This window comes from Macaca mulatta, chromosome 1 (genome assembly GCF_049350105.2).
Source record: "Macaca mulatta isolate MMU2019108-1 chromosome 1, T2T-MMU8v2.0, whole genome shotgun sequence".
Taxonomy (NCBI): Eukaryota; Metazoa; Chordata; class Mammalia; order Primates; family Cercopithecidae; genus Macaca; species Macaca mulatta.
In genome coordinates this window covers 225,083,080-225,226,950 of record NC_133406.1, presented here as the reverse complement: position 1 = coordinate 225,226,950, position 143,871 = coordinate 225,083,080, and the positions used below count along the sequence as shown (strand labels likewise).

Genomic DNA, 143,871 nt, shown 5'->3' with positions numbered 1-143,871 from the left:
ATACATTTTATTTTTCCGTGGAAAACACACACACGCACGCACACTACTCTCAAGAAAAACTCTGAGGCTCATTCACCCAGATTTGTGATTGTTACTGGTGTTAAAATGATGTCACCTGGAGGCTTTTTAAAAAAAATTTACCAGGGCTCACACTTAATGCAAAAGGAAGAAAGTCATCTCAGGTGAGACAGCCACAGAGTGGGAGGGTGCGGAAGGAGGCCAACGTCATCATCAAGAGCCCCTGCAAACATGCCGCCCAGGAGGTAAGACCTGTTTGGCACGTAGGCCAGTCCTAGTCCACAGGTAAACATTCCATGCACTGGGGCAGAGGGGACTTGATGAATTTATTTACTTCTTTATTGGATGGAGGAGGGTGGTGAGGGAAGAATGGGAAGTATTTGGTTTGCCCCTGCCATTTATCCTAGGATTCCTGGCATCTGAGGAATCTGCATCCGTACTGATTTGTTGACCCTGATTCTTTCTTTCTGTTTTTGTTTTGTTTTGTTTTGTTTCAGACAGATTCTCACTCTGTTGCCCAGACTGGAGTGCAGTGGCATGATCTCAGCTCACTGCAACCTCCGCCTCCTGGATTCAAGCGATTCTCCTACCTTAGCCTCCCGAGTAGCTAGAATTACAGGCATGCACCCCCATGCCTGGCTAATTTTTGTAATTTTAGTAAAGACAGGGTTTTGCCATGTTGTCCAGGCTGGTCTGGAATTCCTGACTTCAAGTGATCCGCCTGCCTCGGCCTCCCAAAGTGCTGGGATTATAGGCGTGAGCCACTGCACCCGCTGACCCTGATTCTTTCTCCAGGGCCAAATTCGGCCTTTGTACAACAGAGGGAACTGTTTGCAAAACAGAGGGGTTGGCCGGGCGCGGTGGCTCACGCCTGTAATCCCAGCACTTTGGAAGGCCGAGGCGGGGCGGATCACAAGGTCAGGAGATCGAGACCATGGTGAAACCCCGTCTCTACTAAAAATAGAAAAAAATTAGCCGGGCGCAGTGGCGGGCGCCTGTAGTCCCAGCTACTCGGGAGGCTGAGGCCGGAGAATGGCGTGAACCCAGGAGGCGGAGCTTGCAGTGAGCCGAGATTGCGCCACTGCACTCCAGCCTGGGCGACAGAGCGAGACTCCGTCTCAAAAAAAAAAAAAAAAAAAAGAGGGTTTTTTTTTTTTTTTTTTTTTTGAGACGGAGTCTCGCTCTGTCACCCAGGCTGGAGTGCAGTGGCCGGATCTCAGCTCACTGCAAGCTCCTCCTCTCGGATTCACGCCATTCTCCTGCCTCAGCCTCCCGAGTAGCTGGGACTACAGGCACCCGCCACTTCGCCCGGCTAGTTTTTTGTATTTTTTAGTAGAGACGGGGTTTCACCGTATTAGCCAGGATGGTCTCGATCTCCTGACCTCATGATCCGCCCATCTCGGCCTCCCAAAGTGCTGGGATTACAGGCTTGAGCCACCGCACCCGGCCAAAAGAGGGGTTTTTAAATTTTATTTATTTATTTTTGAGACAAGGTCTTGCTGTGTCACACAGGCTGGAGTGCAATGGCACAATCATGGCTCAGGTGATCCTACCACCTCGGCCTCCCGAGTAGCTGGGACTACGGGCATATATCACCATACCTGGCTAATTTAAACACTATTATTATTATTTTTTTTAGCAATGGGGATCTCACTATGTTGTCCAGGCTGGTCTCAAACTCCTGGAATCAAGTGAACCTCCTATTTCAGCCTCTCAAAGTGCTGGGATTACAGTCATGAGCCACCGCACCCGGCTTGGTTTACAGACACGTGACTGTTTAGTGAAAACAGAGCACTAGGCTTTTTGAAGCTAAATGTCCTGGGTTTGAGTGCTAGCTCTGCCAACCTTAACGACTTAGTTTAAATCTCAGTTTCCTCCCTAATGTGAGGATAATACTGCCTACATCAAAGAGTTCTAACAAGTTGAAGTATTTTTTTTTTTTTTTTTTTTTTGAGACGGAGTCTCACGCTGTTGCCCAGGCTGGAGTGCAGTGGCGCGATCTCGGCTCACTGCAAGCTCCGCCTCCCGGGTTCCCGCCATTCTCCTGCCTCAGCCTCCTGAGTAGCTGGGACTACAGGCGCCCGCCACCGCGCCCGGCTAATTTTTTGTATTTTTAGTAGAGACGGGGTTTCACTGTGGTCTCGATCTCCTGACCTTGTGATCCGCCCGCCTCGGCCTCCCAAAGTGCTGGGATTACAGGCTTGAGCCACCGCGCCCGGCCACAAGTTGAAGTATTGGAAAGGGCTTTGTTAGCTGCAAAGCTCCTGCCAAATGTTCTTCATAGCCTTTACTAAGAGGAGGAAAAAAGAGAGATTTAAGTTTTGTAATTTGCTTGCCCTAAATAACAATGGGCAAGAGCTAAATCACAAGGCATAAGTGGCAGGCTGGACACAAGTTTGCTGGAAACATTTCCCAACATTTTTAGCCAAAAAGTTGTTCAGTTCTCTGTGTTCTCCCTCTTCTGCAACCTACACCCAGCCAAGGGCTGACTCAGTCTTAAGGGAGAAGTAGCATGAATTCAACAACATTGCGTTCAGCATCCTCTATCCCTGCACTGAGCCTCTATTCTGTAGGTAAGGAGAACCCCAGAATGATAGGTCTTCAAGAGATGAAATCAGAAGTTGTCAGAGGCTGGGTGTGGTGGCTAACGCCTGTAATCCCATACTCTGGGAGGCCGAGGCAGGTGGGTCACTTGAGCTCAGGAGTTCAAGACCAGCCTGGGCAACATGGTGAAACCCTGTCTCTATGAAAAATACAAAAATTAGCTAGGTGTGGTGGTGTGCACCTGTAGTCTCAGCTACTCAGGAGGCTGAGGAGGTGAAGAAGATCACTTGAATAAGGGAGGCGGAGTTTGCAGTGAGCCACGAATGCGTCACTGCACTCCAGCCTGGGTGACATAACAAGACCCTGTTTCAAAAGAAAAAAAAAGTTGTCAGAGATTCATAAAGGGGATTCAGACATTAGGTGAGAAGTTTGAATGAGATAAACACTAAAATCTCTTTGAACTCCAAAGTTCTATACAAAAGAGTTCCTCTCAAAGTGTATCATCTAGTTGGGGAGATAAAACCTGAATAGGAGGCCGGGCAGGGTGGCTCACGCCTGTAATCCTAGCACTTTGGGAGGCCGAGGCGGGCGGATCACTTGAGGTCAGGAGTTCAAAGCCAGCTTGGCTGTCATGGTGAAACCCCATCTCTACTAAAAATACAAAAAAGGCTGGGCGCGCAGTGGCTCACACCTGTAATCCCAGCACTTTGGGAGGCCGAGGCAGGTGGATCACGAGGTCAGGAGATCGAGACCATCCTGGCTAACACGGTGAAACCCCGTCTCGACTAAAAAATAGAAAAAATTAGGCGTGATGGCAGACACCTGTAGTCCCAGCTACTGGGGAGGCTGAGGCAGGAGAATGGCGTGAACCCGGGAGGCAGAGCTTGCAGTGAGCCGAGATCGCGCCACCGCACTCCAGCATGGGCGACAGAGAGAGACTCCGTCTCAAAAAAAAAAGATAGCTGGGCATGGTGGTACATGCCTGTAATCCCTGCTACTCAGGAGGCTGAGGCAGGAGAATCGCTTGAACCCGGGAGGCAGAGGTTGCAGTGAGCCGAGATCGTGCCACTGCACTCCAGCCTGGGTGACAGAGTGAGACTCTATCTCAGAAAAAAAAAAAAAAAAACAAAAAAAAAAACCTGAACAGGCCGGGTGCGGTGGCTCATGCCTGTAATCCCAGCACTTTGGGAGGCCGAGGCGGGCGGATCACGAGGTCAGAAGATCAAGACCATCCTGGCTAACACAGTGAAACCCCGTCTCCACTAAAAATACAAAAAATTAGCCAGGCGTGGTGGCAGGTGCCTATAGTGCCAGTTACTTGGGAGGCTGAGGCAGGAGAATGGCGTAAACCCGGGAGGTGAAGCTTGCAGTGAGCCGAGATCATGCCACTGCACTCCAGCCTGGGAGACAGAACCAGATTCCGTCTGGAAAAAAAAAAAAAAACAAAAACCTGAATAACATGAACATATGTAGAAAAAAGGCCAACATGAGTGCCAGTGAAGAAAGTGCTCCTTCATATAGGACCTTGGACACCAGTGGGGGCTAGAGGGGCACACATTCTGCAAGGTGAATCTGGAGGTAGAGCTGGAATTCCAGGGGTATAGAATTGGGAAGAGGAAAGGGAAGAGAAAGTACGTTCGTGGGAAGTGCCAATGGACAATGTTAGCCAGGGCTAGAAGTTCAACCCAACAATTCACTGTGTGTCTCTGAGGTAGATGCAAAGCTAAGTCAGGACTTCAGTCCTCGGGAAGTTCTGACATGTATCTTGGACATGTCAGTCAAGTGACTTCCTCTCGAAGCTGAAACTGGCCACAGGGCTGGGGTGACCTTTGTTCCAGCACAGCTCCCCACTGGAGTAAGGTGGTCTGTGACCCAAGGACAGTCCCTCAGCACCCTGACTAGGGTGGGCTTCATGACTCCTTCCTCCTATGCTCCTCCAGCTCTACACAAACTCCGCTTTTATCTGAACCACTTAGACTACTTTCTGTTTTCCTAACTGTTCTAATTGAGCAGCCAACAAATTGATAATTTTATTATTTATTTTTTTCAGACAGGGTCTTGCTCTACCACCCAGGTTGGAGTACACAGGTGCAATCACAGCTTACTGCAGCTTTGACGTCCTAAACTCAGGTGATCCTCCTCCCTCAGTCTCCTCAGTAGCTGGGACCACAGGTGCACACCACAATGCCCAGTTAATTTTATTATCTGTAGAGACAGGGGTTCCCTACGTTGCCCATGCTGGTCTTGAACTCCTGGGCTCAAGCGATCCTCCTGCCTTGGCCTCTCAAAGTGCTAGAATTACAGGCATAAGCCACTGCACCTGGGTCATAATTGTAAAAATGTTGTATAGTGATAGAAGTAGTCATAGGGTATCCAGAAGAAGCTCTGGCCGTACCTAAGGCATGAACACTCATTGGGGCAAGCCAGTGTGGTCTGGCTGGAGGAGGGATGCTCTTGGGAGGTGACTAAGCTGAGAGTGGAGAAGCTGGGGAGATTAATTGTACTGAGTGTCTACTGCCAGATATTCTGGAGCTTTTATCCCAGTGGGAGATGCAGACAAAAACAGGTAAACAAGAGAATGCAGATAGAAATAAGAAAAATAAGGCAAGGGAAAGAATGGAGGGGAGGGACACGTGAAATGAGATGTAAGTGATATCAAGGAGTCTTCCGTGTGCAGACCTTGAGCATGGACCTTACAGGCAGAGGAAACAGCATAGATAAAGTCCTGAGGTGAGCGTAAGCATTGTATATTTGAATAACCATTGCAAGGAACAATGACTATTTTTCCACTAGATGAGATGTGTGGGTTTCTCCCACCTAGGCACTTCCTTGGAGCTGACTAGAGAACAGATATGGCTTTTTTTTTTTTTTTTTTTTTTGAGACAGAATCTCGCTCTGTTGCCTAGGCTGGAGTGCAGTGGTGCAATCTCGGCTCACTGCAACCTCCACTTCCCAGGTTCAAGTGATTCTCCTGTCTCAGCCTCCTGAGTAGCTGGGATTATAGGCGTGCACCACCAACCCGGCTAATTTTTGTATTTTTTCAGTAGAGATGGGGTTTCACCATGCTGATCAGGCTGGTCTCGAACTCCTGACCTCAGGTGATCTCCCCAGCTCAGCCTCCCAAAGTGCTGGGATTACAGACATGAGCCACCGCACCTGGCCACAGATATGGCTTTTATAAGTCAGCCTATGTGACTTCGGACAACTGAAGTTGGAAGGCTTCAGTCAGCTGTCACTAAAGGAAGGGTGGGTCCTTGGTCTGCAACTGCCAATTAAAGACATTATAGGGTAACAGTGACAGCAACATTGCAACTGAAAGGGACAAGCAAAGCTTGCTAGTCAGTGTGAGCCTAGAGGTGGCTTAGAAGACAAAGGCGCCTCACATTATCCTCCCACTCACAGACACGCACCTTCGTTTTGTAAGGTGTGCAGGATGGTTTTCATCTTCATATTGCACCTGTGGAAACTGAAGTGAAGTGACTTATTCAAGCCATACAGTAGGCAACCAGCTAGGCTAAGACCCAGTTTCCTCATCCCCAATCAACTGCTCTTCCCTTTATTTATTTATTTATTTATTTATTTTTGAGACGAAGTCTCGCTCTGTCACCCAGGCTGGAGTGCAGTGGCACGATCTCGGCTCACTGCAAGTACCGCCTCCTGGGTCGACGCCATTTTCCTGCCTCAGCCTCCTGGGTAGCTGGGACTACAGGCGCCCGCCACCACGCCCGGCTAATTTTTTTTGTATTTTTAGTAGAGACGGGGTTTCACCATGTTAGCCAGGATGGTCTCGATCTCCTGACCTCGTGATCCACCCGCCTCGGCCTCCCAAAGTGCTGGGATTACAGGCGTGAGCCACTGTGCCCGGACTATTTATTTATTTATTTAGAGACAGAGTCTCACTCTGTTGCCCAAGCTGGAGTACAATTCGAGGCTGCAATGAGCTATGATGGTGCCACTGCTCTCCAGCCTAGGTGACACTCTACCCTGGGCAACAGATGGAGAACTCATCTCTTACTAAAACAAAAAATAAAAAATAGTAGAAAAAAAGTATGTTTCTGCTTTAACTCCATTCCACTCAAAATCTATGCCCAACTGGTCCTATTTTCTTTCTTTCTTTTGTTTTTTTTTTTTTTTTTTTTTTTGAGACAGCGTCTTCTCTGTCACCCAGGCTGGAGTACAGTGGCACAATCTCGGCTCACTGCAAACTGCCTCCTGGGCTCAAGTGATGCTCCCAACTCAGCCATCCAAGTAGCGGGGACTACACCACCACAACCAGTGGGCGCATTCTTGGCTCACTGCAACCTCTTGCTTTTGGGTTCAAGCGATACTCCTGCCAGCTAATTTTTGTATTTTTTATAGGCATGATCCACCGCACCTGGCCTGAGACTCCATCTCTACAAAAAAAAAAAAAAAAAAATTAGCCAGGCATGGAGTGGCGCACCTTCTTAGGAGGATGAGGTAGGAGGATAGCTTGAGACCAGGAGTTCAAGGCTGCGATGAACTATGGTGGTGTCACTGCACTCCAGCCTGGGTGACAGAGTAAAATCTTGTCTCCAGAAATAAATAAATAAAAATAAAATCGCATAAGATTATATTCGAGCCGGGTGCAGTGGCTCACGCCTGTAATCCCAGCACTTTGGGAGGCCGAGGCGGGTGGAACACCTAAGGTCGGGAGTTCGAGACCAGCGTGACCAACATGGAGAAACCCCGTCTCTACTAGAAATACAAAATTAGCTGGGCCTGGTGCCTATAATCCCAGCTACTAGGGAGGCTGAGGCAAGAGAATTGCTTGAACCTAGGAGGCGGAGGTTGCGGTGAGCCGAGATCGTGCCATTGCACTCCAGCCTGGGCAACAAGAATGAAACTCTACCTCAAAAAAAAAAAAAAAAAAGATTATATTCGAAGTAGGCCGGGCCCGGTGGCTCACACCAGTAATCCCAGCACTTTGGGAGGTTGAGGCGGGCGGATCACGAAGTCAGGAGATCAAGACCATCCTGGTTAACACAGTGAAATCCTGTCCCTACTAAAAACACAAAAAATTAGGTGGGCGTGGTGACTGCACCTGTAGTCCCAGCTACTCAGGAGGCTGAAGCAGGAGAATTGCTTGAATCCGGGAGGAAGAGGTTGCAGTGAGCTGAGATTGCGCCACTGCACTTCAGCCTGGGCAACAGAGCGAGACACCATCTCAAAAAAAAAAAAAAGAAAAGGAGAAAGAAATTATATTGGAAGTACTGCCTGAAACTATTCAGTCCAGAAGTCAGAAACTTTGGGCCTGGGCCAAATCTAGCATACTGCCTGTTTTCCTGATGTCCTGGGAACTAAGAATGGCTTTTATATCTTTTAAAAGGCCAAAAAAAAAAAAAAGATCGGCACAGTGGCTCACACCTGTAATCCCAACACTTTGGGAGTTCTAAGTGGGCGGATCACCTGAGGTCAGGAGTTCAAGACCAGCCTGATCTACATGATGAAACCCCATCTCTACCAAAAATACAAAAATTACCCAGGTATAGTGGCATGCGCCTGTAATCCTGACTACTCGGGAGGCTGAGGCAGGAGAATCGCCTGAACCCGGGAGGCAGAGGTTGCAGTGAGCCGAGATCATGCCACTGTACTCTAGCCTGGGCAACAGAGTGACTTGGTCTCAAAAAAAATAATAAATAAAAATAAAAATAATGTCGTGATTATTGTGAATAATTTGATTATGAGGTGAAATTGTATGAAATTCAAAAATCAGTGTCCACAAAAAAGTTTTATTGGAATAATTTTTTTATTTTTTGGAGACAGAGTCTTGTTCTGTTTCCCAGGCTGGAGTGCAGTGGCGCAATCTTGGCTCACTGCTACCTCCGCCTCCCAGGTCAAGTGATTCTCCTGCCTCAGCCTCCTGAGTAGCTGGGATTACAGGTTCCTGCTGCCATGCCCAGCTAATTTTTTTATTTTTAGTAGAGATGGGGTTTCACCATCTTGGCCAGGCTGGTCTTGAACTCCTGACCTCGTGATCCACCCACCTCAGCCTCCCAAAGTGCTGGGATTACAGGTGTGAGCCACCATGCTCGGCATTTTTTTTTTTTTTTTTTTAGACAAGAGTCTCACATTGTCACCCAGGCTGGAGTGCAATGGTGCGATCTTGGCTCACTGCAACCTCCACCTCCGAGGTTCATGTGATTCTCCTGCCTCAGCCTCCTGAGTAGCTGTGATTACAGATGCACATCACCATATCCAGCTATTTTTTTTTTTTTTTTTTTTTTAGTAGAGATGGGGTTTCACTATGTTGGCCAGACTGGTCTCGAACACCTGACTTCGTGATCTGCCCACCTCGGCCTCCCAAAGTGCTGAGATTACAGGGGTAAGCCACCGTGCTTGGCCTTTTTTTATTTTTATTTTTTAAGACAGAGTCTCACTCTGTTTCCTAGGCTGGAGTGCAGTGGTGCGATCTCGGCTCACCGCAACCTCCGCCTCCCAGGTTCAAGCAATTCTCCTGCTTCAGCCTCCCAAGTAGCTGGGATTACAGACGTGTGCCCCCACGCCTGGCTAATTTTTGTATTTTTAGTAGAGATAGGGTTTCACCATGTTGGTCAGGCTGGTCTTGAACTCCTGACCTCAGATGAGCCACTGGCCTCAGCCTCTCAAAATGGGAATAAAACATTTTCTCATTTGTTTATATATATATATATATATTTTTTATGTCTGCACTGCACTGCAGCCTGGGCAACACAGCGAGGCTCCATCTCAAAATAAATAAAAAATAAAAAATAAAATAAAATAAAATAATAAAATAAAATAAAATAAAATAAAATAAAATAGCTTGCTGGCCCCTGGGCTGGACCAGTAGCTCCCCTTCCATTGATGGGAAATTTGAGGCACAGAGAAAATGACTGGCCTAAGATCACACAGAGAGTCAATGGCAGAAATAATCCTGGCTCTCTGTTAGTGCTCTTTTCACTTTGTTACCATATAAAAGCGAATAAACAAAGGTTTCTCAGCTTCTCATGACAATGACTACTTGGTCCTTTTATATGCCTCATCTCTGCTCATTCTCACCCTTGTCTAACCTAGGTTCTAGCATGGGCAGCTGCATCTGTAACCTCGAGAGGGCAGCACTCATTAAGATGACTCCAAAATACAATCTCTTATCTGAGAACCAAAAATAGAGTGAATATATCATCCTGTCCTAACGGAAAAAAAAAAAATGCATTAGAAAGTGTCTCAACTGCTTCTGATGATGATATATATGCATTCATACCAGTGTAAATGTAAGAGGTTTTCCTTTTTTTTTTTTTGACAAATTGTCAATAAAGGTGAATTCAAGCACAAACAATCCCCACATTTAGCTAGACTGGAAAGCACTGACGCCACATCAGTGGCAAAAGCAAGACAGGCATTTGAGAGAACCACCCAGAGAAACTTTTTTTTTTTTTTTTTTGAGACAGAGTCTCGCTCTGTCGCCAAGTTGGAGTGCAGTGGCTCAATCTCTGCACACTGCAACAAACCTCTGCCTCCCAGGTTCAAGCGATTCCCCTGCCTCAGCCTCCCAAGTGCTGGGACTACAGATGCACGCCACCACGCCTGGCTAATTTTTTGTATTTTAGTAGAGACGAGTTTCACCATGTTGGCCAGGATGATCTCAATCTCCTGACCTCGTGATCTGCCTGCCTTGGCCTCCCAAAAGTGCTGGGATTACAGCCATTAAGCCACCGTGCCCGGCCCCCAGAGACACTTTTAAGTGTTTTCTGAGCACTGGGGGAACATGAAGAGGGAGAACATTAGATCTCAGAGAGCCCAAGGGACAGTTGTAAGTAGACTCGTGACCCAGGATTGTCTTTTTCTGAGTAGACTAAAGAAGAGGTTCCATCTCTTTATTCTGGGATGTCCAATCATAAAATGGGGCTAGTAGGGCTTGTAGGCAACGAGGTACTTATGAAGTACAATTAATGTATGCAAAGGGCTTTCAGATCCTTCAGATTAAAAAGTGTCCTGTACAGGTGCAAGATGGACTGGTGTTGCTGTGAGGGCAGATATATTTTGTGGGTGTCACCACTGTTGTTGAACGAGGCAGTAGGGGAAAAAGTAGGTTAAGATTATGTGGCACAATTGGCTGGGCGCGGTGGCTCACGCCTGTAACGCCAGCACTTTGGGAGGCCGAGGTGGGTGGATCATGAGGTCAGGAGATCAAGACCATCCTGGCTAACATGGTGAAACCCCGTCTCCACTAAAAAGACAAAAAAAACCCCAAAAAACAAAATTAGCCGGGCGTGGTGGCTGGCGGGCGCCTGTAGTCACAGCTACTTGGGAGGCCGAGGCAGGAGAATGGCATGATCCCAGGGGGCGGAGCTTGCAGTGAGCCAAGATCTCGCCACTGCACTGCAGCCTGGGAGAGAGAGTGAGACTCCGCCTCCAAAAAAAAAGATTATGTGGCACAATCCTTCAACGTGACCCAGAACTGGGCGATAGGAAACTTGTACAGACTATCACATCAGATGGAGAGAAACATCACTGAGAATGCATAGATCCCTGGAGGCAGAATGGTTAGCTTCATGATGCACAGTTATGCCTAGAAAAATCTGGTGGGGCTATTTAGGAAAACAGATATGGTACTTCTGGCTTTACAAGGAAGGGGACCAAGTCACATTACTCAGCAAATATCTTTCCTTAGTCTGAGCTTGGCTTCTAAGATTTTCTGAGAACTGAGCATTTGTTTTCTTTCTTTCTTTTTATTTTTTTTGAGATGAAGTTTCGCGCTTTTTGTCCAGGCTAGAGTGCAATGTCATGATCTCGACTCACTGCAACCTCTGGCTCCTGCCTCAGGCACCTGAGTAGCTGGGATTACAGGCGCCCGCCACCACACCCAGCTAATCTTTTTAAAAATATATTTAGTAGAGATAGCGTTTCACCATGTTGGCCAGGCTGGTCTTGAACTTATGACTCAGGTGATCCACCTGCCTTGGTCTCCCAAAGTGCTGGGATTACAAGTGTGAGCCACCACGCCTGGCCTGAGCATTTTTTTCTAAATAATCTTGAAAGGCCTGGTGCTGCGTTAATAGCAGGTACTAGGCTAATAGCGTAATTAAACATCCCCATATTGCAACACTTACACATATGGGAATCCCAATGAGTTCCTAATGTATAATTCCTAAATTTAATCCTAAATTGTTCCACTGAATCCTCTGATATGACCTTGGCTAATTATGTAATATCCTAATCTCCAGTGGTAATGAAAAATGTGAAAATGATGGCATGAGTTGATTCATTTCTCCTTGCAGATATTCTATCAGGACCAATGATAAGGGCTTCTATAAATAAAACCTCAGCAGACAGGAAACTGCCTTCAAACTTCAGCAATCAAGAATATTACTTACTTTAGCCCCTGGAACGCATGAGAAAATGGAAATGCACTGAATTAGATTTTTACAAAATTTTTATCAGCTAGAACTTTGGTCCAGATCACTCCTGTAATATTCAGGAAGACGCAGATTTATCATGAAAATGAATAGTGCAGTTTACTTGGGGTATGATTAGTTAGGAAGGAATTAAGAAATCCTTAGCAGAAATATCCATACATTTAAAACTTAATTCTGGCCAGGCGCAGTGGCTCATGCCTGTAACCCCAGGACTTTGGCAGGCTGAGGTGAGTAGATCACCAGAGGTCAGGAGTTCAAGACCAGCCTGGCCAACATAGTGAAACCCGACTCTACCAAAAATACAAAAAAATTAGCCAGGCGTGGTGGCATGTGCCTGCAGTTCCAGCTACTCAAGGGGCTGAAGTGGGAGAATAGCTTGAACCTGGGAGGCGGAGGTTGTAATGAGCTGAGATCATGCCACTGTATTCCAGCCTGGGCAACAGAGCAAGACTCTGTCTCAAAAAAAACAACTTAATTCTGTTACACAGAAAGTTACAACTCTAATGCTGCATTTGCTTTGGAAATTATAATCTACCAAGAAGAAAAAAAGAAAAGAAAAAAAAGAGGGCTGGGTGAATGCAGTGGCTCTGACCTCAGCACTTTGGGAGGCCAAGGTGGGTGGATCGCTTGAGCCCAGTAGTTTAAGACCAGTGTGGGCAACAGGGCAAAACCCCATCTCTACAAAAAGTACAAAAATTAGCAGGGCAGGGTGGTGTGTGCCTCTAGTCCCAGCTGCTTGGGAGGCTGAGTGGGGAAGATGGCTTGAGCTCAGGAGGTGGAGAGGTTGCAGTGAGCTATGATCACACCACTGCACTCCAGCCTGGGTGAGAGAGTGAGATCCTGTCTTAAAAGAAAGGATAAAAGCAAAAAGAGATAATATAACACTCACATGTCCAGCATTACAAATGTAATTTGAGATTTAATTTACAACATAAAGCTAATCGACTTCACAGCTTGGTACGCTGTCTTTTTTGAATTCCTGGCCTCAAGCGATTCTCCCATTTTGGTCTCCTAAAGTGCTGGTGTGACAGGCATGAGCCACTGATCCTGGCCTTTTTAGTATGCTTTTGACAGTTCTATAGGGCCAGGTGCAGTGGCTCACGCCTGTAATCCCAGCACTTTGGGAGGCCGAGAGGGGAGGATCATTTGAGGTCAGGAGTTTAAGACCAGCCTGACCGAAATGGTGAAACCCTGTCTCTACTAAAAATACAAAAAAAAAAAAAAAAAAAAAAAAAAAAAATGAGCTGGGCGTGGTGGCACATGCCTGTAATCCCAACTACTCAGGAGGGCGAAGCACGAGAATCACTTGAATCCAGGAGGTGGAGGTTGCAGTGAGCCGAGATCGCGTCACTGTGCTCCAGCCTGGGTGACGGAGTGAGATCCTGTCTCAAAAAACAAACAAAAAAACAAAACAGACAGTTCTGTAATACTATATGGTTTTATAGGGCAAAACTATTTTGTAAAATGTTATACTCCATCCATGAATTTCAAAGCAGTTGACAGCATCATTAGAGTCTTGGTGTATCCCTCTATGCTTTAAAAAAAATCCATGTAAGAAGTAAAAAAGGCCGGGCGCGGTGGCTCAAGCCTGTAATCCCAGCACTTTGGGAGGCTGAGACGGGTGGATCACGAGGTCAGGAGTTCGAGACCATCCTGGCTAACACGGTGAAACCCCGTCTCTACTAAAAAATACAAGAAAAAACTAGCCGGGCGATGTGGTGGATGCCTGTAGTCCCAGCTACTCGGGAGGCTGAGGCAGGAGAATGGCGTGAACCCAGGAGGCGGAGCTTGCAGTGAGCTGAGATCGTGCCACTGTACTCCAGCCTGGGCAACAGAGCGAGACTCTGTCTCAAAAAAAAAAAAAAAAAAAAAAAAGAAGTAAAAAAAAGCCGGGCATGGAGGCTCATGCTTGTAATCCCAGCACTTTGGGAGGCCAAGGTGGGTGGATCATGAGGTCAGGAGTTTGAGACCAGCCTGGCCAAGAGAGTGAAACCCTGTCTCTACTAAAAATACAAAACATTAGCTGGGTGTGGTGGGGGGGCACCTGTAATCCCAGCTACTTGGGAGGCTGAGGCAGGAGAATCGCTTGAATCCGGGAGGTGGAGGTTGCAGTGAGCCGAGATCACGCCACTGCACTCTAGCCCAGGCGACAGTGTGAGATTCCGTCTCAAAAAAAAAAAAGAAGTAAAAAAACTCAGTAGACTTTATTCTCATACTAACACAAACAGTTTAAATAGTATTTCTCAGATTATAAAGCACTTTTACATCTATTATCTGATTTGAGTGAATCTTCAAAACAACCCTGTGGGGTAGATGTGTTGTATATACTTAATAGATTTAATAAACTTCTGAAATTAACCCAATGAATATTTATCAAGCAACTACTGTTTGCCAGGCACTAGTCTAGAAGATGACCACTCAGTCAAAAAGAAAACACACCAAGACCCTGCCAAAAATGTTTATGTAACTTGCCCAAGAACACAGAAAGTGAATCCAATCATTTTGACTGGTGTACTCTATCATTTTTCCTATCTTAATATGGAAAAGTGAAGCATCATTTTTGGTTTTTTTGAGATGCAGTCTCGCTCTGTCGCTCAGGCTGGATTGCAAAGGTGTGATCTCGGTTCACTGCAACCTCCAACTCCAAGGTTCAAGCGATTCTCCTTCCTCAGCCTCCTGAGTAGCTGAGACTACAGGCATGCGCCACCACGCCCTGCTAATTTTTGTATTTTTGTATTTTTAGTAGAGATAGGTTTTCACCATGTTGGTCAGGCTGGTCTTGAACTCCTGACCTCAGGTGATCCACCTGCCTTGGCCTCCCAAAGTGCTGGGATTACAGGCATGAACCACAGTGCCCAGCCAGCATAGATAATTATCTTGACTCTTGTCTCTCGGTAAATTAGTGGCATTTCTTGCATGGACTTGCTCAACCACATTTGCTTGCCAGCATCTGCCCCCATACATTCCATCTTCCAGTCCTCTACTAGCTGAACTATCAAAAGCCAGTTCCTTTGCTTATGCAGCCCTTCCCTCCTATTTCAGGGCTCAGGTCATGCTGTCAATTCTTTCCACTCTCCAACCCACATCAATTCCCTACTCCCCGACTGGGTAACACAGTGAGACCCTGTCTCTACAAACAATTTAAAAATTAGCCAGGGGTGGCCAGGCGCAGTGGCTCACGTCTATAATTCCAGCACTTTGGGAGGCCGAGGCAGGTGGATCACCTGAGATCAGGAGTTTGAGACCAGCCTGATCAACATGGAGAAACTCCGTCTCTACTAAAAATACAAAATTAGCTGGGCGTGGTGGTGCATGCCTGTAATCCCAGCTACTTGGGAGGCTGAGACAGGAGAATCACTTGAACCCAGGAGGCAGAGGTTGCTGTGAGCCAAGATCGCGTCATTGCACTCCAGCGTGGGCAACAGTGCAAGACTCCATCTCAAAAAAAAAAGAAAAAAATAGCTGGGGGTGGTGGCATGCTCTTGTATTCCCAGATACCTGGGAGGCTGAGGCAGAGAGAGGAGGATCTCTTGTGCCCAAGAGTTAAAAGCTGCAGTGAGCCATGATCACATCACTGCTGGGTGACAGAGCAAGACCCTGTCTCAAAAAATAAAAAAAAACCCTGAAAACATCCAGCATATTTGTATAAGGGTTTCAAAATCCCCAATATAACGGATACTGTACTTACTTTTTTTTATCTTCTTTTGAAAGGAGAGAGAAATCTTTCTTTTTTTTTTTTTTTTTTTTTTTTTTTGAGACGGAGTCTCACCCTGTCACCCAGGCTGGAGTGCAGTGGCCAGATCTCAGCTCACTGCAAGCTCCGCCTCCCGGGTTTAGCCATTCTCCTGGCTCAGCCTCCCGAGTAGCTGGGACTACAGGCGCCCGCCACTTCGCCCAGCTAGTTTTTTGTATTTTTTAGTAGAGACGGGGTTTCACCGTGTTAGCCAGGATGGTTTCGATCTCCTGACCTCGTGATCCGCCCGTCTCGGCCTCCCAAAGTGCTGGGATTACAGGCTTGAGCCACCGCGCCCGGCGAGAAATCTTTCTTAAGGCCAGACACAGTGACTTATGTCTGTAATCCCAGCACTTTGGGAGGATGAGGTGGGTGGATCACTTGAGGCCAGGAATTCGAGACCAGTCTGGCCAACATGGCGAAACCATGTCTCTACTAACAATACAAAAATTAGCCAGGCATCCTGGCATGTGCCTGTAGTCCCAGCTACTCAGGAGACTGAGGCAGGAGAATCACTTGAAACCAGGAGGCACCAGGCATGGTGGCTCATGCCTGTAATTCCAGCATTTTGGAAGGCGGAGGCAGGCAGATCAGGAGGTCAAGAGATTGAGACCATCCTGGACAACATGCTGAAACTCCTGTCTCTACTGAAATACAAAAATTAGCTGGGCATAGTGGTGCGTGCCTGTAGCCCTAGCTACTGGGGAGGCTGAGGCAGGAGAGTCACTTGAACCCAGGAGGCGGAGGTTGCAGTGAGCCGAGATCGCGCCACTGCACTCCAACCTGGTGACAGAGGGAGACTCCATCTCAACAACAACAACAATAACAAAAAGAAACCAGGAGGCAGAGGTTGAAGTGAGCTGAGATTGTGTCACTGCACTCCAGACTGAGCAACAGAGCGAGAGTCCATTTCAAAAAAAACCCCAAACCTTTCTTAAAATTTAACACTCTCAGCCGGGCGCGGTGGCTCACGCCTGTAATCCCAGCACTTTGGGAGGCTGAGGCACGCGGATCACGAGGTCAGGAGATCAAGACCATCCTGGCTAACACGATGAAACCCTATCTCTACTAAAAATACAAAAAAATTAGCTGGGCGTGGTGGTGGACGCCTGTAGTCCCAGCTACTCAGGAGGCTGAGGCAGGAGAATGGTGTGAACCCGGGAGGTGGCGGTTGCGGCAAGCTGAGATTGTGCCACTGCACTCCAGCCTGGGCGACAGAGCAAGACTCCGTCTCAAAAAAAAAAAAATTAACACTCTCCAGGAAGTAGAATTTTCATGACATATACTCTACACGTAACTAATGCACTAATACCATCAGAAATACATCTCAACTGCTTTCTTAAAGAAATGATCTTTTCCTCAGCTATATTTTAAGTTCCACATCAGTGATTCTTAGGAGAAGTGAGAAAAGTCCCACGAAGTAGATAATTCAAAGGATGTATCAGAATCCCTCGAAATCCTGATATTCCATTTTAGAAGACAACTTTCCTCAATGTCCCCGAGTTTTTTTTTTTTTTGAGATGGAGTCTCACTCTGTCCCCCAGGCTGGAGTGCAGTGGTATGATCTTAGCTCACTGCAACATCTGCCTCCCAATGCTTCCAAATTGAATCCAATCCCTAAATCTCTACCAGTATAAATCAGTGTAAATGACAGAAGTATAGTGTGTGCTAGGACAAAGGAAAAACAGGTGAAGACCTTATTCTACTTAAGCTGGAGAGCAACATTTCATAAATAATTAGAAAATGTACACTTAACCATATACTACATCTAGGCTTCATCCAAACTGACAAACTGACAAATAAAAAAAAAAAATTGTGGGCTGGGCGTGGTGGCTCACGCCAGTAATTCCAGCACTTTAGGAGGCCAAGGCGGGCAGATCACCTGAGGTCAGGAGTTCCAGACCAGCCTGGCCCACATGGTGAAACCCCACCTCTACCAAAAATACAAAAATTAGCTGGGTGTGGTGGCACATGCTTGTAGTCCAAGCTACTTGGGAGGCTGAGGCAGGAGAATGGCTTGAACCCTACAGGTGGAGGCTGCAGTGAGCCAAGATCATACCATCACCCTCTGGCCTGTGCCACAGAATGACAAGACTCCATCTCAAAAAAAAAAAAAAACCCAAAATTGTTGGCTCGATGCAGTGGCTCATGTCTGTAATCCCAGCACTTTGGGAGGCTGAGCCGGGGGGGATCACATGAGGTCAGGAGTTTGAGACCAGCCTGACCAACATGGAGAAACCCTATCTCTACTAAAAATATAAAATTAGCCTGGCGTGGTGGCACATGCCTGTAATCCCAGCTACTCAGGAAGCTGAGGCAGGAGAATTGCTTGAATGCTGGAGGTGGAGGTTTCGGTGAGCTGAGATCACGCCATTGCACTCCTGCCTGGTCAACAAGAGCGAAACTCCATCTCAAAAAAAAAAAAAAAGTTTCAATAGTTACTAGGCATAAATGTTTCAGAATAAAATATACATGATACTTTATATCTGTATTTAATCACATGCTCCAATAAAGAACGATAAAGTAATAAATACATTGAAAATACAAATTGGGCTGGGCGCGGTGGCTCAAGCCTGTAATCCCAGCACTTTGGGAGGCCGAGATGGGCGGATCACGAGGTCAGGAGATCGAGACCATCCTGGCTAACACGGTGAAACCCCGTCTCTACTAAAAAATACAAAAAACTAGCCGGGCGCGGTGGCGGGCGCCTGTAGTCCCAACTACTCGGGAGGCTGAGGCAGGAGAATGGCGTGAACCCGGGAGGCGGAGCTTGCAGTGAGCTGAGATCCGGCCACTGCACTCCAGCCTGGGCGGCAGAGCGAGACTCCATCTCAAAAAAAAAAAAAAAAAAAAAAGAAAATACAAATTGGCCAAGCACAGTGGCTCACGCCTGTAATCGTAGCACTCTGGGAGGCCCAGGTGAGTGGATCATCTGATCTCAGAAGTTGGAGACCAGCCTGGGCAACATGGCGAAGCCCCATCTCTATCAAAAATACGAAATATTAGCTGGGTGTAGTGGCATCCACCTGTAGTCCCAGCTACTCAGCAGGCTGAGATGGATAATTTAAAAAAGGAAATACAAATTTTGACTTTTTTTTTTTTTTTTTTGAGTGGCAGTTTCGCTCTTGTCACCCAAGCTGGCGTGCAACGGTGCGGTCTCTGCTTATTGCAACCCCCGCCTCCTGGGCTCAAGCAATTCTCTGGCCTCAGCCTCCAGAGCAGCTGGGATTACAGGTATGTGCCACCAAGCCCAGCAAATTTTTGGGATTTTAGTAGAGACGGGGTTTCACGATGTTGGCCAGGCTGGTCTCGAACTCCTGACCTCAGATGATCCACCCGCCTTGGCCTCCCAAAGTGCTGGGATCAAGACTCCATCTCAAAAAAAAAAAAAAATTCTGAAATTCTGAAGGTGGAGCTTGATCTCAGAGTGATATATCTGTTTTCCTTTCTTTTTGTTTTTTTCTTTTTTTGGAGACACAGTCTCGCTCTATCACTCACGCTCTGTCACCCAGGCTGGAGTGCAGTGGCACGATCTCAGCTCACTGCAACCTCTACCTCCTGGGTTCAATCGATTATCCTGTCTTAGCCCTCTGAGTAGCTGGGATTACAGGCATGAGCCACCACCCCCAACTAATTTTGTATTTTTAGTAGAGATGGGGTTTCTCCATGTTGGTCAGGCTGGTTTTGAACTCCAGACCTCAGGTGATCTGCCCACCTCAGTCTCCCAAAGTGCTAGGATTACAGGCGTGAGCCACTGCGCCCAACCTTAATATTTGTATTTTTATTAGAGATGGGGTTTCACCGGGTTGGCCAAGCTAGTCTTGAACTCCTGACCTCAGGCAATCCACCCATCTCGGCCTCCCAAAGTGCTGGGATTACAGGTGTGAGCCACCATGCCCAGCCCATGTTTTCAAATTAAGCACATAGACTATTTATTTATTTCACTGTTGTTCACTGGGATGTGGTGGAACTAGAGCAGGGTCCAATATAGGGGAAGAAGGTCTTTTAAAAAGAAAATACGGCTGGGCAAGGTGGCTCACGCCTGTAATCCCAGCACTTTGGGAGGCCAAGGCAGGCGAGTCATGAGGTCAGGAGTTCGAGACCAGCCTGGACAACATGGTGAAACCCTGTCTCTACTAAAAATATAACAATTAGGGAGGTGTGGTGGTGCATGCCTGTAATCCCAGCTGCTCAGGAGGCTGAGGCAGGGGAATCACTTGAACCCGGGAGGCAGAGGTTGCAGTGAGCAGAGATCAGGCCATTGCACTCCACCCTGGGTGACAGAGTGTGTGACTCTGTCTCAAAAAAAAAAAAAAAAAAAAGTAAAGAAAAATATAGCTGGGCACAGTGGCTCACGCCTGTAATCCCAGTACTTTGGGAGATGGAGGCGGGAAGATCATCTGAGCTGGAGTTCTCCCAGCCAAGAAATAATTTATTATTCATGTCATCATGGAGCAGATATGAGGGTTGAAGGAGACCATATCCTGGGAGCGTAACAATTCCTCCAGAAGCCCTAAGGTTTTGAGTTCCCACTTGCTGCACTGACCCAGGAACTTCCTGAGACAGAAGGTACTTTCCAACATCACAGTTTCTGGCATCTTCCCCTCTAAGCCTCACTGTCAGACTTTTCCAAAGGTCATACTTTTTTTCTTTTTTCTTCAATTCATTCCAATCAAACTTTTGCCTCCTACTCCACCCAGACAGATCCTGTCAAGGTCACCAATGACTTACACTTGCTCATACAATACTCCATTTTCATGCCTCAACTTAATCTCTCAGCAGCATTTCAGGGTTGACCATTCCCTCCACTTTTTTTTTTTTTTTTTTTTTTGAGACCGTGGCTCACTCTGTCATCCAGGCTGGAGTGAAGTGGCGCGATCTCGGCTCACTGCAACCTCCGTCTCCCGGGTTCAAGCAATTCTCCTGCCTCAGCCTCTCGAGTAGAGCCACTATTCCTGTGCGCCACCATTCCCGGCTAATTTTTGTGTTTTTACTGGAAACGGGGTTTCACTATGTTAGCCAGGCTGGTCTCGAACTCCTGACTTTGTGATCCACCCGCCTCGGCCTCCCAAAGTGCTGGGATTACAGGCATTAACCACCGAGCCCCGCCCAAGCCCAGCTAATTTTTTTTTTTTTTTTTTTTGAAACAGAATTTTGCTCTTGTTGCACAACCTGGAATGCAATGGCGCAATCTCAGCTCACTGCAACCTCCGCCTCCCGGGTTCAAGTGATTCTCCTGCCTCAGCCTCTCAAGTAGCTGGGATTACAAGTATGTGCCACCACACCCAGCTAATTTTTCTTTTCTTTTTTTTTTTTTTTTGAGACGGAGTCTCCCTCTGTCGCTCAGGCTGGAGTGCAGTGGCCAGATCTCAGCTCACTGCAAGCTCCACCTCCCGGGTTTACGCCATTCTCCTGCCTCAGCCTCCCGAGTAGCTGGGACTACAGGCGCCCGCCACCTCGCCCGGCTAGTTTTTTGTGTTTTTTTAGTAGAGACGGGGTTTCACCGGGTTAGCCAGGATGGTCTCAATCTCCTGACCTCGTGATCCGCCCGTCTCGGCCTCCCTAAGTGCTGGGATTACAGGCGTGAGCCACCGCGCCCGGCCTCACACCCAGCTAATTTTGTATTTCCAGTAGAGAGGGGTTTCTCCATGTTGTTCAGGCTGTTCTCAAATTCCCAACCTCAGGCGATCCGCCCGCCTCGGCCTCCAAAAATGCTGGGATTACAGGCATGAGCCATCACGCCCGGCCAATTTTTGTATTTTTTTAGTAGAGTTAGGGTTTCACCATGTTGGCCAGCTGGTCTTGAACTCCTGACCTCAAGTGATCTGCCTGCCTCGGCCTCCCACAGTGCTGGGACTACAGGTGTGAGCCACCCTGCTAGGCCACCTACTCCATTTTCTTGACTTCCTGGACACCACCCTTTCCTGGTTATCCTCCAACCTAACTGGTTGTTCCTTCTCATCCTGCTTTGCAAACCTTATTCTCAGACCTTTTAACAGTGGAGTGCCGCAGGACTTCCTTGATCCTATTTCCTTCTATATTTACATTGGTGATCTCATCCAGTTTGAGGCTTGTAAATGCTACCTATAGGATAACTCTCTCACATACAAATATACATAATATACAAAAAGGGCATATATAAAAATATACATCTCCAGAGCTTCCTCCTAAATCAAGACCCACATATCCAATAGCCCACCAGCATCTCCATTTGATATCTAATAAACACCTCAAATTGATCAGGCCCAAACTGAACTTCTTTTTTTTTTTTTTTTTTTTTGAGACGGAGTCTCGCTCTGTCGCCCGGGCTGGAGTGCAGTGGCGCGATCTCGGCTCACTGCAAGCTCCGCCTCCTGGGTTTTACACCATTCTCCTGCCTCAGCCTCCTGAGTAGCTGGGACTACAGGCGCCCGCCACCGCGCCCGGCTAATTTTTTGTATTTTTAGTAGAGACGGGGTTTCACCGTGGTCTCGATCTCCTGACCTTGTGATCCGCCCGCCTCGGCCTCCCAAAGTGCTGGGATTACAGGCGTGAGCCACCGCGCCTGGCCCAAACTGAACTTCTGATCTTCTCCTGCAGAACTGTTCTATCCAGTCCTCCTTCATTACAAACTCTTTTAGTTGCCCAGGTCAAAAAATGTTTTGGCTCATCCTTGACTCTTCTTTTTTTTTTTTTTTTTTTTTTTTTTTTTTTTTTTTTTTTTTGAGACGGAGTCTTGCTTTGTCACCCAGGCTAGAGTGCAGTGGCCAGATCTCAGCTCACTGCAAGCTCCGCCTCCCAGGTTCACGCCATTCTCCTGGCTCAGCCTCCCGCGTAGCTGGGACTACAGGCGCCCGCCACCTCGCCCGGCTAGTTTTTTGTATGTTTTAGTAGAGACGGCGTTTCACCATGTTAGCCAGGATGGTCTCGATCTCCTGACCTCGTGATCCGCCCGTCTCGGCCTCCCAAAGTGCTGGGATTACAGGCTTGAGCCACCGCGCCCGGCCTGACTCTTCTTTTTATCAATCCCAGGTTCAATCTACCAGAAAGTCTGCTTGGATTTACTGTTAAAATATATCCAGGGCCTTGTGGCTCACACCTGTAATCCCAGCACTTTGGGAGGTCAGGAATTCAAGACCTGCTTGACCAACATGGTGAAACCCCGTCTCTACTAAAAAATACAAAAATTAGCTGGGTGTGGTGGCGCAGCTGTGTAATCACAGCTACTCCGGAGGCTGAGATAGGAGAATCGCTTGAACCTGGGAGGCGGAGGTTGCAGTGAGCCAAGATCGCACCACTGCACTCCAGGCTCAGTGACAGAGGGAGACTCCATCTCAAAAACAATTAGCCAGGCAGTAGTAGCGCATGCCTGCTGTCCCAGCTACTCAGGAGGCTGAAGCAGGAGAATCGCTTGAGCCTGGGAGGCGGAGGTTGCAGTGAGCCGAGATTGCACTACTGCACTCCAGTCTCACAGTCTCAGTGACACAGACCCTGTTTCAAAAAAAAAAAAAAAAAAAAAAAAAAGGCCAGGCGCAGTGGCTCTCGCCTGTAATCCCTGCACTTTGGGAGGCTGAGGTGGGCAGATCACCTGAGGTCAGGAGTTCGAGACCAGCCTGGCTAATATGGTGAAACCCCATCTCTACTAAAAATACAAAAAGTAGCTGGGCGTGGTGGCGGGTACCTGTAGTCCCAGCTACTCGGGAGTCTGGGGCAGAATAGCTTGAACCTGGGAGGCAGAGGTTGCAGTGAGCGGAGATCATGACACTGCACTCCAGCCTGGGCAACAGAGTGAGACTCTGTCTCAAACAAAACAAAACAAAACAAAACACAAAAATTAACCCAGTGTGGTGGCATGTGCCTGTAATCCCAGTTCCCCAGGAGGCTGAGGCAGGAGAATTGCTGGAACCCGGGAGGCAGAGGCTGCAGTGAGCTGAGATCACACCACTGCATTCCACCTTGGGTGACAGAGCAAGACTCCATTTGAAGAAAACAAACAATCTCTCTCTCTCTCTCCAGGATACATTTTGGTCATTAAAGCCACCTTCACTTGGATTATTGATATGGCCAATTCATTCGGCTCCTGCTTCTACCCTGGGCCTCTCTTTTCTTTTTTTTTTTTTTTTTTTTGAGACAGAGTCTCACTCTGTCACCCAGGCTGGAGTGCAGTGGTCGGATCTCAGCTCACTGCAAGCTCTGCCTCCCGGGTTTATGCCATTCTCCTGCCTCAGCCTTCCGAGTAGCCAGGACCACAAGTGCCCGCCACCTCGCCCGGCTAGGTTTTTTTTTTGTATTTTTTAGTAGAGACGGGGTTTCACCGTGTTAGCCAGGATGGTCTTGATCTCCTGACCTTGTGATCCACCCGTCTCGGCCTCCCAAAGTGCTGGGATTACAGGCTTGAGCCACTGCGCCCAGCCTTTCCTTTTTTTTTTTTTGAGACGGACTCTTGCTCTGTTGCCCGGGCTGGAGTGCAGTGGCGCAATCTCAGCTCACTGCAAGCTCCGCCTCCAGGGTTCACCCATTCTCCCCACTCAGCCTCCGGAGTAGCTGGGACTACAGGCCCCCTCCACCACGCCCGGGTAATTTTATTTTTGTACTTTTAGTAGAGATGGGGCTTCACCGTGTTAGCCAGGATGGTCTTGATCTCCTGACCTCGTGATCTGCCTGCCTTGGCCTCCCAAAGTGTTGGGATTACAGGCGTGAGCCACTGCGCCCAGCCCAGGGCCTCTTATTTTCAATATTTTGGGTAATCCTTCTAAAACCTGTCATATCATTAAAAACCATAAAAACCTATTACAGTTTACCAGGTTCTATAGATCTGCCCCACACACTCCTCTGACTCTTTGACATTCATCCTATAGCCCCGTCTTGACCATTCTATTTTTTTTGAGACAGGGTCTTACTGTCACCCAGGCTGGAGTGCAGTGGCTCAATCAAGGCTCACTGCAGCCTCGAATCACTTTCCAGGCTCAAGCAATTCTCCCACCCAAGTAGCTGGGACCACAGGTACATGCCACCACACCTGGGTAACTTTTATAAATTTTTTGTAGAGACAGGGTTTCACCATGCTGCTCAGGTTGGAGTGCACTGATGCAATCATAGCTCACTGTAACCTCAAACTCCCAGGCACAAGCAATCCTCCTGCCTCAGCATCCCAAGTAGCTGGGACTAAAGGCCCACAACACCACACCCAGGTAATTGTAACATTTTGAAGAGACTAGTCTCCCTATGTTGCACAGGTTGACCTGGAACTCTTGGCCTCAAGCAGTCTTCTCACCTCTGCCTCCCAAAGTGCTGGGATCACAGGCATGAGCCATGAGCCACCACGCCCAGCTATGACCATTCTATTTCAACCTTACTGATTTCCTTCCTCTATTTCATATGTGCCAGTCATGCTTGCTCCTCCCTGAAGGTCTTTTCATTTACAATTCCCTCTGCAGTCTCTTCTCTAGATATCCACAATTTGCTCCCTTAGCTCCTGCAAATCTTCATTCATAAATTACCTCTTTGTTGGGGCACCATGTCACACCCCTGTAATACTAGCACTCTGGGGAGCTGAAGCGGGAAGATCACTTGAGCCAAAGAGTTAGAGGCTGCAGTGAACTAGGATTACACCACTGCATTTCAGTTGGGGTGACAGCGAGACCCCCTTCTCTACAAAAGTACAAATAAAAGTAAAACCATCTCCTTCTTGAGGCCCATCCTAACCACCTCATTTAAAATTGCAAGACTTGCTTCATCTCTATTATTCTTCACTGTTATTTTCACTGTAACACTTGCCACTTCTATTATTTAATTTCCTTATTGTCTGTCTCCCTTCTCCTCCACCAGGGTAAGCTCCATGAGAACAGGGATCTTGGCTTTGTTTTTATTCAGTGATGTACCTAAACACCTGGGATAGGCTCTGGCACATTGATGCTCAAAAATTGTTAAACAAGTAAATTAAAATCCTGACTTTTCAGAGTCTTTTTGATATATTGTCTAACTAGGCCACTTATACCATGATGCCAACATGATAAATCTACAGGTTCGTATAATCTGCACACTTGTCAGGACAGAATTTTGCTTTGGGGATGACCATTTTGTACTCTGGCAGGACAAACAAACGTTAGGTGTCCCCGGAGCATCGTTTACTTTTATAGATGTGTTTCTATTTTTCTTCTTTTTTTTTGAGATGGAGTCTCACTTTGTCGCCCAGGCTGGAGTGCAGTGGCATGATCTTGGTTCATTGCAACCTCTGTCCTCCCCGGTTCAAGCGATTCTCCTGCCTCAGCCTCCTGAGTAGCTGGGACTATAGGCGCGTGCCAGCACACCTGACTAATTTTTATGTTTTTTAGTAGAGACAGGGTTTCACCATGTTGGTCACATGGGTCTGGATCTCCTGACTTCGTGATCCGCCTGTCTCGGCCTCCCAAAGCGCTGGGATTACAGTTGTGAGCCACCGTGCCTGGCCATGTTTCTCTTTTTCTAAGAAACATACTGTTGCTGCAAGGATTTGTTCTTTGAACTCCAATACTTCTGAAGTACAGGGAAGCATTTTATAACCAACTTTCTGAATGTTTTGCCTCAAAGGAGAAAAAATTATTACACTATGTGGGAGTGCTAACTGCTGCCAAAAATATTTTGAAGGACTTCCCGTATTACTAAAGTCTCTAAAGAGCTTAATTTATCTTTACCAGGAACAAGTTATTGCTGTTTTAAATTCTCTCCTATTCCAGATTTTGTCATAAGAAGCTGTTCTTTCCTTGAACAATGGATTAAAAAAAAAGAAGAAGAAGAAAAGAACAAATCCAAAGGTATGGGCAAAACGGGCCTAGCCCACACCATTTACCTTTTTTTTTTTTTTTGAGACAGAGTCTTGCTGTGTCACCCAGGCTGGAGTGCAGTGGCGTGATCTTGGCTCACTGCAAGCTCCGGCTCCCAGGTTCACGCCATTCTCCTGACTCAGCCTCCCAAGTAGCTAGGACTACAGGTGCCCGCCACCACACCCGGCTAATCTTTTTTTGTATTTTTAGTAGAGATGGGGTTTCACCGTGTTAGCCAGAATGGTCTCTATCTCCTGACCTTGTGATCCGCCTGCCTTGGCCTCCCAAAGTGCTGGAATTACAGGCGTTCAGCCACCATGCCCGGCCCAGCCCACACCATTTCTATTCTGCATTGACTGTCTTAAGAATCTGGGTGTAATCAAAGTTTTGGTTAACATCTACCATCTTTTAGGGAACACAAATGTGGTACAAATTAATTCAGACACCTCAGTTTTAGAGTAAGAAAGAAAGGCCGGGCGCGGTGGCTCAAGCCTGTAATCCCAGCACTTTGGGAGGCCGAGACGGGCGGATCACGAGGTCAGGAGATCGAGACCATCCTGGGTAACACAGTGAAACCCCGTCTCTACTAAAAATACAAAAACTTAGCCGGGCGAGGTGGCAGGCGCCTGTAGTCCCAGCTACTTGGGAGGCTGAGGCAGGAGAATGGCGTGAACCCGGGAGGCGGAGCTTGCAGTGAGCTGAGATCCGGCCACTGCACTCCAGCCTGGGTGACAGAGCGAGACTCCGTCTCAAAAAAAAAAAAAAAAAAAAATAGAGTAAGAAAGAAAAACTACACGAACAATGAACTGGCAATTCTGGAATTCACTAGTCCGGATCTAGCTTGACAAACACAAATGAGATCCAGGACTACATAAACAAAGGCCTTTTCACCTCTGGGGCAGATCATGAGATTGCCGTGACTGAAAATCTGTTTATTTGAACATGGTTCTCTGTATACTTAAAGTTCACTAGTTCCAACAGTGTTTGGGGTTTTTCGGTTTAGGAAGCTAGTCTTGAGGTCGATATGAGAATGGGGGAGGAGGTTAGCCCTGGATTTCTGTTCAACTGTTTTGCAAATGTACACCATTGGTCATAAGGGAGATGTCAACATTGCAAACACCACTCATTGTTTAAGAAAATACAAATCAACACCATTTTTTTGTACAACAAAAGGTTGTGTTTTCTGTGTTAAATGTAATGGTTAAAGGTATAAAGTATGTGTTTTGTTTGTTTGTTTGTTTTTTGAGAGAGTCCCGCTCTGTAGCCCAGGCTGGAGAGCAGTGGCACGATCTCGGCTCACTGCAAGCTCCGCCTCCCGGGTTCACGCCATTCTCCTGCCTCAGCCTGAGTAGCTGGTACCACAGGCGCCCGCCACCATGCCGAGCCACTGTGCCCGGCCTAAAGTATGTGTTTTATAAAAAAAAAAAAAAAAAAAAAAAAAATGAACCCCAGGAATTAGGACTGCTTAAACAGATCCTTCTAGTCTGTTCAAGTGCTGGGCAATCATTCTTCGATTCTAAACTGCCCAGCTAATTAGAGCTATAATAATTTGCTTATCAGGCTACTGTAACAGATTCCAAATTTCCAATAAAACTAATAGCTTTATACTATTTCATTTTCGTTGTGCAGACAAAAAAGAAAAAAAATGACTATAGCATTAACAACAACAAAAAATTCTGTAAGCTCTCACCGCCAAAAGGAAGGACAGGCCAGGCGCGGTGCCTCACGCCTGTAATCTCAACACTTTGAGAGGATCTCTTGAGGATCTCTTGAGCCTAGACGCTCAAGACCAGCCGGGGCAACATGGTGACACCCCGTCTCTACAAAAAGTTAAAAAATTAGCCGGGCGCGGTGGCTTATGTCTGTAATCCCAGCACTTTGGGAGGTCAAGGCGGACGGATCACTAGGTCAGGAGACCGAGACCATCCTGGCCAACATGGTGAAACCCCCTCTCTACTGAAAATACAAAAATTCGCCTGGCGTGGTGAGGCGTGCCTGTAATCCCAGGTACTCCGGAGGCTGAGGCAGGAGAATTGCTTGAAACGGGGAGGCGGAAGTTACAGTGAGCCTAGATCGTGCCACTGCACTCCAGCCTAGGGGCAGAGACTCCTTCTCAAAAAAACAAAAAACAAAAAAACCCAGCATGGTGGTTCGCACCTATTGTCTCAGCTATTCAGGAGGCTGAGGTAGGAGGATAACCTGAGCCCAGGGAGGTCGAGGCTGCAGTGAGCTGTGATTTCGCCATTCCACAAAACAGAGTGAGACCTTGTCTCAAAAAAAGAAAAGAAAAGAAAAAGACAGTTGATGTCAACAGACATAGTATAAAAATTTAAAGCTCTATGCAGTGCTTTTGGTCATCATGAAACTAAATTATTTGGAATCCAAAAGCCTCTTCTCAGATACTTATTTCATCTGGAAGCCACCAAATCCTGATCGATTCCGTCAACAACAGATGTTTTTTACATTTTCATGCCATCATTATAAGCTTTACCTCCTACTGCTGAAACAAATAACTTCCTATAATTACACATAGTAATAAAATAAAAAAACTATGGCAGCTGAGATGCCAATAGATTTCAGCCAAAAAGGGCTGGCTCTTTTATGAACTCACGCTGTGGTGAAGAAAAACAAACTTAAAACACACACACACACACACACACACACACACACACACACACACACACACACACCCCTTGCAAGAAAGCAAACGGGGAAGACAAATTTAGCAGCAGTTCTCTTGAATTTCCTGGCTTTGTTGATTTCGAACCACAACGTTAGCAATAAAACACCAAGACTCACATTTAAATATTTATTTTGAAATCAGAAAAACAATAGCTCTTTCAGGATTTGAAATGGCGCTTGAAAGCACACAATAGATTCTATTGGGTCAATGTATTATTTACATACGCATCTGAGACTTCAAAAAGAAGTTAAATGGGAGATGTTCTCAACAGGCAGAAATAAGATATTCCAATCTATTGTTCAAGTTTATGGCTCAGATATAAATAATGGGCTATAAACCCGTATCTGGAAAACAGTTGCGCAGTGCGTGCTTCATGGCCAGCCAATGAAAAGCAACGTCTCATTCTACTCGGTCTTCCAGCACGTCAAAAGACATCCCACCCTTTTTTTTTTTTTTTTTTTTTTTTCCCAAAGAAGCCAACCTCTGGGGACACCGGGTTTTAGCACCTTTGTGAGGCCTCCGGGCAGCACAGGAAGCTCTAAGGGGCACGCTCTGCAGTTGAGCTATTTGCAGAACGCCATGATCGCTCAAAGCCCAGCACGCGCACGGGTGTGCTACTGGCACCAGCACAAGGCTTTAGACAGCCACTTCCCACGGCTGAGTTCTAGCCATCCCCTCTTTAAAACGTGTTCCCTCCACCCTGCAAGGGTGGGGTGAGAAATTCACTTTGGAAGGGCTTGCAGGGCGGAAGAGTCCGCCTTGCGGACGCCCCGGCCGCGCTTCAAGGTTCACACGCCGCATGGCCACTCGAACGCAGCCCGGTTTCGAGGCAGTCAGCAGTCGAGACTGGGGCCTCAAGCCAAGAAGGAAAGAACAAAGGGGCCGCGTTCGCCCGCCGCCCCGGGGGAAGGCCCGGGCGCGCCCGCCGTTCCGCCCATACCCCGCCCCTCGGCCGCGCGAAATGGCGGCGACGGCACCACAAAATGGCAGTCGCTCGGCCGCGGAGAGGCACCTGCTAGATGCCGTGGCTTCCTCCCCCGGCCTGGCCCCGTGAGCGCCAACGTCGTTCTACCCGCCCAGGCGCCCCAGTCTTCCCACGCCGCCCCGCCCAGGGCGCCCGGCGTCCCCTGCGACCGCGTCCGGGGCCGCCAACAACGCGGCGCCTTTGTGCGGGCGCACGCTACCTTTACTCGGCCACACGGGCCCTTCTCGGGGGCTTTCCTTAAAGGGGAAACGGCTGGAAGCGACGGAACACCGCCGCCCAGGGCGCCCCTCAGACTCGGGGTTACTACGGTTTCCCCACACTCGCAGCGTTAGCGTCAGGCCACCAAAGTGAAGAAGGGCGGGGAAGAGACCACAGAGCCCGAGAGGAGGGAAAACCTAGAAAAAATTAGTGAAAGACGCCCCCAACCCAATGCTTCGGCTGCCACGCTGAGTCCTAACGTACTGAGCCCACTCCAGGGGGCCCGTGCGCGGAGGCGGCTCCAAAGGGTGGGTTTCGGCTTTCTTTCCACCTCGCAAACGTCCAGTGGGCGCTCTACGCTTCTCATGGCTACCCCCTGCCCTCTCCCCATGCTGAGGAATCTCGGGGACTAAGCAGTGGCAGAGGGAGGAGCGGCTGCCACGGTCCCTATGCTTTTTCCCAGGCATGAGGGTCTCAGTGGACTTGGGCTCTGTTTGGGCCGTGGCTCGAAGGTTGGAGGTGTGGCGGTGTGCTTGGGGTTTTTCGCTTTTTTTCAAACGCTTGCTTCCTTGCGCTCCCCACACCCCAGCGTCCCTTTGGCTCCGTCTTTCCAGAAACTTCTCACAGAAACTCGGCAAAAAGCCTCCGACTTCGCTACCGCTTTCCTCTTCGCGCATGCGCGAGACGCCGGGCGGAAAGCCCGGGGCGCGCCGGAGTGTGAGAGTGGTGCGTGAGCGCGCGCGCGCTCGCCGTGCGGGGGCGGTTCTCTCTCACAAAGAAGGGAAAGGGTTCCCCCTCCCTCCAACATTCCGTCCCCGCGCAAGCGCGTCGGAGCCACTTCCTTGGCCTTTGAGGGAAGCGGGAGGGGTCGTCCCAAAGCGCGCTAGTCGTGGTTCAGCGCGCCTGCGCCCGTGGTCGTTTTCATCTCCCTGTGTTGTCACCGAGTCTTTGATGTGAAGTGCGTCTGAACAGCTCGCTTGTGCCCTACCCACTTTTTCCTCAAGGCCCATTCGCGGCAACTAGCTTCTTGTGGGGTTATCGATTCTGTACTCTGAGTTTCCGGGAGATTAGTCTCCCCTTTGCGCCCCGAGAATGAGGCTGCCTTCCACCCCTGCCTGCGCCATGTTTGGAACGGCTCTTGAGCGGAGCCGTGTGGAGTGTGGTGGAGTCTTCTCGAAACGGGAAAACAGTCCTGACCCAAGGCCTGGGTGGTGCCCCGACCGGCTTACGTTAGGCACTGCGTGGAATGTTTGCCCACTAAACCCAAAGAAAGGTGTCTTTTTTTATTTTCTTTTTTTGACACGGAGTCTCACTCTTGTTACCCAGGCTGGAGTGCAGTGGTGCAGTCTCCGCTCGCTGCAACCTCCGCCTCTCGGGTTCAAGCCATTCTCTTGCCTCAGCCTCCCATGTTGCTGGGCGGCGGCCAATACGCTCGGGTAATTTTTGTATGTTTAGTAGAGACGGGGTTTCACCATGTTGGTCAGGCTTGTCTCGACCTCCTGACCTCAGTTGATCTGCCCACCTTGGCCTCCCAAAGTGCTGGGATTACAGGCTTGAGCCACCCCGCCCGGCTTTGCCCCCAGCTGGGAGTTGGGTTCTGGCTGTGTTCCCCACGCTGCTTTGGAACTCCTGACGTCAAGAGATCCTTCCGCCTGGGCTTCCAAAGTGCTGAGATTACAGGTGTGAGCCGCCATGCCCGGCCTTTTTTTAAAAAAATAATTAAAATGGTCTTAAAAGGTGTCATTTTCATTGGAACGGGGTGGGGCTCCTAGTGCCCGCCACAGTCCTCCGCTCAGGCCGGCGGGGCGGGCCCTGGGCTCAGGCTAGGTGCGTGGGTGCAGAGGGCCTAAGCCGCAGCTGCTTCTCCCTCTGCCGAATTGAGCTGGGCGGTGGTAACCATAGTGACCGCACTTGCTCTTCGTTCAGTGCCTCCCCTCCCTCTTGTCCTTTAGGAGTGTGGTGGAAATTATTGCTGGGGTTTTGGGTTCTTCAAAATACAAAAAGCCAAACCAAAACGAAAAAAACCCTCTTGTGTAATCAACTTCCCCTGTGTGCAAAGTTCGGGGAACCCGGGCGGCTTGCCTCTGCCTCGCGCCTGCGCGCTCTCCTTGCCAGGCTGCCCGGTCAAGGACCCTCGCGTCCCTGCTGGCATAGCCACTTCCCTAGATGTATTGTCTTGTGACGCACCCCCAAGTCCCTGTAGGTGCAAGGCTTTAAAAAAGAGAGCTTGTTCGAGAAGAAAGCACATCGGGGGCTCTTAGAGGCCAGCGTGGACGCCACAATCGGGGGGCGAGCCGCGTGGCGACCCTACGGCTCTCGTGAGGTGCTGACTCGGGGCGGGTGCGCGTGCACCACTGACTGCGCCAGCCCGGGGTCGGGCCGAGGCAGTGCGGTGGGCGGAGCCGCCCCGTAGCCCCTAACAAAGGGCGAGCTCATTGCCCGGTGGGAACTGTGAGTTGGTGCCAGAGTCCTATGAACTCAGTATATGAAACGTGTCTAGAGAGTGTTGAAGTACCAGCAAGCAATAGAATTCTGACAAGGCTGTAATTTGAGGCTTGGAAATGACCAGCTTAAGTGTCTCTTGAATTCGTAGAATTTCTGTTATAGATTCTATCTTAACATAATTTATGCTTAATAAAGTCTTTAAAATCGGCATTCCTACGGTAATTATACTACTGACTACTAAATAAGAGGAAGAAAATTTGTGGTGTGTATGTTTTATAATTTGAAATAGGCATCATATCAAAGTTCTTTTGTGCTGTCTAATAGGATCCTGGAGATGGATTTATTTTATTTATTTATTTAGAGACAGAGTCTCTGTGTCGCCTCGGCTGGAGTACAGTGGCACGAACAGAACTCACTGCAGCCTTGACCTCCTGGGCTCAAGGGATTCACCCACCTGCAGGCGCACCACTACACCTGGCTAATTTTTAAATTTTTTGTAGAGACAGGGGTCTTGCCTTGTTGTCCAAGTTGGTCTGGAACTCCTGGGCTCAAGTGATCCTCCCACATCAGCCTCCCAAAATGTTGGGGTTACAGGCGTGACCCACCGGTTCGGGCCTGTTTGAATTATTTACTTCAAACTACAGCCAGGTGTCTGAGAGGAGCAGCAGGGGAGCCTCAAACAAATCTGCTGAAAATTTCCATCCATATGTAATAAGCTACTAAACACGATTTATTTGGTATTGTTTTTGAGATTTCATCAAATGCAGTTTGATAGCCTTCTCTGAATTAATCAGAAATTTTGGCCGGTTGTGGTGGTTCACGCCTGTAATCCCAGCACTTTGGGAGGCTGAGGCAGGGGATCACTTGAGGTCAGGAGTTTGAGACCAGCCTGGCCAACAAGGTGAAATCCCGTCTCTGCTAAAAATACAAAAATTAGCCGGGCATGGTGGCCGGTGCCTGTAATCCCAGCTACTGGGGAGGCTGAGGCACGAGAATGGGTTGAACCCAGGACGGGGAGGTTGCGGGGAGGTTGCAGGGAGCCGAGATTGTGAAGCTACACTCCAGACAGGGCGACGGGGAGACTCCGTCAAAAAAAGAAAACAGAAGTCTTGATTTGCGTTATTTACATTCTGCTTGTGTCTTGATGTTGTAGAAGTTACAATCTCCTAGACCTGGGTGTTTTGGCTAATGTGATGATCACTTATGGTGAAACAGTTAAGCTTTTTGATAATGATTACCAGTAGGGTCTTAAAAGGTTGAATGAGGGCCTGACACCATGGCATTTGCCTGTAGTCCGGTGGTTGGAGCGGGAGGATCCCTTGAGCCCAGGAGTTTGACGTTGCAGTGAGCAATGATCCTACCCCTGCACTCTAGCGGGAGTGACAGAACGACAACCTCTAAAAAAAAGTTAAATAAAATCTCTGAATTAACATAGAGAGTAATAACATTTTGTTCATGTGGGATTTGTTAATATAATAAATATGTTAATTTAATGCAGTCAACTATCAACCTTTCAGGGGAACCCTCAACTAAAGTGACCCAGATGCTAACTTCCAAAAGTCATTTATTTTATTTTTTATTTTTTTGAGATGCAGTTTTGCTTTTCTTGCGTAGGCTAGAGTACAACGGGGTGATTTCGGCTCACTGCAACCTCCGCCTCTGAGGTTCAAGCGATTCTTCTGCCTCAGCCTACTAAGTAGCTGGGATTATAAGCATGCACCACTGGGCCTGGCTAATTTTATAGTTTTAGTAGAGACGGAGTTTCTCCATATTGGTCAGGTGGGTCTCAAACTCCCTACCTCAGGTGATCCACCTGCCTCGGCCTCCCAAAGTGATGGGATTACAGGCGTGGGCCACGAGGGTGGCCCAAGTCATTTTATTATAACGTTTTTGTTTCAGATTATAAAAGCAATACCTGACAGGGCTTGGTGGCTCACTTCTATAATCCCAGCACTTTGGGAGGCTGAGGCTGGAGGATCACTTCAGACCAGGAGTTTCAGACCACCCTGGGCAATATGGTCAGACACTATCTCTTTTAAAAAGGATAAAAACTTAGGGTGCCGTGCCCACTGGCTCACGCCTGTAATCCTGGCACTTTGGGAGGCTGAGACAGGTGGATCACGAGGTCAGGAAATCAAGACCATCCTGGCCAACATGACGAAACCCCATCTCTACTAAAAATACAAAAATTAGCCGGGTGTGGTGGCGTGCCCCTGTAGTCCCAGCTACTCAGGAGGCTGAGGCAGGAGAATCCCTTGACCCCAGGAGGCGGAGATTGCAGTGAGCCAAGATTGCGCCACTGCACTCCAGTCTGGGTGACAGAGTGAGACATGGTCTCAAAAAAAAAAAAAAACAAAAAAAAGCCAGGTGTGGTGGCATGGGCCTGTGGTCCCAGCTACTCAGGAGGCTAAGGCTGGAGGATTGTTTAAGCCCAGGAGGTTGAGGCTGCAGTAAGAGGTGATCACACCACTGCACTCCAGCCTGGGAAATAGAGCAACCCTATGTCAAAGAATAATAAAATACGGTAAAAGTAATACCAGTTAACCAAAGAAAAATTTAGAAAATATAGAGGAGGCCGGACGCGGTGGCTCACGCCTGTAATCCCAGCACTTTGGGAGGCCAAGGCGGGCAGATCACGAGGTTAGGAGATAGAGACTATCCTGGCTAACACGGTGAAACCCCGTCTCTACTAAAAATATAAAAAATCAGCTGGGCGTGGTGGTGGGCGCCTGTAGTCCCAGCTACTGGGGAGGCTGAGGCAGGAGAATGGTGTGAACCTGGGAGGCGGAGCTTGCAGTGAGCCGAGATCACGCCACTGTACTCCAGCCTGGGTCACAGAGCAAGACTCTGTCTCAAAAAAAAAAAAAAAAAGAAAATATAGAGGAATACATTTTTTTTTTTGACAGAGTCTTGCTCTTTTGCCCAGGCTGGAGTGCAGTAGTTCGAGCTCGTCTCACTGGAGCCATTGCCTCCCTGGTTCAAGTGATTATCCTGCCTCAGCCTCCCGAGTAGCTGGGACTACAGGCATTTGCCACCAAGCCCGGCTAATATTTTGTATTTTAAGTAGAGATGGGGTTTCACCGTTAGCCAGGATGGTCTCGATCTCCTGACCTCGTGATCCGCTGGTCTCGGCCTCCCAAAGTGCTGGGATTACAGATGTGAGCCACCGCGCCAGGCACTTTTTTTTTTTTTCCGAGATGGAGTCTTGCTCTGTCGCCCAGGCTGGAGTGCATTGGCATGATCTCGGCTCACTGCAACCTCCGCCTCCCAGGTTCAAGTGATTCTCCTGCCTAAGCCTCCCAAGTATCTGGGATTAGAGGAATACGCCACCATGCCTGGCTATTTTTTTTTTTTTTTTCTGAGACAGAGTCTTGTTCTGTTGCCCAGGCTGGAGTCCAGTGGTGCAGTCTTGGCTCACTGCCACCTCTGCCTCCTGGGTTCAATCAATTCTCCTGCCTCAGCAGCCCCCCCAAGTAGCTGGGATTACAGGCATGAGCCACCGCACCTGGCCTTAATTTTTATATTCTTATTAGAGACGGGGTTTCCCCATGTTGGCCAGGCTGGTTCAAACTCTTGACCTCGTGTTCCATCCACTTCGACTTCCCAAAGTGTTGGGATTACAGGTGTGAGCCACCGCGCCCGGCCCTAATTTTTGTATTTTTAGTAGAGACGGGGTTTCACCATGTTGGCCAGGTTGGTCTCAAACTCCTGACCTCAGGTGATCCACTGGCCTCAGCCTCCCAAAGTACTGTGATTACAGGCATGAGCCACTGCTCCCAGCCAGGAATAAAATTTTTTTAAAAAATTCAAATTCTACCACATAGGCATTAACCATGATTAACATTTGCAAATACCCAAATACCTTTCCAGTCTGTTTTCCACTCAATTACACAAATATTGGTAAATTGCATTAATAATTCTTGGTATTAAGTATATTACCAGTATTTCCTTATAGAGGGAAAAATGTTACTTTTATCAACTTTCCAGGAATAAACAATTGTAGAAACTTAGGAACTGAGTTAAAAATATATCAGCCAGTATATTCATTTCTGAAAAACTAAAAATAACATGGAATACATTATTTAGCTTTATTTAACATGGAATAAATTTTTTATTTAGAGGGTTGAACAGTAAAGTACCTCATTAAGTTTTTTTTTTTTTTTTTTTTGAGACGGAGTCTCGCTCTGTCGCCCAGGCTGGAGTGCAGTGGTGCGATCTCGGCTCACTGCAAGCTCCGCCTCCCAGGTTCACGCCATTCTCCCACCTCAGCCTCTCGAGCAGCTGGGACTACAGGCGCCCACCACATGCCCGGCTAGTTTTTTGTATTTTTAGTAGAGACGGGGTTTCACCGTGTTGGCCAGGATGGTCTTGATCTCCTGACCTCGTGATCCGCCTGCCTCGGCCTCCCAAAGTGCTGGGATTACAGGCGTGAGCCACCGCACCCGGCCTAAGTATTTTTTTTTAGGCGGAGTCAGCTCTGTTGCCCAGGCTGAAGTACAGTGGTGCAATCTTGGCTCACTGCAATCTCTTCCTCCCAGGTTCAAGTGATTCTCCTGCCTCAGCCTCCTGAGTAGCTGGGATTACAGGCGCGTGCCATGATGCCCAGCTAATTTTTGTATTTTCAGTAGAGACGGGATTTCACTATGTTGGCCAGGCTAGTCTCGAACTCTTGACCTCAGGTGATCCACCTGTCTCAGCCTCCCAAAGTGCTGGGGTTACAGGCGTGAGCCACCGTGCCTGGCTCTGTTATGAAGTATTAGCTTGCTTAAAGAATGGATCTAGGCTGGGTGCAGTGGCTCACACCTATAATCCCAGTACTTTGGGAGGCCAAGGTGGGCAGATCCCTTGAGTTTGGGAGTTCGAGAGCAACCTGGGCAATATGGAGAAGCCACTACAAAAAAATACCAACAACAATTAACTGGGCCTGGTGGTGTGTGCCTGTAGACTCTGCTACTAAGTGGGAGGATGGCCTGATCCTGGGAGGTGGAGGTTGCCGTGAGCTAAGATTGCACCACTGTACTCCACCTGGGCAGTAGAGGGAGACCCTGTCTCAAAAACAACAACAAAAAAGAACTAGAGGACTAGCTAGCTAATACTGTTCACTTTTTTGGAGTTCTGATAATTTATTTACGTATTTATTTAGAGATGGAGTTTTGCTCTTGTTGCCCAGGCTGGAGTGCAATGGCACGATCTCGGCTCACTGCAACCTCCTCCTCCCCTGCCTCCTGGGTTCAGGCAATTCTCCTGCCTCAACCTTCCAAGTAGCTGGGATTACAGGCATGCGCCACCACGCCCAGCTAATTTTGCATTTTAAGTAGAGACGAGGTTTCTCCGTGTTGGTCAGGCTCGTCTCAAACTCCTGACCTCAGGTGATCCGCCCACCATGGCCTCCCAAAGTGCTGGGATTCCAGGCATGAGCCACTGCGTCTGGCGGAGTTCTGATAATTTATTGACAGTTTCACCAGAGTGACCTTACTGTATCAACATAAGTCTGTTAATAAACTGGTCTATCTCCATTTGAGCCTCAGAAATAGCAAGATGTTAGGCTGGGCGCTGTGGCTCACACCTGTAATCCCAGCACTTTGGGAGGCCAAGGCGGGTGGATCACCAGAGGTCAGGAGTTCGAGACCATCCTGACCAATATGCTGAAACCCCATCTCTACTAAAAATACAAAAAAATTAGCTGGGCATGGTGGCATGCCCCGGTAGTCCCAGCTACTTTGGAGGCTGAGATCGGAGAATTGCTAGAATCCAGGAGGCGGAGGTTGCAATGAGCCGAGATTGCACCACTGTACTCCAACCTAGGGGACACAGCGAGAGTCCATCTCAAAAAAAAAAAAAAAAAAAAAAGCAAGATGTCAAACACCCTTGGATAATATTACAGTGGTGGTGTTGTGTTTTATTTTCTGTTATTTTGGGGAAAAAAACTTGGCTCTAATAGTAAGGGTTTGTTGGTATTGTCAAATTCTCATGTGGTTGGGGCTTTGTTCATTTTATAGCTAGCTAATATAATTTTATTTTATTGTATTTACTTATTTTTTGAGACGCAGTCTCACTCTGTCACCCAGACTAGAATGCAGTGGCATGATCTTGGCTCATTGCAACCTCCCCCTCCTGGCTTCAAGCAATTGTCTGTCTCAGCCTCCCGAGTAGCTGGGATTACAAGTGCCTGCTACCACACCTGGCTAATTTTTTTTGTATGTTTAGTAGAGAGCAGGTTTCACCATCTTGGACAAGCTGGTCTTGAACTCCTGACCTCGTGATCCACCCGCCTGGACCTCCCAAAGTGCTGGGATTACAGACAAGAGTCATCGCGCCTGGCCAGTTAATATAATTTTATATGATGCCTTTAAGAAGAAATGTGCAGGTGGATCTCCTGAGGTCAGGAGTTCCACACCAGCCTAGCCAACATGGTGAAATCCTGTCTCTACTAAAACTACAAAAATTAGCTGGGCATGGTGGTGTGCACCTTAGTCCCACCTACTAGGGAGTCGGAGGTTGGAGCATCAGGTGAACCTGGGAGGCGAAGGTTGCAGTGAGCTGAGATGGCACCATTGTACTCCAGCCTGGGCGACAGAGCAAGACTCCGTCTCAAAAGAAACAAAGAAGAAATACTTTATATATATATATATATATATATATTTTTTTTTTTTTTTTTTTTTTTTTTTTTTTTTTTGAGACGGAGTCTCGCCGTGTCTCCCAGGCTGGAGTGCAGTGGCGTGATCTCGGCTCACTGCAAGCTCCGCCTCCCGGGTTCACGCCATTCTCCTGCCTCAGCCTCCCGAGTAGCTGGGACTACAGGCGCCCACAACCGCGCCCGGCTAATTTTTTGTATTTTTAGTAGAGACGGGGTTTCACCGTGGTCTCGATCTCCTGACCTTGTGATCCGCCCGCCTCGGCCTCCCAAAGTGCTGGGATTACAGGCGTGAGCCACCGCGCCCGGCCTATTTTTTTGTATTTTTAGTAGAGATGGGTTTTCACAGTGTTAGCCAGGATGGTCTGGATTTCTTGACCTTGTGATCGGCCTCCCAAAGTGCTGGGATTACAGGCGTGAGCCACTGGGCCTGGCCAAAATGCTTATATTTTAAGTGCATGTTTTCTCCTGAAACAGCTGAATTTTTTTTCTTTTTCTTTTTTTGGAGACAGAGTTTTGCTCTTGTTGCCTAGCCTGGAGTGCAATGGCGTCATCTCGGCTTACCGCAACCTCCGCCTCCCAGGTTCAAGCTATTCTCCTTCCTGCCTCAGCCTCCTGAGTAGCTGGGGTTACAGGCCTGCACCACCACCCCTGGCTAATTTTTGTATTTTTAGGAGAGACAGGGTTTCTCCATGTTGGTCAGGCTGGTCTTGAACTCCTGACCTCACCTCGGCCTCCCAAAGTGCTGGGATTACAGGTGTGAACCACTGTGCCTGGCCGAAACAGGTTAATTTTAATAGCTTGGGACCTGATTTGTAACCAAATTCTTGTTAAAATCTGATAACTATCGTGTCCTCCTGTTTAAATGGAGATATTATTTTACTACTCTACTGGCTGGGTTAGCATTCAAAGCCTGAGTTTGAGGCTCAGACGCTTTTTCCATCTGAGCTTTCATTACGCATGACTGAACTCTTTGAGCATGTCTAGCATGCTAAATACAGCAGCTCCTCACAGTGTGAAAAATAAAACCTGATTAAAAACAAATCTGTTTTAATTCCGCTTTGCAAATGGCTCTGCTTTAATGTCAGCTTTCTGAATTATCTTTAATAATCAAATGAGGAAATTCGCTTCACCATCCATTTATCATAGATAAATCACAACTTACTTTTTGATCTTTTTCAATGAGCATCAATTATTGTTAAATTAAGAAAATCATCGGAGAATAACAGAGTGGGTTGCCTTTCTATTGAAAACATAACAAAGATACATGCTTTAACGAAGTTCTGCCCTTGTAAAGCTTTGTAACAGGAATACCAATGGAGAAAAGCTTTTCTGGTGTTTTTTTGATGCATTGTCAGCAAAAATGAAAAGCACTGAGAAAATAAAAAACTTGATTTGGGGCTAAGCAAAGGGCATGTACTTACCAGTTTTATTATTAAGAGTTTTTTTTTTTTTTTGAGACGCTGTCTGGCTCTGTCGCCCAGGCTAGAGTGCAGTGGCTGGATCTCAGCTCACTGCAAGCTCTGCCTCCCGGGTTTACGCCATTCTCCTGCCTCAGCCTCCCGAGTAGCTGGGACTACAGGCGCCCGCCACCTTGCCTGGCTGGTTTTTTGTATTTTTTAGTAGAGACGGGGTTTTACAGTGTTAGCCAGGATGGTCTCGATCTCCTGACCTTATGATCTGCCCGTCTTGGCCTCCCAAAGTGCTGGCATTACAGGCTTGAGCCACCGCGCCCGGCCCCATTAAGAGCTTTTGCAATAGAAAAAGTCAACCAAAACAAAACAAAAAAGCAAGAAACTTCATACTTGACATGCAATCACTGTATCTTGATTTGACTACAGTACCTGGCTATAATGATGAAATTTTTTTTTTTTTTTTTTTTGAGACTGAGTCTCACTCTATCTCCCAGGCTGGAGTGCAGTAGCATGATCTTGGCTCACTGTAACCTCTGCCTTCCAGGTTCAAGCGATTGTCCTGCCTCGGCCTCCTGAGTAACTGGGATTACAGGCAAGTACCACCACGCCACACTAATTTTTGTATTTTTAGTAGAGGCCGGGTTTCACCATGTTGACCAGGCTGGTCTTGATTCCCTGGTCTTAGGTGATCCACCCGCCTCGGCCTCCCAAAGTGCTGGGATTATAGGCATGAGCCACTGTGCCCAGTCTGATAATGTGTTTTTTTAAAAATGCTTTTTTAGGCTGGGCATGGTGGCTCATGCCTGTAATCCCACCACTTTGGGAGGCCGAGGCGGGCAGATCACAAGGTCAGGAGATCGAAACCATCCTGGCTAACATGGTGAAACCCCATCTCTACTAAAAATAAAATAAAAATTTATCCAGGCGTGGTGGTGGGTGCCTGTAGTCCCAGCTACTTGGGAGGCTGAGGCAGGAGAATGGCGTGAACCCAGGAGGCAGAGCTTGCAGTGAACTGAGATTGTGCCACTGCGCTCCAGCTTGGGTGACAGAGCGAGACTCTGTCTCAAAAAAAAACTTTTTCAGTTTCGCTCTTTTTGCTCAGGCTGGAGTGAGATGGCTTGATCTCGGCTCACTGCAACCTCCGCCTCCCAGGGTCAAGCGATTCTCCTGCCTCAGCCTCCCAAGTAGCTGGGATTACAGGCACGTGCCTGGCTAATTTTTTATTTTAATTTTTTATTTTATTTTATTTTTATTAGAGATGGGGTTTTACCATGTTGGCTAGGCTGGTCTGGAACTCCTGACCTCAGGTGATCCGTCCATCTCAGCCTCCCAAAATGCTGGGATTACAGGTGTGAGCCACCTCACCTGGCTTTTTTTTTTTTTTTTTTAAATCATGATTTTAACAGAAGCCTGCATTCATGGTGAGATATGCCCTTTATTTCTCTAATTGCAAGACACTTTCCTGAATCCTCTTGTCAGTTGCACCTTTTAATACAATTGAGGTGACACTGTTCTTCATGGTGACTGTGTTCTTTATGGTGACACTGGTCTTTCCCAAGAAGTTTTAGGTAATTCAGAGTCTATCAGATTTTAAATGAGTAATTTACATCAGATTTTAAAATGTGCTTCAAACATGCGTGCTTGTATTCAAATTCATGCTTTATAGAAAAATGCATATCAGTTCAACACTTGACTAACTGCAGCCACATTCACACTACTGAATAGTTCATGAGTTTAGGTCGTAGGGCGCTAGCCCGACTTTCCTCGTGTGATAATTGTGACACAGAAATGGCCAGATGTAAAGAGTCAATTTTACTTTTTTTTTTTCTTTTTTTAAGAGAGGGGTTTCTCCTGTGTAGCTGAGGCTGGAGTGTTGGGGCTTTTCAAGGCACTATCATAGTGCACTAGAGCTTGGAACTCCTGGACTCAGGTGATGCTTCTGCCTTAGCCTTTCTAGTAGCTGAGACTACAAAGAAACAATTTAGTTATGCATAGGTGACCTGAGATATTAGTGCCATTGTTTATGGTGACAATATTTTCGAATTCAAATAGTGTCATTTGTAAGTTGGTTTGTATTTAAGGAGACAATCCATGAGACCAAGTATTTAAAATTGGCCGGGTTGGTGGCTCATGCCTGTAATACCAGCACTTTGGAAGGCTGAGGGGGGCAGATCATGAGGTCAACAGATCGAGACCATCCTGGACAGCATGGTGAAACCCTGCCTCTACTAAAAGTAAAAAAATTACCTGGGCATGATGGTTCGTGCCTGTAGTCCCAGCTACTCGGGAGGCTGAGGCAGGAGAATTGCTTGAACCCGGGAGGTGGAGGTTGCAGTGAGCCGAGATGGTACCACTTCACTCCAGCCTGGTGACAGAGCAAGACTGCATCTCAAAAAAAAAAAAAAAAAAAAATCTAGCTTGCACCTGAAGTAGCACACCTCTGGTATTTCTGTGGATATTTATTATAAACAATTTTATTTTTCTCTCAATATAGTTGCATTAATTTTATGGGTTTTCCTTTAATTTCTGTAAATTGGCCTTTATGTAAAAGTTCAACTGGCCGGGCATGGTGGCTCACGCCTGTAATCCCAGCACTTTGGGAGGCCAAGGTGGGCGGATTACCTGAGGTCAGGATTTTGAGACTAGCCTGGCCAACATGGTGAAGCCCTATCTTTACTACAAATACAAAAAACTAGCCTGGTGTGGTGGTGCGCGCTTGTAATTCCAACTACTCGGAAGGCTGGGACAGGAGAATCGCTTGAATCCGGGAGGCGGAGGTTGCAGCGAGCTGAAAGTGCCATTGCACTCCAGCTTGGGTAACAAGAGTGAAAGTCCATCTCAAAAAAAGAAAAAAAAAGAAAGTTCAACTGCAGGTTTCAAAAGCTCTTAGGCCTGGAAAGGCCAGAGGTCTAATTCCTTTATCTGTTTGAATATTAAATTATGGTAAACCCTCTGAGGGGAACAATATTGGATTCCTAACTGTCTCATTTTCGTTTTATTCCTTGTATACCATAGCGATCAGCAAGGGTATCTTGCTAACGGTTTCGCAAGATCCTATATAAAAAAGTTGCTTAGGCCGGGTGCAGTGGCTCACGCCTATAATCCCAGCATTTTGGGAGGCTGAGGCGGGCAGATCACCTGAGGTCAGGAGTTCAAGACCAGTCTGGCCTACATGGTGAAACCCTGTTTCTAATAAAAATACAAAAATTAGCCAGTTGTGTTTGCGGGTGCCTGTAAATCCAGCTACTCGGGAGGATGAGGCAGGAGAATAGCTTGAGCCTGCGAGGCGGAGGTTGCAGTGAGCCGAGACCGTGCCACTGCACTCCAGCAGCCTGGGCAACAAAGCAAGACTCCGTATTTTTTTTTTAAAAAAAAAGTTGCTTCATGTTACAAGCCAGTGACTCTTGGATGGGATGCGTTTCCGAAGCCGTCGCTGTTCAGCAGGGCAGTGAAAAGGGCACCCTTTTAATGATCGCTTTCCCAAGCAGGCAGGGATCCAAGTGCCCGGAAACGCCGGGAGCTGGCCGCCGGGTGAGCGGAGGACGAAGGGGTCTGGCTTCTAGGGGACAGGCCTTGGCAGCCGCTTTGACGCGTAGCCCTGTGGAAACCAATTGCATTTCTCTTCATATCTTCCACCAGGCCAGGGCCTGGGGTTACCGCTGGAGGAGCTAAAGACCGCCCCTGCCTCCCCAGCCGCCCCTTGCCCGGCGCGGGAACCCGACGTAGAGCCCGCCAGGCGGCGGGACTCCACTAGCAGCTGCGCGCCTGCGCATGGGGCCGAGGGCGCGAGCGTTCCTTGCCCGCCAGGCGTTCCGCACTTCGTCGCCCGGCCGGCGCGCCTGCGCGCCAGCTGGGAGGAACTCAGCGTCTCCGCCAAGGCGGGCGGGAGGACGCGCGCGCGCCCGCGGCTAGGGGGAGGCGGTGCGGCGGCGGTAGGCGTGCCGCGCGCGCCGGTGGGAAGCGTCCGGCTGCCACAGCGCCAGCTCCGTCGTAGTCGCTGCCGCCCGTGTCCCGCTCGCCCCTCCTTCCGCTCCCCCGCCCGCCGCTGCCCGGGCGCATGCGCCGCCGGAGCGCGAGGGTCGGCTTCGGGTGTGTGGTGGCGGCAGAGCGGAGCTGCGAGGCCCGAGAGTCAGAACCTGGGGGAGAGGGATGGTCTCTGCACGAGGGGGAGCCGGAGGAGCCGCCGCCGCTGCCGACGCCACCGCCGCAGCCGCCGCCGCCGCCGCCCCGGCACCCGCCTCCCGGCGCTGACGGTCTCGTACGAAGCCGGCGAGGGGGAGCCAGCAGCGGCGGTCGCCGGCACGCCGCCCAGCATGGTCCGGGAAACCAGGCACCTCTGGGTGGGCAACTTACCCGAGAACGTGCGGGAAGAGAAGATCATCGAGCATTTCAAACGGTGAGTGACACGAGGCCCGCGGCCGCGCTTGCTCCTCGGGCGCCGCTTCTCGGCCCGGCCCGTTGCCGGCCCCTCCCGGAGCGCGGAGCTGGTGAGGAGGACCCCGGCCCGGACCCACGGGCTCTGTGGACCTCGTCAGCCGCTCGACCCGCGTCGCGGCGTTGGGCCTCGGGTGTCGGCGGTGCGGGCGGTCGAGCCGCGCCGCCTTCCAAGAGCCCGCGGGGCCCCGGCGGCCGCGTCCCTGACGAGGGAGGTGGCCGAGGCTCGGCCTCCACGCAGCCGGCGCCCCGGGGCTGCCCTCGCGTCGGCCCGGGAGCCGGTGGGAGCCGCGCTGGGCGGCGGGGTCGCGTCCTTGCGCGCTGTGCCCGGCCCGGAGCAGCCGGGACCCGAGCCCGCCCGACAGCCCGGTCCGGCGCCGCCACTCCGAGCCGCTCTGCGGGCGCTCGGCAATGTCTGACTTCGGGAGGGTTCCGTGCGAAGGGAAAGGCGGTGCGAAAACAGAAGTCGCAGTAGGTACTGTGGGCGCGTCACGGACCCGGAGAGACCACCTAGGACCTCTCCGGAGGATTTGCACCCTTGAAACTCACTGGGAATGGCAAACGTTTCTCGTTTTTGCGAGGCTGAGTGGAGAGTGGTGTGAAATAAGTTGGTGCGCCCGTTTGGGCTCCTTGGTCTCCGGCGGAGGAGACCGCGGACTCTGACAGGAGGTTGCCCGCCCCGGCGCCCGTAGCTTCGGGTCGCACTCCCTGGCCGCCCTAAGACCCTGGTGCCCCCCACCCCTGAATTCCCGAATCAAACCGTAAAACATTCCAAACCTTTTACGATGAGAAGATGTAGCTTAAAAAAAACAAAAAAACAAAAAACCTCCCCTGAATATTTTTGTGAATTATAAGAATAAATGTTGTCCTTGATACATCTTATTGAGTAGCATGTAGCGCGTTTTCTTTGTGAAATGCTTGTGTACCGTAACGGATAGGCCTCCGCATAAAACACTTATTAAAATGACGATTGGCTTGTACTTGGTGCAAATTCAGAGGGACCATAGCAAATCTGTGAGTGTATTCGAAAATGACAGTTTATTCCGATATTAAGACCCTGGAAGGTTTCAAGTTTGGCTTTTAATTTCCCTTACTATGTAGTGAGTGAAGGAAATTATGGAGCGTCCTCATTAATGAGTCACCATGGGAAAAATAGATTGCGTCGCTCGCCTTGAGCCGCTTGGATAAGGAAATGGAAGCAGCGGCGGCGGAGCCTCCTGTCTTTTAAATGGAGGATCATTGATTGTGTTGGTGGTTGCTGTTACTGGGGCATTAAACCCTCGCCGCTGGAGCGCGCGTCTGCGCGTGTCCGCGTGTGAAAAGGAGCCGGGAATCGTGGGGCCATTCATAACCTGCTGGAGCTGTCCTCCGCAGGCCGGGGGGAGGTGCGCGCTTCCAGGGACTCTCCCGGTGTTTACTACGTCGTGCCTGAGAAACCAGGCGGGGGCGGGGGGAGGCAGGGAGCAAAAATTCACCTCTGTGCCCTAGGATGAAGGGGAGACCACAGGCTGGATTGGGAAGCAGATGGGAACTTTCTCTTCCTGGCGCTGCTCCACCCCTTACCCGCCTCCCACCTCCTGCCTTCTCCCTCAGTATCGTCAGTGTTTTGATGGAAAAATCATTTAGGTGCAGATTATTGGAGTGGAAAAACCACTTAGATGTGCTCACTTTAATCCCCTGCGGACTTTCTCTGTAGGTCTCTGCCTGGGAAATTCGTATGCACCGATGTGCAAGCACGTGCATTGCAGCATTCGCTCGCTCCTCAGTGTTATGTGCCCAGACGTGTCATTTCTCATTATGCAGATTCCAGAGACATTGCATGCCTATGGTGGGGAGTTTGGCCCCTCTGCAAGATGAGGGGGCAGAGAAGAAAGAAGAAATCGTCCCAGGCAGCTTTGGAAGGGTTCTTAGTGGACGGTGCTGCGGTCTGGCTTGTGTGAATGACTTTCTAAAATGGCGGCCAGGACCCACTTTATGTGGGAATCAGCAGAGCCGATCTCAGAATGCACAGAGGGAGGAGGGGGCGGAGGATTCGAGCTGCCTTGGAAAGCGGCAGTCTGGAAGAACATTACTGTATTAAAAACGGCTTAGCTGGCACTTTGCTCACGACTGCATTCAAAGGAGTATCTTACCTATTGCAGAGTAAAAGCAGATGCTACTGATAAAAGCAGATTATTTTAAAACTAAGCAGATCATGTGTCCCTGGAATTCTTTTATTTTAAAGGTCTTTTTTTTTCATTTTTAAACAAATCTATTTAGTTCTTTAAATAGACAGTACATTTTTATGGGTTCAAAGCACGTGAAAGGTATACAGAGAAAAATCTCCACCTCTGACCCTGGGATTCCCAGTTCCCACACTTCCTCCCCTCATCCCCCAACATCCAGGTAATGTCTATTTCTGGTTTCTTGTTTATCTTTCTGCATGTACAAGAAATGTTCCTGCTGATCCAGCCGTGGAGCTAAATGGACCTTGTTTGGAGGAACTCAAGGCTTTTTATCCCTGTTGTGGGATATATTTTGTAAAATGTGTGATTGCTACTGGGAGTAAAAATGAAGTCTGAATAAGTGAAAAGAATAAAAAAGTAGTTGTACCAGAATGATGTCTCTGCAAGAAAATGAAATAGTATTCACTTCCGGTGTCTTGTAGAAATCAGAATGAGAAAAACCATGCAATACCTATATTAAAACTGAACTTTAAGTGCCTACTTTTACCCTTTTCCCCAGCTGATTACATTAATAACTGTTTTACAGGATTAAGAGGTGTACACTGGGAATACATTATGTAAAACGTTTTCAAGATGAATGTTCTCTTAACAGTGATTAGGCTTTTGTAGTAAGTGTTTGGATTTTACAAAAAGATTAAACCAGACAGCTTTGGGGACAGCTTAGAGACGTTTTAACAGAAAAAAGAGGTCAGTCAATTCTTTAAAAAATTTTTAAATTTATTTTTAAATTTACATTCTGATTAGTTGTTTTGTTTGTTTTTAAATGAACGGTAGATTGAGAGGAGGATGGTGATTTGGCTCCCCACCAGTGCCAAAGAAAGACCAAATCCTTAAAACATAATCAGAACGTTTACAAAAATTGGCTTTTCTTTTCTTGCAATAATAATAAATCTGTTGTTATTTTTACAGTTTTCAGTTTGCTGATTTAAAAAAATTAAATGAGAACTATTTCTGAATCGGGTTTTAGTTAACAAAGATTCATTACAGGGGCACAATAGAGAAAGCCCTTTCCTTTGTACGTTAGCTGGGTTGAAGGGGGAAGGGAGGAGTTATACAACAATTGATTCCTGTCTTTTAGTTATGAGAGGGAGAGGTGTGTGCAAAGGCGACTCCTTGAATTGGAATGAGCAAATGAATAAACCCTTAAAATATTTAAAATCTTTATCTTTTCAGATTTTAAGTATGTTGCGAATTTATGTTTTTCCCATCCATCTCCAGTTTCAGAGACTAGGTTAAAGATTATGCAGAGGTGAAGTGAGGGGGAGGTGAAGTGAGGTAGCCCCTCGTGTAAAAATACTGTTTTAGAGGCTGGGCGCGGTGGCTCACGCCTGTTATCCCAGCACTTTGGGAGGCCGAGGTGGGCGAATCATGAAGTCGAGAGTTCAAGACCAGTCTGGTGAACATGGAAAACCCGGTCTCTACTAAAATACAAAAAATTAGCCCGGCATGGTAGTGTGCGCCTGTAGTCCCGGCTACTTGGGTGGCTGAGGCAGGGGAATCACTTGAACCTGGGAGATGGAGGTTTCAGTGAGCTGAGATTGTGCCACTGCACTCTAGCCTGGGCGATAGAGCAAGACTCCGTCTTGGGGGTTGGGGAGCGGAGAATGAGACCCATTTAAAAATGTAATTTGTTTTTGCTGATTTTAAATGTTTGATCACAGTGGCTTTCCTGAGTTAAATAGATGGAATAGTTACTACATTTTATGTATATTCAGATATCTTTACCTCTGGGACACAATATAAAATATTGAATTTCCTTGTCCTGACTACTAGGGATATTTTTAGATTTAAACACATTTGACTCACTGTAACCTGTATCATTGTTACATCGCTTCTTCATTTGAGACCAGAAGGTTTCTATGAAACCACTTCTTGTCTATGGCCATACCACCCATACCACCCCCATCCCGTATGTGAAACCACCTCTGGTTTTGAATATTCTGATTTTCAATATCTATTTTCATGATAGGCTTTTGCACATTTTAAAAATAAAACAAAATTTTCAGTTATCCTGAAGCAACATTAAAAATTACACAGAATAATTATATAAAGCAATACAGAATAATACAGAAAAATTATACAGATTATACAAAATAATAAAAAATAGCAAAATGGATTTTATTTTCCAAAAGGAATGCCCCTGGCAGATTGGAGGAAAATACAGGGCTCAGTGCCAGGAAGAATGATAGTGTTTCGCTTGTGTAGAGGGCACCTTTTTCTAACTACCTTTGTTGTAGACTCGTGATTGCTGGGATTGTAGTGTGATATGCTTATGAAGAGGTTTCAGGCTTGATTTATGGGACATTTTAAATCCTGTGAACACTAATCCTTTGGGAAAATTTATGTAGGAGGTTTTTCCAAATAGTCTTTCAAGTTTCCCTTTCCCCCTAGTTTGAAGTTTTACTGGAATTAAAAAAAAATTTAAACTATTCCATGAGAACCAGCATATCCAGTCGGAGACTATATATTTCTTTGCTTTTATTAATTGACTGACTGACTGAGAGAGAGTCACCCAAGATGGATCGTGGCTCAATGCAGCCTTGACCTCCCAGGCTCAAGTGATCCTTCCACCTCAGCCTCCAAAGTAGCTAGGACCACAGGCATGTGCCACCACACCTGACTAATACTTTGTAGGGATGGAAGGTCTCCCTATGTTGCCCAGCGCTGGTCTTGAACTCCTGGGCTCAAGTGATCCTCCCACCTTGACCTCCCAGAGTGCTGGGTAAATTACAGGCATGAGCCAGCTTGCCCAGCCTTTGCTTTTATTTTTATTTTCATTTATTTTTATTTTTATTTTTATTCATTTTTTTTGAGATAGAATCTTGCTCTGTCGCCCAGGCTGGAGTTCAATGGCATGGTCTCAGCTCACTGCAACCTCTGCCCTCCCAGTTCAAGTGATTCTCCTGCCTTAGCTTCTCGAGTAGCTGGGATTACAGGTGCTTGCCACCACACCCGGCTAATTTTTGTATTTTTAGTAGAGACGGGGTTTTACTATGTTGGCCAGACTGTTCTCACTCCTGATCTCGTGATTTGCCCTCCTTGGCCTCCCAAAGTGCTGGTATTACAAGCATGAGCCACTGCGCCTGGGCTAATTTTTGTGTTTTTATTAGAGTCGGGGTTTCACCCAGTTGGCCAGGCTGGTCTCGAACTCCTGACCTCAAGTGATCTGCCTGCCTCTGCCTCCCAAAGTGCTGGGATTACAGGTGCAAACCACCATGCCCGGCCTGCTTGCTTTTATTTTTAAAACATTTTTAGTGTTAGTTTGAGCTGTAGTTAACTGTCCACAGTATTTAGAGTAAATAATGTAGGCTAAAAATACCTTGGTGTATATATTCATTAAATTGGGCTCCTGAATTGTGTTATTGGATGATTTGAAATAAGTGCTGTTCAGCCCCTTGAAACACATATATTAGCTTGCTGAACAAGGAGACTAAATAGAGTATGTTTATCTGTAGTTAAATCTTTACTATTTGATTTAAAAATTTTTTAAACTTAAGGCCGGGCGCGGTGGCTCAAGCCTGTAATCCCAGCACTTTGGGAGGCCGAGACGGGCGGATCACAAGGTCAGGAGATCGAGACCATCCTGGCTAACATGGTGAAACCCCGTCTCTACTAAAAATACAAAAAAACTAGCCGGGCGAGGTGGCGGGCGCCTGTAGTCCCAGCTACTCGGGAGGCTGAGGCAGGAGAATGGCGCAAACCCGGGAGGCGGAGCTTGCAGTGAGCTGAGATCCGGCCACTGCACTCCAGCCTGGGCGACAGAGCGAGACTCCGTCTCAAAAAAAAAAAAAAAAAAAAAAAAAAAAAAAAATTTTTTAAACTTATTATTTTTACGTGCCTTACAGCTACACATATTTTGAATGAAAATAGTGTACCTCTCTGTGGAAACCAATTAGAATGTTAATCATTTTATTATAAACCATGTAATTTTTGTGTGATATCTTGCTGGTTTTTAGTGTGTGGAAATATGCTTTTCAGTGAGTGAAGATTTTTTTGATACAATTTTAAAGTATCTCAGTATTCAGATTGTTCTCCCTACGTGTATCCCTGTCTGCCAAGTTGAAGATTACAAGCATCTAAAAAAACCATAGTGGAATGGCTCTGTAAAATCCTAACTTAAATTTAGTGAATTCTTGGATTTAATTATGATTTCATTTTGAGTATAGAAATGAAATGAACTCTAGCATATTTAAAGATTTGTATTATATAGTTTAAGGAACTGCTCCAATCCTTAGAATTAAGGAATATTTGTGGGAAAATTCAAACGAGAAACACTATTTCTTATCCTGTGTCCCTGGTGCTAGATTTTTAGTCCAGCCTTAAATGCACGGGTTGTATGTGGGTGTCTTTGTATTACATGCTGTTTGGGTCACTAGGGAACATTGCCAGATGATATGAAGATTTTTCTAATTATGCATTGTATTGACTTTGTTATATTCCCATTACGTTACACATAGCATATGTACTTTTACATATAATACGTTCATAGTTTCTTTGATTCTTAAAACTGTTTGACTAAAAGTGATTTTTTTTTACACATATTTTTTCCTTTGATTTAAAAACTGGGTCTTATGAACTCAAAAACATTTTGTAGTTTACAAAACTACATTTAACATGTAGCGATTTATCTTTTACCAATCAAATTGGTGGGTAGTAGAAGTATTTTGTCTGAACCATTAATTTTTAAAAATTATGCTATTTGCAGTCGGGCATGGTGGCTCCTGCCTGTAATCCCAGCGAAGCGCTTTGGGAGGCTGAGGTGGGTGGATCACGAGGTCAGGAGTTCAAGACGAGCCTGACCAACATGGTGAAACCCTGTCTCTACTAAAAATACAAAAAATTAGCCTGGCATAGTGGCGAGCGCCTATAATCCCAGCTACTTGGGAGGCCGAGGCAGGAGAATCGCTTGAACCCAGGAGGTGGAGGTTGCGGTGAGCTGAGAGCATGCCATTGCACTCCAGCCTGGGTGACAGAGCAAGACTCTGTTTCAAGAAAAAAACAAAATATATTTTATATATATATATACACACACACACACACACATATATGTATTTGCTGTTTGCAGTGAAGGCTCATTTGCATTCAAGATTATTTAAAAGTCTCCTTGGATTAAAAGATAAAAGAACAATTTATTAGTTTATTATATGAAAAGGATGTTAGAATCTTTTTTTTTTTTTGAGACAGAATCTTTCTCTGTTGCCCAGGCTGGAGTGCAGTGGCGCGATCTCAGCTCACTGCAAGCTCCGCCTCCTGGGTTCACGCCATTCTTCTGCCTCAGTCTCCCGGGTAACTGGGACTACAGGTACCCGCCGCCACGTCCAGCTAATTTTTTGTATTTTTAGTAGAGATGGGGTTTCACCACGTTAGCCAGGATGATCTCCATCTCCTGACCTCATGATCCACACGCCTCGGCCTCCCAAAGTGCTGGGATTACAGGTGTGAGCCACCGCGCCCAGCCGGATGTTAGAATCTTTAATGAAGACCACGTCGGTCAGAATTCAGGAGGAAGTACTAAACTTGGATGGGAAAATGCATCTTTATTTTTAGTAACTTTTTACTGGGATCTAATATTTCCTTCAACTATAACATAGAGAAAACTAATAGGTAGTAGTTGTGATTTTCGTCACCAATACAAATCATATGTATTTTCATATTTTGTATTACAGTTTTTGCAAATACTTCATTATAGTCGTCACAACTTAGAAATTACAGTAGCTGTTAGACCTGCTGCCAGATACTTTTTTTTTTTTTTGAGACAGAGTCAGGGTGTTGCCCAGGCTGGAGTGCTGTGGCATGATCTTGGCTCACTGCAGTCTCTGCCTCCCAGGTTCAAGCAATTCTCCTGCCTCAGTCTCCCAAGTAACTGGGATTACAGGTGCCCACCACCATGCCCAGCTAATTTTTGTATTTTTAGTAGAGACGGGGTTTCACCATGTTGGCCAGGCTGGTCTTGAACTCCTGATCTTAGGTGATCCGCCTGCCTCGACCTTCCAGTGTGCTGGGATTACAGTCATCAGCCACCGCGCCTGGCCTAGATACTTTTATTTGGTGTGTTAGTAAAGAAGCATATATATTACTATATGATCAATTTGTGTCATATATCTTAAAAATTCTATTTCAGGAATTTTGAACATAAACAAAAGTGGACACAATAGTCAGTGAATCCCAGGTACCTATAGTTCATCTCCAACAACCATCATCTATGGCCTATCTACTTTTCTCCTTCCTGTATTTTTTTTTTTTCTTGAGACAGGATCTCACTTTGTCACCCATGCTGGAGTGCAGTGGTGTGATCACTGCTCACTGTCCTTTCGACCTCCCGGGCTCAAGAGATCCTCCCACTTTAGCTTTCCAAGTAGCTAGGACTACAGGCGCGTACCACCACACTTGGCTAATTTTTGTATTTTCTGTAGAGACAAGGTCTCACTCTGTTGCCCAGGCTGGTCTCGAACTCCTGGGCGCAAGTGATCTATCTGCCTCGGCCTCTCAAAGTGCTGGGATTACAGGTGCGAGCCACCGCACCAAAGCCTTTTTGAGACCGAGTCTCGTTCTGTTGCCCAGGCTGAAGTGCAGTGGCATGATCTCAGCTCACTGCAACCTCCATCTCCCGAGTTCAAGTGATCCTTCTACCTCAGCCTACCGAATAGCTGGGACTACAGGCCTACGCCACCACACCCAGCTAATTTTTGTAATTTTAGTAGAGATGGGGTTTCACCATGTTAGCCAGGCTGGTCTTGAACTCCTGACCTCAAGCGACTGCCCACCTCAGCCTCCCAAAGTGTTGGTATTACAGGCATGAGCCACCATGCCTGGCCCCTATTTTTTTTTTTTTTTTTTTCCATAAAAATTTTTTTTTCTACTAGGTTGGAGTGTAATGGCATAATTATGGTTCACTGCAGCCTCGACCTCCTGGGCTCAAGGTATCCTTTCACCTTAGGCTTCTCAGTATCTGAGACTATAGGCATGAGCCAGTGTCCAGCTAATTAAAAAAATTTGTTCTAGAGACAAGGTCCGGTGGCTCACACCTGTAATCCCAGCACTTTGGGAGGCCAAGGTGGGTGGATCATGAGGTCAGGAGATCAAGACCATCGTGGCCAACATAGTGAAATCCCGTGTCTACTAAAAGTACAAAAATTAGCTGGGAGGCCGGGCGCGGTGGCTCACGCCTGTAATCCCAGCACTTTGGGAGGCCGAGGTGGGCGGATCACGAGGTCAGGAGATCGAGACCACAGTGAAACCACGTCTCTACTAAAAATACAAAAAATTAGCCGGGCACGGTGGCAGGCGCCTGTAGTCCCAGCTGCTCGGGAGGCTGAGGCAGGAGAATGGTGTGAACCCGGGAGGTGGAGCTTGCAGTGAGCCAAGATCGCGCCACTGCACTCCAGCCTGGGCGACAGAGCAAGACTCCGTCTCAAAAAAAAAAAAAAAAAAAAAAATTAGCTGGGCGTGGTGGCACGTGCCTGTAATCCCAGCTACTTGGGAGGCTGAAGCAAGAGAATCACTTGAACCTGGGAGTTGGAGGTTGCAGTGAGCCAAGATCGTGCCACTGTACTCCAGCCTGGCGACAGAGCAAGACTCCGTCTCAAAAAAAAGAGACAAGGTTTCACTATGTTGCCTAGACTGTTCTTGAACTCCTGGGTTCAAGTGATCCTCCTACCTTGTCCTACCAAAGTGCTGTGATTACAGGCATGAGTCATTGGGCCCAGCAAAAAAAAAAAAAAAAAAAGTTCAGGATGAGACTAGAACTCCCACATCCCCTTCTCCCAAATTCCCCAGTTAACATTTTGTCACGTTTGCTCCATTACCCTCTGTTGTCTTTATGGTATGATGTCCTTCCACTCTAAATTCTCTAGTGTGTACCTCCCTGAAACAAGGACACTTTCCTGTATTGCCACCCTGTAGTCCTCCGAGTTAGGAAATCAGAATTGATACAACACTACCACCCAAACCATAGCTTAGGTATATAGTAGGCTCTACCATCGAGGTTTGCGTAAGTACGCCCTGTGTTGTTTTCACAATGATGAAGTCACCTAAAGATGCATTTCTCAGAACGTATCCCTGTTCTTAAGTGATGCATGACTATATTTGGATGATCAGTTGAATTTTAAAAGAGCTTGGCCAGGTGCAGTGGCTCTCGCCTGTATTCCAGCACTTTGGAAGGCCGAGGCAGGTGGATCACTTGAGTTTAGGAGTTCCAGACCAGCCTGGGCAACATGGTGAAACCCAGGCTTTTTTAAAAAAAAAAAAAAAAAAAAAAAAAAAGGGGCCGGTCATGGTGGTGCAGTAGTCCCAGCTGTTCAGGAGGCTGAGGTGGGAGGATCACTTGGGCCCATGAGGCAGAGGCTGCAGTGAGCCGATAATACGCTGCTGTGCTCTACCCTGGGCAATAGAGCAAAACCCTGTTTGAAAAAACAAACAAACAAAAAACTTAATGTTTCAAAATAGTGTATAGCTATTATATGTGACATTGGTGTATCAGTTACTTTGAAATGAATCCTTCTGCTAACCAGCTATGTTCTTCAATCAAACATATCTCTCCTTAATTAGTACTTGTGAAGTTTCAAATAGTTTTAAATTATATTGCAGTCAGTTTTCTTTTTTAGTTTTTTTTTTTTTTTTTTTTTTAATTAAGAGATGGAGTCTGACAATGTCACCTGGGCTGCAGTGCAGTGGCTATACACAGGTGAGATCATAGCTCACTGCAGCCTCCAACTTTTGGCTTCAAGCAATACTTCCACCTCAACCTCCCAAGTATGTAGGATTACAGGTATGTGCCACTGCACTCTATTTATAGTTCTTTTTTTTTTGAGACAGGGTCTGTCTGTGTCACCCAGGCTGGAGTACAGTGGTGTGATCATGGCTTACTGCAGCCATTACCTTCTGAGATGATCCTCCCATCTCAGCCTCCCAAGTAGCTGGGACTACAGGTGCACGCCACAATGCTCAACTAATGTTTGTATTTTTGGTAGGGATGAGATTTCACTATGTTGCCCAGGCTGATCTCAAACTTCTGAACTCAAGCAATGTACTTGGGATTATGAGTGTGCACCACAGTTAATTTTAAAAAAATGACTGTGTGCTCTGTTATACTCTGTTATACTAATCTGTGCTTTATAAAGATATAAGATATGCACTCTTTTTTCTTTTTTGGTCTCTTCTACCTCTATTTTTCTTAAGAAGTAACCCTTTTCCACAGTGGTTTTTTTTTTTTTTTTTTTTTTTTTTTGACACAGATCATTCCCTTTCAGCCTGTTTGCTTTGTCATTCTAAAAGTAGATATAGAAAAGGAACTTTCATCACAGCTTTGTGTCTCAAAGAGTTGTGACATTTTATTTACTGTATATTGAATTGATTTGAAATTTGTTTTAAAAATGATTTTCAAGAGGACTCTTCCTAAAAATACTTACTTCTGGAGAAAGCTTTTTGTTCTAGAGATACTATAATTCAGAAGATTCAAATGTTGACTGGAGAGGCTCAGGTATTTAATAAGTGTAAAGAATGATCAGTTAACATCTTTTTTTTTGTTGTTTTTTGAAGCAGAGTTTCGCTCTGTCCCCCAGGCTGGAGTGCAGTGGCGTGATCTTGGCTCACTGCAAGCGCCTCCTGGGTGCACTTCATTCTCCTGTCTCAGCCTCCTGAGTAGCTGGGACTACAGGCGCCCACCAACACATCCGGCTAATTTTTTGTATTTTTAGTAGAGATGTGGTTTCACCACGTTAGCCAGGATGGCCTTGATCTCCTGACCTCGTGATCCGCCAGCCTCAGCCTCCCAAAGTGCTGGGATTACAGGCGTGAGCCACTATGCCCGGCCTAGTTAACATCTTAAGGCATAGACTTCAGTGACTGTTTTTCTTTTTAAGACAGTCTTGTTCTGTTACCCAGGTTGGAGTGGAGTGGTATAATCCCAGCTCACTGCAGCCTTAACCTCCCAGGCTCATCAAATGACCCTCTCATCTCAGCCTCCCAAGTAGCTTCAGCTAATTTTTTTTTTGTAGAAATAAGGTCCCACTGTATTGCCCAGGATGGTCTCAAACTCCTGGGCTCAGGAGATCCTCCCGCCTCAGCCTCCCAAAGTGCTGGGATTACAAGTGTGACCATTACAGGTGTGTAAGTCCGGCCATTAGTGACTTTTTTTTTTTTTTTTTTTTTTTTTTTTTTGAGATGGAGTCTTGCTCTGTCTCCAGGCTGGAGTGCGGTAGCAGGATCTCGGCTTACTGCAACCTCCACCTCCCGGGTTCAAGCGATTCCTCTGCCTCTTCCTCCTGAGTAGCTGGGACTACAGGCACGTGCCACCACACCTGGCTAATTTTTGTATTTTTAGTAGAGACGGGATTTCAGTATGTTGGCCAGGCTGGTCTCAAACTCCTGACCTCATGATCCACCTGCCTCGGCCTCCCAAAGTGCTGGGATTACAGGCGTGAGCCAGTGCGCCTGGCCCAAATACTTTTTTGTGGAGTAAGGATAAAAGTCACTAGTTAAGTCAAATATTAGAAATATTTGTATATTTCCCAAAGTTTTAAAAAATTATTATTGTACTAAAAAGTAAGTCATAAGGATAGAAGCTGATTTCCTTCTCAGCAGTTATACTGTAAATAACAGTATTAGTAAGCACCTTTTCAGAGTCCTTTCCGTTCCCAGCAATTTTCTTGTAATTTTCCACTTCCAGAGTGCTGAAATTACAAGAGTGGGCTGGGCGCTGTGGCTCACGCCTGTAATCCCAGCACTCTGGGAAGCTGAGGTGGGTGGATCACAAGATCAGGAGTTCGAGACCAGCCTGGCCAATATGGTGAAACCCCGTCTCTACTAAAAATACGAAAAAATTAGCTGGGCGTGGTGGCACATGCCTGTAATCCCAGCTACTCAGGAGGCTGAGGCAGGAGAATCGTTTGAATCTGGGAGGTTGAGGTTGCAGTGGGCTGAGATCGCGCTACTTCGCTCCAGCCCGGGTGATAGAGCGAGACTCCGTCTCAAAAAATAAAAACAACAACAACCAAAAAAATTACAGGAGTTAGCCACAATTCCTGGCCTTTCGAGGGACCCTTAATGTAGATTTTTGCTAATTTATGATTTAGTCTCTTGGCTTCTGCTAACTTCAGCTTTGTGTTTTGTGGCCTTCGCATTTGTATCAGCTTGCCTTGCACCTTTTTTCTTAATCTAAATGCTTTGTTTACTGTCATTACTTTAAGAAATATTTTATGTTGGTTATTAGCAGTTCTATTTACAATTATACTTCAGTTCTTCCTAGAAAAGTACTATGTAAATCAGATAGATTTATGAAAGCTACTCATTAATTATTGTGAGAATAGTGCCTGAATGTTAGCTTAATGGTCATCATGACCATTAAGGAATATTTATTTATTTATTTATTTATTTATTTATTTATTTATTTTTGAGACGGAGTCTTGCTCTGTCGCCCAAGCTAGAGTGCAGTGGCGCCATCCTGGCTCACTGCAAGCTCCGCCTCCCGGGTTCACGCCATTCTCCTGCCCCAGCCTCCCGAGTAGCTGGGACTACAGGCGCCCGCCACCGTGCCCGGCTCATTTTTTGTATTTTTAGTAGAGACAGGGTTTCACCATGGTCTCGATATCCTGACCTTGTGATTCGCCCGCCTCGGCCTCCCAAAGTGCTGGGGTTACAGGCGTGAGCCACCGCGCCCGGCCTCATTAAGGAATATTTATATTCCTGTACTTTACTTTTTGATTTTTGCAGTATAGACTCCTGTCTTGTTCTCTGGGAAAGAAGCACATTGTGAGTTTTTTCCAAGATTGTCTGAAATATTCAGGCTTTTTATTTGCTCTAAGACCAGTAGAATCTAAAGATTACAGAAACTTTGGAATTTTTCTCCTCATAATTTGACAATCTTTTGAGAGGTTTGTCAGTTGAACACCATCCCTTTGTGAAAAGTTAATTTTACTTAATAAATAATTTCTCATTAGATTGGAGTAAAATATAATGTGAGTATGTATGTGCATAAATAGTTTTTTTGGGCAAAGTGCGGTAGCTCATGCCTGTAATCCCAGCACTTTTCCCATTCTCGATGGGGAATAAAAGGTAGTTGGGCGTGGTGGTATGTACCTATAGTCCAGCTACTTGGAAGGCTTAGGTGGGCAGATCACTGGAGCCTGGGAGGTTGAGGCTGCAGTGAGCCAAGATTGTGCCATTGGACTCCAGCCTGGGTGACAGTGACTCTGTCTCAAAAAAACAAAACAAAATAACGCGCACACACACACACACACACAGACACATATAATTTTTTTTCTCCTGCAGTAGTTCTGAAGAATGTCTACATTCAGAGCTTTACTGAAAACAGATGCCTTTCCCCAGGAGTTGTAATTATCAAGTTTTCTATGTTCAGGGATCTAAGCACTCACCCTGGATTCAGTAAACAGATAGGGATGTAGTTTTATTGGTTGAATTAAGCTTATGCTTTTTCTTAAAATTTTCTTAGCCTTTCTAATTAGAACCAATAAATAGTTTCTAATATAAAAAAGTAATCTGGCCGGGTGCAGTGGCTCATACCTGTAATCCCAGCACTTTGGGAAACCGAGACTAGAGGATTGCTTGAGCTCAGTAATTGGAGACCAGCCTGGGCAACAATTGAGACCTCATCTCTATGGAAAACAAAAAAAATTAGCTGGGTGTGGTGGTGCCTGCCTGCAGTCCCAGCTGCTTAGGAGGCTGAGATAGGAGGATTGCTTCAGCCTGGGAGATTGAGGCTGCAGTGAGCCAAGATTGCATCACTGCACTCCAGCCTGGGCAACAGAGCAAAACCTTGTCTCAGAACAAAACAAGCAATAAAACTAATCTGTTATGTTTTCAGCAACACTATTCACAATAGCCGAAAGGTGAATGCATCTCTAATGTCAATGACCAATGAATAGATAAACAGAATGCATTTATCAGATGTGTAATAAACAGAATTCATACAGTGGAGTATTCAGCCTTAGAAAAGGAAGTTTTGACACATGCTACAACATTTGAAGACACCACATAAGTGAAATAAGCCAGTTACAAAAGAAGGAAAAATGGGCTGTATGATATACATATGTGAGGTACCTAGCTGCAGCAGTCAGCTCCATAAAGACAGCAAGTAGAATAGTGGTTGCTTTTTTTTTTTTTGGAAACAGAGTCTCACTCTGTTGCCCAGGCTGGAGTGCAGTGGCAGTGGCTCCATCTCACTGCAACCTCCTCCTCCTGGGTTTAAGTGATTCTCATGTCTCAGCCTCCCAAGCAGCTGTGACTACAAGTACTTGTCACGCCTGGCTAATTTTTTGTACTTTTAGTAGAGATGGAGGTTTCGCTATGTTGGCGAGGCTGTTCTCAAACTCCTAGCCTCAAGTGATCTGCCTACCTTAGCTTCCCAAAGTGTTGGGATTATAGGCGTGAGCCTCTGTGCCCGGCTGCTTTTTTTCTTTTTTTCTTTTTTTAAATACTGTAAGCAGTGTTGTAGTAAGCAGTTTTGTACACTTGCAGACAAGTGCAATTATACATGTATGATAAATTTTTGTGAATGGAATTTCTAGGTTTGTGAACTTAGGTTTGTGGTTTTTTTTTTTTTTTGCTTTTTTGAGACAAGGTCTTGCTCTGTCACCCAGTCTGGAGTTCAGTGGTATGATCATCACCCACTGCAGCCTGGAACTACTGGGCTCAGGCTCCTGTCTCAGCGTACTGAGTAGCTAGGACTCAAACTCCCATCTTAACCTCCCAAGTAGCTAGGACTCTTAAGTGCCAACACATCTGGCTAATGTTTTTATTTTTAGTAGAGATGGGGGTGGGATGGGGAGGTGGGGAGGGGTCTTGCTTTGTTGCCCAAGTTGGTCTTGATGTCCTGACCTCAAATCATCCTGGCGCCTCAGCTTCCCAAAGTGGTGGGATTACAGACGTTAGCCATCATTCCTGGCCATTTTTAAGATTTTGAGTGAAATTGAGCAGCTTTGAGTGTGTTTTTAATCTTAATTTTAATATTTTTTTGAGATGGAGTCTCACTCTGTCACCCGGGCTGGAGTGCAGTGGCGAGATCTCAGCTCACTGCAACCTCCGCCTCCTGGGTTCAAGCAATTCTCCTGCCTTAGCCGCCCAAGTAGCTGGGACTACAGGTGCAGGCTGCCATGCCTGGTTATTTTTTTGTATTTTAGTAGAGACAGGGTTTCACTGTATTGCTCCCAGGCTGGTCTCAAACTCCTGACCTCAGGTGATCTCCCTGACGTCAGCCTCCCAGAGTGCTAGGATTATAGGCGTGAGCCACCACGCCTGGCGAGTGTGCTTTAATTACCATTTGTGAGTAAGCGTGTTTTAGAAACTCTTCCTATGCAGGTATATGCCTTTTTTTTTTTTTTTTTGAGACGGTGCTGTGTTTGGATCTCAACTCACTGCAACTTCCACCTCCTAGGTTCAGACGATTCTCCTGCCTCAACCTCCGAGTAGCTGGAACTACAGGCACGCACTGCCATGCCCGGCTAATTTTTGTATTTCAGTAGAGATGGGGTTTCATCGTAGTGCCCCCAGGCTGGTCTCAAATTCCTGACCTCAGGTGGTCCGCCTGCCTTGACCTCCCAGAGTGCTGGAATTACAGGTGTGAGCCACTGCGCCCAGCCACATTTGCCTGTTTTTTGTTGGCATCTGTCTCGCTTGATTTGTAAGAACTCTGCATATTTAGGAAATCATTTATTTCTCAGGTGTTGCAAGTGTTTTTTTCTCCATTTGTCTTTTGATTTTATATCTTGCTATACAGGAGTTGTAATTTTTTTTTTTGAGACGGAGTCTCACTCTTGCCCAGGCTGGAGAGAAGTGGCATGATCTCAGCTCACTGCAACCTCCACCTCCTGGGTTCAAGGATTCAGGAGTTGTAATTTTTATGTGGTTTGATTTATGTAGTCTTTTCCTTTATGGTTTAGGGATTTTATATCATGCCAGTTCTTTGCTGGTTCCAAAAGTATACGACAGCTCAATTATTATTATTTTTGGCGTAGAGCTAATACATATCTTCAAACTATGAAAAACCTTCTTGCCCACCTCTTTTTCCTTTCCTCTTCCCATCCCTCCTAGTAGAGAAATACTTCAGGGTATGAGCTTTTTCTGAAAATGAAATTAGGGCTCTGTAGTTAACTTTCTTTTGCTGACTTTAGGATTCTTAGTGTCTTTTGCCATCTTTAGTAATTATTTGTTCCTAAATACTTATTACTCAAAAGAGTGATTAAAGGAGGAATGCATTAGTTATTTAAGAACAGCTCATATATCCATTTTATATAATTTCATAATAAATTTCTTGAAAGAGTTCAATATTATCATGAAATGAAGCTAGCAGATTTTGACTATCATCAGCACCTCATCATATATAACGTTCCTAGTTAGGCATGCTTGAAATAGAAAAATGCCTTCCATGATTGCCTATTTATAGTAAATGTGGCATACAGTTGATTTATAGTGAGATAATGTAGACGCTTGTGACTAAAGGAGATATAAAATCTTTTGTGTTGAAGGACAGGGACCGGTATTTTTTGTATTTTTAAAAGATAACAGTTTTATTAAGCTATAACTCATAAACCATAAAATTTACCCATTTAAATTATACAATTCAGTTGTTTTTAATATATTCACAGAGTTGTGCAACCATCATCACTAATTGTAGAATATTTTCATCACCCCAGAATGAAACCAGTCACTCTCCATTCTCCTTTGTTCTCAGCCCCTGGCAGTCTCTAATTTACTTTCTGTTAGTATGGATTTGCCTGTTTTGGACTTTTTGTGTATTGTGGAATCATACAGTATGTGACTGGCTTCTTTCATTTTGCATGTTGTCAAGGTTCATCCGTATTTTAGCATATATCAGAACTTCATTCTTTGTTTTTTTTTTTTTTTTGAGACGAAGTCTCGCCCTGTCGCCCAGGCTGGGGTGCAGTGGCCGGATCTCAGCTCACTGCAAGCTCCGCCTCCCGGGTTTACGCCATTCTCCTGCCTTAGCCTCCCGACTTCGTTCTTTTTTATTGCTGAACAGTATTCCATTGAATGGGCATGCCCTCCCCCCTTTTATTTTTATTTTTGAGAGACAGGGTTTCACCATGTCGCCCAGGCTGGTCCCCAATTCCTGAGCTCAAGCGATCTGCCCACCTTGGCTTCCCAGAGTGCTGGGGTTATAGGCCTGAGCCACCACGCCTGGCTCATGCCACGTTTTTTATCCATTCATCAGTTGATGGACATTTAGATTGTTTCTCATTTTTGGCTATTTTGAAAAATGCTGCTATGAAAATATCTGTACATTCATTGTTTTTTGAGTCAGGGTCTTGCTTTGTCACCCAGGCTGGGTGGCTATCTCACCAGCAATGTATGAGGGTTCAGATTTCTCCTAATCCTCATTATTAGTTATCATTGCCTTTTTTTTTTTTTTTTTTAGCTGCCCTAGTGGGTATGAAGTGGTATATAATTGTGATTTTGATTTTGATTTCCCCAATGACTAATGAGGACTAAATTTGCCATCTTTTCATGTGTTTATTGGCCATTTATGCATCTCTTTGTGTATATGTATATGCGCTCTGTCACGCAGGCTGGTGTGCAGGGGCGTGATTTCAGCCCACAGCAACTTCCGCCTCCTGGGCTCAAGCAGTCCTGCTGCTTCAGCCTCCTGAGTAGCTGGGACTACAGGCGTATGCCACCATACTTAGCTAATTTTTGTATATTTTGTAGAGTTGGGATTTTGCCATGTTGCCCAGGCTGATCTCAAACTCCTAGGCTAAAATGATCCACCTGCCTTGGTCTTCCAAAGTGTTGGGATTACAGGAGTGAGCCACTGCGTCCGGCCCCAGCTAATTAAAAAATTTTTTTGTTTGTTTTTGTAGAGATGAGGTCTTGCTGTGTTGTATAGGTGGGTCTGGAACTCGTGGTTTCAAGTGATCCTCCCACCTGGCCTCCCAAAGCTTTGGGATTACAGACTTGAGCTACTGTGTCCAGTCTCAGTTTTAAAAATTGGATTGTGCTTTTCATTGAGTTAAGAGTTCCCTATCAGAGATGTAATTTGTAAATATTTTCTCCTCTTCCATAGGTTTATATCTATTTTTGATATGTCTTTAGATAGAATAAAACTTTTTTTTTTTTTTTTGAGACGGAGTCTCCCTCTGTTGCCCAGGCTGGAGTGCAGTGGCACGATCTTGGCTCACTGAAAGCTCCGCCTCCCGGTTTCACGCCATTCTCCTGCCTCAGCCTCCCTGGTAGCTGGAACTACAGGCACCCGCCACCACGCCCGGCTAATTTTTTGTATTTTTAGTAGAGACGGAGTTTCACCCTGTTAGCCAGTATGGTCTTGATCTTCTGACCTCGTGATCTGCCCGCCTCGGCCTCCCAAAGTGCTGGGATTACAGGCATGAGCCATTGCGCCCGGCCAGAATAAAACTTTTAACTGTTTTAGTTTGCCATTGTCATTTAGCTACTTAGATTTATCATTGACTTGCTGGATAATTGTTAAATTTTCCTTTTGGTTTTAATTTATTTTAACTGATATGAGGTATATGACATATTACAAATTTTACTGTCTTATTTGATTATGTTCAAATTGTAGGAGTCTTGTAATCTGAGTATATGATTTCAAGTTATATGCTACATTTAGTATGTTGAAATGTGGGGCTATCAGTAATTGTGAATGGAGTAGTCTTAATATCTACTTCAGTTATGTAGATGACAAGTAACAGCTTTTATTAAATTAATTAATTAAAAAAAAAATTTTTTTTTGAGACGGAGTCTTGCTCTGTCCCCCAGGCTGGAGTGCAGTGGCGGGATCTCAGCTCACTGCAAGCTCCGCCTCCCGGGTTTATGCCGTTCTCCTGCCTCAGCCTCCCGAGTAGCTGGGACTACAGGCGCCCGCCACCTCGCCTGGCTAGTTTTTTGTATCTTTTAGTAGAGACGGGGTTTCACTGGGTTAGCCAGGATGGTCTCGATCTCCTGACCTCATGATCCGCCCGTCTCGGCCTCCCAAAGTGCTGGGATTACAGGTTTGAGCCACCGCGCCCAGCCAATTAATTTATTTTTGAGACAGAGATTTTGCTCTTGTCGCCCAGGCTGAAGTGCAGTGGCGTGATCTCCGCTCACTGCAATCTGCCTCCTGGGTTCAAGCCATTCCCCTGCCTCAGCCTCCGGAGTAGCTGGGACTACAGGCAGGCACCACCACGCTTGGCTAATTTTTCGTATTTTAGTAGAGACGGGGTGTTACCATGTTGGCCAGGATGGTCTTGATCTCCTGACCTGGTCATCTGCCCACTTCTGCCTCCCAAAGTGTTGGGATTATAGGTGTGAGCCACCGTGCCTGGCCCTTTTGGTCTAAATATAAACTCACGTGGGTTGAATTATAAATTAGTAATTCATTTATAAAATTGTGTTAAAAAAGGTAATATACATATTAATGTTACTACATTAGTCCACATAATTTGGTGGTTGTAATGGATACATTTATGATTTAACTGAGTTCAAAAGAGGAATGATTTTAATCTTTTTATAATGTAAAAAACCAGCACAAACATTTATTGTCTCTACTGTTTTTATTTATTTATTTATTTATTTATGAGACAAGGTCTTGCTCTATTAGCCCAGGCTGGAGGTGAGTGGCATGGCCATGACTCACTCATGGCCATTTTCACTGATGCTCCTGCCTCAGTCTCCCAAATTACTGGGATTACAAGTGTGTGCCACCACATTTGGCCCGTTACCTCTACCATTATAGGTAGCCTAGCCAAACTTGAATATATTCATCTCTTAAGACTTTTTCTTATCCTTTTTTTTTTTTTTTTTTTTTTGTTGAGACGGAGTCTCGCTCTGTCACCCAGGCTGGAGTGCAGTGGCCGGATCTCAGCTCACTGCAAGCTCCGCCTCCCGGGTTCACGCCATTCTCCTGCCTCAGCCTCCCAAGTAGCTGGGACTACAGGCGCCTGCCACCTCGCCCGGCTAAGTTTTTGTATTTTTAGTAGAGACGGGGTTTCACTGTGTTAGCCAGGATGGTCTCGATCTCCTGACCTCGTGATCCGCCCGTCTCGGCCTCCCAAAGTGCTGGGATTACAGGCTTGAGCCACCGCGCCCGGCCTTTCTTATCCTTTATGGTGTGTTTATTTGCTCTTTGCTTTTTGTCTGTCTATAATGACTAATTTTTTTTTTTTTTTTTTTTGAGACAGAACCTCACTCTTTTGCCCAGGCTGGAGTACAGGGGCGTGGTCTTGGCTCACTGCAACCTCCCTGCCTCCTGGGTTCAAGCGATTCTCCTGCCTTAGCCTCCTGAGTAGCTGGGATTACAGGCACGGGCCACCATGCCTGGCTAATTTTTGTATTTTTAGTAGAGACAGGGTTTCACCATGTTGGTCAGGCTGGGTCTCGAACTCCTGACTTCAGGTGATCCACCCGCCTTGGCCTCCCAAACTGCTGGAATTACAGGTGTGAGCCACCATGCCCGGCTGATCATTTGCTTTTGAATAAGGCACAGCTGTGGTGATGATGAGGGGGAAAGGTGGAAAAGTAGGCAATACACAAAGCCATGGGTAGTTTGATAAAAATGTGATCTTTCGAAAGTTATATATTGGGTTTTAGATGGATGGGTGGCTATGTCATTTGCATGCATCTTCTAAAGGCTTGATGCTTGTCCTCATTTACAATTCTGTAATAACTTTTTCTCCCATAGCAGGGTTTCAAAACTTTGAGAGCTAGTAAAGATGGGATCTCATTCCTTGGAAATAGAACAGTAATGTTAATGATCATAAAAAGACTCAGATGTGATTTGTTAGCTCTAGAAATTAACTGGGTCAAGAGGGATTAGATGCAAAATTGGGAAGTGTTGTTTTCATTGGTGTTCTGTTGTCTTGCTTCGAGAATGACTCAGAGAGGATTGTTTTCTATAGTAGTATGACTTGTGTGAGAATGAAGTATGTGGCAATTCTTTCCTATTGCTTATTAGGTCAGTTGCAAAAGCGGAGATTAAAATTAATAATTGTATTCCTATTGATAGCCTAGCCAATAAAGGTTGAATGTAGTCCCTTCTAGAAAGGAGGAGTATTGAGAGAATTCCTTGGATTTTAGCATACTAAGGATTTTAAAGCTTTGTGTAATTGATGCTTTGGAAGTTATGGAGTAAGTTTCTTATGCAGTTGATGAAAACAATTTTAGAATGGGAGGGGTCTTCTTTTCACATACCAACAAACTGAAAATTGTAAATAAATGTCATGAGGCTAGGGATCTATGTTTTGTTCCCAGGATGTGTTAAGCTTCTCGAACAACGCCTTTTTTTCTTTTTTGAGATGGAGCCTGGCTCTGTCGCCCAGGCTGGATCTCGACCCACTGCATCCTCACTGCCTCCCAGGTTCAAGTGATTCTCCTGCCTCAGCCTCCTGAGTAGCTGGGATTACAGGCGTGCGCCAACACACCTGGCTAAGTTTTGTATTTTTAGTAGAGATGGGATTTCACCGTGTTGGTCAGGCTGGGTCTCAAAATCCTGACTTCGTGATCCGCCCGCCTCAGCCTCCCAAAGTGCTGGGATTACAGGCGTAAGCCACCATGCCTGGCCTGAACAGTGGCTTTTAAAACCATATAGTTAATAACAGAATCAGGATTAGAACCCTGGTCACTTTTCTCATGTATTTTCTATTCTTTTCTGTTTTCAGATCAAGTCTTGCTCTGTTGCCCAGGCTGGAGTGCAGTGGCACGATCTTGGCTCACTGCAACCTCCACCTCCTGACCTCAAGCAATTCTCATGCCTCAGCCTCCTGAGTAGCTGGGATTACAGATGTGCACTACCACACCCAGCTAATTTTTTTGGATTTTTAGTAGAGATGGGGTTTCACCATGTTGGCCAGGCTGATCTCAAACTGTTGTCCTCAAGTGATCCACCCACCTCAGCCTCCCAAAGTGCTGGGATTAGAGGTGTGAACCATTGCACCCGGCCATGTGTTTTCTCCACTATATCACATTGTCCTCAAATGCGAAATCTGAGGTCATCAATATACTGAAATTGGCCAGGTGTGGTGGCTCAAGCCTATAATCTCAGCACTTTGGGAGGCCAAGACTGGCGGATCACCTGAGGTCAGGAGTTCACAACCAGCCTGGCCAACATGGTGAAACCCCGTCTCTACCAACAATACAAAAATTAGCCGGTCATGGTGACCCATTCCTGTAATCCCAGCTACTTGGGAAGCTGAGGCAGGAGAATCACTGAAACCCTGGAGTTTCAGTGGTGGAGGTTGCAGTGAACTGAGATCGTGCCACTGCACTCCAGCCTAGGCAACAGAGCGAGACTCAGTCTTTAAAAAAAAAAAAAATCATCTTTGTATGTATGTATCTCTTCAGGCACTTCTAAGACTGTCAGTGCTTATTATATGGATTGCTAAATATTGAAAAGAGATCAAACATTCAGGACACCTGGCATTATTTTGGGTAACTTTTCATTCTTTCTTGAAAACTTAGAAGAGTATAGTGTATATTGACCAAATTTTAGTGATAGGGAAGTTTTTTGTTTTGTTTTGAGATGGAGTCTCTCTCAGTTGCCAAGACTGGAGTGCAGTGGTGTGATCTCGGCTCACTGCAACCTCCGCCTCCCAGGTTCAAGCGATTCCCCTACCTCAGCCTCCCGAGTAGCTGGGATTACAGGTGCATGCCAACACACCCAGGTAATTTTTCTGTGTGTGTGTTTTAGTAGAGACGGGATTTCGCCATGTTGGCCAGAATGGTCTCCATTTCCTGACCTGGTGGTCCGCCCGCCTCGGCCTCCCAAAGTGCTGAGATTACAGGTCTGAGCCACCGCGCCTGGCATTTTTTTTTTTTTTTTTTTTTTTTTAAAAGACGAGGTCTTGGTCTATTGCCCAGACTGGAGTGCAGTGGCACAATAATGCCTCACTGCAGCTTCAAGTTCCTGGGCTCAAGCAATCCTCCTGCCTCAGCCTCCCAAGTAGCTGGGACTACACCACCACCCAGCTAATTTTTTTAAAAAATTATTTATTTATTTTGGGGTGTCACTATTTGCCCAGCCTAGTCTCGAACTGTGGGGCTCAAGAATTCTCTTACCTTGGCCTCCCAAATTACAGGGATTACAGGCATGAGCCCCATGCTTAGCTGTGAAGATTTTTAAAACATAACCAGTTTAGTATTGTCTTTTTTTTTTTTTTTTTTTTTTTTTGAGATGAAGTCTTGCTCTGTCGCCTGGCTGGAGTGCAGTGGCGCTATCTCGGCTCACTGCAAGCTCCACCTTCTGGGTTCACGCCATTCTCCTGCCTCAGCCTCCAGAGTAGCTGGGACTGCAGACGCCTGCCACCAAGCCCAGCTAATTTTTTGTAGTTTTAGTAGAGACGGAGTTTCACCGTGTTAGCCAGGATGGTCTCGATCTCCTGACCTCGTGATCCATGTAGTAGTGTCTTTAAAAATTGTTAAAGGCAAACTCATTGTTTTATACTGCACTGTGTAGCGTTCAAGTAGAATTTCTTAGCTTTATTTTTTCTCTGGTTTTGATTTTCTTTAAAAAATTGTTTTAAATAGATACGGGGTCTTGCTATGTTTCCCAGGCTGGTCTCAAACTCCTGAGTTGAAGTGATCCTCCCACCTCAGCCTCCCAAAGTGGTGCGATTACAGGCATGAACCATCATGCCTGGCCAATTTCAGTTTTCTTAATTCTTTAAAAGTTACAAATGAGGACAGGGTGCCACTGCAGGTTGACACCTGTAACCGCAGTACTTTGGGAGGCCGAGATGGGAGGATCACTTGAGCTCAGGAGTTTGAGATCAGCCTAGATAACACAGCGAGATCCTGTCTGTATTAAAAATATATTAGCTGGGTGTGGTGTCGTGCGTCTGTAGTCCTAGCTGATAGGGAGGCTGAGGTGGGATGGTCACTTGAGTCCAGGAGGTTGAGACTACAGTGAGCTGTGATCAAGCCACTGTACTCCAGCCTGGGCTCCCTGTTTCCAAATAAAAACTACAAATGAATTAGCTTATTACCATAACCAGTGACCATGTTATTTTAGAAACTGATATATTTATTCTTATTACTGGAGAATATTGCATAGGCAGGTTCTCTGGAAACTTATAGCTAAGGCTTGATATTGTTAATAAAAAAAAGGAAAATATATCTAACTGTGATTTGATTATTCTTGTTCTTTTTTACTTAATAAATGTCAGGTAAATGGTTTAGTTTGAATACTGGAGGGATGCTCGAATACTAAAGGAAATGTGGTGTTTTGGAAAGAGTAGACAAAGTCAGGAAATCATATTTACCAGCTAAGTTTTCACGGATATGAAGATTTAAGCAGCCCTTTTTGTTTATTTAAAATTTGGGAGTTTCCAGTCTTCTTAGTGTAAAAGAGTAGTGTTGATTTGTTCTCTTTGTTAAATTTGGAGATAAATTTGTGGTTTGTTTTCAAAAAAGGTACTTTCCTTATACAAAAATGATATGAGCAGTGAGCGCACCTTTGTAAGAAAGGATTATGCTTTGATTTTTTTTTTTTTAGACGGAGTCTCGCTGTGTCTCCCAGGCTGGAGTGCAGTGGCGTGATCTCGGCTCACTGCAAGCTCCGCCTCCCGGGTTCACGCCATTCTCCCGCCTCAGCCTCCCAAGTAGCTGAGACTACAGGCGCCCGCCACCACGCCCGGCTAGTTTTTTGTATTTTTAGTAGAGACGGGGTTTCACCATGTTAGCCAGGATGGTCTCGATCTCCTGACCTCGTGATCCACCCGCCTCGGCCTCCCAAAGTGCTGGGATTACAGGCTTGAGCCACCGCGCCTGGCCTATGCTTTGATTTTTGTTCTGTGTGCATTCATCTATGCTTTAATTTTAATTTTATTTTTATTTTTATTTATTTTTTTGAGACGGAGTCTCGCTCTGTCGCCCAGGCTGGACAGTGTAGTGGTGGAATCTGGGCTCACTGCAAGCTCTGCCTCCTGATCTCAAGCCATTCTCCCACCTCAGCCTTCCAGGTGGCTAGGACTGCAGGCACATGCCACCACATCTGGCTAATGTTTGTATTTTTTGTAGAGACAAGGTTTCTCCATATTGCCCATGCTGATCTCAAACTCCCGAGCTCAAGTGATCCTCCTGCTTCAGCCTCCCAAAGTGCTAGGATTACAGGTGTGAGCTACCATACCCTACCTGCGTTGAGTATTTAGTTCCTCATTCCATATGTATTTCTTTTGTATTCAGCTCTTTAGAGTTTAAACTTAGACATTTGTGTCCTTTGACTAAGTTATTTGTTGCTTCCTTCTTTGTTGTTTTCTGTTCTTTTTATTTTTTAGGGAGGAGAAAAATCTATGTGAACTTGAGTTTAGTGATAAACTGTGTATATGTGTATGTTGGGGGAGTAAAAGATGTAATATGAAATTTATTTTAATCACTTAAAATTTACAATTCAGTGTCATTAAGTACATTCACAGTGTTGTGTAACCATCATCACTATAGTCAGAACTTTTTCATCATCCCATATAGAAACTTTACCTATTAAGCAATACTTCCCATTCCTGTTTTCTCCCACGTCCTGGTAATCTGTTCTACTTTCTTTACGAATTTGACTGTTCTAAATACCTCATATAAGTGGGATCATGTACTATTTGTCCTTTTGTATGTAGCTTATTTCATTTAGCGTAATGTTTTCAAGGTTTTATTCATGTTGTAGTGTGTTATCAGAACCTCTTTCTTTTTAATATCTTATATTCCATTATATGTGTGTTCCACATTTTATCTCTTCATCCATTGCTGGCCATTTGTGTTGTTTACACCCTTTTGCCTATTGTGAATAGTGCTGCACTGAACATTGGTGGACACATACTTGTTTGAATCCCAATTTTCATTTCTTTGGACTGAAATTGCTGAGTCATATGGTAATTCTCTGGTTAACTTTTTGAGAAAATGCCAAACTTTTTCACAGGACTGTGCAGCATTTTACATGCCTACCAGCTATGCATAAGGATTTAAATTTCTCTCTCTCTTTTTCTGTTTTAGATGGAGTCTTGCTCTGTCGCCAGGCTGGAGTACAGTGGCGCGATCTTGGCTCACTGCAACCTCCATCTCCTGGGTTCAAGCGATTCCCCTGCCTCAGCCTCCTGAGTAGCTGGGACTACAGGCACGCGCCACCATGCCCAGCCAAAAACAAAAAAATGAAAAACCAGAAAAGAAGTGTTTGCAAGGATGTACTTTTTTTTTATTTTTTAGAGTTTTAAAAATATAGCCATGGCTGGGCATGGTGGCTCAAACCTGTAATCCCAGCACTTTGGGAGGCTGAGGTAGGTGGATCACCTGAGGTCATGAGTTTGAGACCAGCCTGACTAACATGGTGATACCCCCCCCCCCGTCTCTACTAAATACCAAAAATTAGCTGGGCGTGGTGGCACATGCCTGTAATCTCAGCTACTTGGGAGGCTGAGGTAGGAGAATTGCTTGAACCCGGGAGGCAGAGGTTACAGTGTGCCGAGATTGCTCCATTGCACTTCAGCCTGGGCAACAAGAGTGAAACTCCGTCTCAAAAAAAAAAAAAGCCATTCTTGGCCAGGCAAGGTGGCTCACACTTGTAATCCCAGCACTTTGGGAGGCGGAGGTGGGCGGATCACAATGTCAGGAGTTCAAGACCAGCCTGGTCAACATGGTGAAACCCGTCTCTACTAAAAATACAAAAATGAGCTGAGCGTGGTGGCAGGTGCCTATAATCCCAGCTACTCAGGAGGCTGAGGTAGGAGAATGGCTTGAACCTGGGAGGCAGAGATTGCAGTGAGCCGAGATCGTGCCACTGCACTTTAGCCTGGGTGACAGAGCTAGGCTGCAACTCAAAAGAAAAGCCATTATCTTGGGTGTGAAGTAGTATGTCTTGTTTTTGTTTTTGTTTTGAGACAGAGTCTTAGTCTGTCACCTAGGCTGGAGTGCTGTAGCACAATCTTGGCTCACTACAGCCTTGAACTTAGGGGCTCAGGTGATCTACCTGCTTCGGCCTCTTGAGCAGCTGCTTGGACCACAGGCGCACATGCCACCATGCCCAGCTACTTTTTTTTTTGTTTCTTCATAGAGTCAGGGTCTTGCTTTGTTGCCCAGGCGGGTCTCAAACTACTGGGCTCAAGTGTTCTTCATGCCTCAGCCTCCCAGAGTGCTGGGATTATGGTGTGAGCCACTGTGCCCAGCTTGAAATAGTATCATATGGTGGTTTTGATTTGTATTTCCTTAATTACTAAAGATTTTGAGCATCTTCTCATGTGCTTGTCTGCCATCTGTATATCTTTTTGGCTGAAATGTTTTGCCCATTTAAAGAAAAATGGATAGAGTTGTAAGGTTTTTTGTGTTCTAGATACAAGTCCTTTGTCAAATACATTGGATGGCATTTTTTTGTGTTTGTGTGGAAAGAACTATTTCAATCCCTATCGGGTTTTTTTTTTTTCTAAATTGAAAAGGTCCTTTTTGGGGATCTCTCTGAAACTATTCTGGTGGTTTGGGGGCTGCTCAGTAAAGGGGGAAAAAGGACATTTTAATAAATTAATTTGTGCCAAATAGTTTTATTACTTCTATTTCAGTTTCCTGATGAAACTGGTTTTAGGATTATGTTTCCTTTGTATGAGGTGGTAACTTAAATCATGCTAGGGGATATAAAAAAGAAAAATTCTGGTTTGTGATAAAGTCAGCTTCTTCAGAGGAAGTGTAAACTTATGACTGTCGATTGTCAGCAAAATAAGTGTTATATTTAAAAGCGCTTGTGCCTGCCTTTCTAAAATGCCAAATTACGAGTACATAAAATTGTAAGTATTAACTCCTAATGAAACTTATGGTATTTTCATGATTTTCTTTAGTGATTACAAATTTTATTTCTCATGTGCTTCAAAATGTAACAAGTATCTCAAAATTTTTCTTTACAGACATTGTACACTTTTTTTGGAATAAAAATTAGAATGTATGGTCTATCAAAAGATTTTCTTAGATTTATTAATCTATATAAATTAAGATGGAGTCTTGCTCTGTCACTCAGACAGCAGTGCAGTGGTGCGATCTCGACTTACTGCAACCTCCACCTCCCAGGTTCCAGCGATCCTCCCCCACCTCAGCCTCCTGAGTAACTGGAATTACAGATGTGTGCCAACATGCCTGGCTAATTTTTGTATTTTTAGTAGAGACAGGTGTTTCACCATATTGGCCAGGTTGGTCCCGAACTCCTGACCTCAAATGATCCACCTGCATGGGCCTCCCAAAGTGCTGGGATTACAGGTGTGAGTCACGGTACACTTTGGGAGGCCGAGGCAGGCGGATCACGAGGTCAAGAGATCGAGACCATCCTGGCCAACATGATGAAACCCTGTCTCTACTAAAAATACAAAAAATTAGCTGGGCGTGGTGGTGCGTGCCTGTAGTCCCAGCTACTCGGGAGGCTGAGGTAGGAAAATTGCTTGAACCTAGGAGGTGGAAGTTGCAGTGAGCTGAGATCATGCCACTGCACTCCAGCCTGGCAACAGAGCGAGACTCCGTCTCAAAAAAAGAGAAAAATTAGACTATCACTTGCAAGTGGACACAAAAATATTTGGATTTATTTTTGCCTTTAAGTAAGGAGTGTTTGAGTACTTCAGTTTTCCAGTATGATTGTCACTTAATGAATTAAGTTAAAATGAAAATGAAATCTGTAAAATAGCTATATATAGTTTTTATTTTAATAGGAAGTTTTACAGATTTTTAAATTACTTTGATTCTATCTTAGGTTTAGTAGTCCTTTTTAGACTATAAATATTTCTAAAAGCTTCTGAGAAGTGTGTTTCAAGGCCTGGTGCTGTGGCTCACACCTGTAATCCCAGTACTTTGGGAAGCCAAGGCAGCGGATCACCTGAGGTCAGGAGTTCGAGACCAGCCTGGGCAACATGGTGAAACCCCGTCTCTACTAAAAATACAAAAAAAATTAGTTGGGTGTGGTGGCACATGCCTGTAATCCCAGCTTCTTGGGAGGCTGAGGCACGAGGATTACTTGAACCTGGGAGTCGGAGGTTGTAGTAAGTGCACTCCAGTCTGGGTGACAGAGTGAGACACTGTCTCAAAAGGAAAAAAAAAAAAAAAAGAGAAGTGCATTTCAGCTAGGTGTTCTAGAAAAGTAAAAAGGTGAAGGGGAGTTTAGTAAATATTATATTTAAGAAATGAGAGTAGGCCGGGCGCGGTGGCTCATGCCTGTAATCCCAGCACTTTGGGAGGCCAAGACGGGCGGATCATGAGGTCGGGAGATCGAGACCATCCTGGCTAACACGGTGAAACCCCATCTCTACTAAAAAATACAAAAAAAAAATAGCCAGACGTGGTGGTGGGCGCCTGTAGTCCCAGCTACTCGGGAGGCTGAGGCAGGAGAATGGGGTGAACCTGGGAGGCGGAACTTGCAGTGAGCCGAGATCGTGCCACTGCACTCCAGCCTGGGCAAGAGCGAGACTCCGTCTCAAAAAAAAAAAAAAAAGAAAAAAGAAATGAGAGTAATAATGTGGTGCAGATATTTTCCCCAGAGAGAAAAATGTAAGTGTAAAAGAGATCCATTTGAAAAGTCATTTTGCAGGTCGTCCCTCCTACATACATAACGCAAATTGTCCAAAAAAAAAAAAAAAAGTCTAAAAACTTATTTTGGAAAATTACTGATATGCAGCAATAACGTTGACTTTATTTTTTCCAGATATGGCCGCGTGGAAAGTGTCAAAATTCTCCCCAAGAGGGGATCTGAAGGAGGAGTGGCTGCCTTTGTGGATTTTGTGGACATCAAAAGTGCACAGAAAGCTCACAACTCGGTCAACAAAATGGGAGATAGAGACCTACGCACGGATTATAATGAACCAGGCACCATCCCGAGTGCTGCTCGGGGATTGGATGATACAGTTTCCATAGCATCTCGTAGTAGAGAGGTTTCTGGGTTCAGAGGAGGTGGTGGAGGGCCTGCTTATGGTCCCCCACCGTCACTTCATGCACGAGAAGGACGTTATGAGCGGAGACTTGATGGGTAAGTTCCAAGGTTTCTGTAGGCAGGTATTTTGTATTTGATGTGGTGAGAAACAGAAACTCATATTTAGGGGCCCCAGACGGATTTAAAGTTTTGGGCATTCTCAAAGTTTCCTATTTTGGGTTGGAAACGGAAGTGATTTCTATCCCAATGGCTGGTATCTTATGGAATCATAGAGGATATTTCCTGCAGCTGATTGGATATCTGTTCCTGAGATATAATGTGATGGAAGATTTCCTATGGAAGCATCATTTTTGGAGTTACCTGTCTTCTAGAATTAATTATTCCTTCTCTTGGATAATGTTAAGTCCTTCCTTGGATATATCCCTTCTACCTGATGGAGCTATTTGGCTTTTGTGTTCATACTATATGGAATATTTCTGGAATATTAGAGCCTACAGATTCTTTTAGAAGTTGATATCTGCCTCTCCATTTTCACTACATAAAATGTACAAACAAATTGGATTGTCACAAAATAATCTAGCAGACCATAATGATTCAACCACTTGGATTCTACAAACAATACTTTAACATGGAAATGTGTACTTGGATGAAGAAGAGAGAAGGCAATGCTTGATTTTTCCATTTTGGATCTACACAATTTCTGTATTGTTGGAATTACACTCTTTGATGGAATGGGGAAAAATTAAAATGATGGACGTTTCCTAAATCCTGGAATATAGCCATTCTTTTCTAATTGCTGGGATATATGGGATGTCATGCTGTCAAGATTCCACTAGCCCAGGGAAAGAGGATTACTATATCATTTCTTAAGCAAGTTGCTGTCCAATTAAAGGTACTTTAGCTTTGAACACATGGTGATGATCAGTTGTGGATACAGCAATCAAAATTGACTGGGCTGGATGGCTACAAAAGTGAACTATTGGCGAGCAACTGTGCCTTCCTCATTTGTTGGAATTGTAGAGGATATTTCCTCTTCTGCCAGCTGCCTGATTCATATTTAGGGCTGGAAATATTTATGAATGTGGATAAATTTCTAATTGTCTACTATCTCAAGAAAGAAGTCTGGGGGTTTGAGAGTTACAGTTTGTCTGGGACTACTTGCTTCCAGTGGAATTATTTTGTCTGGTCACTAAGATTTTTTTTTTCTTGTGGTTCATCTAAATATCATTTGACACCTTTGCCCATTAAGAAGGTGGATTACCCCCATAAGAGGGGCCAAAATTGGGGAAGTTATGTTCACAATTCTCTCCCTAGATTTAATTGGGATTATAGGTCGTGTTTCCACACTTGGAAAAGGTTGGTATGTCCTGACCTGTGTATATTAGCCCCTCTCCTAACCCAAGTCAAACTCTCTTTTTTCCCCCACTAACTCTAGAAGTATTTAGTACTAATAGTGAATCAGAGAATAGCCATTAGATTTCAGCTCTGCTAGCTCTTGTGCCTGCCTTCTGTATCTTCTTAATGGATAAAAACGTTGCATATTTATAAAATAGCAGCTGTAGCAGTAATTGTCCTGGAACTTTTTTGCCTATTGCTTCTGTTAAATCATTAATAATGGCTTTCACTGATTAACATTTGATAGGGTGCTAAATTAATTATTTATGGCATTTTCTCTTAAGTCTCAAAGGAAACCCTCTTATTTGTTAGACATTGAAATACAAAAATTTTGAAACTGTAGTAAATAAAAGAGAAACTCATTTAATACATTTAAGTAGGAAAGATATAGAATGATTATCATGCTAGTTTTTCACGATAGCAGCAGAAAAGCTAAACTAAGCCTAGGAAGGTGGGGTTGCTACTAAGAGAAATGATGGGTGAAAATGAGTATTAGTGGAGAGACCTGGAATCTAAGCATGTACTGGGGATCTAGTATTAATTGTTACAATATTTTGCCAGATACTCTTCATTGGAGAGATTCTAATTCTTTATGTTTCATGATTCCTTAATCCCTTTTGATAGAAGATAGATCCAGAGATGGGTTGAAGAGAAACTCAAGTGAAATGGTCTTTTAGGAGCTGAGTTCTAGTTCTCTACAAAAGTAGAGAACTTATGATTTCTTTTTAGGATTATAATTAGTTTTTAATATTAACACATAATTGCATGTGTGTAATTGCACATGCGACATGTTTTGTACTTTTTAGGTTGACAGATATTCACATCCTACTAAATGATTTTTTAAATTAAGTTATTTTGCTAATAGCGACCTTAGAATATCTTGTAGTTCCTAATGTTGCCTAATTTCATCACAGGCAATTTGAGTATAGCTAAAAGCTAAAAGAATATATTTCCTGCAGCCATTAAGTGTATACATTAAGAAATTGAATCATGGAATAGTCATTTTTAAAGTCATTTGGAATTTGATGACACAGGAGTAATTTTTATTTTTAGTTAAATTTACGTAGCGTAGCATATGGTAACCTAATATTTTGATATTTGAAGTGGTTTTTTTTGAGATTCTATTTTTAGTATTAAATGTAATTGGGTACCTCTGTGCAGTCTGTGTAGTCTAGTTTATGTAGTCTAGTAATTTTTTATAATTATCCAAGCAGTCAAAACTTAATGAAACAGTTAAACTTAGAAAATTTTTTCTGGACTTCTTGAAAGTCCTTCCTACTGTTGAGACATGCGCTGCAGCAGGGCTTTCATGTCTGAGTTAAAACATAGCATGGAAATGTGGCCTAAAAGAAATTTGTGAATAAATAAAATTTGGTATATACTTTAATCAGATGAAAGTGTAAAAACTTTCATATTATTAAAATAGTCTCCTCTTGTTCCGTTAACATGAAAAGGAGATTGTATATTTATGTATGCAAGTCAGAAAATCTCTAATAAAGTGAGCAACTGAGCTGCAGAACACTAGTCATGAAAGCCCAATATACAATGAAAACAATGATTCATCAGCTGTGAAAATAATTTTTGGAGTCAAGTAAAATGTTAAGCTTGTTAGCGTTTGCTTACTAAGTAGGTTAATGCTGTTTAGAAAATGACCAGTTGCAAAGACAAAGACAATGCTGAAGTGAATGTTTGCATGACTTGCTTTTAGTTTTGCTTGCTCCTTTCTGATTAAATATTTTTCCCCCTCCTAAATGCAGGGCTTCAGATAACAGGGAGCGTGCTTATGAACATAGTGCCTATGGACACCATGAACGGGGGACGGGAGGATTTGATCGGACAAGACATTACGATCAGGATTACTATAGAGATCCTCGAGAGCGGACTTTACAACATGGGCTCTATTATGCTTCTCGGAGTCGAAGTCCAAATCGCTTTGATGCTCATGACCCCCGATATGAACCTAGGGCTCGCGAGCAGTTTACACTGCCGAGTGTGGTACACAGGGATATCTACAGGGATGATATTACCCGGGAGGTACGAGGCAGAAGGCCAGAGCGGAATTACCAGCACAGCAGGAGTCGGTCACCACATTCATCCCAGTCTAGAAATCAGTCTCCTCAGAGACTGGCTAGCCAAGCGTCTAGACCCACAAGGTCCCCTAGCGGCAGCGGCTCTAGAAGTAGATCCTCCAGTAGTGATTCAATCAGCAGCAGCAGTAGTACCAGCAGTGACAGGTAGGTTAACAGCCTTTTGTTATAACAGATGAGCTAGCTTTAAATAAATTCTCAACAATCAGTGGGAATGGTTTCAGCATAGTATTATTTTTTAAAGTAATCTTGGATCATATATGTATGTAATCAGTAAAGAAACTGGCATGTGGCTTTTGAATTAACTGTTCTAAGTACCTGAAGTTAAGTGATGATTTGCAAAGTGCTATTTTATCCTCCAGATGCACAGTATTAAAATTAAATGATCAAAGAGGAAGGGAGGTGGTGACTCTAGCTGTGCAAGGCAAATCTTGTGACACTGAAAATATGGTATCTCTTTAACATTTTTAATTTTGTAGGTGTATAATACCAATTTATTTCTATTATTTTGAAGATTTGTAAAAGCTGATTAAATATGTATTGGTGAAATATATTGTTGACACATTTATTATCAATGACTAAATCAACTTATGAACAAATTTTAGCTAATTTTAACATCAGGATGGTAACCAATTTATAAACTCAAGTAGAAAAGCTTCCTTTGAATGCAGGTTGTAACTTTACTGTTCTCTAAACTGATCTCACTAGTTGAGAATTTCTTTCTACAAATAATAATAATTATTTTTTAAAGACAGAGTCTCGCTCTGTCACCAAGGCTGGAGTGCGGTGGTGCAGTCTCAGCTCATGGCAACCTCTGCCCCCTGGGTTCCAGCAGTCCTCCTGCCTCAGCCTTCCAAGTAGCTGGGATTACAAACGTGTGCCACCACGCCTGGCTAATTTTGTATTTTTAGTAAAGATGAGGTTTTGCCATGTTGGCCAGGCTGTTCTTGAACTCCTGACCTCCAGTAATTTGCCCTCCTCCGTCTCTCAAATTGCGGGGATTACAGGCATGAGCCAGAGTGCCCAACCAAGGAGTTTTATTCGAAAAGCAAAAATAGCAAGTTAAAGGTAATCTTAATAAGAAACTTAGCTTCAAACCTAGTTATATGGATTTTGAAATCACAGATCTAGGTATATGGTATAGATTATCCTTTAAGTAATCTGGGATAAGTTATTTACGTTCTTCAGGTCTTAGCTTTCCTTTTTTTTTGACATGGAGTCTCACTCTTGTCACCTAGGCTGGAGTGCAATGGTGTGATTTTGGCTCACTGCATCCTCCACCTCCCGGGTTCAAGTGAGTCTCCTGCCTCAGCCTCCCAAGTAGCTGAGATTGCAGGCGCCCACCACCATGCCCAGCCAATTTTTGTATTTTTAGTAGAGACGGGGTTTCACTGTGTTGGCCAGGTTGCTCTCTAACTCCTGACCTCAGGTGATCCACTTGCCTTGGCCTCCCAGAGTGTTGGGATTACTGGCGTGAGCTACCGTGCCTGGCTAAGCTTTCTCATTTTTAATAAGGACCTTAATAAAGTTATTGTGAAAATTAAAATGAAAACTTGATGTAAAATGCTTACTTTGATACCTAGTATATGTTTAAAAAAATGCTGCTATTCAATTTGTTAAACCCATATGACCTACTTTTCAGTTTAGGTGGTATATATTTAAAATTTACAGTCAAATTCTTTGACCTGATCAAAAGGCTCAGATTACTTTTCTTTTGCCTGCTTAAAATTAAGCAAGTGGTCATGTAGTTGAATGGCTATTTTTAGGCTTCCTAAATTTTCTTATTCAAAATAATACGTGAAAACATTTTGTTTATCCGTCTGCCTATCTAGATATAATTCAAACATTCTGGAAGATTTTGCATATTAAAATGAAACGAGCATATAGTTTAGGAAGTCAGGAAAGTCGCGTTCTGTGCTCAGCTCTCAAGCCCTGTGACATGGATGAAAACTCTTTTGCTTTTATTTGGTATGCTGTCTAAATAAATGATAGATGAAATTCATTTGAACCATATAAGCTAATTATAAAATCTTGTTTTTCCACTTTTTTTCTGCATAGAATTGTCTAAAATACTCAAGTTTTTGTCATTTTCCACAAACCTACCTCATTAAAAAGCTGTGACTGCATTCCATTGGATCAAAACTTATTGAAAAGGTGTTGAGGCACTGGGCGTGATGGCTCACACCTGTAATCCCAGCACTTTGGGAGGCTGAGGTCAGGAGTTCGAGACCAGCCTGGCCAACATGGTGGAACCCTGCCTCTACTAAAAGTACAAAAATTAGCCAGGCGTGGTGGCCATACCTGTAATCCCAGTTACTCAGGAGGCTTAGACAGGGGAATTGCTTGAATTTGGGAGGCAAGCCCCTGCACTCCAGCCTGGGTGACAGAGATGAGACTCTGTCTCAAAAAAAAAAAAGAAAAGAGAAGGTGTTGAGCCTGGGCAAAGTGGCTCACGCCTGTAATTCCAGCACATTGGGAGGCTGAGGTGGGTAAATCACTTGAGGTCAGGAGTTCGAGACCAGTCTGGTCAATGGTAAAGCCCCGTCTCTACTAAAAATACAAAAATTAGCTGGGGGTGGTGGTGGATGCTTGTAATTCCTGCTACTCAGTAGGCTGAGGCAGGAGAATCGCTTGAGCCCAGGAGGCGGAGGTTGCAGTGAGCTGAGATCGCTAGAGGAGAATGATGCCTTCAGGGTAGCATTATACTTTGATGGGAGTATAATGGATCCACCCTCAGACTTGTAGGCTCAGAAGCTTGAAGCCAGAGGCGATCTGATGAATTTGATGGAGCTTAATCCCTGTTCATGTAATTTAAAAAAAAAAAAAAAAAAAAGTGGTTCTATGCTTCTAAATATTTGCACTCAGAAAGATAACTGCTAGAAGGGTAGATGCACTTAGAAAATCTGCCTGTGGACTAAATTACAATAAAAAAGTTAGTGAGAAAGGGAATTTTTGATGATTATTTTATCACGTTAGGGTAGCTAGATGTATTCATTTATATACCAAAGGCTACAACCTAGAGGTTTGACATCTGACCAGCAGACAAAATTTCTTTTCTTTTTTTTTTTCTTTTGAGGAGGAGTCTTGCTCTGTTGCCCAGGCTGGAGTGCAGTGGCATGATCTCGGCTCACTGCAAGCTCTGCCTCGGAGGTTCATGCCATTCTCCCACCTCAGCCTCCTGAGTAGCTGGGACTACAGGCGCCTGTCACCACACCTGGCTAATTTTTTGTATTTTTAGTAGAGATGAGGTTTCACTGTGTTAGCCAGGATGGTCTCGATCTCCTGACCTTGCAATCCGCCTGCCTCGCCTTCCAAAGTCCTGGGATTACAGGTGTGAGCCACTGCGCCCGGCCCAGCAGACAAATTTAATTCATCTTGTATAGTGTTTTAAATTATTGCCAGTATTTAAAAAATTGGAATTTCCACCTAAAAGGCCAGATTTAGGCTCTTGTATGTTTTATTTCCCTCTGATTTGCACTGTAGGACCATACCTGACAAGGAAGTAAGGGATCCTGAAATCTGCTGGTTGAAGTCACCTTCTTACCATGGACTTGGGGAAGAATCATTGAGAGATTCTTGCTCTGTTCCCCCTTTCTTATGTGTGTAGATTCTTCCTTTTTATAGATCACTATTTTTTTTTCCTTTTGAGAGATTATAGAGCATTTACTTAGGTTATTGGTTTCATTTCATATATAGTCATATTTTCTAGAGCTAACAGATTTCAACCCTATATTTACACGTTGCTTTTAGTGAGTTACTTGAATCTCATTCATTAATTTATTGATTCCTTCTAATCTCACTGATGTGACAAATTTTATGTAATTGCAGCTTTTTTTTTTTTTTTAAAGACAGGGTTTCATTCTCACCCAGGCTGGAGTACAGTGGCGTGATCTTGGCTTACTTCAACCTCTGCCTTTCGGGTTCAAGCGATTCTCTTGACTCAGCCTCCTGAGGAGCTGGGATTACAGGCACTGCCACCATGCCTGGCTAGTATTTGTATTTTTTAGTAGAGACAGGGTTTCACCGTGTTGCCCAGGCTGATCTCGAACTCCTGACCTCAGGTGATCCGCCCGCCTTGGCCTCCCAGAGTGCTGGGATTACAGGCGTGAGCCACTGTGCCTGGAGTTTTTGTCATTTAAATTGTGATTGAAGCAAGTGTACAGAAATAATAATCCTCTGGTGTTCAGAGTTTACCCATTATTCCCTTTTATTAGATGTTCTCTTTTCCTCTATAATTATATTGAATTCAAAGTGTAATATTTTGAGATGTTATGAAATTCAGAATGTTCAGTTTTCCTTTTGGAAGAAATAAATTACTTCTTGTGATTTTTAAAACTTGTGAAACTGTGACATTCCTAAAGGTCCTTTAAAGATGTTTAAAGTTAGCACTTGTATAGTGGGCAAAATATAGCTTGGTTTTACCTATAGAAACAAGTTTGTCTTCTGTCTTCATGACTGATAGGGAAATTAATCAGTCTCCATCCTTATTAATTGTTACAGTTTTGATGAAATGAGTAAATATGGGATTAATGGCAGTCTAGTTGTGAAGTCCTTATAAATAACACACCGACTGTTTCTGCAAAACCATTTACAGTATTTAACTGGTGAGAACTGGGCCTTCATGGCTGCATGTGCTGCTATGTACTGCTTGACGTCTTTTCGTTTCTCTGTCATGGCCATATATTGAGCCACATGTCTTTTCAACAGAACATTTTAAATGCATAAATTCCACAGAAGCATTTATTTTAAAATCCCTTGATTGAAGTTGAACATACTTTATTTCTATAGTTCCCTATTATTGGATCCCCCCCATCAAGTCATAAGAATTTCCTTCAGGCTGGGCGCGGTGACTCACACCTGTAATCCTAGCACGTTGGGAGGTTGAGGCGGGTAGATCATGAGGCCAGGAGTTCAAGATCAGCCTGGCCAAGATGGTGAAACCCCATCTCTACTAAAAATACAAAAATTAGCCAGGTGTAGTAGCGGGCACCTGTAATCCCAGCTACTCTGGTGGCTGAGTTGGGAGAATCGCTTGAACCTGGGAGATGGAGGTTGCAGTGAGCCAAGATCATACCACTGCACTCCAGCCTAGGCAACAGAGCAAGACTCCGTCTCAAAAAAAAAAAAATTCTATTTGCCATAAGCCATGGAATGCACAGGTACTAACTAGATTGGTGTGGACAGCTAGCACATGCTGGGCACATGCAATGGGACAACCTGTACTAGGATGAAAGGCACAGCCTAGAGGGCTGGCAGGTGTTGGGTAATGCTCAAGTTTTAGAGTGATGGCAGAAGAGTACGTTGGTAGGCCCTCATGGCTCTGCTTGGCAGCATCACAGGCCACATTCCCCCTGGGGCTCTTGGTTCCCCCAGGGTCCAACCAAGTCTGAGTCATGGGGCTAGGATGAAGTTTCCCTTCCCTCCTCAGCAGGAAACCCCCTTCTTCCCAGAAGAGAGAGGGGAAAGGAGGCAGTGGGTGACAGGGTCACTGCATCCATCAGAAATTGGAATTTTAGAGCAAGCTTTCTTAAATATATTTAAAAAATTAGAATGACCTGATTTTTTAGAAATGTATTTCTCACATTTTCATTGTATAGTTGTTACATTATTAAAATTTATTTTGCATTGTCATAAGCTAGAAGGATACAAGGGAGAAGCTTGGGAACAGGAAAGGGGGAAAGACAGACTCACACACAGTTCCTGGGCAGGGAAGCAGACATGTGAAAGCCTTTGTGATGTTTGCTTAAAGTAACAAGGAAAGCATATAGAACTTCAAGTAACGAGACTTTTCAGCTCTTATGCCATGTTAAGATACGGAAAGCCTTATGTCTCTCTCTTCTCCAGTGTGTTAGCTTTGCATTAGAACGATTTACTTTTTTTCTTTTTTTTTTGAAACAGAGTCTTGTGCTGTTGCCCAGGCTAGAGTGCAGTGGTATGATCTCACCTCACTGCAACCTCTGTCTCCTGGGTGGAGCAACTCTCACGCCTCAGCCTCCTGAGTAGCTGGGACTACAGGCGTGTGCTACCACATCTGGCTAATTTTTTGGCTAATAGGATTGCAGGTGTGAGCCACTGTTCCTGGCCTACAACAATTTACTTTTTAATTGAAAAGGAAATGAAAGTATTTCTTATTACTGATGGTATTCTTTGCACAACCTACAACCTGTCTGTATATTTTTTAAAAAATTACGTATACTGAGTAAAGTATATCAAATGTCATCTATAACCCTATTACTTTTTTTCCTAATGTTAGACAATTTAAAATTCTCTTTTTTTTTTTTGAGGCAGAATCTTGTTCTGTCGCCCAGGCTGGAGTGCAGTGGTGCCATCTCGACTCACTGCAAGCTCCACCTCCCGGGTTCACGCCATTCTCCTGCCTCAGCCTCCTGAGTAGCTGGGACTACAGGCGCCCACCACCCCGCCTGGCTAATTTTTTGTAATTTTAGTAGAGATCAGGGTTTCATCATGTTAGCCAGGATGGTCTTGATCTCCTGACCTTGTGATCTGCCCACCTTGGCCTCCTGAAGTGCTGAGATTACAGGTGTGAGCCACTACGCCCTGCCTAAGATTCTTTTATGGGTAAACAGTAATTAATTGAATGAATTCTGGATTTTAACAACAGATATAAGGTTATAGAAAGGAATATGACCCATTTAACTTAAAAAAGCATGAAAGTCTCTAGTCTAATAAGAAGGATTGGCCGGGCGCGGTGGCTCACGCCTGTAATCCCTGCACTTTGGGAGGCCGAGGCGGGCGGATCACGAGGTCAGTAGATCGAGACCATCCTGGCTAACACGGTGAAACCCCGTCTCTACTAAAATACAAAAAATTAGCCGGGCGCGGTGGCGGGCGCCTGTAGTCCCAGCTACTCCGGAGGCTGAGGCAGGAGAATGGCGCGAACCCGGGAGGCGGAGCTTGCAGTGAGCCGAGATGGTGCCACTGCACTCCAGCCTGGGACAGAGTGAAGACTCCGCCTCAAAAAAAAAAAAAAAAAAAAAAAAAGAAGGATTTTTTTCTGTAAAGACCAAATCTGCAAATCATAAACATTTTAGATATTGTAGATTATAGTTTCTTTCCTAGAGGAGGAATTTTATTCACATATCCTTTTGTCTTTTCTTGAGGAGATTTTGCAGTTAACTTATTGTAGTTAGGAGAAATTATTTTCTTCCAAGTTCAAGTAGAAAATTTTTCAAAAATGCTGTCATTTTTGTAGTCTTGTGAAAGAATGTGGATGAGGCTATAAAGGCGAGGAAAACCATTAAGAATGGTGGCATTGGCCAGGCGCGGTGGCTCAAGCCTGTAATCCCAGCACTTTGGGAGGCCGAGACCGGCGGATCACGAGGTCGGGAGATCGAGACCATCCTGGCTAATACGGTGAAACCCCGTCTCTACTAAAAAATACAAAGAACTAGCTGGGCGAGGTGGCGGGCGCCTGTAGTCCCAGCTACTGGGGAGGCTGAGGCAGGAGAATGGCGTAAAACCCAGGAGGCGGAGCTTGCAGTGAGCCAAGATAGCGCCACCGCACTCCAGCCTGGGCGACAGAGCGAGACTCCGTCTCAAAGAAAAAAAAAAAAAAAGAATGGTGGCATCGTATTTATCAAAGTGACAGTGTACCTTCCATTTGTCTCTCTTTTTTTTTTTAAACAGGTATGCGCATTCAGGTGTTAATTGGGAGAAGGAATGCTGATTTTATTACCTGGCTGTACAGTTTGTTATGATACGTGGGATATGCTGGGAACTGCCAGACCAAGCAGCAGTTTTAAAATATATATGAAGTAAAAGTCAGTTTCTTTCCTTTTCCTTTTCCTCCCTCCCTTCCTCCCTCCCTCCCTTCCTCTCTCTCTCTCTTTCTTTTTTTTTTAAAGGCAGTCTTACTTCGTCACCTAGACTGGAGTGCAGTGGTGTAATCTAAACTCACTGCAACCTCTGCCTCCCAGGTTCAAGCGATTCTCCTGCCTCAGCCTCCCTAGTAGCTGGATTACAGGTTGTGCCACCAGCTAATTTTTATACTTTTAGTAAAAATGGGGTTTTGCCCTGTTGACCAGGCTAGTTTCAAATTCCTGGCCTCAAGTGGTCCATCTACCTTGGCCTCCCAAAGTGCTGGGATTACAGGCATGAGCCACCGAGCCTGGCCTGAAAGTCAGTGTTTTAAAGTATTAAAGGAATTAATAATTAGTGATCATTTTTCGGTGATGGTCATAGAAACAAATTTGTCTGATTTATTATCAAAAGTTATAATAATGAATAGGCAAATAATTTCTGGATTCAGTGGTAGATATAAGTTTGTTTTGTAGCTTTGTGATTCTTTTTTTTATTTTTTTGAGACGGAGTCTCGCTCAGTTGCCCAGGTGTGAGCCACCACGCCCAGCCCATTCTTTGATTTTAATTAGTTTGTTCTGCCTCATTATTACTTTTTTAGATTGTCCAGAGGTTTCAAAAGGGAGAATTTCATGCTGAAAATGAATAAAACATATTCATTGCTTTGGACCTTTCCAACTGTTACATGAAGTTTCTTTTTAAGCATACAAGAGAAAGTGTACTTGAAGTTTCTGTCTTGACGTTTATAATTATTATTTGTGATGGAATCCTGTAAGAGACAATTAATGGTTTTATTGACTGTGTATGATTAAGTATGCTCTTTCCTTAAAATACTTGTATCTATATTATTTAAAAGGTTGCCTACTTGGAAGGGTTAGGGAAGAAAAGAACAGCAGGCATATTATTGTCTGTAATACTTGAGAAACATTAGGTCTTGCCTCATTTTGAGTGGCTCTCTTAAATACTTTACAAAATAATAAGCATTTGCTTGTTCCCTCCTTAATGCTATTTTGGTGCTGTTTAGCAGCATGGAATAAATGTTCAGCGGTGTGCGCTTTGGACGAGAAATACACCAAAAAAACCCTTTTTTCCCCCCATCAGTGGCAGACAAACTGCAGAGGTCACTGAAGAGCCCACATTTTGGAAACACATTCTTTTTTTTGGCTGCTGTATTGCTTGCATAGCTTGTTATTGCGCAATAAGCAACCTTCTGTTTTAGGGGGTCATATTAGCCAGCCAAGCCTTTTTTGTGCTAAATATGGAACATGGAAGAGTACTTACTTAATTGCTCTGGTAGGCATAGCTCTCATAATGGATACCTGTAAATAGGTCTGTTTCCTTTCTGGATTTCCTTTTTTGGTCAAAAACAGCATTTTAGTATAAGTTTGGTTTTTTTTAAAGATATGTAGGTGTTGTCAGCTGCAAGGTCTTGTATGGAATAGGCATTCCATTTTGGAAACAAGTGCTGGGCTGACCCATATTGCTGAAGTGGGAACCTTGCGTTTAATTAGGATGCTCTACTGCAGAGGAATGAGAACCAGATAGACTTAGCTCTGGAAGCAGATGAGAAGCGCTCACCCGGGCAGCCCCTGCGTCTGAATATTGTGGGGGAAACTAGGAACTGTTGTTTGTGACTCGAACCAGCCTAAACTGGAGCCATCCAGTTTGAGTTGGCTGCTTGCCACCTCCTGGAAGCTTCCTTGTTTTGCGAGTTTCTGCACAGCCCTCAGTCCAGGGGCGGGGCACAGGGACCCGGCTGCTGCATGGTGACTGGGCCGGGTGGTGGGAGGGGCAGGACGGCTGTGCCTTAGTGTTCCTGGGGAGGAGGATTTCAAATCTAGCCAGGGTGAACGCCCGACTGCAAGCTGGTACGAACTCTGTTTTTAATACCGCTTTCTGTTATTAACCCTTGCTTTAATGGTAACTTTTAGTCTTCTACCTTTTAGAAGCTACAGCTTCTATAAAACTGCTTCTGCACTGCCAGTGCTTGGCCACATCACAACGTGGTCAGCATTTGGTGACAAGGAGTTTATTACCAAAGTCCCCAGGAGTGTTGCTTTTAGTTAGGTTAGTCCGTTTGAAATAAACTGCCCCTCTCACCCCTTCTCATTCTTACCAATTAGGTTGTACTGAGGTTTTTTATTTTGGTTTCTTAGGTGGAAGGAATTAAAATAGGTTTTGGTGGCAAAGTTGTGACATGACATGATGTCTTGTGGGTTTTAATTTATTCTGGATGATTTATTTATTTATTTATTTATTTATTTATTTATTTTTGAGACAGGGTCTTGCTCTGACGCCCAGGCTGGAGTGCAGTGGTGATCTCAGCTCATTGCAGTCTTGACTTCCTGGGCTCAAGCTGTCATTGCACCTGAGCCTCCTAAGTAGCTAGGATTACAGGCACACACCACCACCAAGCTGGGCTAATTTTTGTATTTTTTGTAGAGATGGGGTCTCACTGTGTTGTCCAAGCTGGTCTTGAACTCCTAGGCTCAAGCTATCTGCTCACCTTTGCCTCCCAGAGTGCTAGGATTACAGGTGTGAGCTGCGCCTGGCCTGAATTTTTTTTTTTTTTTGAGATGGAGTCTCGCTCTGTCTCCAAGGCTGGAGTGCAGTGGCACGATCTCAGCTCACTACAAGCTCTGCCTCCTGGGTTCACACCATTCTCCTGCCTCAGCTTCCCGAGTAGCTGGGACCACAAGTAGCTAGGACCACAAGCACCCACCACCACGCCCGGCTAATTTTTTGTATTTTTAGTAGAGACGGGGTTTCACCGTGTTAGCCAAGATGGTCTTGATCTCCTGACCTCCTGATCCGTCCACCTCAGCCTCCCAAAGTGCTAGGATTACAGGCGTGAGCCACCGTGCTGGGATTACAGGCGTGAGCCATCTCGCGTGGCCGAAAAAAATTTTTAATGTTGCTAAAAATAAAAAAGTTGAGCCTGATGTGATGGTATGTGCCTGTAGCTACTCTGGAAGTTCATGTGGGAGGATTGCTGGAGGCCTGGTGTTTGAGACATAGCAAGACCTCATCTCTTAAAAGAAAACCAAATCCACCAGGTACGGTGGCTCACACCTGTAATCCCAGCACTTTGGGAGGCTAAGGCGGGCGGATCACTTGAGGTCAGGAGTTCAAGACCAACCTGGCCAACGTGGTGAAACCCTGTCTCTACTAAAAAAACACAAAAATTAACTGGGCATAGTAGTAAGGTGAGCGCCTATAATCCCAGCTACTTGGGAGGCGGAGGCAGGAGAATCCCTTGAGCCCTGGAGGCAGAGGTTGCAGCGAGCCAAGATTGCCCCATTGCACTCCAGCTTGGGTGACTGAGGGACACTCCACCTCAATAAAAACCCCAAAATTAAAAATATTAAGTAATTAGGCAGATTAAAGTTCTAAACAACAAATTTTATTTTGTTTGCTAATCTTTTTTTTTGAAATGGAGTCTGTCTCTGTCGCCCAGGCTGGAGTGCAGTGGTGCCGTCTCAGCTCAATGCAACCTCCACCTCCTGGGTTCAAGTGATTCTCCTGCCTCAGCGTCCTGAAAACAACAAATTTAAAAATAAAAAGTGCCGTGTCAAATTGTATTTGTTTGACTTGGAAACAAAGTATGGAAACTCTTTTTTTAAAATTTTTTTATTTTAATTTTTTTGAGGCAAGAATCTTGCTTTGTTGCCCAGGTGGGAGTGTAGTAGCATGATCTCGGTTCACTGCAACCTCCACCTCCCAGGTTCAAGTGGTTCTTCTGCCTCAGCCTCTCTAGTAGCTGGGATTACAGGCACACGTCACCACGCCCGGCTAATTTTTGTATTTTTAGTAGAGATGGGGTTTCGCCATGTTGGTGGGGCTGGTCTTGAACTCCTGACTTCATGTGATCCGCCCACTTTGGCCTCCCAAAGTGCTGGAATTATAGGCGTGAGCTACCACGCCCAGCCAAAGTATGTAAACTTTTTTTTTTTTTTTTTTCCTGAGGTTGTGTTTTGCTCTTGGTGCCTAGGCTGGAGTACAGTGGTGCAATCTTGGCTCACCGCAACGTCCACCTCCCGGGTTCAAGTGATGCTCCTGCCTCAGTCTCCGGAGTAGCTGGGATTACAGACATGCACCACCATGCCTGGCTAATTTTGTATTTTTAGTAGAGACAGGGTTTCGCCATGTTGGTCAGGCTGGTCTTGAACTCCTGACCTTGGGTGATCCACCTGCCTCGGCCTCCTAAAGTGCTGGGATTACAGGCATGAGCCACTGCGCCTGGCCAATCATTTTTACTTATGGTAAAACTTAGTGCAGTTTTGGTGATCTTGTTCTTTTCTTGTGTCTCTTTTGGGGTGTTTGTACTTGGAAGTTCTCTATGGTCATTCTTAGAAGCCAAGGCACAAATTTACCTTGCCCCAAACAAGGAATCATGCATGTCCAGAAATTAAGGAAAATGTAGCATTCTCATTTTAAACATTAGCATTTTCTTTCTTTCTTTTCTTTCTTTCTTTTTTTTTTTTTTGAGATGGAGTTTTTTGCTTGTGTCACCCAGGCTGGAGTGCAATGGCGTGATCTCGGCTCACTGCAACCTCCACCTCCCAGGTTCAAGCAATTCTCCTGCCTTGGCCTCCTGAGTAGCTGGGATTACAGGCGTGTGCCACCACGCCCAGCTAATTTTTGTATTTTTCAGTAGAGATAGGGTTTCACCATGCTGGCCAGGCTGGTCTTGAACTCCTGACCTCAGGTGATCCGCCTGCCTAGGCCTCCCAAAGTGCTGGGATTACAGGCATGAGCCACTGCGCCTGGCCTATAGAACATCCTTCTATATCCACTTTGTACTGTAAATAGACTTCCTATGTCCAGATAGGCAAAACAGTAAGTGAAATAGCTTTAAAAACGTCTTCGTAGAGTTTGTTTCTAAGAATGTCACTCATCCTCTAAAATCTTTCATTTGGTGTGGAAGAGAGATGTAGGGCAGTAAAACATTTTCTTACAAATAGTTGGGTTATATACAGTTCAATAAAATCAAGTTGACATTTTTATTTTTATTTTTTATGTGATCTCGGCTCACTGCAACCTCTGCCTCCTGGGTTCAAGCAATTCTCCTGCCTCAGCCTCCCGAGTAAGCTGGGATTACAGGCACGCACCACCACGCCCAGCTAATTTTTATATTCTCTACTGAGATTTGAGTTTCACCATGTTGGCCAGGCTGGTCTCGAACTCTTGACCTTATGATCCACCCACCTCAGCCTCCCACAGTGTTGGGATTACACATGAGCCACTGTGCCCGGCCTGGTTGACATTTTTAGATTTTGACTCAGGTTTCTTTCTTTCTTTCTTTCTTTTTTTTTAAAAAAGACTGGGTCTTGCTCTGCTTCCCAGGCTGGAGTGCAATCTCTGCACACTGCAACTTCCGCTATAAAATTCACCCATTTAAAAGTGGACAGTTAGGACTTTTTAATACGTTTATGGAATTCTGCAACCATAATTAAATTAGTGCATTTTCATGATCCCGAAAAGAAACCTCATACCTGTGTTAGCAGTTGCTCCCCATTCTTTTTCTCCTCCAGCCCAGGGCAACTACTAATCTGTCTCTATAGATTTACCTATTCTGGACATTTAATAGAAGGAAAATCATTACCATATTGCAGTCTTTTGTGACTGGCTTCTTTCACTTAGTATGTTTTTGCAGTTCATTCATGTTATACCACTGATCAGTACTGGTGCACCGAATAGCCACATTTCAAGTACTAGGTAGCCACATGTGACTAGTGGCTGCGGTACTGGATATCCTATCTAGAAACAAAAACCTCCCTAATAAACCAGCACATCATCCTTCAGGAGAAAATGGTAGGCCTTTATAATGCTTAAGCATAGCCCAGAAATATATGTGTGTGGGTTTTAACAAAGAAATTCCATTTACAGGAGCTAACACTTAGAGGTTTAGTACATTTGGAAATAATTGCTATGGAAAAAAATTTTTTTAGAGGCAGTCTTGCTCTGTCACCCTGGCTGGAGTGGTGGTGCAATCATGGCTCACTGCAACCTTGAACTCCTGGGCTCAAGGGATCCCCTCACCTCAGCCTCCTAAGTAGCCGAGACTATAGACATGCCACCACACTTAGCTAAATTTTTTTTTTTTTAAGAGATAGGGTCTCACTACGTTGCCCAGGCTGGTCTAGGACTCATGACCTCAAGTGATCCTCCTGCCTTGGACTCTCAAAGCACTGGGATTACAGGCATGAGTCACTGTACCTGGGCTAATATAAAAACCATTAAGAAAAACTAATGTCATGGTGTCATGTTGATAAATTCACATATATCTGTCTCAGTAGAACTGTTTAAAAATATATACCATGTTCTGGAGACCTGGTTAAAAAAAAAGTTTATTTATGTTGACTGCATGTTCAAATGGTATTTTGAATATATTAGGTTAAATAAAGCATATTACTACATTAATTTCATCTGTTTCTTTTTACTTTTTTTTTTTTTTTGAGATGGAGTCTTGTTCTATTGCCCAGGCTAAAGTGCAGTGGTCAGGCTGGAGTGCAGTGGCGCAATTTTGGCTCACTGCAAGCTCCACCTCCCAGGTTCACACCATTCTCCTGCCTCAGCCTCCCGAGTAGCTGGGACTATAGGTGCCTGCCACCACGCCTGGCTAATTTTGTTTTTGTGTTTTTAGTAGAGATGGGGTTTCACCTTGTTAGCCAGGGTGGTCTCGATCTCCTAACCTCATGATCCGCCCGCCTCAGCCTCCCAGAGTGCTGGGATTATAGGCGTGAGCCACCACACCTGGCTCTTCTTTTTACTTTTTCTTTTTTTCTTTTTTGAGACGGAGTCTTGCTCTGTTGCCTAGGCTGGAGTGCAGTGACCGGATCTCAGCTCACTGCAAGCTCTGCCTCCCGGGTCTACGCCATTCTCCTGCCTCAGCCTCCCGAGTAGCTGGGACTACAGGCGCCCGCCACCTCGCCCGGCTAGTTTTTTGTATTTTTTTGGTAGAGACGGGGTTTCACCGTGTTAGCCAGGCTGGTCTCGATCTCCTGACCTCGTGATCTGCCCGTCTCGGCCTCCCAAAGTGCTGGGATTACAGGCTTGAGCCACCGCGCCCGGCCTCTTCTTTTTACTTTTTCAAATGTGACTGTTTGAAAATTAAAATTCTGTGGCTTATATTTCTACTGGACAGTGCTATTCTAGAAGCAAGCTCTATCAGGCTGTAATGTCACAAAGTAATTTGTGTATCAATTTAGTGCTTTTGAATTTGTTTAAAGACAAATAGAGTTTGTTATTATTATTTTTTTAAAATTCCCCAAACCCTTCTAGTCTCTTGGAAATGATGGGTTAATAGAAAAGGCTCTTGGGACTGTTATGCCTAAAATATAAACTGAACTACTTCCAGATTCCATCTTTAATACTTCAGGTGTTGGTCAGGCCAAAATGCATGTTTGTTTCCAGGGTGGCTGAGGGAATGGCTCAACCGAAATATTTATTTCAAAGTCCAGGTTCTAGGCGTAGAAATATGTTAATATCAAAGCCCCTAAATAAAATTAATTTCCCAAGAAGGAAATCAAATAATCTTAACCAGAGTAAATTTATTTTTAAAATTTAAAAAACAACTTTCAGTGGGGCACAGTGGCTCACATCTGTAATGCCAGCACTTTATGAGGCCAAGGCAGGCAGATCACCTGAGGTCAGGATTTTGAGACCAGGCTGGTCAACATGGCAAAACCCCGTCTCTATTAAAAATACAAAATTAGCTGGGCATGGTGGCGTGCACCTGTAATCCCAGCTACTCAGGAGACTGAGGCAGGAGAATCGTTTGAACCAGGGAGGTGGAGGTTGCAGTGAGGCGAGATTGTGCCATTGCACTCCAGCCTGGGCAACAAGAGTGAAACTCTGTCTCAAAGCAAAACAAAACAAACAAACAAAAAGAAAACACTTTCATCTGATCAATTTTAAGTGATGGCTAATACTTTTAATAGAGGTTTAAAATATGTCTGTTTACATACTGGTGCTAATAGGCTGGAATTAGAAGACATAAATAATACACATCTATGTTGCTTCTAGGCATGATTTGTATAACCCAAACTGGAAGAAGTCTGTGATTCTTTATATGTTATTTTCATTGATGGTAGGGAGGGGCAGATTAGCTTCCTGATTATGCTGTGTCATGGTGTATGGAGCCATCTTGGACTGTAGCTTTGTATCTGTCACTGGAAGAAACTGCAAAGAAGTAATTATATTTAAGCAGAACAACTTTAGCCTGAGGTTTCTTACTAATTTGTAGTCATTTATAAATAAACAAAAATGTATACCAAATAGTGGATGGCTTAGGCTTTCTAGTAGGGAGTTACTCCTTGTCCCTGGAACTGCTCTAATGGAGAGTTCAGACGTGGGAAATAGCAAACTTCTTTTTCATTCTGGATAGAAAGGAGATGTAATTAGTATCAAAGTTAAATTGAAAAAAGGCCAGTATGCTGAAGCCTGGGTGACAGAGCGAGACCCTGTCTCTTAAAAAAGAAAAAAAAAAGGAAAAAAAAAATGCAAGGCAGGTGCAGTGGCTCCTGCCTGTAATCCTAACACTTTGGGAGTCTAAGGCTTGAGGATCACTTGAGGCCAGGAGTTTCAGATCAGCCTGGTCAACATGGCAAAAGCCCGTCTCTACTAAAAATACAAAAATTAGTAGGGTGTGGTGGCGTGTGCCTGTAATCCTAGCTACTTGTGGCTGAAGCTTGAGAATCACTTGAACTCAGGAGATGGAGGTTGCAGTGAGCCAAGGTTGCACTACTGCACTCCAGCCTGGGCGACAGAAAAGGCAAAAACCTGAAAGTTCAAATTTGCTTGTGGGTTTGGTAATGCTACATCAGTTGTATGTGACCATTTGGAATTAAAACATGCACACCCTCACACACACATACTTGATCTGTGTGCTTTCTTGGCCTGTGCCTTTTGAAACGTTGTAGTTTTTTCATAACAAGAAGTATCAGATTTTATATACTATGTGACTAAGGGAATGAGAAAATTCCATTGTATTTGACAGTTTAAATTTTCTCATCTTTTTTGTCTCTTAAATAAAGACTGCTGCCAGGTTGGAAGGATTTCTTGTTCTTAGGCAGACATGTTACATCTGCTTACTACTTTCAGGGGAGTATGCATGTTTGATGCTTTTTGCTTTGAGTTACTTGAGTAGAAGGTTTTGTAAGTGTGAAGGGTCCAGTAAAGCCCACCAGAAAATAAGTCACATGATTCTTAATAATAGATTAACAAAAATGTAGCCTGTTTCCATTTTTGCTACTGTTATTAGGATAGTAGATCCAGAAGCTACCATATTATGTTTTGTTTTGTTTTGTTTTGAGATGGAGTCTCGCTCTGTCACCAGGCTGGAGTGCAGTGATGCGACCTTGGCTCACTACAACCTCCGCCTCCCGGGTTCAAGCGATTCTCATGCCTCAGCCTCCCGAATAGCTGGGATTACAGACACGTGCCACCTACCCAGCCAATTTTTGTATTTTGAGTAGAGACAGGGTTTCACCATGTTGGCCAGATTGGGCTCGATCTGACCTCCTGATCTGCCTGCCTTGGCCTCCCAAATGCTGGATTACAGGCGTGAGCCACTGTGCCCGGCCCATATTATATTTTTAATGCCAAAGCTTAGAAGGCTTCAAAAAAGTTTTTTAAAAATTGTAGTAAAATATGCACAGCATAATATTTACCACTTTTTTTTTTTTTTTTTTTGAGACAGAGTTTCGCTCTTGCTGCCCAGGCTGGAGTGCAGTGGTGCGATCTCGGCTCACCGCGACCTCTGCCTCCCGGGTTTAAGCGATTCTCCTGCCTCAGCCTCCTGAGTAGCTGGGATTACAGCGCGTGCCACCACGCTTGGCTAATTTTGTATTTTTAATAGAGACAGGGTTTCTCCATGTTGGTCAGGCTGATCTCGAGCTCCCGACCTCAGGTGATCCGCCCGCCTCGGCCTCCCAAAGTGCTGGAATTACAAACGTGAGCCACCGTGCCCAGCCTAATATTTACCACTTTAATCATTTTTTGTTTGTTTTACTTTCTGAGATAGGGTATTTCTCTGTTACCCAGGCTGGAGTGCAGTGGCGCAGTCACCCCTGACTGCACCCCTAACCTCACGGACTCAAGCTACCCTCCCACCTGGCTGAGACCATAGGCATGCACCACCATGCCCAGCTAATTTTTAATTTTTTTTTCTTTCGTAGAGATGGTGTCTCTCTCCGTTGCCCAGGCTGGTCTCAAACTCCTGGGCCCAAGTGATTCTTCTGCTTCGGCCTCCCAAAATGCTGGGATTATAGGTGTGAATCACCCATGCCTGGCCTCATTTTAACCACTTTTAAGTGTATAGTTCTGTGCCATTAAGTACATTCATATTGTGTGACCATCACCACTATCCATTACCGTTAAACAATAACTTCCACTCCTCCCTCTCTCAGCCTCTGCTGACTACTGTTCTGCTTTCTGTCCCCATGAATTCTTGACAACTCTAGGTACCCATATAGGTGGAACCACACAGCATTTGTCCTTTTGTGTCTGGCTTATTTCAGCATTTGTTATTTTGTGTCAAGGCTCATCTGTCTTGTTACATGTATCATAATTTCATTCCTTTATAAGGGTGAATAATAATTCTTTCATTATTTTTGGATAAGCTTTAATTATCTACCAGATACCCTGTGGATCAACTATTAACATACTCCTTTTGCTTAACTCTACCAAAAGATAGTGGTAAACTTTAAAACATTAACTACAGCTGTAATTGGATCCGAAATAATTACTTATACTTAACTTTTTTTTTTTTTGGAGACAGAATATCACTCTGTTGCCTAGGGCAGAGTGCAGTGGCGTGATCTCCGCTCACTGCAACCTCTGCCTCCCAGGTTCAAGCAATTCTCCCGCTTCAAGCGATTCTCCCGCTCAGTCTCCTGAGTAGCTGGGACTACAGGCATGTGCCACCGTGCTCGGCTAATTTTTTGTAATATTTTTAGTAGAGATGGTGTTTCACCATGTTGGCCAGGCTGGTCTCGAACTCCTGACCTCAGGCGATCCACCTGTCTTGGCCTCCCAAAGTGCGGGGATTACAGGCGTGAGCCACCACGCCTGGCCTATACTTAATCTTTTGTGAGCATGCTGACCACATAAAGCATATTTAAGCACAATTTTAAACAGCATTTCCTGCCAAAATAAGGCACTTTTATAAAATGCAGTCTTTTAATGATTTTCTTTTTTTCCTCTCATTTATGTAAACTATTGGACTTGAGAATAGATGAGAAATAATAAAACTGATTAATTATCGCATTTGATTTTACCATCACTTTTTTTTTTTTTTTTTTTTTTGAGACAGTCTCACTCTATTGCCCAGGCTGGAGTGCAGTGGTGGGATCTTGGCTTACTGCAATCTCCGCCTCCCAGATTCAAGCAATTCTCCTGTCTCAGCCTCCCACGTCGCTGGGACTGCAGGTGCATGTCACCACTCCTGGCAAATTTTTGTATTTTTTGTAGAGACGTGGTTTCACTATATTAGGCTGGTCTCGAACTCCTGACCTCAGGTTATCCACCTGCCTCGGCCTCCCAAAGTGCTGAGATTACAGGAGTGAGCCACTGTGCCCAGCCTTTACCATTACTTTAGTGACCATCAACACTAAATATAGTTAAGCCTAAATCTTACCTATTAATTTATTAGTTAAGTGGAGCCAGTACCTGCCTAAGGTTTAGATTTATTTGATGTTTATAAATATTCAGAGGTGAAGTCTAGATGGAAAATAGGAGAGCTTTAAGAAGTTAATTTCTGAGGTCCAGATTTTGTACTAAGTAATCTTTAGGAAATGTTATTAGTTGTTTATATCAGCAATAAAGGGTCATTGTAGTCAGCAGAAAAATTACTAGCTTGGGCAACATAGTGAAACCCTGTCTCTACAAGAAATTTTAAGTGTTAGCCTGGTGTGGTGGTGCATGCCTGTGGTCCTAGCTACTTAGGAGGCTGAGGTGGGAGGATTGCTTGAGCCCAGGAGGTTGAGGCTGCAGTGAGCCATGACTGCACCTCTGCACTCTAGCCTGGATGACAGAGCGAGACCTTGTCCCAAAAAGAAGAGAAAAGAAAAGTTAGTGGTGGTGGGTTATGGTTCTTTTTCCACCTCCACCTATGTCTAGTAAGAGAAAGCTTTCCTCCTTTGTCAGTTTCACTCTACTAATTCAGTTAATCATTATCATATCAGCTCTTTTCCCATTAGAAATCTTTGTAGTTTTTGGTGATGGGAGAAATCTGATAGGCCGAACAAAGTTGAAGTTAAAATATTGATTACATAATAAAAACGCCTTTTTTTTTTTTTTTGAGGGGAGATGGAGTCTCGCTCTGTCACCAGGCTGGAGTGCAGTGGTGCGACCCTGGCTCATGGCAACCTCCACCTCCTGGATTCAAGTGATTCTTGTGCCTCAGCCTCCCAAATAGCAGGGATTACAGGCGCACACCAGCACGCCCGGCTTTTTTTTTTTTTGAGATGGAGTTTCGCTCTTGTTTCCCAGGCTGGAGTGCAGTGGCACAATCTCGGCTAACCGCAACCTCCGCCTCCCGGGTTCAAGCAATTCTCCTGCTTGTAATCCTGAGCAGCTGGGATTACAGGCGCCAGCCACCACACCTGGCTAATTTTGTATTTTTAGTAGAGACAGAGTTTCTCCAAGTTGGTCAGGCTGGTCTTCAAACTTCTGACCTCAGGTGATCCGCCCGCTTCGGCCTCTCAAAGTGCTGGGATTACAGGCGTGAGCCACCACGCCCGGCCTAATATTTGTATTTTTTAGTAGAAACGGGGTTTCACCGTATTGGTCAAGCTGGTCTCAAACTCCTGACCTTAGGTGATCCACCTGCCTCGGCCTCCCAAAGTGCTGGGATTACAGGCTTGGGCCACCGCGCCTGGCCGCATTTTTGCGTTTTAATGTATCAACACAGCATTTTCTTAATACATGTCCTAAATTTAAAGAGTTTGGATAACTTTTCATTAACTTTGGCTCTAAAGGGCTTCATTGATGATTTATACAGTTGAGTCCTGCAATGCTTTCCCCGTTTCTTTTGTAATAGTCGCACAGTCACCAGTTAGGTCTGACTCATTGCCCTGATGTCATCTCTGAGGAACTTTACCTGGGAAAGACAGGTTGTGAAACCCCTTGATTGAGCAGAGCATTGTAGACAAAAAGCAGTAGGTAGCTTACTTTGACTGGTTTGGAATTGCTCATCTTTTTCTAAGGAACATAGAGAGTGACCACTAACTTTGTATTTTACTTCTTAATTTATCGTGTGTATGTGTATAAAATAAAATTTACCATTTTAACCATTTTTAAGTGTTCAGTTCAGTGGCACTTAAATACATTGACATTATTTTGCAACCATCACTACCATCTTATCTCCAGAACGTTTTCATCTTCCCCAACTGAAACTCTATACCCATTAAACAATAACTCCCAATTCTCCCTTTCCCCCAGCCCCTGGCAACCACCATTCTATTTTCTGCCTTTATGAAATTGACTACTCTAGGTACCTCCTATAAATGGAATCATACAATATTTTTTGGGTATGGCTGTTTATCTCATTTAGCATAATATCTTCAAGGTTCATTCATGATGCGTTTGTCAAAATTTCCTTTTTTTTTTTTTTTTTTTTTCTTTTCCAGACAGGGTCTCACTCTGTTGCCCTGGCTGGAGTGCAGTGGTGCAATCTTGGCTCACTGCCACCTCCACCTCCCAGGCTCAGGCGATTCTCCTGCCTCAGCTCCTGAGTAGCTGGGATTACAGGCATGCGCCACTACTGCCCAGCTAATTTTTTTGTATTTTTAGTAGAGATGGGGTTTCACCATGTTGGCCAGGCTGGTCTTGAATTCCTGCTCTCAGGTGATCCGTCCACCTCGGCTTCCCAAAGTGCTGGGGTTACAGGCATGAGCCACTGCACCCGGCCAAAATGTGCTTTCTTTTAAAGGCTGAATAATATTCTATTTTATGTGTATACCATATTTTGTTTACTCATCTGTCGATGGACACTTGGGTTGCTTCCACCTTTTGGGTGTTGAACATGCTGTGAATGTGAGTGTACAAATATCTATTTGAGTTCCCGTCTTCATTTCTCTTGGGTATATAACCATAGTGGAATCGCTGGTTCATGTGGTAAGTTAGCGCTTGGGGAACCCCATGGCTGTACCATTTTACTTTCCCACCAGTAATGCACAAGGGTTCCAATTTCTTCACATCCTACACTTGTTATTTTGTTTGCTTGTTTTTTTTTTGAGACAGGGTCTCACTTTGTCATCTAGGCTGCAGTGTAGTAGTGCGATTTTGGCTCACTATAACCTTGACCTCCCAGGTTCAAGCCATCCTCCTGCCTCAGCACCCCCGCCAAGTAGCTGGGATTATTGGCACATACCACCATGCCTGGCTAATCATTTTTGGTAATTTTTTGTAGAGACAGGGTTTCGCCATGTTGGCCAGGCTGGTTTTGGAACTCCTGAGCTCAAGTGATCTGCCTGCTTCACCCTTCCAAAGTGCTAGGATTACAGGCATGAGCCACTGCACCCAGCAGTTTGTTTTTAATAATAGCCATCCTGGTGGGTGTGAAGTGAAGTATCATGTGGTGGAGTTTTTTGTTTTTGTTTTTTTGTTTTTTTTAAGATCCAGGGTTTCACTGTGTTGTTCATGCTGAACTCGAACTCCTGGGCTCATGCTATCCTTCTGCCTCAGGCTCCCAAGTAGTGTCAACTACAAGTATGAGCCCAATTTCACATGGTTATGATTTGCATTTCCCTAATTATTAGATGTTGCGCATTTTTTCTTGTGCTTATCTGCCATTTATATATCTTTGGAAAAATGTCTTTGAAGTCTTTGACCAGTTTTGAATCAGGTTGATTTTTGTTATTGAGTTGTAGTGTGGTTTCTATTGTTGTTGTTGTCGTCGTTTTTTGAGAGTGCCACTGTCACCCAGGCTGGAGTGTAATGGCGCGCTCTCGGCTCACTGCAACCTCCGCCTCCTGGGTTCAAGCAGTTCTCCTGCCTCAGCCTCTTGAGTAGCTGGGATTATAGCCTCACGCCACCATGCCTGGCTAATTTTTGTATTGTTTGTAGAGACTGGGTTTCAGCATATTGGTCAGGGTGGTCTTGAACTCCTGATCTCAGGCGGTCCACCCTCCTCAGCCTACCAAAGTGCTGGGATTACAGGCATGAGCCACCACCCCTGGCCTGTAGTGTGCTTTTTAAAGGAAATTTAAAATGTCTTAAAATTATAAAGCGAAATACCCCATTAACCTTATTGTGTGAAATAGACCTTTTTCTAATTTCTTCTGAGCATTGTACTTTGGTGAGGAAAAATCTAATTGTGATATTAAACTACCACCTTCAGGCCCTAGGTTGAAGGTAAGGAAAGCTGTTGTACTATAAAAACCATTTCAATATGAATGGAATTGTTTTCATTGATGTAAACCTTATACTAGAGTATGAGTAGCAATACTGTATATATTTTACTTACAACTTGTTTAAAAATTGTAAAACGGTTTTGTCTATAAAGTACTGTGACCTTGGTATTGAATGGTAAAGTACATATTGTAAAAAAGTTGTTTATACTTAACCTTTTTATCACGTTTTCCAAAATCAAGTGACACCAGAGTGTTTTAGATCTCAGCTTCTTCTTGAGGAAGTCTGATTTTCAGAAGTTTACATTTTTTTCCTACAATTCAAAGATTTTTATGAAATGATGCATTAGTAATGAGGAAGAATAATCAACGTTAAGGATCCTGCATTTGGCTCACAGCTTGAAATTAGCATGTTGGTTTTTCAAAAGACAGGAAAGCAGTCCAAGAAATAACATAGGCCAGGGTTTTTCAGCCTTGGCACTGTTCACATTTGAGAGCGGAGAATTCTTTGTTGGGACTGTCCTGTGCACTGTAGGGTACTTAGCAGATGCCGGTAACCCTACCCCACCCCACCCCTACTGTGACAACAAAAATGTTGTAGAACCCTGCTAAAACTAGTAGGGACGTTGAAAGATCATGAGGTCTGCTAACCGCTAGGGAAATTCAAGTTAAGAGGCAAAATGAAGTATCTTGGCAGGTCACCCAGTTGATTATTTCCCTATTATTTTTTGGAGTAAAAAAAAAAAAATGGAGGCTTGAGTCAGGTGTGGTGGTGTATGCATGTGGTTCCAGCTTCTTCTAGGGTGACTGAGACAGGAGGATGTTGAGCCCAGGAGTTTGAGGCCAGCCTGGGCAACATAGTAATACCTCGTCCCTTAAAAAAAAAAAAAAAAAAGGTGTCAGGGTGGCCCAGGCAGCAGAATTGCTTGAACCTGGGAGGCAGGGGTTGTAGTGAGTCAAGATTGCGCTGCTGTACTCCAGCCTGAGGGAAAGAGTGAGACTCTGGGGGGAAAAAAAAAAGCTGGGTGTGGTGGCTCATGCCTGTAATGAGCCAGGAGGCCGAGGTCAGCGGATTGCTTGAGCTCAGGAGTTCAAGACCACCCTGGACAACGTGGCAAGACCCTGTCTCTACTAAAAATGAAAAAAAAAAAAAAACAAAAAAAACCCAGCTGGGCGTGGTGGTCCCTACCTGTGGTCTGTGGTCCCAGCTACCCAGAAGGCTGAGGTGGGAGGATCATTTGAACCTGGGAATCGGAAGTTGCAGTGAGCTGAGATCTTGCCACTGCACTCCAGCCTGGGTGACAGAGTGAGACTCCATCTCAAAACAAAACAAAACAAAAACAACAACAACAAAAAAGGCTTAAATTCAGGTTACATCAGAAGTGGTGGGGTTGAAAATGGTAGTGGTGTCACATCAGACTGCTGAACTGTTTTTAAAACTTTCTAGGCTTAAGACTTTACATTTTAAAATTATCGGGCTTTCGTTTATTGTGGATAGTATCTATTGAAATTTAAACTTTAAAATTTTTGCTTTAGTGAGAATAACATTTTATTTTTTGAAAATCTTTTATTTTTTACTTAGTTTTTTTTTTTTTTTTGAGACAGTCTGGAGTGCAGTGGCATGATTTCAGCTCACTGCAACCTCTACCTCCCAGGTTCAAACCATTCTCGTGCCTCAGCCTCCCAAGTAGCTGGGACTGTGGCCATGTGCCACCACGCCCAGCTAATTTTTGTATTTTTAGCAGAGTTGGGGGTTTGCCATATTGGCCAGGCTGATCTCAAACTCCTGACCTCAAGTGATCTTCCTGCCTCACCCTCCCAAAGTGCTGGGATTACAGGCGTGAGCCACTGTGCCCCGCCTGAAGATCTTTTAAATGTGTGGTTTAGTAAGATAGTTAGATTCTCATAACCAATTCTGTATTCAAACTGTGATTATAAGGTTTTTTGGGTGAAGTATATGAAGAAAATCTGGCCTCACAGATACACAGTTGAAATAGGGAAGGTCTCACAGATCTCCTAAAAGGATTTTGGGTCCTCACAGGTCCTCTTATGCTTAGATAATTGCTGCGCTAGAAAGATACAATTTGGACTTATTAAAAAAATGAGATGTGGAAGTATTATTATTTGGTGTGGTGATGCATTCTGTTTAAGAGATTATGGGCCAGGAATGGTGGCTCACACTTATAATCTGTACTTTTAGAGGCTGAGGTGGGCAGGTCGTTTGAGCCCAGGAATTGGAGATCAGCTTGGGCAACAAAATAAGACCCTATCTCTACAAAAAATAAAATAAATAAAAGTTAAAATAGATGATTATTCTAATAGAAATTAGATAAGAACCAGTGGGCACCCAAACCTGATTGAAAATCTTTTGACCCCAATTATATATTGACCCAAATTATATATTGATCATATGGAGAGAAAAATTATTAGCTATCTGATGGGTAGGGAGATACCTGGTTATGACATATGGGCCCTTCTAACTGTCTTAGTTGCAGTATTTTCTAATTGCCCTGATTGCTCCTTTCTAAAAATACTGGTTTATGCTAGAGTTTTGTTTCTCAACTTGATTTGGTTAAATGCTTTTTAATCTTCCAGCTTTAAAAAAAAAAACAGTATAGATGCATATTTGCCGTAAGTGAATGTTTACAAATAATACAGGGATACAGAAGTCAGTAATTAGATGTTGCTCTTGTATGTTAACAAACATAGCCTGAGTCATCTTATAAATAGCATACCCAGTGCCTTGGCATTTTCAGTGGTAAAAGTCAAATGCTCATGTAGTTCTGTGTGTAAAATGGCTGCAGGAATAGGGTTAGTAGATAATATGATATCATTATTTGGTTTATGAGAATCCTAGCATCCTATATTCTGTTTGTTTATCAAGAATTGTTATGTAACCAGTTGCCTACTCTTATATTTCTTCATAAGAAAATACTGGTCAGATCTACTTCTTCATTTTTTTCAATAATTACAAATTATAGGAAATAATTTGTCCTTAATTGTCTTTGGAAATGTGGTTAAGAGAAGTGTAACTAGCTTTCTTTAAAGTTGTGTTCCAGCCCAGGCTGGAGTGCAGTGGCACGATCACACCTCACTACAGCCTTGACCTCCTGGGCGTAGGTGATCCCTCCCACCTTAGACTCCTAGGTAGCTGGAACCACAGGCACATGCCACCGTGCCTAATTTTTTGTAGAGATGGGTTTTGTCCTGTTGCCCAGGCTGGTCTCAAACTCTTGGGCTCAAGTAATCTGCCTGCCTTGGCCTCCCAAAGTGTTGTGCCTGGTCTCAAATTGTTGTTGTTTTTGAAGAGACTGGGGTCTTGCTATGTCATGTGCATGCTGGTCTCAAACTCCTGAGCTCAAGGGATCCTCCTGCCTCAGCCTCCAGAGTAGCTGGGACTATGCACCATGCCTGGCTTCCAGTTCTTTAGAATGATAACTTTTAATTGATACTGAACAATTATTGTGCTTGGGTAAATTCCACTTTCTTAAAACAATTAGTCAATACACTGTTATTACTACTTCTTTAAGACAACTCAGATTAGCTTCTGATGAACTATTTTTCGCTTTTAAGAACAATTGAATACTATCTCATGCATTTTGATGAACTGTTGTGATTCTTTAGCTCTAACAAGTAAATTACGAACATAAAAATTAAAAATGGACAAGAATTCCAGGCATTTGGGCCTTCTGTCAATTTAGTAGGACTGAAAAGTATTTGAGGGCCTACATTCATGCCCTCATTTTAATTCAGGATCTTGAAATCCATGGTACATTGCAGTTTGCAAGGCAGGTGGATCACTTGAGGTCAGAAGTTCGAGACCAGCCTCACCAACATGGTGAAACCCTGTCTCTACTAAAAATACAAAATTAGCTGGGCATGTTGACCAACGAACTACTTGGGAGGCTGAGGCAGGAGAATCACTTGAACCTGGGAGGCAGAGGTTGCAGTGAGCTGCGCTCCAGCCTGGGCAATAAAAACGAAACTCCATCTCAAAAAAAAAAAAAAAAAGGTGAACTAAAAACTTGTACCATTTTTATTGTTTCATAATTCGTTTTAAAACCAGTCTTCCCTTCTCGTTGCCACCTCACATTAATCAGCAGATGATTCTGAAAGTTAAATTCTACATTTTGTTTCAGAATTGGTGTGGCAGCAGGGGATTCACCCAAAGAGAGTGTGATAGTTTTTTTTTTTTTTCTTTTTTGAGGTCTCAAACTTCTGACCTCAGGTAATTCACCCGCCTCGGCCTCCCAAAGTGCTGGGATTACAGGCATGAGCCACCGTGCCTGTAATAATGTTTATAATAATGGCCTGTGATAATGTTTATAATAAATCTGTTTAAATGTTTATAGTATAACCGTGTATAAATGTTTATAATAAATCTGATTTCTACCATTATTTTTGTACTTCATTTTAAAGGCATCGTCACCACTGATTATCTTTTCTCTCTCTCTCTTTTTTTTCTGAGACGGAGTTTCGCCCTTATTGCCCAGGCTGGAATGCAATGACGCAACCTTGGCTCACTGCAACCTCTGCCTCTTGGGTTCAAGTGAATCTCCTGCTTCAGCCTCCAGAGTAGCTGGGATTACACGCACACGCCACCACACCTGGCTAATTTTTGTATTTTTAGTAGAGATGGTGTTTCACCATGTTGGCCAGGCTGGTCTCAAACTCCTGACCTCAGGTGATCTCCCTGCCTCAGTCTCCCAAAGTGCTGGGATTACAGGTGTGAGCCACTGCACCCAGCCGCCTCCATTTTTATTTTTATTTTATTTATATTTCGAGATGGAGTTTCGCTGTTGTTGCCCAGGCTGGAGTGCAATGGCACGATCTCGGCTCACTGCAACCTCCACCTCCCAGGTTCAAGTGATTCTCCTGTCTCAACCTCCTGAGTAGCTGAGATTACAGGCATGGACCACCATGCCTGGCTAACTTTTGTATTTTTAGTAGAGATGGGATTTCACCATGTTGGCCAGGCTGGTCTCATACTCCTGACCTCAGGTGATCCATCTGCCTTGGCTTCCCAAAGTGCTTGGATTACAGGTGTTAGCTACCGTGCCCGGCCTTCATTTTTATAATACAAGCTTGTGTAGAACTTTTTGTTGACTTATTAATGATTTCTTTTTTTTTTTTAAGACAGAGTCTTGCTCTGTCCCCAGGCTGGAGCGGAGTGGTGCAATCTTGACTTACTGCAACCTCCGCCTCCCGGGTTCAAGCAGTTCTCCTGCCTCAGTCTCCTGAGTAGCTGGGACTATAGGCGTGCACCACCACACCCAGCTAATTTTTTTGTATTTTTAGTTGAGATGGGGTTTCACCATGTTGGCCAGGATGGTCTCGATCTCTTGACCTCCTGATCTGCCTGCCTCAGCCTCCCAAAGTGCTGGGATTACAGGCATGAGCCACCGCACTTGGCCCTTATTAATGATTTCAATAGCCGTACATTTTGCTTTTGCTCGTGATTGTTTACCTCTGTAACCACTGTTGCTAAGGAAATTTGGTGTATATAATATTGGTAGTATTGTAATTAAAATATTTTCCTTAATGTTTATGATAGTTGCCATTGACTAAGTTGATAAGTCACATAACATTCTATACTGTCATCTGGTGGCCTTGTGAATAATCTTGTATTAATATTACTTGGAATATTTAACATGTATAACAAGTATCTTTTTCCTTCTGTGCTAAAAACAGAAGATAATTTCATTAAATCCTAATATCAATGACAATATCGTATTCAGGATAGTATTTACTTAATATTAATAACACTGCTTTTGCTGGATGATCAGCAATCATTTTTTCTTCTTATAGATGGGAAAGCTAAACCTAAGTCATTCATAAGGGGCCTAGCAATGACAGCTTATGATTTTATCTCAAGGCCTTTTTCCCTAGTAGTTTGAACTGACAGGTTTATTTTCCTGCATATCAAACCACTATCAGAAAATGCTGATAACCTTATTAAGCTTTTTCTTTTCTTTTCTTTTCTTTTTTTTTTTTTTTTTGAGACAGTCTCACTCTGTCGCCCAGGCTAGAGTGCAGTGGCGCAATCAGAGTTTAATGCAGCCTCTGCCTCCCTGGTTCAAGTGATTCTCATGCCTCAGCCTCCCAAGTAGCTTGGATTACAGGCATGTGCCATCAAGCCCGGCTAATTTTTGTATTTCTAGTAGAGATGAGGTTTCACCATGTTGGCCAGGCTAGCCTCGAACTCTTGGCCACAAGTGATTCACCTGCCTTGGCCTCCCAGAGTGCTGGGATTACAGGCATGAGCCACTGCGCCTGGCATGTTTTCATCTTTTTTTTTTTTGAGACAGGGTCTCACTCTGTTGCCTAGGCTGGAGTGCAATGGTGTGACCATGGCTCACTGCAACCTCAAACTCCTAGGCTCATGTGATCCTCTGCCTCAGCCTCCCAAGTAGCTGGGATTACAGGTATGTGCCACCATGCCCAGCTAATTTTTTAATTTTTCTTTTGTAGGGATGGGGTGTTGCTATGTTGACCAGGCTGGTTTTGAACTGCTGGCCTCAAGCAGTCCTCCTGCCTTGGCCTCAAAGTGGTAGGATTACAGGAACTAAGCCACTGCACCCAGTCAAATTTTCATCTATTGCTGTAACATGTGAGAGCTAAAAATGGTGTGTAAATTATTAGTTTTCTAGAAACATCTTTAGTTTTCTATAAGAAAACATAGAATTTATTTAGCTTTTAAAAAATGCTGTAGCAGCTGGATGTGTTGGCTCATGCCTGTATTTCCCAGCACATTGGGAGGCTGAGGTGGGCGGATCACTTGAGGTCAGGAGTTCGAGACCAACTTGGGCAACATGGTGAAACCCCATCTCCACTAAAAATACAAAAAATAGCTGGGCACGGTGGTGCATGCCTGTAATTCCATCTACTCAGGAGGTTGAGGTATGAGAATCACTTGAACCCAAGAGGTGGAGGTTGCAGTGAGCCACGATCACACCACTGCACTCCAGCCTTACTCTGTCTCAAAAGAAAAAAAAAGGGCTGTAGCAAATTTTTTTCAACCTAGATTTGGACTCATTTGTCTGGATAGATTAGTGATTATCCTGAATATGAGAGCTGTAGTTCTAGTGCGAAGACAGAAACTACCCTGAGTCTTGTCCTATAGCTAGTGTGCTTAAGATGGATTCACCACTCAAAATGATTTGCTTGAAAGGTGAGGGCTTTATAACATGGAGGAGAATATGAAGCAAAATTTCAGAAAGATAGTAAAATCTGTAAATAACTTTTTATTAACCTATTTGAGAATGCCATAAAAGCAAGCCACAAAAGTCTTGCGTGTCCAGTACTGAAAGGAGAATTTTATGTTTCTCACATAGTTCTTAGGCATAATAAACTTTTTTCTATGAACTTGCATAGAGAAGTAAGGCATAATAAACTTATTTAAATATATTTTTTTCTTAATTTGACTGTGTAAGTAGTATTTCCTTCTTGTCCTTCAGTTGACTATCTTTCTATTTGAGGATTTTATTAAACTGAAGAGATTAGTTTCATTAACTATCACTTTTCCATGTTATCCACAGTGAAGAAAGCCTAAAGTAACATGAGTGTAGTAACTCACATAATATTTATTCATTAGTCCTTCAGTAATTTAAAAATTGCATCTACCTGGAAAATTATTTTGGGTATTGTTTTCCTAAAAATTACCCATGAGATAGTAGTGCTGCTACTACTACTAATAGTAACTGAGAAGTACTGCTTCATTTATTTGTTTGTTTGTTTGTTTTAAAAACAAGGCCTGACTCTGTTACCCAGGCTGGTCTCAAACTCCTGGCTTTGAGCGATCCTCCCGCTTCTGCCTCCCAAAGTGCTGGGATCATAGATGTGAGCCACCACACCCAGCTCTGTTTTATTTATTGGATACCTGTCATATTCTAAACTCTGTAAACTCGTGTGTTGTTTCATTTAATTCTTTTTTTTTTTTTTTTGAAGATGGAGTCTTGCTCTGTCACCCAGGCTGGAGTGCAGTGGCACGATCTTGGCTCACTGCAACCTCAGCCTCCCGGGTTCAAGTGATTCTCTTGCCTCAGCCTCCCGAATGGCTGGGACTGCAGGTGCATGCCACCACACTCACCTAATTTTTATATTTTTAGTAGAGACGGGTTTTCACCATGTTGGCAAGGATTTTCTCAATTTCTTGACCTCACCTGCCTCGGCCTCCCAAAGTGCTGGGATTACAGGCGTGAGCCACTGCGCCCCGACTGTTTTATTTCTTAACCCTGTGATATAGGTACTATTATGATTATTTTCATTTTACACATTTGATATTGGGGGAAATTGGGTATGATGAAACTTTAGAAATGCTATTTTCATTTAGTTTTATTACGTTGGCTGAGAGTCCTGTGTTGCATGCAGTAACTTTGGGCATAAAATTATGATAGGAAACCCATTTCAAAGGTGTTAAGTGATTTGTCCACTTACACGTGCTATATGTCGGATCCAAGATTTGAATCCAGACCTCTGAATCCCAAACCCATATACTTACTATTATTATTATTACACTAAGTGAATTGAATTCACCAGTCTTACTTCATTTGAAAAAATTTGTTCACGTTATTAATAGAATGCAACACTTGCATTGGTGGTACGTGGTGGTAAATGAAGATTATACTTTTGTGCTCCTGCATGTTTATCGTCTTCTGCCACCTCTAAAGGTAGAGTATGAGAGAGATGTGTAGAATGCAGGGCCTCCAGAAATCCCAGCCCGAAGTTTAGACCTGTTAGTTATTTTAAGAAGTTTTCTAATGCTACTCATTTTCTGTTTGTCTTTTCACTGAAGTTTGTTGTTGTTGTTGCCTTTTTGCAGCAGTGATTCCAGCAGTAGTTCAAGTGATGATTCTCCAGCTCGATCAGTTCAGTCTGCAGCAGTCCCAGCACCCACTTCGCAGTTGCTTTCATCTCTGGAAAAAGATGAGCCCCGTAAAAGTTTTGGGATCAAGGTCCAGAATCTTCCAGTACGCTCTACAGGTAAAATTTTGTGTGAATGTCCTTTCCTCTGTGCTACTACTGAGGAATGAGGTATGATACTGCATTACATTGAAATAACTTTGGGCATAAAATTATGATGGAAAACCCATTTCAAAATATTAACGTTTTAAATGAGGAAACCTATGAATAATGGAAAAGTCTGCTTAAGCTATTCTGTGGTCTCTCCTTTACTCGTAATATTTTTAATTGACAGCTGACCATAATATACTGTTACTCCTACATTAGTCATGTTGAGCATGTAAACAAGTTAAAACTGTTAGTATATAGTCATACCAACAAAGACCAAATTAAGTATTTCTTAGCTAAGTGTATTTCAGTGATTGCTTAAATTATTTATTAAAATAGCCTAAAAGCTTATGTATCAGGTTTGTCAGTAGAGTTATTGAGACATCAATGTTGATGAGCTTTTGATTTAGAGTATTTGGTAATTTAGAAATGGACAAGGGAGTAAAATTGGCTTGCCTTTCTATACACCTTTTATATTTCTAATAAAGCAAATTAACACAAGACCCCCAGATGGTATGATTCATCTGTAAAGGATATTAAAATTGTTTAGCATGCTACATGACACTTCTCACACAATTTTATCATTGAGATGATCCTTGGAAAGATAGAAAGATGCCTTTCCATTTCAAGTCTTTAACACTTTATAAATATATATAGAAAATTTTTATTATGAAACATACCCCAAAGTAGAAGGAATAGCAAAATGAACTCCCGTTATACCCAAGATTCAGAAATCATCATTTTGCCATTTTTGCTTTATCTGTTTCCTGTCTTCCGGCTTTCCTACTCTTTTTTTTTTTTTTTTTTTTTTTAACCTTTAGGGTGAATCCTTGATGTTGTTTTATTTCACACCCACTTACAGATACATATTTATGTATATATCTGTAATATATAAGGGCATTTTTCTGGATAACCACAGTATCATTCTTACCTAACAAATAACCAATACTGTCATCTAACACTTAGTTTATTTTCAGACTTGTACAATAATCTCTAAAATGTGTTTTTGGAGCTTTTTTGTTTGAAAAAGTAATGTTTTAATGACAATAAAACTTAAGTCACATCTCAGGCTAGATCCATTTGTGGTTCATAAGCATGATTATTGGGTTTTCACGCCGTGTGCGCTGTGCCTCCTTCAAACCTTGTTACGACATTGGCATATTACCTATCTGACATGAACAAAAAAATGAGAAAATCAGGCTAAAGATTTAGTAGGTTGCTTATTGAGTTATAATTAAATTAGAAGAATTAATAACTTGGTTCTGTTTGGGAATTTAGATACAAGCCTTAAAGATGGCCTTTTCCATGAATTTAAGAAATTTGGAAAAGTAACTTCTGTGCAGATACATGGAACTTCAGAAGAGAGGTATGGTCTGGTATTCTTTCGTCAGCAAGAGGACCAAGAAAAAGCCTTGACTGCATCAAAAGGAAAACTTTTCTTTGGCATGCAAATTGAAGTAACAGCTTGGATAGGTCCAGGTAAGACACAAGCAAGGCGAGTTTGAGTTACACATCATACACACTGTTTGTGTTGCAGTATATGAGAAGGCAGCGTATGATCCTGAATGAGGACACTATTCTGGCTTTATTTATTGACATGTTTCCATTGTCTTCTGTTTTAAAAGATGGTTCTATTTATTGTTCAACTTAATAAAAAGCATTGTTTTGGTTAGGGAGGATAGATTTTTCTGTTGCTATAATGGAGACTTGGTAACTGTTAAGAGTCTGAAAGGCAGAACTGTAGACCCTTATTAAGTCCAGCCTTCCCAAAAGGATTGAATTTATCAGAACTAGGAGGTAGCTCCTAGGAGTATGACAACAGAATTACCTTGAATTAGAAAGGAAACTACTTCTGGCTGGGCGCGGTGGCTCATGCCTGTAATCCCAGCACTTTGGAGACTGGATCATCTGAGGTCAGGAGTTCAAGACCAGCCCGGCCAACATGGTGACACCCTGTTTCTACTAGAAATACAAAAATTAGCTGGGTGTGGTAGTGCACGCCTGTAATCCCAGCTACTTAGGAGACTGAGGCAGGAGAATTGTGTGAAACTGGGAGGTGGAGGTTGTAGTGAGCTGAGATCGCATCACTGCACTCCAGCCTGGGTGACAGAGCAACACTGTATCTTAATAAATAAATAAAATAAAAAGAAAAAAGAAGGCAAACTACCTCTTAATATTGATGCGAGGGACTTGTTAGAACAATTTTATTTCTATTATACCAAATACAAATTGCGTCTGTTTTTCCAGCTTGCATGACCTTGAAGACAGAGTAACAGGAATAAGCCTTATCGGTGCAACCCGCTGAGAATTTCCAGGGAACATTTTATTATCATGAACCTACCTGTGAAACCTGTTGTAAGGCAGGAAATCTCACACATGGCTTGCATCGGCATTTCTCCTGTTTCAGGACCGCCTGCAGTACTTGTTTAAAAATGCAGACTCTTTAACTCTGCTCCAGCTTACTGATTCAGAATTTACACACTTAAGTTTGGGAAACCCTGATTTAAGAGAACTTGTGAGTAAATCTGTAAAGGAATCAATAGAAACATTAAAAATTTATGGTCACCTTATGAAGCTGAGACAATTGAACTTGTAAGACTTTTAAGTGGAATTTGTAGGGTAAACATGGCCTATTATAGGATAAATATGAATATTCTCAGAATTCATTTATTAGACAATTACAAAGAAAAAAAATGTAGTTCCCCTGATGAGGATGCACAAATATGTTATTTGCATAGTAAAACTGGCATGGAATTTTTAGGGTGATCACTGCAAAATGGTCACTCTGATGTTACCATGAAACATAACAATTCAAAGGAGTATTATCTTTTCAAAGGATAATAGGTTAAGCCTTCACAGACCTTCTTCCATCAAGTTTGAGATGGACTGCCCTAAATTTTACTAAACTAAGAGCAACTCCAGGAGTTCTTTAAAATTTAACATATTTGGAACAGGTCAGAACTGCTTGAGAAACATTTAGAATGTCATATGATCTATATACATTTCTAGAGCCAATTATAATTATTAAGTAAGGAAGATCTCATCCAGGGCATTCAGTATGTAACTTTTATCTCTATATGGTAGGGCTAGCTTGAGATTTTTACTGTAAAAAGCTTTTAACCTAGATATTTAGCACCTAGGAAGTAGGATTTACCTACTTGCCAGTGAAAATTTTGAGAAGTTTGGTTGGTTCAAACATAAGAAAAGCTAAATAATTTTCCCAGATAGGACAACATTAAATACCAGTTAAATGGGATATGTGAAAGCAGTTGAATTTTGAGTATGGAGACTTAGTTGGAATTTTGCTGTCAGATGGTTAAATCATGAATGTTATATTGAAATGTATTAAGCTGATTGCTTAGGTCAAGGATTATTTTCAAAGATCCAAATCCAAGAAACCTAACTTTGCATATAGACCGCTTGGTGGCCTCTAAGATTTCTTTCCCCATACATTGCATTACAATCCCCTAAACATGAAATTACAGGTTCAAGAAATTTTTTCCCAAATGTGTGTGGACATTAAGACTTTGACTGGTTGTGAAGGTTAAGTGGACTACATGTGAAAAACTTTTTTTTTTTTCTTTTGCTAACTGAATTTCCGATCTTGAAAATTTACTGCTGAGCGTGGTGGCTCACACCTTGATTGATTGATTGATTGATTGATTGATTGGAGACAGGGTCTCACTCTGTTGCCACCCAGGCTGGAGTGTAGTGTCATAATCATATCTCACCAAAACCTCGGCCTCCTGGGCTCAAGCGATCCTCCTGTCTTGGCCTCCCAAAGTGCTAGGATTATAGGCATGAGCCACCATGCCTGACCAAGCTCATGCCTATAAACACTGGGAGGCTGAGGCAAGAGGATCGCTTGAGCCCAGGAGTTTGAGATGAGCCTGGGCCACAAAGTGAGACCCCATCTCTACAAAAAATAAAAAACCAGGCCCTGTAGTCCCAGATACTTGGGAGGCTGAGGTGGGAGGATTGCTTAAGCCCAGGAGTTTGAGGCTGCAGTAAGCTATGATCCCACCACTGCACTCCAGCCTGGGCAACAGAGCAAGACCCTGTCTCCAAGGGGGAGAAAGAAAGAAAGTAAATGTACCAGGCCATTTGGTGGGAATGAAGCCGTTACAGATTTTAATAGTTGCAAATCATGCTTTCCTCTTGTGATTCTGCCTTTCGGAGCACAAACCTCAATATTCTATCTGAATTTTTTGAAATATTCTCAAATGTCTGCCCACATTTAAATGAAGACCAAATTGAGCTTAAAATTAGATATATTCCTTTGACATATGCAGAATATATGGAGACAGCTATTATGAGCCCTGGGCAGTTTCTGGGTCCACCTGAGTTTGTGAAAGTACATCATAGTCTGATTGATGAAAGTGGTAAGATTAATTGAGCTACCATTGGAGCCATCAGTCTGGACTCAGAAGTGAGATGTATTCTGACTTAAGGTCCCTGAAATTGAGTTTTAAAAATACCAGTGTCGTTGACATTATCAGTAATGTTCAATGGCTGACCCTAAATGCTTCATTTCAGTAAAGTTGATTAAATATTAATTTTTTGGATGGCTTTGTTTTACATTAAGAAAAAAGAACACACAGTAGTTTCCTATAATTGTTATCTACAAAACCTTGAGTGTTCCTGCCTTAGACCAAGTTTATAAATGGAGGTTCAGAGAAAGGCTATGATAAATTACAAGTTAAGCCAGGGCTTTTGATCATAAAAAAATAGAGGCCGGATGTGGTGTCTCACACCTGTAATCCCAGCACTTTGGGAGGCTGAGGCGGGTGGATCACCTGAGATCAGAAGTTCGAGACTAGCGTGCCCAACATGGCGAAATCCCGTCTCTACTAAAAATACAAAAAATTAGCTAGGCGTGGTGGTGGGCGCCTGTAATCCCAGCTACTTGGAAGGCTGAGGCAGGAGAATTGCTTGAATCCAGGAGGCAGAGATTGCAGTGAGCTGAGATTGCTCCACTGCACTCCAGCCTGGGCGACAAGAACGAAACTCCGTCTCAAAAAAAAAAAAAGAAAAGAAAAGAAGTCGTAACAATCACTTAACCTCTTTCCGTTTGTCATTGGGGACCATGCAATATCAAAAGATATTTAAAACATACTGCTTTAATCAGTTTTCATAGTTACTCTTATATCTAAAATTTATGCATGTAGACAGTTGATTTATTGTGTTAGTATGAGAGGGGCGAAATGCTAAATATCTTGTAAAATGTTGAAAAGTAAATGAAATTAAACAAACAATGAAGGTGGACTATTTTCAGCTGAGTTTTTGTATCTATTTCAGAGTGTAGTTTTATACTCCAAATTGAGAGCCTGCCACGTAATTTTGGAAATTAGGATTAGGCTCAAATAATTAATTACCTTTTTTGCTGGGGTTTAAAATCTATTTCCGTGTCAGTGATTATTTTTAAAACAAATCAGGCCAAGTGCAGTGGCTCACGCCTGTAATCCCAGCACTTTGGGAGGCTGAGGCAGGAGGATTGCTTGAGACCAGCCTGGGCAACAAAGTGAGTCCTTATCTCTATGGCGTGGGGGGAAAAAAACTAGCGAGGCATGATGGCATGCACCGGTGGTCCCAACTACTTAGGAGGCTGAGGTTGGAGGATTGCTTGAGCCTGGGAGGTTGAGGCTTCTGTGAGCCATGATCGTTCCAGTACACTCCAGTCTGGGTGGCAGAGCGAGACTCTGCCCCAAAAACGACAACAGATCACCTTAGCAAAGATATCTGCTTTATTTTTTCTATTTTATTTTTGAGACAGGTTCTCTCATCACCCAGGCTAGAGTGCAGTGGCATGATCACAGTTCACTGCAGCCTCAACTTCTCATGCTCATGCTATTCTCCCACCTCAGCCTCCCGAGTAGCTGAGAATACAGACGTGCGCCACCATACCTGGCTAATTTTTTTTTTTTTTGGTAGAGATGGGGTTTCAACATGTTGCCCAGGCTAGTCTCAAACTTGGGGGCTCAAGCGATCCTCCCACCTTGGCATCTTAAAGTGCTGGAATTACAGGCGTGAGCCACCATTCCCAGCTAATTTAGCAGATTTAAATCAGTTTATTTTTTAAAGGTTAAACAAAGTGTTACTTTAGCCTTAATTTTTAAAAAAATGTTTCTTTAGCCTTTGTATTCCTTTTTTGCTTTAGAATTAATAAGGGGTGGCTATTTCTGAAGGTGTTTATGGTATTTCAGTTTGTGTGAGTATTCAAGCCTATTATTTCAGACATTTTGTTTTTTAAATGTAGATTTTTTTCCATGATATATAAATATGCATTAAAATACCCTCTTTTCTTTTTACTCGGCCCCCATTCCACTTACAGAAACGGAAAGTGAAAATGAATTTCGCCCCTTGGATGAAAGGATAGATGAATTTCACCCCAAAGCAACAAGAACTCTCTTTATTGGCAACCTTGAAAAAACCACTACTTACCATGACCTTCGCAACATCTTCCAACGCTTTGGAGAAATTGTGGTATGTTGCTTTTACTATGAAAACAATTTTAGGTCTTTGTCATAACACATAAAGCATATAGTACAGATTATATTTGGAAAGGTGATGTTTAATGGTGTAATGAATATTGCTGTGTGCTTTTAGCTCTTGCTAAAAGATAATCCAGAGAAACCCATTGGGTATGGTTCTATATATGTGTGTAAAAATGTAATATATGTCCTTTGTTTACACATACATAATTTCTTATTTCTCTTTTTTTTTTTTTTTTTTTTGAGACAGTGTATCACTCTGTCTCCCAGCCTGGAGTGCAGTGTCATGATTACGACTCAAGGCAGCCTCAACTTCCTGGGCTCAAGTGATCCTCCCACCTCTCAGTCTCCTGAGTAGCTGGGACTTACAGACGTGTCCCACCATGCCCAGCTAATTTTCGTGGTTTTTTGTAGAGGTGGTGTTTTGCCGTGTTGCCCAGACTGATTCTTACCCAATTTTTATCTTTGTTCTTTGGGTTCTGTTTTTTGTTTTTGTTTTTGTTTTTGTCTTTTTTTTTTTTTGAGACGGAGTCTCACTCTGTCGCCCAGGCTGGAGTGCAGTGGCCGGATCTCAGCTCACTGCAAGCTCCGCCTCCTGGGTTCACGCCATTCTCCTGCCTCAGCCTCCCAAGTAGCTGGGACTACAGGCGCCCGCCACCTCGCCCGGCTAATTTTTTGTATTTTTTTTTTAGTAGAGACGGGGTTTCACCGTGTTAGCCAGCATGGTCTCGATCTCCTGACCTCGTGATCCGCCCGTCTCAGCCTCCCAAAGTGCTGGGATTACAGGCTTGAGCCACCGCACCCGGCCTGGGTTCTGTTTTAATGCCATCTCTAGTCCTGTGGATTGAAAGGAAAATCTGGAAGAGAAAAATATTTGTAAAAATGAAGCAGCAGGCTGAGCATGGTGGCTCACGCCTATAATCCTAGCACTTTGGGAGGGTGAGGTAGGCAGATCACTTTGAGCTCAGAACTTTAAGACCAGCCTGGGCAACATGGCGAGACCCTGTCTCTACAAAAAGACAAAAATTAGCTCGGCGTTGGTGGCTTGCTTCAGTAGTCCCAGCTACTCAGGAGGCTGAGGCTGGAGAACCACTTGCGCCCAGAAAGCAGAGGCTGTGGTGAGCCGAGATCACGCCACTGTACTCCAGCCTGGGTGGCAGAGTGAGACCCTGTCTCCAAAAACAGAAGCAGCAAATTAGCGTATGATTGTTTTGTGATCACAGTGCACATCAGAAATGCCTTGGGGATTGCTAGAATATGGATGTCGTCTGTTAGCAGTTCAGTTCTATTAGGAAGTTTTAATTTGAATCATTTATTACGCAAGTCATTGTTAGATTAAGGGGTACAAGAAGTTTTCTGTTCCTTTATGACTCAAAATTGGAGTCAGTTTAAAAATGCAAATATTTTGGTCACAGCTTTGTAATCTTGGGATATACTGTTATTATTTTTTTAGACAGAGTTTCACTCTTGTAACCCAGGCTGGAGTGCAGTGGCGCGATCTTGGCTCACTGCAACCTCTGCCTCCTGGGTTCAAGCGATTCTCCTGCCTCAGTCTCCTGAGTAGCTGGGATTACAGGCGCCCACCACCACGCCCAGCTAATTTTTGCTTTTTTTTTTTTTTTTGAGACAGAATTTGGCTTTTGTTGCCCAGGCTGAAGTGCAATAGCACAATTTTGGTTCACTGCAAACTCCGCCTCCCGGGTTCAAGCAATTCTCCTGTCTCAGCCTCTGGAGTAGCTGGGATTACAGGCGCATGCCACCACACCTGGCTAATATTTTGTATTTTTTATAGAGACGAGGTTTCACCATATTAGTCAGGCTGGTCTCAAACTCCTGACCTCAGGTGATCCCACTGCCTTGGCCTTCCAAAGTGCTGGGATTACAGGTATGAGCCACCACACCCAGCCTAATTTTTGTATTTTTCAGTAGAGACGGGGTTTCACCATGTTGGCCAGACTGGTCTTGAACTCTTCACCTCAGGTGATCTGCCTGCCTTGGCCTCCTAAAGTGGTGGGATTACATGTGTGAGCCACCACACCCGGGCTGGGATATATCATTTTGTAAGATATCAGCCTTTCTTATCTCCTCAAAATCTTTCATAGAATCGTAACTTCTGTAGGAATCTGCGCATGCCTTCTTTCTTGGTTCAGCCACAGCAAACTTATAGAGAACCGCAACCCCCAATTAATGCTCCAACAATATGATATTACAGATTCTTGGCCAGAAACTCACACATCTGAGGTTTCATCAAAGCACTGGAAGCCCTGGTAGTTAGTTTTATTGTCCTTGATAAGTATGTCAGCCTCACCCCAACGTCCTTCTTGGCTGATGGAGAAATGGATGACCTCATTTTCAATTATTTTGATTTGCCAAATTCTTTTGGTTTTGTGGGAGTAGCATATACTCTTAATTGCAGTTCTACTGCCTACCTAGATGGGTGGTGTGGAATTCAGTAGCCTATGTGGGCTCCAGCTCCTTTTGTCTTTAGACAGTTATCTGTTATTTATTTATTTGTCTTTTAATTTTAAAGGTTAAAGAACAAAGATGTATTAATCTTCTCAGGTATCACATTTTATTTATTTATTTTTGAGAAAGAGTTTCACTTTTGTCACCTGTGCAATAGTGCGATCTTGGTTCACAGCAACCTCTGCCTCCTGGGTTCAAGCGATTCTCCTGCCTCAGCCTTCAGAATAGCTGGGATTACAGGCACGTGCCATCATGCCTGGCTAATTTTTTATTTTTAGTAGAGACAGGGTTTCACTGTGATGGCCAGGTGGGTGTCGAACTCCTGACCTCAAGTGATTTGCCCGCCTCCACCTCCCAAAGTGCTGGGGTTACAGGCGTGAGCCACCATGCCCACCCAGATATCATATTTTAAATGGCCTGGCCCCTAATAACAATTTTAGATATTACAGAAGGGAATTATTTCTTAGGACTTCATTAAATAGCCTGCCTTTTCTTTATTATCATTAAGTTTCTCTTAATGATGTTAATAGGGATTTTAAATTTTGAATTTTGAATTGCAATGCTGTTGTTCCTCTGCAGAGAGCTTCACATGGGACGGATTTCATGGTTTGTGACAACAAATGCTATGTGTTTTACAGCAGACTACTAACTTACTATTGTATTAAGGTGTACAATTTTTTTTAACTAAGTAAATGATGATTGAGAATATAACTTTTTTGAGAAATAAATACCCTACATGGACTTGATTCGTTCTAATTTATTTTCTTGGACATATTGGTAAGTCGTATTCATTGTTTTTTTTCAGGATATTGACATTAAGAAAGTAAATGGAGTTCCTCAGTATGCGTTTCTGCAATACTGTGATATTGCTAGTGTTTGTAAAGCTATTAAGAAGATGGATGGGGAATATCTTGGAAATAATCGCCTCAAGGTAAGTGAATTTGCATAAATTATTGTGCTGTTATGATTTGCTTTGTTTTTTAAGATTTGAAGGGTTTTTTTTTTTTTTTGCATATGCCTTAGTATTTAAGATCCCAGTAAGACAGATAACCATAAAAGTGATATACTTCTTTGCATTCCTATCCTATTATATACTGTAATCTGATTAACACTTGATCAGCCAGGCAGGATTGCTTTTTTGTAAATTTCAATTTAATTTTAACCAGATGGTTCCCACTTGAGATGTTGATTTGATAAGATTCCTACCAGTTTTCTCAGAATTCTGTAGTTGAACAGTAATTGTGAACTTTACTAATAGAAATTTTGCTTTTTGTATTCAGCTGGGTTTTGGAAAGAGCATGCCTACAAACTGCGTGTGGCTAGATGGGCTTTCTTCGAACGTGTCAGATCAGTATTTAACACGACATTTCTGCCGATACGGGCCTGTGGTGAAGGTAGGCGGGAGGTTTTGGTGTGTGGTTCAGACTTCTGACTCCCTCGTCTTGGTGTTCTCTCCCTTCAGTCTCAATTGCTAGCGTTGCCTTTTTCTTTAATAACTAGCACATTGAAATTATGTTTGCTAAGATTTGGTCAGTAAGGGCATTTGCATCTGTTGCCTTAAGTTGTGAGTATTTTGAAAAACTATTTTGAACCAGCCAAGGTGATTAATTTTGAAACTATTCTCATAGTATAGTTAAATAGAATGAAATAGAAATGTTGCTTAGGGATTTTTATAATTTTATCTTACATTAAAATTAGATAGTCTGATTGTATGGTTGTTCACATTTACACTAAATAGGTAATTAGACTTTTTTAAATGAGCGGAAGTTCACACAACAGAATATTCATCTAACCAATGTTTTTTATGTAATACATCCATAAGCAACAGGAAAAGGGTCTCTAGACCCAATTCAGTGTGTGAAGGTAAAGCCTCGGTTCGTTAAAACTGTGTTTACGCTGTGGTAGGTATATTGTATAGCCTTGACAATACTTTATTTTTTTTTTAATTAATTTTTTTTTTAATTGAGTCAGAGTCTCACTCTGTCACCCAGGCTAGAGTACAGCGGCGGGATCTCAGCTCACTGCAACCTCCGCCTCCCAGGTTCAAGCGATTCTCTAGCCTCAGCCTCTTGAATAGCTGAGATTACAGGTGTGTGCCACCACGCCTGGCTAATTTTGTGTTTTTAGTAGAGATGGGGTTTTGCCATGTTGGCCAGGCTGGTCTCAAACTCCTGACCTCAAGTGATCCATCTGCCTCGGCCTCCCAAAGTGCTGGGATTACAGCCACTGTTCCTGGCAGAAAATACTTTTAAATGTAGGTTTTGTTGTTTAGAAAAATACACATCTTAAAGATTGCCTATATAAAAAAATCCACAGACTTAAGACAGTTGTGCTACTTGTAGCCAAAATTCACAGAAAATCTTTGTTACTCTTAATTTTTCCTTCCTTTCAAGAGTGTTTTTTGTTGTTGTTGGTTTTGCTTTTTTGTTTTCAGCCAAAACAAGACGAATGCTTACTGAAATACAATATAGTGGTTTGTAAACATAGAAAACAAAGTAAAATACAGAAAAACAAAATAAAGGCATAATATCTCAAGCCATAATATCTATGATTCTAAACTGTCCCTGCACATTTTCATTTTGTATTCAACAATGTGCATCACACTTTTTTTAAAAATAGAATAAAATATATAAAAATATATATTTTCTCATCAGTGTCTTTGTGACTTAGGATTTTGTTGGGACTGAAACTAAGTCCAGTGGATGAGGCTCTTATTTCTTTTTTGTTTGTTTGTTTGTTTGTTTTACAGGTGGTGTTTGACCGCTTAAAAGGCATGGCCCTGGTTCTCTACAATGAAATTGAATATGCACAAGCAGCTGTAAAAGAGACCAAAGGGAGAAAAATCGGTGGTAATAAAATTAAGGTGTGCAGAATGACTTTAAACAGAAGCAAAACAAAGTCCTATTTAAATCTCACCCTCTTGGGCCTGGCATGGTGGCTCATGCCTGTAATCCCAGCATTTTGGGAGGCCAAGGTGGGTGGATCACCTGAGGTCAGGAGTTCGAGACCAGCCTGATGAACATGTTGAAACCCTATCTCTACTAAAAATACAAAAAAATTAGCCGGGCGTGGTGGTGCATGCTTGTTAATCCCAGTTTCTTGGGAGGCTGAGGCAGGAGAATTGCTTGAACCCAGGAGGCGGAGGTTGCAGTGAGCCAAGATCATGCCATTGCACTCCAGCCTAGGTGACAGAGTGAGACTCCATCTCCCAAAAAAAAAAAAAAAAAAAAAAAAAATCTCATGCCGTTAGTAACTAGCATTTTATAGACTGCCAGCCTGCCAGCCAGGGGAGTGGCTTACAGGACATGTATGCTGTATCATTAGTGTTTAAGGGGAATATTACAATTTTATGCTCAGCTACTTGTGGGCACAGCATCTTTAAACCATTAGCCACAGATCCTTCCCTAAAAATCCTCTCATTCAAAGAAGTGCGCCTCTCAGTGTCTGGGTGCTGATACTCACACAGACACTCTCAACGCAGGCTCAACCACAGTCACCCATGGGTGTCTGACACCCAGGGCCTCATAGTATCAGTCCGGCATCCTGAACGTCTTTCTTTCCTTTCCTACTCCCCTGAAGAGTGGGTAGCCACTGAAAGCATAATTTTATGTCCAGTGTATGTATTTAAAAACTTGTGTTCATGATAGTTTGAAGGAATTTATGCACTTAATAACTATGGTTGTTAGGTTGAAAGAAGTATTTTAAAAATAAGATGATAAGATAATTGATAGCTGATGGACATCATATGCTTGAATAACTTTGAGGCCCAGCTGTGAGTAAAGTTTAAAATGTTCATCCATATTTTGTTTTATATTCTAACTGTAGTTTTGGCAACAGAGATTGCTGGATTTAGTTGATCTGATTACTTAATTGCCATTTCAGTTTTCCATTTTGCTTTTTTCACTCCACGATTGGATTTGAAACTTTATAAATTTCATTCCTTTATCACGATTTATACAGAATTTGAGAGATTTCAGGTTAATAAAATATAGTTTCAGTGATAAGGACTGTTTTACCTGAGATACATTGCCGTTTCCTGACATTTTCTCAGAAGGGCTATGTTGTGAAGAAATTTCAAATTTGGTAACATTTTTCCATCATTAAAAATCGAAACTTGCATCAAACACCTCTTTTTTTTTTTTTTAAAGGTGGATTTTGCAAATCGGGAAAGTCAGCTGGCTTTTTATCACTGCATGGAGAAATCTGGTCAAGACATCAGAGACTTTTATGAAATGTTAGCCGAAAGAAGGTATGTATTTTAAACTTATCAGTGTAGCTTGAGTTTTAATACAGAAACTTAAGATGGCATTAAATTTTATTTTTCACTCTTTACCCTCCTTTTATATTCTAGAATAGAGAACGCTTCTCTTTTATCACTTCATATGGAAACACAGGTTTATTTTTGTGAATTCAGTTTTCAGGTGATTCCTATGGGTTTGGAGCAACCTGTCTGGATTTCTCACTGAATGCTCCTAGAGCTTGAGTTACTGTTTTGCCAGGTGATAATGTACTTTTTTTTTTTTTTTGAGACAGGGTCTCACTCTGTCACCCAGACTGGAGTGCAGTGGCATGATCATGGCTCACTGCAATCTCTGCCTCATAGGCTCAAGTGATCCTCCCACGTCATCTTCTTGAGTAGCTGGGACTACAGACACTTGCCACCATGCTGGAGTAATTTTTGTAGAGATGGGGTTTCTCCATGTTGTCCAGGCTGGTCTTAAACTCCTGGGCTCAAGTGATCTGCCTGCCTTGGCCTCCCAAAGCGCTGGGATTACAGGTGTGAGCCATCGCACCTGGTCTGCTTTATGTGCCATTAATCATAAATACAAATCACCTCGCTTACAGTTACTTCTTAAAGTAAATGTATTAATATATGTTAGAGTGCATTATAAACTGTTAAATGGCTACATATTTAGTAATGACAACATCCAGGTTATCACCACACATGTGCTCATACATTTAACTAAAACAAACAAAAACTTCCAAAAGAATATCAAGAGCTTTATTTTAAAGTTGAATCTCTTAAATATTCAAAGTGAATCAATAAGCCAAACCACACGTAAACTGGCAACTGTGGCAATGTGCAGAGCAAACCTGATTTCCCCTTGTTAATACTTTCAGTTATGGTTATGTAGTATTTAATACCTTTTTCTGCTGAAATATAGTAAAGAATATAGTAAAGACTGAAATATAGTAAAACATCTTAAGATAATGTCACCAGATCTTCAATAGCTGATTACTTCTGAAAATGGAAATTTGGTCCATATGATGAAGCTGTTTTTCCAGACATGCCTCTGATTAAGTTTTCTGGAATGTTCCCACTAGGTCTCCACCCCTGTACTGTTAGACAAAAAGTTTGTGTGAAAAACGCCTTTAGACACTTGAGTTCAAAGTATGAAAAGGGCTCCATGGCGAGATGAGCCAAGTCAGGGTTGCGCTACCACAAGCCCTGTTGAATGCATTCCCTTTCTACTACCTCTTCTTGCCATTTCATTTTTGTTTAAGTGATAGCAAGTATTAATATATATTAATTCATTTCTTAGTGGAATATTGTACAACAGTCATTGAATACTTGGTGCTTTTTTTTTTTTTTTTTTTTTTTTTGCGATGGAGTCTTGCTCTGTTGCCCAGGCTAGAGTGCAGTGGTGCCTTCTTGGCTCACTGCAACCTCTGGCTTCCAGGTTCAAGCAATTCTCCTGCCTCAGCCTCCTGAGTAGCTGGGACTACAGGCGCATGCCACCACGTGTGGCTAATTTTTGTATTTTTAGTAGAGACGGGGTTTCACCATATTGGTCAGGCTGGTCTTGAACTCCTGACCTCGTGATCCGCCTTCCTTGGCCTCCCAAAGTGCTGGGATTACAGGCGTGAGCCACTGTACCCAGCCTACTTGGTGCTTTTTATTTTATTTTATTTATTTATTTTTTTTGAGACGGAGTCTTGCTCTGTCGCCCAGGCTGGAGTGCAGTGGCGCGATCTCGGCTCACTGCAAGCTCCGCCTCCTGGGTTCACGCCATTCTCCTGCCTCAGCCTCCCGAGTAGCTGGGACTACAGGCGCCCACCACCGCGCCCGGCTAATTTTTTTGTATTTTTAGTAGAGACGGGGTTTCACCGTGGTCTCGATCTCCTGACCTTGTGATCCGCCCGCCTCGGCCTCCCAAAGTGCTGGGATTACAGGCGTGAGCCACCGCGCCCGGCCTACTTGGTGCTTTTTAAATGAAAAATGCTCCCTACGGCCAAATTCTCAAAAGCTCAAACTTGTCAGGTTTCGATGGTTTCTCACCAGATCAGAATCCAAATTACAAAGCTTCAGAGATCAACACTCCTTTAGCTAGAAAGTCAGGCTTGATAGGCTGTTTTCTCAGTTGTGTGAGTGTAAGAGAGAGCGAGAGTGAGTGTAAAATTGTGTGGCCACATGCAAGAGAATGTGTGTGTCTTATGTCAGGAAAGGAAAAACTTCTCCATCCTGGCTTCCCAAGTAGCACTTTGAAGTAATTGTTAATACAGTAAATGCTTACAAGAAATTATCTATATGTGAGTAGAAAGCATCCTGGAGGCCTACTTGCACTTAAAAACATAGAAAATCCATTAAAATCCTCTGTGTACATTAAATATTTTAAAACAGCAGTTTTGTAAGGGTTGAATAATGTAATGTGGATGTTACTTTTTGTATATTACTACTTAAAACCTATTTTTTTTTTTTTTTTTTTGAGATGGAGTTTTGCTCTTGTTGCCCAGGCTGGAGTGCAGTGGCGCGATCTTGGCTCACCACAACCTCCGCCTCCCGGGTGCAAATGATTCTCCTGCCTCAGGCTCCCGAGTAGCTGGAATTACAGGCACGCGCCACCACGCCTGGCTAATTTTGCATTTTTAGTAGAGACGGGGTTTCTTCATGTTGGTCAGGCTGGTCTCAAACTCCCAACCTCAGGTGATCTGCCCGCCTCAGCCTCCCAAAGTGCTAGGATTACAGACGTGAGCCACTGCGCTCAGCCAAAACTCATTGTTTTTTTTTTTTTTTTAGTGATGAACTAACTGGCTTTGGGTTTGTTCTGTGTTTTTTCTCATGGTTATTTATCCTTCTCAAATGGCGGTTATCTCCTCATGAGGAAGCAGGAGGGTGTGGGACTTCACTGTGACCCAGGTTTGTCCCGTGTGGTTTCAGTCGGCAGTGCTTATGGAATGCATTTCTTGCGTAGACCTTGAGGATCTTTGCCTCTTCTATAGAATGGAAGTTATCTCACTAAATAGTTGATGCATGAATGAAAAAAATGCTTTAATGCTAATGATAATTCAGCTCAGGAATGCAAATAATAGCTGTATTTGCACAGGGCTTTCCCATTTTCTGAGTAGTACTTCATTTGATCCGTCACATACTCTGTCATGTAACCCTTTTTATGGAAAGAACTTTTGCTAATAAGGTCACAGGCCACTAAGGGCCTAGGCTGGGGATAAACCTAGGGTTCCTACCTGCTAGTGTATTGAGCTTACCCTTTACCATAGTGGTTCTTGAGATGAATTTACAGGGTCACATTGTGATTCAGATGACATCTACTTATGGTACTTTGGATACTGTTTGGTTTTGTGAACAGAGTTCTCTCTGAACCTTTCTGCAGTTCCTCAGTGTCCCCGTACATGGTCCAAGTGCCAGTTGTGTTGTCCCTGCTTAAACTGTTGAATTCTTTGAGGGCAGGACTGCTTATTTCTTTTGTTGTCATGGGGCCCAGCAAAATAAATATTTGTTAAGCTGAACAGTGCTCCAGCATGAATGTTTATACATATATTTCTGCCCTCCAAAACTTTTTTTCATGTTACTGCGTTTTATTATTATTATTATTATTATTTTTTGTAGAGATGGGGTCTCGCTGTGTTGATCCTGTCAGTCTTGAACTCCTGGCCTCAAGCAGGCTTCCCAAAGTGCTGGGATTACAAGCCTAAGCTACAATGCCTGCCCCATATTTTTAGATGTAGTTTTAGTTTGCTTAATTAAAAAGATACCTTGATACTGTGTTTTTAAAATATGACTCAGGCCTACCATTAATATGGGCAGTAAACTAATGACCATTCTAGGTGTCTTATTCACTTTATAATATTAGAAGGTATATAATGTGTTCACCTTCATGTGGAAAATACATCCCCAAAGTATGTATTTATGGTAGTAATGAGTTAAATTAGCCTGATTCCATGCCTAGTAACAGTTATTTATGAGCTGGCTGGTCAGTATTTAGACAAGGAATCTGATTCCCATGGAGCTATGGAAGGATCATCTTGAATCCAGTTAAACCAAATGTCATAGATACACAATAAAGTATTTTCTTTGAACGGAGAAAGTTCAATATAAGTACATACAATAGGCCAGGCATGGTGGCTCATGTCTGTAATCCTAGAACTTTGGGAGGGGCGGGCAGATCACCAGAGGTCAGAAGTTTGAGATCAGCCTGGCCAACACAGTGAACCTGTCTCTACCAAAAATACAAAAAAATTAGCCAAGCGTGGTGGCGCATGCCTGTATTCCCAGCTACTCATGGGGGTGGGGTAGGGTGGGGTGATGGTGAGGAGGAGAATCCCTTACACCCCAGAGGTGGAAGTTGCAGTGAGCCGAGATTGTGCCACTGCACTCCAGCCTGAGCTACAGAGTGAGACTCTGTCTCAAAAAAAAAAAAAATATATATATATATATATATATACACACACACACACACACACACACATATATATAGATATAGATAAAATAATGTGTTATCGATGTTTCCGGTGTTGGAATGTTCTGTCTAGATGCTTTGTTTGCTGTTCAAAGGAGTTGGAACATTATTTAGTAGCAGCTTTGATATATTTTTCTAAAGTTCATTCTTTCAACAAATAGTCAGTTGAGTCCTTTGAGCCAAGTGCTGTTGTAAGAGCTAGAGAAATTCTGGCCAAGAAGACAAAGCCTGTAACTTCATGGGGATTGAGTTCTAGTGTTCTTTCAGTGAGCTGCTAATGGTAATATTGTCTAGAATGAGCCAGGTGTATCTACGTGAGAGAACAAACATTGCTGAGAATGAACAAGTGAAGGAAGTAATTGGCCTCTGTTACAGGTGTATTTAATTTCATATAATATATGTTCTTGTGTGTAAATTTAATCCTATTTTGAATGCACCAGACAGGTCCCTGTAGAAGAAAACCTGTGGTGAGTTCCTTAAAACTGGAGGAGTTCTCTCTCGGTGCTTGTAGTCATCCCTGGTTTGTTAGTTGGCAGCCTAGGAGAAAGTGACATTTACTGAGGCCAAATGCCTGCCTAGGATTATGCTAGGAAAGTTTTTACAGATATTATCTTAATATTTTTAAGAGCTTTATGAGGAAAAGCTACCATCATTTTATGAGTGAGGAGACTGAGTTCAGAGAGTTTAACCAGGTTCCAGTGTATTTTTTAAAAATTGTGAATTAGATAGAAGTGTTACCAGTATCATACAAGTCACATAGATGGTAAGATTTTAGTTAAAATTTTTATCTGTTTTTCTAAACAGTGGATTTATTCCAAGTTGTGGTAAGAATATCTTTTTATTATTCTATATAGTAATTTTGTGGGAGACTTAGGAGTGTGGGGATATTGTCCAGTAACTAGTGTCTGCTTTGTCACACGCTGGAGTTACCAGAAACATTAAAAAAGGGTTGAATCACCACTGTCCAATAGAAGCATAATGTAAGTTATATAAGTTCTGTGTATGTAATTTTAAATTTTCTAGTAGCCACATTAAAAAGACAAAGTGAAATTAATTTTCTTTAATATATCTAAAATATTGTTTCAACATATAATCGGTCTAAATTGTTGTTGTTGTTTTTCTATAAACTATGTCTACAGAATTGAGTGTGTATTTTACACATCTCAATTTAGCTAGATTTCAAGTGCCTAGTAGCTACTTGAAGCTATAGTGGATAACCACTACAAACTAATCGTTTCACAAATGATTAAATAATGTCAAAGATTTTTTAGAAGCAGGAATTTCTGATTTCACGTGTATGATTTCATGCATAAGTGATGAGGAAACAAAAGAACTAATATCTTTGTTATTTTTTGGCAGAGAGGAACGAAGGGCATCCTACGACTATAACCAAGATCGTACATATTATGAGAGTGTTCGAACTCCAGGCACTTACCCTGAGGATTCCAGGCGGGACTATCCAGCTCGAGGGAGAGAGTTTTATTCAGAATGGGAAACTTACCAAGGAGACTACTATGAATCACGATACTACGATGATCCTCGGGAATACAGGGATTACAGGAATGATCCTTATGAACAAGATATTAGGGAATATAGTTACAGGCAAAGGGAACGAGAAAGAGAACGTGAAAGATTTGAGTCCGACCGGGACAGAGACCATGAGAGGAGGCCAATTGAACGAAGTCAAAGTCCAGTTCACTTGCGACGTCCACAGAGTCCTGGAGCGTCTCCCTCTCAGGCAGAGAGGTTGCCGAGTGATTCTGAGAGGAGGCTTTACAGCCGATCCTCAGACCGGAGTGGAAGCTGTAGCTCACTTTCCCCTCCAAGATATGAGAAACTTGACAAATCTCGTTTGGAGCGCTATACAAAAAATGAAAAGACTGATAAAGAACGAACTTTTGATCCCGAGAGAGTGGAGAGAGAGAGACGCTTAATACGGAAGGAAAAAGTGGAAAAGGACAAAACTGACAAGCAAAAACGCAAAGGAAAGGTTCACTCCCCTAGTTCTCAGTCTTCAGAAACCGACCAAGAAAATGAGCGAGAACAAAGCCCTGAAAAGCCAAGGAGTTCTAATAAACTGAGCAGAGAGAAAGCTGACAAAGAAGGAATAGCAAAAAACCGCCTAGATCTCATGCCTTGCGTGGTTTTGACTCGAGTGAAAGAGAAAGAGGGAAAGGTCATTGACCACACTCCTGTGGAAAAGTTGAAAGCCAAGCTTGATAATGACACTATTAAATCTTCAGCCCTGGACCAGAAACTTCAGGTCTCTCAGACGGAGCCTGCAAAGTCTGACTTGTCTAAACTGGAATCTGTTAGAATGAAAGTACCAAAGGAAAAGGGGCTTTCAAGCCATGTTGAAGTGGTGGAGAAGGAGGGCAGGCTTAAAGCCAGGAAGCACCTCAAGCCTGAGCAGGCTGCAGACGGGGTAAGTGCTGTGGATCTGGAAAAGCTGGAAGCAAGGAAAAGGCGCTTTGCAGATTCCAATTTAAAAGCAGAAAAGCAAAAACCAGAGGTCAAGAAAAGCAGTCCAGAGATGGAGGATGCTCGCATGCTTTCAAAAAAGCAGCCTGACGTATCCTCTAGAGAGGTCATTCTGCTGAGGGAAGGAGAGGCCGAAAGAAAGCCTGTGAGGAAAGAAATTCTTAAAAGAGAATCTAAAAAAATCAAACTGGACAGACTTAATACTGTTGCCAGCCCCAAAGACTGTCAGGAGCTTGCCAGTATTTCTGTTGGGTCTGGCTCAAGGCCCAGCTCAGACCTACAAGCAAGACTGGGAGAACCAACAGGTGAATCTGTGGAAAATCAAGAAATCCAATCAAAAAAACCCATTCCCTCAAAACCACAGCTCAAACAGCTACAGGTATTAGATGATCAAGGACCAGAGAGAGAAGACGTTAGGAAAAACTACTGCAGTCTTCGTGATGAAACACCTGAACGTAAATCAGGCCAAGAGAAATCACATTCAGTAAATACTGAAGAAAAAATTGGCATTGACATCGATCACACGCAGAGTTACCGAAAACAAATGGAGCAGAGTCGTAGGAAACAGCAGATGGAAATGGAAATAGCCAAGTCTGAGAAGTTTGGCAGTCCTAAAAAAGATGTAGATGAATATGAAAGACGTAGCCTCGTTCACGAGGTAGGCAAACCCCCTCAAGATGTCACCGATGACTCTCCTCCCAGCAAAAAGAAAAGGATGGATCATGTTGATTTTGATATCTGCACCAAGAGAGAACGGAATTACAGAAGTTCACGCCAAATCAGCGAAGATTCTGAAAGGACTGGTTGTTCTCCCAGTGTCCGACATGGTTCCTTCCATGAAGACGAGGATCCCATAGGCTCCCCTAGGCTAATGTCAGTAAAGGGGTCTCCTAAAGTAGATGAAAAAGTCCTCCCCTATTCTAACATAACAGTCAGGGAAGAGTCTTTAAAATTTAATCCTTATGATTCTAGCAGGAGAGAACAGATGGCAGATATGGCCAAAATAAAACTATCTGTCTTGAATTCTGAAGATGAACTAAATCGTTGGGACTCTCAGATGAAACAAGATGCCAGCAGATTTGATGTGAGTTTCCCAAACAGCATAATTAAGAGAGATAGCCTTCGAAAAAGGTCTGTACGAGATCTGGAACCTGGAGAGGTGCCTTCTGATTCTGATGAAGATGGTGAACACAAATCCCACTCACCCAGAGCCTCTGCATTATATGAAAGTTCTCGATTGTCTTTTTTATTGAGGGACAGAGAAGACAAGCTACGTGAGCGAGATGAAAGACTCTCTAGTTCTTTAGAAAGGAACAAATTTTACTCTTTTGCATTGGATAAGACAATCACACCAGACACTAAAGCTTTGCTTGAAAGAGCTAAATCCCTCTCTTCATCTCGTGAAGAAAATTGGTCTTTTCTTGATTGGGACTCCCGATTTGCAAATTTTCGAAACAACAAAGATAAAGAAAAGGTTGACTCTGCTCCAAGACCTATTCCATCCTGGTACATGAAAAAGAAGAAAATTAGGACTGATTCAGAAGGGAAAATGGATGATAAGAAAGAGGACCATAAAGAAGAAGAGCAAGAGAGGCAGGAATTGTTTGCTTCTCGTTTTTTACACAGCTCAATCTTTGAACAAGATTCCAAGCGATTGCAGCATCTAGAGAGAAAAGAGGAAGACTCTGACTTCATTTCTGGTAGGATCTATGGTAAGCAGACATCTGAGGGAGCAAACAGCACAACTGATTCCATTCAAGAACCAGTAGTTCTGTTCCATAGCAGATTTATGGAGCTCACACGAATGCAACAGAAAGAAAAAGAAAAAGACCAGAAACCCAAAGAGGTTGAGAAACAGGAAGATATAGAGAATCATCCCAAGACCCCAGAATCTGCTCCTGAGAATAAAGATGCAGAACTAAAAACTCCACCTTCCGTTGGGCCTCCAAGTGTCACAGTCGCAACTCTAGAGTCAGCCCCATCAGCACTAGAGAAGACCGCTGGTGACAAAATGGTAGAGGCGCCTTTGGTAACAGAAGATAAGACTGTGGAGCCAGCCACTGTCTCAGAAGAAGCAAAGCCTGTGTCTGAACCTGCTCCTGCCCCTGTGGAACAGCCGGAACAAGTGGACCTGCCCCCAGGAGCAGACCCCAATAAAGAAGCTGCTGTGATTCCGGCAGGTGTTGAGGAAGGTTCATTAGGTGACCAGCTGCCTTATCTGGATGCCAAGCCTCCAACTCCCGGGGCCTCGTTTTCCCAGGCAGAGAGCAATGTAGATCCAGAGCCTGACAGTACCCAGCCACTTTCAAAACCAGCTCAGAAGTCTGAGGAGGCCAGTGAGCCAAAGGCTGAAAAGCCAGACACCACTGCAGATGCTGAGCCTGATGCAAACCAGAAAGCTGAAGCTGTTCCTGAGGCTCAGCCCCCAGCTTCTGAAGATTTAGAGGTTGATCCTCCAGTTGCTACAAAGGATAAAAAGCCAAACAAAAGCAAGCGTTCAAAGACCCCTGTTCAGGCACCTGCAGTAAGTATCGTGGAGAAGCCCGTCACAAGGAAGAGTGAGAGGATAGACCGGGAAAAACTCAAGCGGTCCAATTCTCCTCGGGTAGAAGCACAGAAGCTTTTGGAATTGAAGATGGAGGCAGAGAAGATTACAAGGACTGCTTCTAAAAACTCTGCTGCAGACCTTGAACATCCCGAACCAAGTTTGCCTCTTAGCCGAACAAGGCGCCGTAATGTAAGGAGCGTCTATGCAACCATGGGTGACCATGAAAACCGCTCTCCTGTCAAAGAGCCCATTGAGCAACCAAGAGTGACCAGAAAGAGATTGGAGCGAGAGCTTCAGGAGGCCGCGGCGGTTCCCACCACCCCTCGGAGGGGAAGGCCTCCAAAGACACGCCGGCGAGCCGATGAAGAGGAGGAGAACGAGACCAAGGAACCTGCAGAAACACTCAAGCCACCTGAGGGATGGCGGTCCCCACGGTCCCAGAAAACTGCAGCTGGTGGTGGCCCCCAAGGGAAAAAGGGAAGAAATGAACTGAAGGTGGATGCTGCACGTCCTGAGGCCACCACTGAGGTGGGCCCCCAAATAAGTGTGAAAGAGAGCCCCACGGAACCCAAGGCTGCTGAGGAAGAGGCAGGGAGCGAACAGAAATGTGACAGAAAAGATGCTGGCACAGACAAAAATCTCCCTGAAGCCGCCCCTGTTGAAGTTGTAGAGAAAAAACCGGCCCCTGAAAAAAACTCCAAATCAAAGAGAGGAAGATCTCGAAACTCCAGGTTAGCAGTGGACAAATCTGCAAGTCTGAAAAATGTGGATGCTGCTGTCAGTCCCAGGGGGGCTGCAGCACAGGCAGGGGAGAGGGAACCCGGGGTGGTGGCAGTCTCCCCTGAGAAAAGTGAGAGTCCCCAAAAGGAGGATGGTTTATCATCCCAATTGAAAAGTGATCCAGTTGATCCAGACAAGGAATCAGAGAAAGACGCGTCTGCCTCTGGGCCGTCCCCAGAAGCCACCCAGTTAGCCAAGCAGATGGAGCTGGAGCAGGCTGTGGAACACATCGCAAAGCTTGCCGAGGCCTCTGCCTCTGCTGCCTATAAGGCAGATGCACCAGAGGGCCTTGCCCCAGAAGACAGGGACAAGCCTGCACACCAAGCAAGTGAAACAGAGCTGGCTGCGGCCATTGGCTCCATCATCAATGACATTTCTGGGGAGCCAGAAAACTTCCCAGCACCTCCACCTTTTCCTGGAGAATCCCAGACAGATCTGCAGCCCCACGCAGGTGCACAGGCGCTGCAGCCTTCTGAGGAAGGAATGGAGACGGATGAGGCTGTATCTGGCATCCTGGAAACTGAGGCTGCTACAGAATCTTCGAGGCCACCAGTCAATGCTCCTGACCCCTCAGCAGGCCCAACAGATACCAAGGAAGCCAGAGGAAATAGCAGTGAAACCTCACACTCAGCGCCAGAAGCCAAAGGGTCTAAAGAAGTGGAAGTCACTCTTGTTCGGAAAGACAAAGGGCGCCAGAAGACAACCCGATCACGCCGCAAACGGAACACAAACAAGAAAGTGGTGGTTCCTGTAGAGAGCCATGTCCCTGAATCTGACCAAGCTCAAGGCGAGAGTCCTGCTGCAAATGAGGGGACAACACTACAGCACCCCGAAGCCCCACAGGAAGAAAAGCAGAGTGAGAAACCCCATTCCACTCCTCCTCAGTCATGTACTTCTGACCCAAGCAAGACTCCCTCCACAGAGAATTCATCCCAAGAGATCAGTGTTGAGGAAAGGACTCCAACCAAAGCATCTGTGCCCCCAGACCTTCCCCAGCCCCCCCAGCCAGTGCCGGTGGATGAGGAACCTCAAGCCAGGTTCAGGGTGCATTCCATCATTGAGAGTGACCCGGTGACCCCACCCAGCGATCCAAGCATCCCCATACCCACACTGCCTTCTGTAACTGCAGCAAAGCTTTCACCTCCTGTCTCCTCTGGGGGAATCCCACATCAGAGCCCCCCTACTAAGGTGACAGAGTGGATCACAAGGCAGGAGGAGTCACGGGCTCAGTCTACTCCATCTCCAGCTCTTCCCCCAGACACAAAGGCCTCTGACGTCGACACCAGCTCCAGCACCCTGAGGAAGATTCTCATGGACCCCAAGTATGTGTCTGCAACAGGTGTCACTTCCACAAGTGTCACCACGGCCATTGCAGAGCCTGTCAGTGCTGCCCCTTGCCTACATGAGGCCCCGCCCCCTCCAGTTGAATCTAAAAAGCCTTTAGAAGAAAAAACAACAGCTCCAGTGACAAACAACTCTGAGACACAAGCCTCGGAGGTGCCGGTAGCTGCTGACAAGGAAAAGGTGGCTCCAGTCATTGCTCCCAAAATTACCTCTGTTATTAGCCGGATGCCTGTCAGCATTGACTTGGAAAATTCACAGAAGATAACCTTGGCAAAACCAGCTCCTCAAACCCTCACTGGCCTGGTGAGTGCGCTCACTGGCCTGGTGAATGTCTCCCTGGTCCCAGTGAATGCCCTGAAAGGTCCCGTGAAGGGCTCAGTGACCACACTGAAAAGTTTGGTGAGCACCCCTGCTGGACCCGTGAACGTCCTGAAGGGGCCTGTGAATGTTCTTACGGGGCCAGTGAATGTTCTCACCACTCCAGTGAACGCCACGGTGGGCACAGTGAATGCCGCCCCAGGCACGGTTAATGCTGCCGCGAGTGCAGTGAATGCCACAGCAAGTGCAGTGACCGTCACAGCGGGTGCGGTTACTGCTGCATCTGGTGGTGTGACGGCCACAACAGGCACGGTGACAATGGCAGGGGCAGTGATTGCGCCGTCAGCAAAGTGCAAACAGAGAGCGAGTGCTAATGAAAACAATCGGTTTCACCCAGGGTCCATGCCTGTGATCGACGATCGTCCAGCAGACGCAGGCTCAGGGGCGGGACTGCGTGTGAACACTTCCGAAGGGGTTGTGCTCCTGAGTTATTCAGGGCAGAAGACTGAAGGCCCACAGCGGATCAGCGCCAAGATCAGCCAGATCCCCCCGGCCAGTGCAATGGACATTGAATTTCAGCAGTCGGTGTCCAAGTCCCAGGTCAAACCGGATTCTGTCACAGCATCGCAGCCTCCATCCAAAGGTCCTCAAGCTCCTGCAGGCTATGCAAACGTGGCCACCCATTCCACGTTGGTACTGACCGCCCAGACATATAACGCCTCTCCTGTGATTTCGTCTGTGAAGGCCGATAGGCCATCCTTGGAGAAGCCCGAGCCCATTCACCTCTCGGTGTCCACGCCTGTCACCCAGGGAGGCACGGTGAAGGTTCTCACCCAGGGGATCAACACGCCCCCTGTGCTGGTTCACAACCAGCTGGTCCTCACCCCAAGCATTGTCACCACAAACAAAAAGCTTGCTGACCCCGTCACCCTTAAAATTGAGACCAAGGTCCTTCAGCCGGCCAACCTGGGGTCCACGCTTACGCCCCACCACCCTCCTGCTCTGCCCAGCAAACTGCCTACAGAAGTAAACCATGTCCCCTCGGGGCCCAGCATCCCAGCAGATCGAACTGTCTCCCATTTGGCAGCCACAAAGCTCGACGCTCATTCTCCTCGACCCAGTGGACCCGGGCCGTCCTCATTCCCAAGGGCAAGCCACCCTAGCAGCACTGCCTCCACGGCGCTCTCCACCAATGCCACAGTCATGCTGGCTGCAGGCATTCCAGTGCCCCAGTTCATCTCCAGCATCCACCCAGAGCAGTCTGTCATCATGCCACCCCACAGCATCACCCAGACTGTGTCCCTGAGCCACCTCTCGCAGGGCGAGGTGAGAATGAACACTCCCACGCTGCCCAGTATCACCTACAGCATCCGGCCAGAAGCGCTTCACTCTCCTCGGGCTCCGCTGCAGCCCCAGCAAATAGAGGTCAGGGCCCCACAGCGTGCCAGCACCCCGCAGCCAGCCCCAGCTGGCGTGCCTGCGCTGGCCTCCCAGCACCCTCCCGAGGAGGAAGTGCATTATCACCTTCCCGTCGCTCGAGCCGCAGCCCCTGTGCAGTCAGAGGTACTAGTCATGCAGTCTGAGTACCGACTGCACCCCTATACCGTGCCGCGGGATGTGAGGATCATGGTGCATCCACATGTGACAGCAGTCAGCGAGCAGCCCAGGGCCGCGGATGGGGTCGTGAAGGTGCCACCAGCCAGCAAGGCCCCTCAGCAGCCAGGGAAGGAAGCTGCCAAGACACCAGATGCCAAAGCCACCCCCGCCCCTGCCCCCGTCCCTGTCCCTGTCCCCATCCCCCTCCCTGCTCCTGCCCCTGCCCCTCACAGTGAGGCCCGTATCCTCACAGTTACCCCCAGTAACCAACTCCAGGGCCTGCCTCTGACCCCTCCTGTGGTGGTGACCCACGGGGTGCAGATTGTGCACTCCAGCGGGGAGCTGTTTCAAGAGTACCGGTACGGCGACATCCGCACCTACCACCCCCCAGCCCAGCTCACACACACTCAGTTTCCTGCTGCTTCCTCTGTTGGCCTGCCTTCCCGGACCAAGACAGCTGCTCAGGTGAGCCGGCCAGGTATCTCCCCACTGTCTTTTGGGCATGTGCTTGTGGGGCTCAGCAGGCTTTTAAGCAAAGATGTGTTAAGGAAATCAGGGGCCAGGTGTGGTGACTTATGCCTGTAATCCCAGCACTGTGGGAGGCCCAGACAGGATGACTGCTTAAGCCCAGGAGTTCGAGACCAGCCTGGGCAACATGGCAAAACCCCATCTCTACAAAAATACATATATATATGTAAAAATTAGCCAGGTGTGGTGGCACACACCTGTGGTTTCAGCTACTTGGGAGGCTGAGGTGGGAAAATAGCTTGAGCCCTGGGGGCAGAGGTTGCATTGAACCAAGATTGTGCCACTACGCTCCAGTGACAGAGTGAGACACAGTCTCAAAAACAAAACAAAAAACACCAGCCGGGCGTAGTGGCTCACGCCTGTAATCCCAACACTTTGGGAGGCCAAGGCTGGCAGATCACTTGAGGTCAGGAGTTCAAGACCAGCTTGGCCAACATGGTGAGACCCTGTCCCTACTTAAAGAAAAAGAAATCCGCCTTTTGGTAAAGATAGTGGTTGAGTACAAGTGAACTGGTCAGCTAGTTCCTAAAGATGTTGGTCTTTTCATGAGTTTAAAGAGCTTTCTTAGTCCTGAGATGAAAGAATTAGATTATATCATGGGGAGCTCTGCATATGGGGAGGGAGCTCTTGCTGGGTGGTGTCAGTGGGAAGCAGGTAATCAGGGATCTCTCCTTACCTGGAACCCCGAGAGCAGCTCCGTTGATTCAGGCTCCTTCTGTGGGCCTGACTTAATGGGAGATGCCATATCTTACCCTTTCGCTATGGCCCTTTGAGTCATTTGTTGGGCCCAGGGTCTTGTGCACAACAGACTGACTCTGTCCCTTTGCCTTCCTTCCCAACCCCAGGGCCCTCCTCCTGAAGGTGAGCCCCCGCAGCCCCCTCAGCCTGTGCAGTCCACACAGCCAGCCCAGCCTGTGCAGTCCACACAGCCTGCCCAGACAGCACCACCCTGCCCGCCCTCCCAACTCAGCCAGCCCGGCCAGCCACCAAGCGGCAAGATGCCTCAAGTGTCCCAGGAGGCAAAGGGGACTCAGACGGGATTAGAGCAGCCTCGCCTCCCAGCTGGACCTGCAAACAGGCCGCCTGAGCCTCATACCCAGGTTCAGAGGGCACAAGTGGAAACAGGCCCAACTTCCTTCCCCTCCCCTGTGTCTGTCTCCATGAAGCCTGACCTTCCAGTCCCTCTTCCCACTCAGACTGCCCCAAAACAGCCGTTGTTTGTCCCAACAACCTCTGGCCCCAGCACCCCACCAGGACTGGTTCTGCCACACACTGAATTCCAGCCAACCCCCAAACAAGATTCCTCTCCACACCTGACTTCACAGAGACCCGTGGATATGGTTCAGCTTCTGAAGGTAAGCATGAGCAGGGGCTGCGCTTCCTGGCCCCTAGATTTTATGCCATGTCAAATGTACTAAGATTTCCTAGTTAACAGACCCGCAAGCTACAGCCTCTGGCTGTGTCCAGCGTGGTTCAGCCCTCCGGCCATGAGCTTACTTCTGTTTGTTTCCCTTTGAGCAGAAGTACCCCATCGTGTGGCAGGGCCTGCTGGCCCTGAAGAATGACACAGCTGCTGTGCAGCTCCACTTCGTCTCTGGCAACAATGTCCTGGCCCATCGGTCCCTGCCCCTTTCTGAAGGAGGGCCCCCACTAAGGATCGCCCAGAGGATGCGGCTGGAGGCATCGCAGCTGGAAGGGGTTGCCCGAAGGATGACGGTAAGACTCTCAGGCCCAGGTGAGCAACTGCCCCACCTACAGGGAGGGAAGACGCAGGTAGTCCCTGCCAGCCCATCTCCCTGATCTGTCATGGAAGCGTTAACTTCGTTGTTGTTGGAACAGAGTCTCACTCTGTCTCCCAAGCTGGAGTGCAACAGCACAATCTCTGTTCACCGTAGCCTCTGCCTCCCGGGTTGAAGGCATTCCTGTGCCTCAGCCTCCTGAATAGCTGGGATTATAGGCATGCACCACCATGGCGCCACCATGCTCAGCTAATTTTTGTATTTTTAGTAGAGATGGGGTTTCACCATGTTGGCCAGGCCAGTCTTGAACTCTTGACCTCAAGTGATCTGGCTGCCTCGGCCTCCCAAAGTGCTGGGATTACAGGCCTGAGCCACTGTGCCTGGCCGGTATTACTGAAGTGAGCAATGAAGGGTCCACTATGCTTCTACTTGGGGCGGGGGATGTAAAGTACCTCTAGACCCAGAAACAAGGCTTTACAGTTTTTAAAAATTATTTTTTAAATCAGCTTTCTCAGGTTGAAAAAGCTTTTTTTTTTTTTTTTTTTTTTCATTCAAATATCAGGGTAGACTTTAAAGTCACCTCAGAGGTGGGGGTTTTTGTGGACCTGATACCGTGGGTTGGATGTGGGCTGCTGTTTGACTAAGAGGCCCCTGCTCACTGGCGGCTGGCCTCTGCCTCAGGTGGAGACAGATTACTGTCTGCTGCTGGCTCTGCCCTGTGGCCGCGACCAAGAGGATGTTGTGAGCCAGACCGAGTCCCTCAAGGCTGCCTTCATCACTTACCTGCAGGCTAAGCAGGCGGCAGGGATCATCAACGTTCCCAACCCTGGCTCCAATCAGGTCGGTTGTCCTGTGTCCTTCCTTCACATACACACCCACAGGTGGGGCTGGTCAGGGTTGGTAGGTGGACTGACTCTTCTGGTACCCACTAGATCTGGCCGCAGAGCTTCCCAGAGGTGGGTAAAGGGGCATTTTGGACAGAAGTCAATAGAGCACATAGGGCGGGGCGCCATCACCCATCCTGAAGAGAACCCAGGGAACCACTGAGAACACAGGTTTTCCATGAGTTTAAAGATAGGGAAGAGGGCCCCAGGGGGTTCCTGTATATAGTTTTCTGACACCTGCTGGTTGGGGACTGACTTGGCCTGGCTCTTAGCATTGGGCCTCTTCAGGGCGCCCCTGTGGAAATGGAGTTGTGGGGGTCAAGAGAGGGTCCCACTTTGCTCTCTATCCTGTCTCCAGCCTGCCTACGTGCTGCAGATCTTCCCGCCTTGTGAGTTCTCTGAGAGTCACCTGTCCCGCCTGGCCCCTGACCTCCTTGCCAGCATCTCCAACATCTCTCCCCACCTCATGATTGTCATTGCCTCCGTGTGAGCCACTGAGTGGTTATCACCTCAGTGAATCTTCCCAGGGCCCTGCAGTAAAAACAAAGGACAACCCAGCCAAGCAGAGGAAGAAGCTGCCGAAGGGGACAGACTCCACTGCCAGACGGCCAGCCTCTCGCTGTCCTGCCGCCCGGCTCAGTCGGACAGACTTCCTCTGGGAGTGGTGCTGCTACCTTGTATGTTTACATGATGCTTTAGCCCAAGGACACATCACCAACCGATGGACTCGCAGACACCCTGGGGCTGGGTTTCTCTCTCCTCTTTTTGGAGAAAAGGAACAGGGCAGTGGAATGAAAAAAAATTTTTTTTGTTTTTAAGAAACAAGAAAACAGAACTGCCTTTGCACTAAATTAGTGACTTGGACTTTTGCCCAGTGAAGACAGGCTGTGACACTCTGGATGTCTCGGTGTGTGTAGACACACATCGTGGACTCCTAACGCAGGAAGGACTTCAAACTTCTGCTGAGACCTTGGGGTCAAGGAACATTTCATTGGGTTTTTTGTCCGCCCCCATCTCCCTTGCTCATTCGGATGCGTCACCTTAATTCTCCTGCTGCCACCGTCTTTGATTCACCGGGATGTACAGTTTACAGTTGAAGAGCAAACAGAAAGGTTTTCTCTTGGTGGGATATGCAGAACTTGGGATGTGTGTATATATAAATATATAATATATATAAATATATATAATACTGACTTAAAAAATCAAATCCCCCGACATACATTTTTTTTAATCTGTGCCAAAAATGTGTTTTCAGAGGAAATCTTATTTTCATATTCAGACTTTGTATTGCCCACTCATTTGTATAAGTGCGCTTCGGTACAGCACGGGTCCTGCTCCCGCGATGTGGAAGTGTCACATGGCACCTGTACAAAAAGACTGGCTAACCCCTCTTCCTGTTACCTTGACCTCTTCCCCAACTTCCTAACACTTATTAATTTATGAAACTGTTTTTCTCAGCGCAGTTTTGTTTTGTGTGTCCATTGGATTACAAACTTTATTAAAAAATGTAAAACACACCAAGTGTGAATGTGATTGCCACTTGGGTGGGAGGACGAACCATGGGTCCTTGGCTTATGGGAACAGTCAGCCCTCATCCCGCTTTTGCTCCCCATGCCAAGTCTGTACATGGGAACTATCTCCCTTCTGCCTCCTAGTCACTCCTCCCCAAGGATGATACTATCTTGTACAAAGGAGATTTTTGTCACGGACACTGAACCATTTCTCACAGGTCCTAACTGGTTCTTAGGTAATGTGGAAGGCACTTCCAATTTTGATACAGAATATAACCACACCCCATGCCGTCTCAGAAACATCTTAGCAAGCTTTGGTTTCTTGTCTCTTGCCCCCCTCTTCCCTTCTCCCAGTGTGAAACAGGCTGGCTCCTGCAGAGGCAGTGGCCTGCTGGGGCCCCTTGGGACTCACATGATCCTGTATCTGCCTCTAGACAGGAGGATGGGAGTTGGGGACGGGCTTCCCCTGCAGCTGGATCCTCTACAAGCTGTGGAGTTGGGGC

At 44.6% G+C, this 143,871-nt stretch overlaps 1 protein-coding gene and 1 non-coding gene across 4 annotated transcripts; both read left to right on the top strand.

The window, feature by feature from the left end:
* The first annotated feature begins 44,898 nt into the window (after nt 1–44,898).
* On the top strand, nt 44,899–142,659 carry SPEN (spen family transcriptional repressor). 3 transcript variants are annotated; one of them, XM_002808274.4, is made up of 15 exons: nt 44,899–45,227; nt 76,097–76,417; nt 79,474–79,950; nt 111,799–111,959; nt 113,265–113,465; nt 118,318–118,469; nt 121,749–121,874; nt 122,224–122,337; nt 123,693–123,806; nt 125,092–125,192; nt 130,999–139,171; nt 140,080–140,589; nt 140,756–140,950; nt 141,655–141,813; nt 142,216–142,659. In XM_002808274.4, the coding sequence occupies exons 1-15, from the start codon at nt 45,145–45,147 to the stop codon at nt 142,345–142,347; spliced, it is 11,019 nt and encodes a 3,672-aa protein (XP_002808320.4). In that variant the 5' UTR covers nt 44,899–45,144; the 3' UTR covers nt 142,348–142,659. The 3 variants fall into 3 exon arrangements, with proteins under 3 accessions (XP_002808320.4, XP_014975354.3, XP_077829452.1); XM_015119868.3 differs by having other exon boundaries at nt 76,097–77,677; XM_077973326.1 differs by lacking the exon at nt 79,474–79,950.
* Nucleotides 113,061–113,161, top strand: LOC114675356 (small nucleolar RNA U13). Its single transcript, XR_003726402.1, has one exon. It is a non-coding gene; the product is annotated as a small nucleolar RNA U13 (small nucleolar RNA).
* Nucleotides 142,660–143,871: the final 1,212 nt, after the last annotated feature.

Coding starts and splice junctions, on each gene's coding strand:
- SPEN (XM_002808274.4), top strand. CDS start 45,145: ATGGTCCGGGAAACCAGGCACCTCTGGGTGGGCAACTTACCCGAGAAC. Junction 79,951..111,798: donor AGTAGTACCAGCAGTGACAG/GTAGGTTAACAG, acceptor GCCTTTTTGCAG/CAGTGATTCCAGCAGTAGTT. Junction 122,338..123,692: donor GATACGGGCCTGTGGTGAAG/GTAGGCGGGAGG, acceptor TTTGTTTTACAG/GTGGTGTTTGACCGCTTAAA.